At 57.2% G+C, this 111,945-nt stretch overlaps 6 protein-coding genes across 8 annotated transcripts; 4 read left to right on the plus strand and 2 right to left on the minus strand.

Annotated features, from left to right (window-relative positions):
* The first annotated feature begins 16,718 nt into the window (after positions 1-16,718).
* Positions 16,719-19,391, plus strand: SPDEF (SAM pointed domain containing ETS transcription factor). Its single transcript, XM_075722484.1, has 5 exons — positions 16,719-17,166; positions 18,184-18,381; positions 18,473-18,520; positions 18,982-19,122; positions 19,213-19,391. The coding sequence occupies exons 1-5, from the start codon at positions 16,719-16,721 to the stop codon at positions 19,389-19,391; spliced, it is 1,014 nt and encodes a 337-aa protein (XP_075578599.1).
* Positions 19,392-24,041: 4,650 nt separating this feature from the next.
* Positions 24,042-27,508, minus strand: PACSIN1 (protein kinase C and casein kinase substrate in neurons 1). Its single transcript, XM_075722290.1, has 9 exons — positions 27,446-27,508; positions 26,898-27,054; positions 26,523-26,758; positions 26,199-26,354; positions 25,672-25,847; positions 25,230-25,350; positions 25,022-25,146; positions 24,513-24,706; positions 24,042-24,151 (listed from the first exon to the last, which is right to left on the minus strand). Exons 1-9 carry the CDS (start codon positions 27,506-27,508, stop codon positions 24,042-24,044), a joined length of 1,338 nt encoding a protein of 445 aa, XP_075578405.1.
* A 14,800-nt stretch (positions 27,509-42,308) lies between these two features.
* Positions 42,309-48,906, plus strand: RPS10 (ribosomal protein S10). 3 transcript variants are annotated; one of them, XM_075722330.1, is made up of 6 exons: positions 42,309-42,348; positions 43,361-43,510; positions 43,990-44,161; positions 47,727-47,804; positions 48,194-48,249; positions 48,818-48,906. In XM_075722330.1, the coding sequence occupies exons 2-6, from the start codon at positions 43,361-43,363 to the stop codon at positions 48,857-48,859; spliced, it is 498 nt and encodes a 165-aa protein (XP_075578445.1). In that variant the 5' UTR covers positions 42,309-42,348; the 3' UTR covers positions 48,860-48,906. The 3 variants fall into 3 exon arrangements, with proteins under 3 accessions (XP_075578445.1, XP_075578446.1, XP_075578447.1); XM_075722331.1 differs by lacking the exon at positions 42,309-42,348 and adding an exon at positions 42,396-42,429; XM_075722332.1 differs by lacking the exon at positions 42,309-42,348 and adding an exon at positions 42,857-42,898.
* Positions 48,907-51,806: 2,900 nt separating this feature from the next.
* On the plus strand, positions 51,807-75,770 carry NUDT3 (nudix hydrolase 3). Its single transcript, XM_075722329.1, has 5 exons — positions 51,807-51,917; positions 64,219-64,329; positions 72,380-72,424; positions 73,214-73,298; positions 74,254-75,770. Exons 1-5 carry the CDS (start codon positions 51,819-51,821, stop codon positions 74,421-74,423), a joined length of 510 nt encoding a protein of 169 aa, XP_075578444.1. The 5' UTR covers positions 51,807-51,818; the 3' UTR covers positions 74,424-75,770.
* A 12,750-nt stretch (positions 75,771-88,520) lies between these two features.
* On the plus strand, positions 88,521-89,985 carry SMIM29 (small integral membrane protein 29). The gene is made up of 4 exons (XM_075722528.1): positions 88,521-88,631; positions 88,717-88,742; positions 88,818-88,923; positions 89,923-89,985. The coding sequence occupies exons 1-4, from the start codon at positions 88,521-88,523 to the stop codon at positions 89,983-89,985; spliced, it is 306 nt and encodes a 101-aa protein (XP_075578643.1).
* Positions 89,986-91,835: 1,850 nt separating this feature from the next.
* Positions 91,836-94,741, minus strand: HMGA1 (high mobility group AT-hook 1). The gene is made up of 4 exons (XM_075722505.1): positions 94,640-94,741; positions 93,698-93,778; positions 93,208-93,258; positions 91,836-91,889 (listed from the first exon to the last, which is right to left on the minus strand). Exons 1-4 carry the CDS (start codon positions 94,739-94,741, stop codon positions 91,836-91,838), a joined length of 288 nt encoding a protein of 95 aa, XP_075578620.1.
* Between the last annotated feature and the right edge of the window lie 17,204 nt (positions 94,742-111,945).

The raw sequence follows: 111,945 nt of genomic DNA on the forward strand, positions 1-111,945 counted from the left end.
CCTCATCTCTAAGACAGGAATAAATACCCTGAGCAGGCTGGACGGATGGGCTGTGTGTCCTTCTGCTTAACAGGCTGCTCGGGCTTGGTGGCAGCGCGTGGCAGGACCTGGGGCTCCCCAGCTTTGGGCTGGGCGGGTGGCACCGTGTCCTGCAGGAAGGAGCTTGGAGATGGTATTTGGAACCAGGGTTTGCCGAGGAAGGGCCTGGCCTGAAGCAGGTGCCAGCAGAGGGAGCTGAGGTTGTTCCTCATCTGCAAAGCCCTCCAGAGCTGCTGGACCTGGCTTTTCCAGGCTTTGGGACCTGCTGGTGACAGTGGCTGGCCAGGCGTGAGCCATGTCCCCACGCACCTCCGGAGCGGCTGCCATCCTGCACCCAGCGCGGTGCCGGGCTGGGTGTGCATTTCTGGGTGCGTGGGGTGTGTGGTCCACGCTGGTCCCGCTGGGCAGGGGGGTGGCCCTGTGTCACCTGGCCTGTCACCCCACTGCGGGGCTGGGGTGACGCTGCCGAGCCAGGCAGGAGCGCGTGCTGGGCAGGGACAGCGCAGGGCTGAGGTGCCCTGACGGCGGCGATGTCCCGTCAGCGGGGATGAGGAAGGTGTCTGAACGCCAGCGGGTCCGTGTTGTGTCCCAGTTTGGAGGGTGACGTGCTGCCGGGGAGCCAAGGGGGTCCGGGTAACACAGCCAAACGTTGCTCTGATGGGCAGGCTCGGCTGCGGCCAGCTGGGAAGGGATGAGTTTCCCCTTTGTTGGGACCCTGTGCAGCGGGGACAGTAATTCCGCTGGCCAGGACCCTGCCAGGACAAAGCAGCAGGTCCTGCCCCCCCGTGTCCCCCCACAGCGGTCACTCCCACCTCCCCCTGCGTCTCCTCTGGCAGTGACGGGGAGCACGGGGCCGTGCTCTGCTCTCGCTGCCTGCCCCAGGGCCATGCATGGCTGGGAGGGAGGGAGGGGACACCCAAACCTTGGCTCTGGGCTAAGTCAGACCCTCTTTTACGAAAGCCATCCCGCAGACGGGGGATTTCAGCCTCTGCTGGAGCTGAGCACCCTGCACTGCTGGCGAGGAGCAGCCCAGGCTTGGCAGGGTCTGTGCCCGAGCCAGCAGGCAAGGCTTGCCATCCAGGGGGAAAATTCAGCAAGAACCTCACATTCCTTGTTATCTAATCTGCCCCGTTTTCCCTCCTTGGTGTTTACCATGGCTGGGTTTCCTCAATTAATTCTGACAGCTGCAGGCTGGGCTGTGACGTCAACCTGCGGTAGCAAAGCTCAAAACCCCAGGGTGGTGCTGGGCGGGACCCCGGGGCCGAGCCCCTCGCACCCCAGCCGAGCCCCTCGCACCCCAGCCGAGCCCGGCGGGACCTTGAAGCTCTCCAGGAGGTGATGGCGAGAGACGCCCGTGGACCGACACTCCCGAGCTCGACAGCAGAGCAGGTCTCTGTCCCCCGCGAGACTGCAGGGGTGTCCCCTGTCCATGCTCATGGGACACTTGGACCTGTCCTGCCTTCACCCCCGGCAGTGCTGGGTGCTGCTCTAATTGGTGCTGTTGATGGCCAAGAGAGGTGCTTGGCTGGAATTTGCATGGAGCAGTGTTGGGCAATCATGGCCAGCTGCTGCCGCTGCCTTTCCAGCAACCTGGGTGAGCACCCATCCCTTCACCCGCCCCCGGGCACCGCAGGCAGCAAACGGTGGAGCGGAGGGGGGCGGCTGGGTTGGCACCGGGCTCATCCTCACTCCCTCTGCTCGCTGGCAAAGGCGTCGTGCGGCAGCTCTGAGACCTCTCCGTGGTGGGCAGTGAATGTGTAACGTCGTCTCCTTTCCTGACCCCCTCGCTGGCATCCCCCCCTGCTCCCCACACCCCCCAAGCTTGGCAGGACTCAGCTGCGGCCCCAAAGCGTCCGTGTCTGCTGCCACGGTCCGTGGTGGGACGGGGAGAGGAGGACGAGCTCCCCAAACCACGGCTTTGGAGCATCCCGGTTTGTCCATCTTGGAAAGGAGGGGGTAAGCGCGGGCTCGACGCTCCGCACGTACCTCCCCAAGCAGGGGACCCTCCCGGGACCAGCCGCGCCGCGGCCCTGCAGCCTGGCTGCTGTGCCTTGCCCACGGGGAGCGGGGTGGGAGGAAGCAGGTGACGGTGCCTGAGAAGCAGGTTTGTCAGAATTTTAAAGGGATCTAAATAAATAGCGATAAGGAAACAATTATTTAAAGAGCAAACAAATGGAAACTGCTAAATGTACTTTCTTTTTTTTTTTTTTTGCTGGTGAAGGGCGCAGGGCTGATGCCGTCAAGTGCTGGGAATGGTCCCTGCAGGGGCTGGATCTTGTGGCCAGTGCTGGCCAGGGTCAGTGGCCAGGCCGGGCTGGAGGAGCAGCCCTGGGGTGGGCAGCAAGGGGAAGCGCTGCTTGCTCAGCCCGCAGCCCCAGCCAAGCTGGAACCCAGCCTCACCGTGACAAAGTTTCATTTTGTCCCACCAGGAAAAAGGTTTCATGGGTGTTCTGAAAATGCAAATCCTCGGGTGAGCCCGTTCGTGACGGGCTCACGGTGCCGCAGCCGAGTGCCGGCTCGGCGGGGCCATGGGATGGGGATGCCCCAGGCTGTGCAGAGGGCAGGTTTGCCGCACGGATGCCGCGGTGCGTCGTCTACGCTCGCTGGCTTTGGTTTGCTTAGAGGGAGAGAGAAAGTCTTGACTTGCTGCTGACGCCAGGCAATCGCTTTTGGAGCAAGGATGTGTTTCTTGCACCTCCTACACAGCGCTTGGGGCCCTGCCCGGGTTCGAGGAGGTGCATTGATTTGTGGCTGGGCTGGAGCTGGAGAGCCGGTCCCCTTCCCAGCCCCACTGCAGGGTACTGGGGCGGCAGGGTGCCCGCAGGGACCGGGGTGCCGGTGGGGGGAACCCATTCCCCTCGTCTCCTCAGCTGCACCAGCGATGCCGTCCCCCTCTTTGGGGCTGCGGCCGTCACCGTCAGGGCTTTGTTTCAAAGGGCAGCTTATTCCTATCCTTCCCCCCAATGGCTTTTTTCATCAGCTTTTGGTTGGGGATTAGGCACATGTTGACAGAACAAACATTTTGCTGCCTTCAGAATCCACCACTGATTCTGAATCCACACTGAGAAGCAACGTCCTTGCTCTGCCGGTGCCCCGAGCCGGTGCCGGGATGGGGAGAGACGGGCTTGGGGCCGGGGCAGCCCCTCAAGGGGAAAGCGGAGCCATTTCGGGTCGCATCTCATGCCGGGGCTGGAGCCTGGCTCTGGATCTCTGCTCCCCTGTAGGGCATTAATCGCTGTCTGCTTTAACATGCTGCCCTGTGAAACCAGGGATGCCACTGAGGAATGCTGCCCATCTCCAATGCGGCTTTGGCTGTGCCGGCGGCCCAGCTCTGCCGAGAGCTCTGCGTCTCCCTGCCCGTCTCCCGGCATCCGTCGTCGTTTCGTTCTCCCTAGGCCAGGCTCCGGGAACTGAGGCTCCTCGCGGTGTTGGGGAGGCTGATGAGGCCGAGGATGCCCGTGAACTGCCCCCAGGAGCTCGTGTTTGCTGGGGAAGAGCAAATTCCTCCAAGCTTGAAGGCCAGCCCAGCGCCTGGGGAGGGGGCTGAAGGCAAGCCACGCTGCTGCGACTCCCTGTCCCCAAGCGCAGGACATCATTTGGGGTCCTGCACCCCTTTTTGCCTACCCGAGCCCCCAGGTCCTGGCTCCTTGCTGAGCCCCCGGGACAAGGGTGCCTGACCTGGGCGATGCTCACCGGGAACGCCACGTTTCCTTCGGAGCCGGGTGACTCACTGCTGAGTCAGGGCTCGCTCTGCCGCAGCTCTGCGTGGTCTTTGTCCCCAGCCTTCCTCCAGCCCCGCAGGTTCCTCCCCGTCCCTGCCGAGGGACCGGGAGCCCAGCGCCTTCGCCCCAGACCCACGGCTGCACGCGATGCTGCGGGACGTGGAGCGGCCTTGTCCCTCGTGGGGTCCCTGCCCTCTGCGTGTGGGGGGCACGGGTATCCTCCCCGCTCTGCTCCCCTGGGAGCTGCAAACCCGGCTCAGCGAGGTTGGGGCTTCCCAAGAGTGGCGGGAGGGGGGTGGCTCTGGTCCCCGTTGCCCCCCTGCCTCTCCATCTAGCCCCGCCAGCTCTTACTTGGAGCTGAGACAGGGCTGAGTGTGGGGTTTAGGGTTATTTTTAGGGATTTTCCCCCCCGGGGCAAAACCTGCAGGCTCTCCTGGGATGGATAGCACAGGACCGAAGAGGAAATGGCAGCCAAGAGCCTCTCCTGCTCTCCGGGGCATTGCGTGCTGCCCTGGCCCTCTTGGCTTTGGGGCCACTGGAGCTGCTCCTGCCGCCTGCTCCCACCCCAGAGGTGTTTCCCTGCCCCAGCGGCTCCCACGCTCTCCGGGGCTGCCGCTCCGTGGGGCCGTTATGCCCGAGGATCGTTTTGCATGTGGGGAGAAACAGCAGAAGAAGAATGAATTTGCATTTCTTAATGGCAACCAGTGTGGGAAACAAAGCCTTGAGGGTTTCGCTGCCACTCGGCCCCGCACCGGTGCTGTGTGAAAAGACAACATCCCGTCTGCTGGCACGGGGCCCTGCCCGTCTCACCTGGCTGCCTGTGTGTGCCTGGGAACCGCTGCCACCAAACGTCCCCGAGCCCGCGGCACAGGGAGGGGGTGCTGGCCCTGACGCCCCATCACCTGGCCGCACTGCTGGGGTGAACGGGCGATGGTGAGGAAACGGGGGTACGGTGCTTGTGTGGGTTGGTTTGGGGGGTTTCTCTCGCCCTGGGTGGGATTTGGGGTTTGCATGCCCATGCAGCAGCCGTGGGGCCCGTGCATGGAGAGCCCAGACCAGGAGCCATCCCCGCATGTGGGTTCCCCCTCTCTGCACCCTAAATCACTGGTGAGGGCGCGTGGGGGGCCGTGACCTTTCCTCACCCTCCCTCTGCCAGGGTTCACCCTGCCGCGGAGCTGGGCACACCCGCACCACCCTAAGCCCTCTCTTCCTGGCACCTCCAGGCGACCCGCAGCCATTTCCAGGCTTTTAATCCCAAAAGACAAAAGCGGGAGCTTAAAGCAACCGGAGGAAGCCAAGAGCAGGACTTTGAGCGGGGAACAGCAAACACACTGGTGGATCCCACTGCTCCCAGCCCGGCTGGGCGCCCCGCGAGCTCCCCGCCTGCGTCGCCCGGGGTTTGTGCTGGCAGCGCTCAGCCTGGCATGGGAGAACCGGCCCCAGGGGGAGCGGGGAGCCCGTGGTGTGGGTGGTGGGAAGGGTGCTGGGAGCAGGCGGCGGAGGCAGGACGGTATGTTTGGGTGGGGAACTGGTGGCCCAGGGGCTGGGCTCAGGGTGGGAGGCCAGGGTCGTGCTGGCATCGCCCTGGTGTCTTCATCCCCACCATCTCCCACCATCTCGTCCTTCCCCGGCCGCCCTCCCAGGCATGGCCGGGCTGAAGAAGTGGGGCTGTGGCACCCCGGAGCCAAACCTTGGCACCTCCCGCTGCCGCAGGGTGCGAAGGAGCCTTCGCACGGGGCCAGGCGAGCACCGACGCCTCTGTGCTCAGCCCAGGGATGGCTCTGGGACCTCCCGTGCCACCACTGCAGAGCAGATGCCCACCCCTGCACCCCTGCTTGGAGCGGGCCTCTCCAACACCCCCATTTGTGCCCTCAAGGGCTGAAATGCAGGTTGCACCATTTGGGGCGTGGTGCCATTAACTTTTTTGTTAATTTTTTTTTTTTTTTTTTTTTTTTTTTGCTCAGGTCTCCCTGCCGCAGCACAAGAATGCCCGGAGCTGCCTCATGCAGCAGGGACCAAGCACTGGAGCAGCGGCCGAGAGCCCCGGCTCTTTTATCAGGGTGGGCCCCGCAGGCGGGTGCCAGCAGCAATAACTGTGGCTGTTTACCTCGAGCATACGCACGTCCCCCGTAAATAGGGTTTATGGCAGCATCTGGGAGATGGGGAAGGCCAGCAAAGGAGGCCCGAGGAAGTAATAAAGAGGAGCGGCCCTGCTCGAGAAATGGGTATATTTGACAGGGGTGAGGAGGAATTTAAGGGGATTCAGTTGGTCTCCACTCTGGAGCGATCTTAGTGGTTCAAGAGCTCTGAAGATGCTCCCTGGGAGATCCGCACGGGGTCATTGCACAAATAAAAAGCATGCCGGCTTCTCCGTGCACGCCTGCGAGTTATTTCTCTTGTGCTCCCTGGCCCTTTGGTTAACTTTGGGGTTGCAGCTCCGCTGGAAAGCCCTTTCCCCCCAGGTGCCCTCCAAGAGTAGCGGAAACCTTGGCCGGTCCCCAGCTCGGGAGGGCGCGCTCAGCCCCGCTTCGCAGCAGGGCACCGGGAGCACCCAGTCCCGGTGGGTGCCTGAGCCGGCACTGCGCTCCCTTTCCCGGTGGTGGGGGCTGTTCATACCCCTTGCAGGGAGGTCTTGGGGGATCCCAGGGGAGCGGGAGCAGCAGCTCAGCTGGATGCTAATGCTGTGCTTCCTGCTGTTTGCTCCGCTTTGGTGGCACGGGGACACTGCGCAGATGCGCCGGCTGTGGGAACCGTGACCTGAGGATGCTGCTCTGCACCGGCACCTCTCGCCAGAGCATCTCCAGAGCTCATCTGCAAAAACCAGCCTGCCTGGAGCATCTTCCCGCAGAGCAGGACACGCAGTTTGACCGGTGAGCTGTGCAAAAGCAGGGGCACCTCTCCGAGGGTGGGCACTGAGTCAGGATTGTAAAGCAGATGGAAGCTGGGTTGGAAAACGCGGACTGTATTCCCACCTTCTGCCAAGCCCGCTGCCCTTTTTGGGGAAAGAGAAGCTTGCAGGCAGCGGGCAAGACGTGTCTGAGGCCCGCTGGCTCCCAGACCTCTGCCTGCTCCTCCCTGCTCCGCTCCTGCCATCGAGACTCTTTCTAGGATCACAGGGAGCACTCCAGGCTCTGACCTCCCATACACGCGTTAGCTTGGCATAACACATGAGTGAGGGCGATAAACCTTCTCGGTGCAGGCTGGGAGGAAACCAGTTGCTGTTAGCAAACAGCCAGTGAAGAGCAATTAAGATTACGGACAGCAGGAGGGGAGTGAGCAGCCGCTGCTTCCCGCTGGGACCTTCCTCCTGCACGGTGGCTTCAGCCCCGGGATCCCGGGCTGTCCCTCGCCCTCAGCAGGGATTCCCCACATCCCGGTGCTTTCCCGATGGTTACTGGTTAATTTGGAGGCTGGTTTCTGCCTTGGTCTCAGCCCAGCACTAGGAGCATCCCCCTGCGCCCGGAGCCCCTGCGGGTACCAGGGCGGGGGCGATGGCGGGAGGTGGAAGCCCGAAGGATGCTCGGTTCGGTGGCAGCCTGGGAGCATCCCTCCTCGTCATGCTGCCAGCCTGCAGCCGTGCTGCGCGTCTCGGGACGCAAATACCCGCCAGATCCGGGGCTGGCGCGGGCTGAGGGGCTGAGTGCTGCAGACGTGGCTCCCGTGGGTTTGCACCTGCGGAGCAGGACTGAGCTGGGGGGTGCCCTAAAGGCGCTTCAACCATTTCGACCGTTTCCAGTCTCCTTGGGTTGCGGAAAAGCCTGAGAGAGCCCACCCCACAACCTGGGAGCAGGGATTCATCTCTGCCCTGAGCATCGCCTTTGTACAGCCCAGAGGCAGGGGTGCAGGATGAGGCCTCTCGGGGGGACCCAGGCTTGGGGGTTTGCTTGGCACGGGGACCACGGCGGTCTCCAGACACTGTGCAGGAGCTGAAGCAGAGGAAATCCCGCTGCTGCGGGAGACCAGGAAACACCGCTCAGCTCAGGGACAAATCAGGCTCGATGGCTTCTGTGGTTTTTGCAGTGACATCAAGTGCCTTCAATAGTTTTATTATATATTACATGGCTGCTTATCTATTATTCTTGTGATGGAGCCAGAGATTAGCTGCAGGCAGGTGGGCAGAGAGATTCTTCCAGGCTGATTCATGCGTCGTTTCTCCATCCCTCCCCTCCGGCCACGTTCCCAAGCGTTGAAGTTTCAGCTGTGGCAAAAGGCACTGGAATCGGAGCCGATGGGTTGACAGGGAGGACAAGGAAAAAGCATCAAAAACTGCGCACATGGGGCAGAAAAGCCAGACTTTATTTCTCCTCTTTTGTTCTTCCTCAGATGTTGCAATCTCTTCTTTTCCTGGTTTGCATATGCAAGCAGAGCTGTGCCGAGCCGCCGATTGCGAAAGGCGGTGGCGAGAGCACGGCATGGCCAGCGAGGCCAGGCGGCTGCAGCCACCAAACCTGCTTTGGGAGGAGAGCGGAGATCGGGGCCTTGCGCCTGGTTTTGCAGCTCCACGTCGCGCTGCCCAGCTGGCCAGCTCTCCCTGAGCACAGCAAAGCAAATGTTTTTCCCTTTAATCTCTTTTACTTATCAAAATCTCTGGTGCTACTGATAAAAGGAGCAGGGAAAGCTTTTTCAGACCCAGATGCGAGTCAGGCGACAGGTTCCCAGACAGACTGGGATAACCCGGGTCCGGGATGCTCCGGAGCGGGGAGCCGGCACCGGGCACTGCCAGCACATCCCCTCTGCCTGGTGCCATCCTGCTCTCGCCCCGTGTCCCCGACTGCTCTCCTCCGCTTTGCTCCTGGCTCCTTCAGGTGCACTGTTTTGATGTTTGCTCTGGTAACAAGTAGTAATTAAACCTAATAAACGAGGAAGATCTGCGAGTGATGTCAGAGCGAGGAGGTGCAAATCCAGCTCGCACAACCTGTCCAAACCGTAACCTGCTCGGCAAACTTTCCCCGAGCCGGCAGCCCAGCCGCAGGGCAGCAGCGCAGAGCTGCCGCAGGAAGGTGTGGGATGGCCGCTGCGATTCCCAGCACGGCTCACGCGTGCATGGGTGTAGAGTTTATATGTGTTTTTACTCTGTATCTTAAGTTTCCACAGTCCAGACACCTGCGTTTCCATGCTATGATAAGATACCCATGCGTGGAGGGTTACAGCCTCGGCTCCGGGGCTGTGCTGGGATGCTCCTGCGCCGGTTCCCTTGTGAGGATGCTGGAGTGGGACACGGGAGCAGGTTTGGGTGCTGCACACCCGCCCCTGAGCCGGGCAGAGCCCTGCTGCGGTGCCTGCTGCTCCTGGCTTCCCGCGGCGGCTCTGGCCGGGACCCGGCGTTGTGGGTCAAAACCAGGCAAGGGCAAGCCCGGGGGGGAGCCGAACCCTGGCAGCCCGGCTCGCTGCAGCTGCCTGGAGCTTTGCACGGGCTTCGAGGGATGCAGGATCAGGCCTGCTGCCCCGGGGCAGCAGCGCTGCGTTGTGCACGTGGTGCCTTGCCCGAAGCGAAGAGGGATGCTCCGAGCAGCATGGGGGGCTGTGCCATGGCTGCCGTGAACGGGCAGCACTGGGGAGGGCACTGGGTGGCCGAGACCCCGCTCCTGGCCGTGCCACATCCTTATCCTCTGCACCTGCCCCATGGCAAAGCCCGGCTGGGGGCTTCCCCACCGCAGCCGCTCGCCCCTCGTGTCCTCCCCAGCCCACGTCTCCCCCCACCCGCCACCACGTCTTACCGACCTGGCCGTGTTTACCAAAACAGGGGAGAAAAGCTCCCCTCAGACGGCAGGAGCCCTAATCTGGGGGGAACATTTTCCCCACTGATAAGATAACATTGAGGCATTTCAAAAGGGAGGCAGAAACTCCTGGTGCTGGTGATAGCGTGGCGAAGCCTTTTGCCAACGCGCCGGGCGGGCCGGGGAAGCCGTAACGCAGGGGTTGCCTTCCTATGGGGTTGTTTTATTTTCCTCTCGGCAAACAGCTCCGATGGACGGCTTATCGGCTGTGCTGCGCCGCCACCGCGCACCGGCCCCGGGGTCAGGGCGGCCGAGGGATGCTGGCTCCGCCACGGCACTTTCCATGGGCTGGGGGTGCGAAGCCCGTGTGTGACGGCCGCTCGGCTGCCAGGACGCGGTGACGTGGGTCTGACCTGGGTTGCACCGCGGGTGCTTGCGGCTGGGGGTTTTGTCTGACGTGGGTTTTTTAGGGCATGGGGGAGTTTGGTTTCGGCAGCGCTACGTGCGCGGGAAAGCTGCCTGAACTGCCCTGCGTTCTTCGCATGTTAAAAAAAGACAATAAATACCAACTCTGTCTGTCTCGCTCAAAACAGCTTTTTCCTGCTTATGCCGGTGGGGACAACCTGGGCCTGGAGCGCTGCACGTTCCGGCTGTGCCCCGGCATCCCGTCCTGCCCGCAAGCAACAGCAGTGCGGACCCTGGGGAGGAGACGGTGCCGTATCCCTGGTACGAGGGACAGTTTGGTTGGTGTGAGGGGCTCCTTTTGTCCCCGAGGGGCTCTGAGCATCCTTGCTCGCCGTCTCCCTCGCAGCCTCCATCGCAAGCGCCACGCTTGCGTTTGCGTAGGCGATGCTCCTGGGGTATCGCTCGGGGATGCTCCTGGCCCCAAAACGGCCCAGCCTGCGCTGGGGGAGCGATGTCGTGCTGCAGGGTCCAGCCGGGGACTCTCACGTAACCAAGAGGTCCCTGTGCCGCAGAGCCCAGGAGGAGCCTTTGGTCTCGCCCCTGCGACGTCCCCATCTCTCGGGTGGGTGTCGCACGTGAGCGTGGGAAGGGGTTAGCGGTGCTTGGATTCACCCCACGCCCCTCCCGGGGCCCTTGCGGGTCTGAGCCCGGTGCCTCGATGCACCCCTCAAGGGTTAACCCCGGCTTGGGCTATTCAAACACCTCCAGCTGAGGTAAGCACCCAGCTTGTTTGTTCAGGTAAATAAGGAAGGAATTAGATATAATGGGCAAAGGAGGCATTCACTGAGCACCTTGCACTGGGCTGCTGGCTTCCCCCTCGCATACCTCGCACGGCCACTGCCTGGCTTCGTCCCCCCGCCGCCCCCGGCGCCGCTCGGGGTGCCCCGTCCCTGTCCCTGTCCCCATCCCGCTGGTGCCTGCTGCGAGCCGATGCGGCTCAGCCCGGCCGCCCTGCCGCCGCGAGGCCGGCGCTGAGCCGGGCAGGGTGCTGCTGCCCACCCTCCCTGCCTGTGCCGGGGCACCCCGCTTCAGGCCATGCCCGCCCCGGCCGCCGTGCCGAGCACCGCAGGGACGGTTCTGCCCACCCTACACTGGGATCCATGCGGTTTCTGAGCCGCCCACGCATCCGCGAGGTAAGCCCCACGCTGCTGCCGTGACCCTCCCCGGCTGCCCAGTGCTCCACCAGCACCCATCTTCCCCCCTGGGGCTCCTACAGTCGTTTTGGCACCGATTTGGGGCAGAGACGGTGCCGTCCCGTGTGAGCATCCCATCCCACGGCTCCTTGCACTTTCAGGTGCCGTTAAGGCTAAACAGGGACAGGTTGTCCCCCGGCGCGAGGTTCCTGGCACTTCTCGGGATGGCGTCGCCCAAAATAAAATGGGATTTGCCAACTTTGTGTCTTCGCAACCCCCTCCTGCTCGGGTGAGGAGGGTGGGACGGGAGCCAGGGCTCCTGGGGCCGGCTCCTCCCGAGCCCACCCGGTACTGGCAGGGACACTGAGGGTCCCGCGAGCCCCTGTGCCCGGCGGGAGGCAGGGACGGTGTGCTTTGGGGTGACCGATAAACAGCCGGGGCCCTTTTGAGCACCCCAGGTCCCGGGAGGCCGTTGAGGAGCTGCCAGCTCAGGGGTGTCTCTACACAGCGCTTTGAACCCCTTTACCCGACCTGCACCGTCTCAGCGCTGCTCTGCTTTTCTGCTGGGTGGTTTGGTTTCTTTTGTTTTTTTTTTTTTTTTTTTTGTCAGCGCTAAAGGCACATTGGCTCTAGGTTTGATTTTTATGGTTCTGCTCGGTTAGTGAAACACAAACGCCGCTCGGCTGCCAAATCCCCCACAATACGGGCTTTCTCATGGGCAGGGAGCGCGCGGGGGAGGAAGGTGCTGCTATAAATAGGGGCTCCCTGGCCCTGCATGGGGAACACCAAGCTCTGCTGCTCACCTGGGGGACAGCGAGCACCGGGGCTTTGCTCCGGCCACCGGCGGGTTGTGCCCGTCCCCCCCGCCCCGCTGCTGTTTGCCTCCCCGCACCGATGGAGCGGGCAGCCTGACCCGGGGCGTGGGGACCCGTGGGGACACCCGGTCCCCGCACCAGCACCCATGCAGGTAATGGCAGGAGGAGCGGGGGGGCCTTGGGGGTGTTGGAGAAGGCTGGAGAGGAGCTGGGGGTCCAGGACCCCCAGGATGGGCTCCATCCCTCCTGTGTGTGCATCCAACACGAGCCCTGGGCTGGCCCTGGCCCCCACCCCGTCACTAAGCAGGGCACCAGAGCGAGACCCCCGGGCTGTCACATCCCCAGCCCCCCGAGCGCTGTCCCAAGCCCCTGCCCTGGCTGTGGGGTGATTTTGGCCGGTCCCTCCTCCCTCCACCCAGAGATAAAAGGGGTGTGTGGCACAGGCGGGCAGGGTTTGGCAGCCGGGAGGGACGTGGCACAGCCTGCGTGGCGAGGCTGGCAGGGCGGGTGGGACGCGCTGGCAGGACCCCAAATTGTCAGCAGCCTCTGAGCCACTCGCATGTGGTGTCTGCTGCAGCGCCGGCTCGTGCGGGGACCCCGGGTCCCTTCACCTGCTTAATCTGGGCCCCATAAAACGGCTCGTGTCTCCTCCTGGCCGGCAGCCATCTGGCAGAGCCGAGAGGCTCCGTCGCCTCTCCGTGCCCCGGCGCGGTTATCCTCCGGGTGTGCATCGCGGCGCGGGCTGGCCCCTCTTGGGGACCGAGGCAGAGCCCAGGGAGGTGGCTGGGGCAAGAGGTGCTGAGTCAGACCAGAAAACAGGGAAAAAACCACCCAAATCGCAGCGCCAGGTGGGCTGTTGGGCAAAGAGAGGATTGTTGGGTCCATGGGGTGCCCGTCCTCTCCCATCCCCGGGGTCCCGGCTTGCTGCGCTGAGGCACGCGGGGCAGGCGAAGCCGAAGGGATCAGTTCAAGACAAATCCCACTGCCCGGGGGCTGTTCTGGGCAGCCTGGGCCGGCTCTGGGTCCCGCATGTCTCGGGTTCCTTCCCTAGATGGCACAGCACATCCCCGTCCCCATCCCCGTCCCGCTGCCCAGGGGCTGGAGGTGGCCCTGGAGCCTGGCCCACCGCCCTGGCCGCTCGGGAAGGGCTTTCGGAAGTGCCTAGGGATTTGGGAGACAGCCTGGGTGCCACGGGCAGCACCTCCTCCCGCAGCGGGCCAACCTCCGCCGGTCCCACGGGCCTTCCTGAGCCGTTCTCCAGCACAACCTGTTTAACCGCAGATTTAATTTTAATTAACGGACCTATTGTTTGAGGGTGGTGGTTGGGTGGATTTCTTATTTATTTATTTTTTTTCTCACTCCCAAGGGCTGATCCCAGCTCTCCCCTGTCACCGGTGCCGGTGCTGCTAACCTGAGCGATGGTGGGTTGCATTTGCCGGGACGGCTCGGGGTGACGCAGGAGGTCCTTGTCCCCATCCTCATCCCCCTCGGCTGCGGCATTCGCTGCTTCCCTGGGCTCCGGATGGGGCTGAGTCCCTGCGACCCCGTGGAGCTGAGCCGTGACCCAGCACCACCCAAAACCCCGGGCTTGCTGCTGGCCCTGCTGCCCCGGGCTTCCTGCTCGAAGGGAACGTCTGGCTTCGTTTTCTCAGCTGCTGTTGGAGCCGGGGCCGGGGCCGTCACGGTGCCCTTCGGCGGCAGCCGCTGCCTTTTCCTCCTCGCCCTGCTCCATGCTGCCGTGGGGAATGAGACCCCGCACCGGCGGCTCAGCCCTTTGCCGCGGCATCCCCGCGGGGCACAGGGGCACCTCGCACCCCGAGCAGCTGGGACGGGGCATCCTCTCCATATCCGTGGGTAGCACCGGGGAGCGATGCAGGGTCACCCATCATTTCAGGGCTTGGGGCTGGCAGGTACCTCCCGGCTGTGCCCCTGTGCTGGAGCTTTGTTGTGGGCACAGAGAAACGCTCGGGGGACTCGATGGCTCCATCCCAGTTTGGGGTCTGCTCCGCCGCGGCTCTGCACCAGAGCCTTGCCTGCCCGTGCCGGGGTTGCAGGCAGCACCGGTGCATGGGGAGGGCTGGGCGAGGGGGCTGGGGCAGGGGCGGGTGTTCTGCAGGCAGCACCCCGCTCTGCCTGGCACCCCAGGGACGGCACCGCTCTCGCTCGGAGCCTCCCCACGGGCTGCTGAGCCCCCGGCACCGCATCTCGGCCCCTGTGTGCCCACAGAAGCAAAAACTCGGGGGCTTGGTGAGCTTTTCTGTCTCAGTGGCTGCTGTTTAAAGCGCTGTAAGAGCCAATTCCCTGATCACTTGCCGTCTCGCCTGGAGCGCAGGGATGAGCACGACGCTGCGTTGGTGTGGCTTTGCCGCAGGCAAACTCCGGTGCGAAGCCCGTGGGACCGGGGCCGTGCCCACCGCCGGCAGCTTGCACAAGCCAGGGAGGGTTTGCCAGGGCTGATGCAATTACCAGCGCGGCCCTGTTTAGCTTGGGCGAGGGAACGTGAAGGTTTTTTTGGTGCCACGCAGGTCAGCGTTCTCCGTGAGCATCTCGGGGTGGCTCCTCCAGCTGTTCTTTTCCAGGGAAAAGCAAAAAAGGGAGAGGAGAGGGAAACGGCCACCTAAAGCAGCTTCTTAGAGCAAACAGGTCCCCACCCAGCCAGGCTGCCTGCGTGCCAAAGCGGAGGAAAGTCAAACAAAGGCCCCCGCCCTGAGAGTACAGCACCGTTTGGCAGGTGATTGCTCAGGTTTTTGGGGCCATTTGCCCAAGGGATCGGGTCCTTCTGGTCCCAGCTGGGAGGAGGGGGACAGGATGGGGACAGGGATGGGGCCGTCCATCCCGCCACATGCCCAGGGCCGGCTCCGCAGCCCTGCTCCTCCGTGTGTCTGGCTGGTGGAGAGAAGCCGGGATGGGTGGAGGATGCACCACGACCCCAGAGCATCCCAGAGGCCTTGGGGACGAGGCCCCCGTCCGCTCCCCAGAAAGCCCCTGCAGCCGGTGCTGTGTAGCAGCTGGAGCCGTGCAAGCTGTTACCTCTTCCCTTTTGTGCCGGGAGCAGCGTGAGGCTGGATTTAAGGCTGATCTGCTAAAGCTCTTCTTTTAATCCAGAGCAAATCAAGGAGAGGTTTGGAAGCTGGCGCCATCTCTCAGGGAAACTGTTTGGGCGGTGGGGACAGCTCGGTGGCACGGGTGCCCCTTCTCCTTCCTCCTCCAAACTGCGGTGCTACCGAAACCCCTTGGGGACATGGGCTCCAGCAGCTGAACCCCCTCCCCGGGTCCCCGGGGGGTCAGGCTGGCACGGGTGCTCTTTGGGTGGCCACGGTTCCTCCATGCGTTTTTCCAAGTTTTTTTGGGCTTTGCCAAGGGTGAAATGATGGGCAGAGCTTCCTCGCGGTGCAGGTGCCGCAGAGCCTCAAACCCCATACTTCTGGGGGCATTAAAATCCCCAGCGAGTACGTTAAACTCATCCCCGCCAGTACCGCTGCGGTGAACGGGGCTGCGGCGCCTGGCGATTAATGATGTTTAACGAACGCCTCGGGAGCAGAGCCGGGCCCAGCAGCGTGGAGCCGAGCAGCGTTTGGCACGGCGGAGCCGCAGGGACGGGAACGTGCCGTCCCGGGCGCTCGCTCGCCAGCGTCCCTCCTACACCAAGCAGCCCGCTCTCGAGGGACGCGCTCTGCCCGGAGGAACCCGAGGGTGTTTTCTCCTTTAGCCTTTTAAACCTTCCCCCCGCAGCTGGGATTTAGAGCAAGCAGGGACCCCTTTTCCCTGAGCACTGTCTCCCATTCCCCTTTGGGGGCTGCCTTGTTTCTTTTGGGGGGCTTTGGGGTTGGTTCAGGCTTCACACCCCCCTTTTTTTATTGCAGGCTCCATTGCAAAAGCTGCTAGTTTTCCTGCTTTCAAATAACCTGTTTGGGGTGGGGTTATTTTTCTTCTTGTAAAAAGCAATGCCAGAGGCAGGCAAGGAGCTCAGCAGTGCCCTGACCGTGCCTGTCACCAGCCTCTGCCCTGGCAAGGGCTTTCTCTTCCCAAAGCCTCAGGATGGCTCTTGGGCAGGTTTCTCCGCGGATGGAGCCGTTCCCTGGTGTTGCCATGGAAATTCGGCAGGCTCATCCTCTTCTCGGTGGCCTCCAGGACTCCCCGCGTACTGGAGACAGATGGAGACAGGCTGATTTTGGGTAGTTTTTTCTTGCAAGAGAGTAAAAGGAAAGCTCTTGTCCGCAGGTTGGTAGCAGTGGCCGAGAGCCGGGTGCTGGGGTGCTGGGCTCAGTCCCTGGCCCAGGAGAGGCGGGTTTGGGTGCCGTCGCTGCTGGGGCACCCTCAGGTGAAAGCAGTAGGTGCTGTTTTCCATGCACAGAAACGTGCCTGTGTGGTTTAGGCATTCCACAGCCCTCGATGCCCACAGGCCGCCCTGCATAGGCGCCTTGGAGCCCCTCCCGCATGCCCCGCTGCCTCCTGCAAGGGTGTTCAGCCCCAGCGGGGGCTGAGCTGCTGCCAACCCGCTGTGCAATTCGGGGGAAGACCCTAAAAGCCCACGGTGCCCAGGACCCGCTCGCCCCCGGGATCCTTCTCCCTGCTGGCTGCTGCGGCTGGGCCTCCCAAAATCAGGACAGCCCCCTCCCAGCCCCGTGGCTGACCCCGAGCCTGCGTTCATCCAGGGGCTTGCAGGACGCCGTGGGTCTCTTTGGAGGTTTTTTCCCCCTCTAACAGGCTTAGTTCCTCCTTTTGTGCCTGGCCGCTGGGCGGGAAGGCAGGACTCGGTGTCCGGGTGAGCCTCTCCTCTCCTCTCCTCCTCTCCCGGCAGGTTTGGAGCCGGCGCTGAGCAGAGGGATGGGCAGCACCAGCCCCGGGCTGACCACTTTGCCCCCCAGCCGCCTCGCCCGGCCGGACACTTCCCTGCTGCCCCCTCCGCGGGACCCCGACACCCGGAGCTGGGGCTGCCCCGATAGCCCCAGCCCCCCCGCCACCCCCGAGCAGCCCCTGCCTGCGTTCTGCCTGCACTACTTCGACATGCTCTACTCGGAGGACATCGCCTGGACCACCAAGGGCATGGGGGAACCTTCCCAAAGCGGCGCCCAGGGTGGGCGAGGGGAAGCGCAGAAGGAGCCGGAGCAATGTCCCATCATCGATAGCCAGGGCTTGGGGCTGGGGGCTGAGGGGGACCTGCAGGCCAGCCTGCACCTGGAGGAGCACTCGCTGGAGCAGGTGCAGAGCATGGTGCTGGGCGAAGTGCTGAAGGACATCGAGACGGCCTGCAAGCTCCTCAACATCACCGCCGGTGGGTACCCCCGCAGCCCTCCTGGGGGGCTGCGGGCAGGGTCGGCCCCGCCGCGAGGTGCAGCAAGGGAGGGATGTGCCGGTGCAGGAACTAAAGCCATGCTGCAGCTCGGGGGTTCGCAACCGGGTGCTGGGGTTGGGGGGAGCACGGCTGCTGCCCGGGCATTGCTCCAGGGCAGGGCTGTTTGCGAACGCCCAGGGATGCCAGCAAAACACCCCTCCGGCCTCGCTGGCTTGGAGTTAAGCTGAGGCAGGGGTTGCAGAGCTTTGCGCAGAGCCCCGTGCTGGGTGTGGGTGCCAGTGTGACCCAGCCGGTGCTGCGGAGCCAGGGGGGTGCAGGGACACAGCGACCGATGCTGTGCCCATCCTCTCCCCTGAGCTGGGGGTCCCTTCCCCTCCCAGGGCATCATTATCCAGGTGCCTTTCAGCCTTGCACGCATCTTGGGGAGGGTGTGCGGTGGCAAGGAGCAAACAGCACGACTTTTCTTATCCTTTTCTCTATCCCATTTTCCCTGGGACGTTAGGAACAGGCGGATGAGCGTGTGGGGTTGGGCACAGCCTGGAGCCAACTGATGGTACCCGAGCCGGGCATGAAGCTGGGTGCAAGGGGAGCAGGACAGCCCAGGACTGAGTTCCCCGGGGTGTTGCTGCCACGGGACATCGCTGGGCTGTTCTCCTCGGGGCATCGCTGCCGTGACACGAGCAGTCTCCGGATGTGCTGAGCTTTATGCAGGCTCTGCCACCCACTCCCTTGAAGCATTTGGTGTCACCCAGGATGGTGCGGGGAGTAAGTGGGGCTCCAAAAGGCTGGATGAGGCTTCCCAAAGCCAAGGAGGTGGCAAGGGGACAGCCTTGTCCCTGGGGACCAGGGCAGGCTGGGAGCAGGGTGCTCCCACCCTGGTGGGTGATGCTGCAGCAGGGCAGGAGGGGCCGGGTTCCCGGGGCTGCTGTGGGGTGAGCTGAGTTTCCCCAGGCTTTGCCCGGGCTGTCGCCGGCCACGCTCACCCTCTGCCTCCAGACCCCGCGGACTGGAGCCCTGGCAACGTGCAGAAGTGGATCCTGTGGACGGAACACCAGTACCGGCTGCCGCAGATTGGGAAGTCTTTCCAGGAGCTGTCGGGAAAGGACCTGTGCGCCATGTCCGAGGAGCAGTTCTGCCAGCGCTCGCCCACCTGCGGCGACATCCTGCACGCCCACCTCGACATCTGGAAGTCTGGTAGGTGCCAGGGACCGGGAGAGAGCTGAGGAGGGTGGGCAATGCCGTGCAGCGCGAGATGCCCCTCTGACCACCCTCTCCTCCCTTCCAGCCGCCTGGATGAAGGAAAAAGCCACCCCAGGAGATGTGAGATACTGTGGTGAGTTCTGCACGGGCTCAGCTCCACTGGCCTCGCTTCTGCCTCAGGCCCGGGGTATCTGAGAGGTTGCTCCCTGCTCAGTTGCAATTATCTGGTGTGCTGGAGCTGCTGCTGTAGCAGCATCCGTGTGGTTGCACTCCCTCTGCCCCGGAGCAGCCCCTGGGCTGTCTGCAAGGTGCAGCGAAGGGGAAATGGCTGCAAGACCCCCGCCGGCCCAGTCCTGCACTCCGCGCGTCCCTGCGGGGCTGCACAAGGGCAGGACTGAGCTGTTTTCCCTGCCCCAAGATGGGCAGGAGAAAGCGGTGCTGCCAGACCCAGTGCCTGGACTGAGCCCCCAGAGTCCCACAGGCATCGAGCCAGGATTTTCCGGACGAGGACTTGCGTGGGTTCCCGGGGTGGTGCAAAGCATAAAGGTCTCTCCCCACCCGCCTCTCACCCATCCTCATCCCTTCCCGCGGCAGGAGGTGATGCCAGCTGGGCGGACAGCGAGGTGGACTCATCCTGCGCCGGCCAACCCATCCACCTCTGGCAGTTCCTCAAAGAGCTGCTGCTGAAGCCCCACAACTACGGCCGCTTCATCCGCTGGCTCAACAAGGAGAAAGGTGGGTGGGTGGGTGCTCTGGCGGCCCCGGGGCGGGTGCTGGGCGGCAGACGAGACTGTAACCCCCCCCCGTGCCACGCTCCCCTCCCAGGCATCTTCAAGATCGAGGACTCGGCACAAGTGGCCCGTCTGTGGGGCATCCGGAAGAACCGCCCAGCCATGAACTACGACAAGCTGAGCCGCTCCATCCGGCAGTATTACAAGAAAGGCATCATCCGGAAACCCGACATCTCCCAGCGCCTCGTCTACCAGTTTGTCCACCCGGTCTGAGCGGCGGCGGCGGGACAGGCTGAGCCCTGGGACGGACAAGGGGACCTTCGCCGCCTCCCTCTGCCTCCCAGTCACAGAGAGCATCTTCCAGCGCTAAGGACCATGGCTGGGGTGTCAAGAGGCTCAACCCCCCCCAGGCCACCGGCAATGGACAGTGGGACCCCTCTGGCCCCCCAGCCTCGGGGGGGGGATGAGCCCCCAGCTAAGGGACCACCACCAGCGTGCCCAGGTGCAGGGCAAGGACCGTGCAGAGCCCTCGTCTCCCGCAAGCGCTCCCAGGGGATGGTGGGCACCAAATTTGGGGCCGGCAGGGGAAACGTGGGGTTGATCGGGGTGAGATAGAGGCATGAATCCATGGCTGTCGCAGGGCTCCCCACAACCTTGGTGCCTGTGGCAGGGATTGAAGGAGGGAAAGCGGCTGGGGTCGCCCAGGGGAGGAGCGGGGGGACGCAGGAGCCCTGCCCCTGGGTCTCTTGCCCGCTGGCATGTTGTCCTCTCGCCCCGCACCCCCGGGGCATCATCAGGACACAGGACCAAGGGCACGTCCCAGCAGGAGACCTCAACATCCCCGTGGCATCATGGCCCAAGGCTGCTTTGGGGGGGACACGACACCATCGGGGCCACCCTCCCCTCCAGCCAGACCCTGTCCCCGTGCCACCACCAGCCCGGCTGTGGGACCGGCTGCCCTCGGTGCCCGTCAGAGTGACCCTGTGCGCTGCAGCGGGGCTGCTCTGGGCTTACCCCCACGAGCAGCTCCTGGCCCCCAGCCCTGTTCAGGGTGGGGGGCTCTGCCCTTTCCTGCACCTCAGCCCTCAGCTGCAAAGAAAGGGGCTGCCTGAATTTTGGGGGGGATGGCGGCGAGGCTCGCCCCTCCCTCCTCCCCTCCCTCCCGGGTGCCGGCTGCGGGTGGCTTCGTCCCGGCCATTGTTTGGGGAGGACAAAGCCCAGGCATGAGCCGGGACAATGGCACCCATGGGGACAATGGCACCCACAGCTGTCCTTGGCTGGGCCCGCGCTGACCCGACCCGCGCGGGAGCAGCCTGGCACCGGCAGCACCCAGAGATCCTGCCTGCCGTGGGAGCTGGGTGCGGGGTAACCGTGTCCTGGGGATCACAGGCATCCCCTCGGGACAGGCGCATCCCTCCTCCGCTTCCCGCTCCGGGACACGCTCCGCTTCTCCCCTCCGCAGGGATTTGGGGATGAAGATGGGTGTTTTGCAAAGGGAGCAGCTGTAAAACACGGGTGCGGGGCCGTGCACGCCGGGGCATCCCTGCAGGCACGAGGGGTCCCCCGAGCTGGGTCCCCCATCCTTGGGTGCAGGGACACCCAGAGCCCCCGAAGCCCCCAGGTCCTTGGCCCTGGCCCCAGGCTCTTCCCTTGATTTGGATTTTATTTGGACTGCCTGATTCCTGAGTTTTGGAAAAGGGAGATGGCAGCTTTGCCGTTTCCCTCTGGACAGTAAAGCTGACACGCAACCTGCTGAGCCTGGACTGGGACAGAAAACCGGGGATTGTTTAAACTGCACATTTCCCAAGAGTCTAAGTTACCTGGCAATGTTGATCTTTTATATTATAATTTTTTTATTTGTTTATTTGCTTTTTGGTTTTGGCAGCAAGTTGTGGTTTAGGTTCAAATGACGAGGGTAGACGGGCAGGTCGGGTACCCATGAGATGCTTTGTGGGAGGAAAGGAAAAAAAACACCGGGTTGTTGGTCTTCCGTTTTTAACTTAAAATAGCTGCCTGTAACAGCTCCTGCCTTTTTCTTTTTGTTCTTCCCGTTTCGTACTGTTTACACGGCAGAGGAGCGGACGCGCTTGCGCCAGCCTTGCAAGCATCCTGGCTGGAGGCAGGAGAGGAGCAGGGGAAGGAGGAAAACTGCCTTGGCCTCTGGAAAAGGGGGGAAAAAAAAAAAGAAACGGGGGAAAAGAAAGCAAAACATGTCTTGTGATTTTCTGTGTGCGACCGATGCTCTCGCATCTGGCGTGGGGAGCACCGGGAGGACGGGCTGGGGGGTGCCGGTGTCCCAAATCCCGTGTCCCTCTCGCAGGTCCTTTGGCAGGGTGGGCGAAGGTGCAGGGGGGTTGCACGTCCCTGCGGGGAAGGTGGGACAGAACGGGGTTAAATGGCGAGGAAAATGCTGCCAGCTGGGGAGGGGGCCCCCGGGGACACGGTGTCCCCAGGGACGCAGGGACCTGACCCAGCAGATGCCCGCTGCAGCGGGATGGGCGGGCCAGTGCCGCAGGGCTGGCAGCTGGGGTTCCCCCCAAACTCCTTGCAGCTCCAGCCCTTAAATAAGGGAAAATAAATCTCTTTTCTCTGCCCTCTCCCCTTCAGGAGCCCAGGGGGTGCCCCCGACACCCCGGCAGGTCCTGTTCCCTCCACCCTGTCCCCCTCGGCCGCTACCTTGTCCTGGGGCTGCCCTGGCTCTCCGGGGAGGGCAGAGGGGTGGGTGACCTGCAAATCATTTTTCCCAAGGTTTCAAGGCTCGCAGGGAGTGTGGGAGGCTCCGTCCACTCCGCCAGCTTCACCTCCCTGCGCCAGGGCTTTCCCCTCTCCCCCTGCCCAGGGTAGGGGGGAGCGTTGGGCCGGGGGCTACTGCTTTTGCGGGTGCTGGGAATGGCCCCAAAAACTGCTTTACCTTCAATCCCCCTGGGGGGGGGGGGGGGCTTTGCTGGCAGGTTGGCATGGGGGTCCCCAAAGGCAGTGGCTGCTCCCCAACTCCTGCGGCCCCTTGTCCCCCGGGACCCCAGCAATGCATCCGAGCCCCCCATCCTGCTGCACCCCAAAGCCTCAGGGCTGGGGTGTCCCTACCTGGGGGTGCAGCGGCTGTGGCTCCCTGGGGCACGGGGAGCTCCAGCGCCCATCCCAGGTGGGGGTCTGCGACCCCAACAGCCGCCTCCACGGGGGGTGAGACCGGCGCATGGAGGCAAACGAGGACCCAGACCCAGAGGACGCTTACAGAGCTCGGTTATTTTCGCTTGCTGCTTTTTGTTGTTGTATCCACGGTAATACAATCACGATATATATATATATATTATATATATACTTCTTAAATTACACAATCAATGTACAAAAAACCGGGGTGCATTGCTGAGACAGGTGGTTGGTTGGGTTTTTTCTGACTTTTTTTTGTGGTTTTTTTTTTCCCGTTTGCATACCTGGCAGGGGACGCGGGGCCGGGCGGCTCTCGCCCACTGTGCCCAGCACCCGGTGCATCTCCTGCCTCCGTGAGAACACTTGATCCCTGGGGCCAAAAAATTCATGAACCAACAGAAGGGGCGGGAGACGAGCTGGAGGAGCAGGCGAGGAGATGATGGCATCGATGCTGCTGAGCGCGATGCTATGGAGAAAAATGAGAGATGATCTGCAGGGAAGAGCTTGGGATGGCAAATGCACCCGGGGCAGAGGAGTTGGGGTGACCATGCTGGGTGGCAGCGCCCGTGGGTGCTGAGGGGGTCCCGTCCACGCCGCGGCCGGTTGCTGAGCCCGAGTGCAGAAGGGGTAGAGCCCCGTGGAGAAAAGCAAAGGGCAAAGCCTGTGGCCGTTCTCCTGCTTTGGCGTGTCTTGTTTTCGGCCATCTTCACCAGGCAGCTGCTTCGCTGCCCGGGCTGGGGTCTGCTGCCTTCACCCAGCCCTCCTCATCCTCCGGCTGACTGCAGCTCCTGCCGGCACTCTGCAAGGCTGGACGTTGCTTATCCCCCATCCCTGGTCTGCTCCTGCCTCTCTTCAGGAAGGGGGAGGATGGGGACTGTCCCCAGCGCAATCCAAGCCGCTCCCCGCTATCCCAGGCTGGGCATGAAGGTGCTTCCAGCAGCATGGGGCTGCGGCGGGTCCTTCTGCGAACAGCAGTGGATTTTAGGGCCCTCTCCCCCTGGATCTGGTGTGTGCCAGATGACTGTCCTCGCAAAGGGCGATGCTGCTCCCTGCAGCGCACGCGGAGCATCGGCTCGGGAGCCTCCACCCACCCCAAACACGTTGGCAGCCCAGCCGCGAGGAGGAGGAAGCTGAGGAGATGCCACCAAGCTCCATGGCAGGGCTGGTCCCACCTCACCTGGGCATCTCAATCTGCCGCCAGCCTTGCCCGTGAGCAGGGACGTGCCCCGGATGGGGCCGGGCGGCTGCGGGGCAGGAGGGGACGTTGTCCCCTTCCTTTGGGGAGGGAGGATGAACCGGGGAGAACATGGAAACACCAAAAAAATGGAGTCAGACTGCGATCCCTCCAGGTTTTTTGGGGTGAATTTGATTGGTCCCAGGAGCTTCAGTGCTGTGCTTTTCAGAACAGTTCCAGCCAATCAGAAGGCGGCTCATGATTTCAGTATCTTTAAAAACCAACCAATCAGGAGCTCTCACTGGTTGGGCTTTAAGATCTTGAGGTATCGGCTTTTCGCTCGGAAAAAAATCAACTAACGTAGACGAACGGACAACGTCATCTTTTGCTTCACGTTATCTTAGAAGAAGAAAGCGACTATGCAAAATACTCTTCGGAGACAACTCTTAAAAAAATAAAAGCTTGGTCGGAAAATATGTCTGAATCTCTAACTGTGAGGAGTGAAGGACCAGACGGCAAAATGGCTGGTTGGCTGGTGGAGAGATGGAGACAACGGAGGGTGGATTTATCTGCTGACGGTGATGAGGAGCACACCACAAGACTTAGATTGCCTCCACGTAGTTGGCGGGGTAGAGACCTAGCTGCCCGTTGTCCAAGCGCCCCTTGCACCATCCTTGCTCGTCTTCTTCACCGAGTTTGGTTAGTTCGTCACCTGGAGAGGAAGGTGGGAAGGGGAGAGCTCGTTGCAGGTGTTGGAGCCTCTTCTGTCCCCTCATTTCTCCCCTGGATGGAGCTGCTGGGGGTTTCTAGGACTGATCCTGAGCACGCAGGTTTGTAGGGTAGAGGCAAAGGGTGACCCATGAGACCTCACGTGCCCCATCCCACCATCTCTCTGGGCCCACCCGGGTTTGGGCTCAGCTTGTGCCTTCCCCTTTCTGCCAGTTCAACATTTTGAAGGGCTGGGATAACCCAGAAATTATTTGAGGGATGTTACACCAAAAAGCAGCGCAGTGTGGGACCCGCAACTCCAGCAGACGAGCCCCGGCTGACCCAGCAGCGGTGATGGACCGTACCTGCTTTGAAGCTGAGCTCATCCTGCTCCTGCCCGTCGTAGTCGTACAGAGCCCGCACCCGCACCCCCTTCCCCGCCGACTCCTCGTCGAAGGGGTTGGTGCCGCCGTTGGCCTCGCTGGTGTTGAAGGAGTTGCTGCCTTCGTCGTCAGACCACTCGGCACTGTAGGTCTGCCCGCGGTCATGGCTGCTCACGCTGGGGTGGGAGGGAAGGAGGGAGAGGGGCCGTCAGAGCAGGTGGGGGGACGGTGGGGTGGGCAGGCACCATGTGCCACGGACATCTGGGATGATGCTGCGGCTTTCCCGAGGTTACAGAGGAGCAGGGGCCGCAGTGAGCAGGACCCCCCACTAATGACATGTCCAGCAAGACTCGGACGGAGGACAGAGAAGAGTGGTGGCTGTCTCCGAGGACATCCCGCACCCCCTTGGGTGTACCCACAGCACTGGGAATGTTTGCACGGTCAAATGCTGTGCCTTGCCCATGGCATCTCCCCTCCCCACTGGTCCTCACCTCCCACGCTCGCCTGCCGGCACCCCCGTCTCGCCTATGCTGCTGGCATTGGTCAGGGTCACCCCCTCGCCCTTCTTCTGCTTCTCCTTCCGTGTTATCGTGTGCGTCAGGTCTGGGTTCCACTCCTGCAAGCACAGAGCAACCGGCCCCTGAGTGCCCGGCTGCCCTGTGGGACTGCCAGCACCCCAGCTGGGGTGCCCAGCCTCACCTCAAACTGGGGCCAGTTCATGGGCATCCCGGGGCCACTGGTGCTGCGGAACCACCGGAGATCCTCCTGCGCGTCCGAGAGGCGGATGGCCTGCTCCAGCTCCCGGTAGACATTGGCGTAGCTGCGAGGAGAGACGTGGGTCGGGGGCTGTGGGTGGGGGTGGACCCCGGTGGGGTGCCCTGGGGCTGGGGTGGGATGGGGACATGGGGACATGCCCAGGTTGTGTCACCTCCTGTGAGGCACCAGGCTCCCGCACACCTCTCCTGCCGCCTGGGTACCTCTTGGTGACCATCATGTTGGCCAGAAACCCCTCTCCCTTGTATTGCAGGGCATGGGTTGTCCTGGAAGCACTCGGTCCCTCCAGGGCTTGGTTTGCTTTCCAGGCAGCATGAGGAGACCTTGCGTGGGCACTTTCTGCCCAGCCAGTGCAGGAGGCACCTACCTGCTGCTCTCGGCCAGGTTCAGGTGCCTCTTGATGTCCAGCAGCACCTCCTTGAGGAAGTTGAGCCTCTTCTCCTCAAACTGCTGGCACTGCTCAAAGACCTGCTCCATGCTCTCGATGTACTGCGGGGTGCACTTGTTCAGCTCGTCCAGCACCTTCTCATACTTCTCCTGAGTCTGCAAAGGTGCAGGAGGGTGCCTTCGTTATACCTCGAGCACCTCAGAGGCCCTTTCTGGGTGCTGAGAGGGTCTGGTTTGTGGGCCACCACGCTGGGGAGCCCAGATTGAGCCAAGAGCCTCTGTGGGTGAAATCAGTCTCGCTGCCGGAGAGATTTTGCCCCAGTAAGAGGGGTAAATCTCTGCCCTGCTCCCAGTCCCCTGAGCACTGCCTGCAAGTCCTCACGCTTCTACAGGAGCACAGGGATGGGAAAATGGGAATGAACGGGGGGAAAAGGGGTGTGGTGACCATTTCCACTGGTTTTCCCTGCCCGATGCCTCGTGAGCCCGGAGCAGGGCAGCAGCTCACACCTTTTGGACATCTTGCTTGCACTTTTCCACTTTGTCCTGGAGCTTCTTCTGCTGCTCGGGGGTGTTGGACTGCTCCGCCTTGCTGTTGGCTTCCCGGGTCATCGCCAGCTTCTCCTCCTTGCATGCCAGGTGGTAGGCTTTCTTGGCTGTCTCCAGCTGTGGAGAGCAGAGAGAAGGGACGTCAGAGTAGCGCCCACAGCCCGCTGCCCACCCCTCTGCCTGCAGGGAGGTGCCACCCGGCTCTCCCAGCCTGGACCGGCCACCCAGAGCTGGGGCTGGGAGATGGCTTGGGTACCCCAGCACACGCTGCACTTGTCCTCTCACCTCCTTGAGCTTCTTGGCCCAGGGCTTCTGGGCTTTCCGGAAGCCGTCCTCAGCCTCCTTGGCCTCCTTGAAGCCTCCCATGATCTGCTTGTGGTAGGCGTCTTTCTGCCAGTTCTTGACCTTCTCGAAGTCGTCATTCAGCAGGCTGTTCTTCACCTCCTGGTGCAGCTCGCTCACCTTGTCCGCCTCCGTCATGATGGCACCCCATGCCTTCTCCAGGCTGCCATACTGGGGACCTGGGGGGCGGAGGGGACAGCCGAGTGTCACTCTACAGCCCTCACCCCTCCACCGCTACCAGGTGAAGTTGTGATGGTGCACGGGGACCCATGGGCCCCAGGTCCTGGGGGGAGCCTCCCCCCGGGGAAGTCACGGTACCTTTCTCGATGAGCTGCCTCCACCGCTTGGACCAGTCGGTGAGCTGCTGGGCGTAGGACTTCTCGATCTTGGCCCGCTCGTGCATGCAGTTCATGAGGTCATTGCAGAGCCGGTGCCCGTCGTCGATCCGCTTCACCGTGCGCTTGTAGTTGCCCACCTGGGAGGGGGACGGGGATGAGGACGGGGACGAGGACGGGGACAGGCAGGCGTGGGAGCCGTGGCTGGGCTGCCTGGCTCAGCCCCAGCTGGTGGGGACGGGGGGAGCACCGGGCACTTTGGGGGTGCAGGGATGGAGCTTTTGCTTTGGGGCTGCTCAAACCCAGCTCCTTTCGGTCCCCTCCATCACCCTGTGCCCCTTGGGGACAGCTGAGGTCTAGACCTCCAGCAGAGCTGGCTTGGGACACCCAAGCCACCGCGGCAGGGATGTCCACAGGCAGGGCTTGCCGTGGGAGGGGAGGGCAGCGCCGTCCCCCCCAGCCCGGGGAACACCCTGGAATGCAGTGATGGCAGCGGGGGCCCTGCAGGAGGAGAGAGCGGCCAGGACTCACCTCCCAGAAGCTGTCAGTTGTTTCCTCTGCGGCCGCCGCCGACTCGTCGTAGGAACCCGACATGGCTCCCGGCGCTGCCTCAGGCGTCGGTGCGGGCGCTGGGTGGCTCCTGGGCAAGCACCAGCCTCATGCACTGAGGGGAGAAGACAGGGGAGTCATGGCGGGAGGCGAGCACGGGACCCCCATCCCTCCTGCCCACAGCACCGCGGGACAAGCATGCAGCTGCAGGGGATGGGGATGGGGACGGTGCCTGTTCCAGCTCCGGACCCACAGACCCCTCCAGTGCCCCCCACGCACCACCCCAAGGTGCCATCCAACCCCCCCAAAGCCAGCTGAGCTGGGAGGGAGAACTGTGGCAAGCAGCACAGCAGGCAGCTCACCGGCCGGGGGCCTGGCTCGGCACCGCGTGTCCCTGGGGAGCCGCGGCGTGGGGCGAGAGGCCGTGGCAGGGCCGGGGATGCGCCACCCGAAGAAATTCTCGTCCTGATATTCCACCCTAATCCGTCCTGCTCTTCAGAAAAACGGCATCCCCGGAGCATCACGTGGCCCCGCTGCACGGCTTAACCCTTTGCCGCTTTGCTGAGCGCAGCTGCTGGGGCTGGGGGCTGCTGGGTGGCATCACATGGGGACGGAGAGGGGACCAAGGTGGCCGTGAGCATCCTCGTCGTCCCTGTCCTGCCCCAGGTCCGGTCACTGCTCCCGCGGGGAAGGGCTGGGCCTGTCCCGCATGGCATCTGCCACCGGCATGGGGACAAAGTGGCTGTGAACTGCCCCAGTTTCCTCCTGCCCCGTCCCCAAAAGGGCTGCGGGAGCGGGATGTGGCCGTGATCCCCCTGCACCACCACTTCTCCCGGGGAGGTGGAGCAGGCAACGGGAGACCCGGCTGCCTGCATCCCACCCTGCACCTGGGAGAGGGCGATGGGGTGGGAGGGCAGCGCTGGGGGGCACGGGGTCCTGGTGCCCCGATGCCCACCCATGGGGAACAGCTGATGGGTGCACGCGTGCTCCAGCTGTGCGCACAGCTGGCCCCGAGGAGCCTGTGAGCTGGGGCAGGGAGGCAGCAGGGCACGGCCCCGGGAGGATGGGGGCCCGAAACGGTTACTGGAGCGTGGCGCAGGGCTCGCTGTGCTGGAACTAACAGGGCCTGGCAGGGATTTAGTGATATAATCAGGGAGGCACCAATCCCCACCGCCCTCCCCAGCCGGTTAAAAATAAATGCGTGACTGTCCCTTGCTCAGCCGCCGAGAAGCAGATGGGTGGGGGACCGCGGCGGTGCACAGTGCAGCCAGCACCGTCCCCCCGCAGCCGGCAACACGCGGCGCCCACGCCTGCCTGGCACCCACGGCATGACCACCGCTCTCCCCACCCGTGAAAGCGCCCAACCCGAACGCCCACGGGCTGCTCCTTGTGTACCCGCAGCGGTGGCAGAGCAGCCGGTGGCACAACCCCCGGGCAACCCCGCAGGGTGCCACGCGTGGCCGTCTGTCCTGCAAACCCCGGGGCACGGTGCAGCGCTCAGCGCCAGGGCCGTTGCTTGTGCCTCAGGTCTCTGGCTCTTCGTTTTGTTCCAGAGGCTGCGCCGGCACGGCAAGGGCATCCTTGGGGTGACAGCCCCAGCTCTGCTCAAGGCCAGGGCAGGGAGCCCAGGGAGGGAGCGCACCCGTGGCTGGGGGTACCCTGGGACCCACGGGCACATGAGCCAGCCCCAGCTGCCCCCCCCGAGCCGCCAGCAGCCGAGGCTGTGGGGCACTTGCGGGACATGGCTGCCGCAGCTCCCGCTCCTCGCCGTTACCTGGTCTGAGCCGCAGCCTGGGGGTTATTTTTGGCTCTGCATCACTTCCCAGCTAACGCTGCCGCCTTGTTGCCGCTCTCCTGCCACGCGCCCCCACGCACGACCGTCCTCGCGCGCCCACGCACGCGTCCGTGCCCCCCCGCCGCGCTGGGCCGCCCCGGCTGCTTGCGCAGCACGCGCCAGCCCCTCGCCCGCCGCCCTGACCCCGCCGGCGCAGCCCATCGCTTCGCATCAAGGCGGCTGGCGGTGATGCCCGGCGCCGGCAGTGCCGGCAGCTGAGGCGAGCCGCGGCGTGGCGAGCTGCCAGCCCCAGCCACGCGCTGCTGCTTGGGCACCCTCGGCCGAGGGGGCTCTGCTTCGCCCCCTCATCCCCACATCTCCGTGAAGCTGCCAGAGGGAAGGTGCAGAGCCTTTGGCATCGAGCGATGGTGAAGTTTGTCCCAGCTCCTGCCCCCGCGTGCCCTTGGGTTGCTCCCGCAGCAGCCACCCCCCCGCATCTCTCTCCCCATCAGCCCACTCGGCGCTGAGCACTGCTGCAGCTCATCTCACCCACCGGGCAGCGCCGGCCGCTGCCGGTGTCGCAGGGGGGGTCTCTGCCCTCCGTGGGGGCCAGGGACGCGGCCGCCGACCCTGCGCAAGCAGCAGGCTGCTGCAATGCAGAGGGCTGGTGCTGCCGACGCTGCGGGCACGGGCAGCTGCCTGTACTCGCACAGCCGGCAGCCCTCGCCGGCAGCGCCCTGTCCCCACGCAGGCAGGGACAGCCCGGTTTTGCCGTCCCCTTCCCCTGGCAGAAGAGCCCAGGCGCCTGGGGCACGGAGGGGCTGCAGAGCTTCGGGCCAGCGCTGCTCCAGCATCCGCACTGGCTGCCCGCCTGCCTCCTGCGGCCCCCCAGGGCCCGGGAAGGGCGAGAGGGACCAGGCGGGTCCCTTGGGGGGGCTAGCCGGGCCCCTGACTCCCCTGCTCTCTTGGCTTTTGCCAGAGCTTTGCCTTTGCTCTAACACTGCCATGAAATGTGCAACCCCCGCGCAGCGGCCTTGGGGTGCCCCATCCTGGGCTCTGGGGTCCCCGGTGAGGTGCCAGGCACCGGCCCCCGCCCCAGGGAGGGGCTGCGAATGGGCGGCAGGTTGCTCTGCCTCCAGGTTTTTTGCCTGCCCTGGCCCCAGCACCTCTGCTGCAGCCAAAAAGGAGGTGATGGGGACGTGATACAGGGAACAGGCAGCTGCCTGCCTGTGTCCCCATCCTGCCTGCTTGCACGTCGGCCGAGCCCGGTGGGGACCAAGGGCCAGGAGGGGCTGCAGAGCCCCTGACCATGGGTTCTCCTGCTGCAGAAAGCCCTTTGCCGAGGCAGGATGGTGGCGGATGCGCTGCAAGGAGGGGAGCGGAGCACAGAGCGAGCCTGTGTCCGTGTCCCTGTCCCCATCCTGTCCCGGGGCAGGAGGTTCACACTCGTGGTAAACGTGAGAGGGCCGGGTGGGAGCCCAGCTGCGGGAGTGCGAGCTCTAACGGGGCTGGGAGGGGAGAGTCGGCGACTAATTATTGGTGAAAGCACCCAGGGAAGGGGGAAGCCATGCTGGCAGCTGCGCTCGATCCGCGGGAATCAGAGCAAGCGGGGATCTCCCCGACATCAACCCCGAGCACCAACCGATGCAACGCACGACGTTTCCCTGGTGCAAACCCCTTCTGCAGCCGCAGCATCACGACACGGAGCTGCAGCCCAGCCCGGCCGGTGCTGTAAGAGCCGAGGGCACCGGGGACGCTTGTTTATTGGAGCACGTGAGCTGGGGACACGGTGGTAATTTGCTGCATGCCGGTGCCTTGTAGTTACCCGGGGGCTCCCGGCAGTAAAGCCAGAGCTCAGCAATTGGAAAGGACCCAATGGTCTGAGCCCGTTTTATTGCAATTAAACGCCGGGACTGACTTGGCTTGTCAAATCAAACAGTCCACGGGGCTGCAATGTGAAACACTTGCTACGTTTTGGCTCCTTTTGTAAGCACACGAGGCCGAGGATGAGTGCAGGGGTTTAGGGGGAGGAAGTCAGGCTGGGGTTTAGGTTTTGGCCGTGGGGAAGGTCAGTTGCTCTCCCTTATCTCGGCACGGGGCTGGCCGAGGCTCTGTTGGGGGTGTAGCACCAAACGCCATCATGACGCACCACCACTATCACCACATGAAAACCACTTGCGGCCAAGACAAACGGACTAGAAACGGCCGAGGAAGCCCAGGGCAGCGCCATGAGCTGAGCCCAGCTGCCCACAAACCCTCCGGCAGCCCGGCAGCAGCGTCTCCCACCGTGCCATGCCGGCCGCAAGGCTGCCGTGCTGCTGCATCGGCCGCCGGCAGTACCGGACCTCAGCACCGCATCCAGCGCGGGCACCAATGCCCACGGGCTGCTCCCGCTGTGGCAAAGCGTGGGGGGGTGAGATGCCCGCGGCACGATGGCATGGTCCTCGGGCAAAGCCAGTGAGGCCAGTGAGCTTTGCAAGAGGCTGGTTTGCCGCCTGGTTTGCTGCTCAGCTTTGACCCGACCGGGTGGCTGCAGGTTTCCCACTGGCGCAGGCCTGATCCGTGTGATCCGTGGGGCTGGGGCAGGGAAATGCTCCCGTGGGGCTGGCGAGGGTCGCAGCCCAGGGAGCGAGGCGGGCGCAGAGGGGTTTGGCCGCGGCGTGGCTGAACCGTCCCCCATCTCCGGAGCCAACGTGGACCCTGCGAGGAAACGGTTAAGCGGGCGCTGCTGATTCACGCTGGCAGACGGCTCCGCACCTGGCACTGGGCGAGGGGGCAGGAGCGGAGCTGGGGCTGGGGGCTGAGCAGCCTGGAGGGACGTGAGCAGCCTGAACGCGCATCCTCGCCCCCTCGTTATCAAACCGAGCCCAAGGCCAGGCACGAGGGCAGCCTGGGCCCTTCCCACGCTGCGGGCTCCATGTGAGCAGGCTGCAAAGAGCTCGTGTTCAGGGCCCCATCCTGCATCCCCTGGCAAAACCCCTCCGGCTGCAGCACTGAGCAGAGCTGGAGCCCCGGGGCAAAGAGCCAAACTGTGCCCAGATGGGAGGGGACGGGTGTTCCCTGGACACGGGGTGCTTCTCCATGGGATTGGGGCCAGGGCAGCGCCGTGGGGCTGGCTTGGACCTGGTGCACGTGGTTGCTCAAGCAGTGCGCGAGCTGGCTGCGAGGACAGCAGGTCCCCGGCGGCGGCATGTAGAAAACGGTGGGAAACTTCTTCTGGGAGCCACTTTTCCAATGAATCCTGTGCGGGATGCGCCTGCGGCAGCCACCTTGCTTCAATTAAAGTCGGCTGCATCGACTTGGGGGTGGGTCTGAGGATTTGGGGGGGTTGGCTGCAAGAGGGACTTGCTGGACCCTGCCAGGTCAGGGCTTGGAGGCTCCCCAAAATTGGAGCATTTGCACAGGAGGTTCCATGATCCAGGAACATTACTGGGAGCCACGTGTCCCACGTGCAGACGGGAGGACGCCCACCTTGCTGGCCAGGGTGGGGCCCACACGCCGTAGGTGCTGCCAGGTTGCAGTAGCTGGGGGAGACGCTTTTGCTCCAAGCCCTGGGAGCAAACAGCTTTGCATTTTGTGTGCGCTCTGCAGAAACCTTCACCTTCCTCCTGCGCTCCCCAAAGTTACCCTGCTCAGAGTGCAGGACACCCATCAAAGTCTTCTAGGGATTTCATGAGCCTCGTGCAAATATTTCTGGAAATATGCGTGGCGTTTGCAGATAACGCAAATGTTTCTCTCCAGGGGAGCTTGCAGCCCAGCTCAGGTACAGTGGATGTGCCAGGAATGTGGATAGGCGCCACGGCGGGGTGCAGAAGCAGGATTGTCAACCCCATGCATGTGCTCAGGCCTGGGGAAGGGAGACGGGGCTGAGCCTCAGCTTGTGGGGTTTCGACTCGCCTTCCAGCTCTGCAGCGTTTCTCAGCCTGCCGCCTCAGCTTGCCACTGTAAACAAGGCTGCTCGGACTCTCGAGCAGGGATTTTTGTGGTCCCAGGAACAGGGTTTAGGCAGAAATCCAAATAGGAGGTTTGCAATTAAACGGAGAAGTAGCAGACAACGGTGGTGGAGGATACGGCGGTGCCGGCCCCTCGCTTCCGCATCAGGGAGGGGGAAAACCAGAGCGTCGTGTGCTGGCATGGGGGGTCCCGGCCGCTGTACCTTGGCGGGACGGACCCGGGGCTGGCGGTGACAGGAGGCAAATGGGGCTGCCGGGAGCAGGGCGATGTGGAGGGACAGTGGGATTTTAGCTGTCTGCAGTGGGGGAAGGAGGCTTGGAGCCGGAGGGGGCTCAGAGAGGGGGTAGGAAAGCGGGGGGGTGGGGGGGAGAGCAAGGGGGAAGCTGAGGTGACAACAGCAAAAGGAGGGGCTTCAGTGATGGGGTGAGGCACTCGTTTGGGCAGGGGACCGCGATGACATGGACAGCACAAGTCCCCCCTCATCATTTGCAGCTGGGGAAACTGAGGCACAAACCCAGGAGCGTGGCAGCATGGCAGCGGGGGTGTCCCTCGCCCCCGCGCCCCATCGGAGGCACGAGGGGGGTGAAGGTCACGTCTGCCCCCAGCCCCCCTGGCTTGCAGAAGGGCTCAGGGGACACCGTGTCCTGGCGGGGGGGAGTGCAAACCCACACTGTCCTGCCTGGTCCTCGCACAGCATCCCCCCCACCCTCCCCCCATCCCCGCAAAGCACCCAGGCATCCCACCCGCACCCCCATCCCCACCCGCGCAAACGCCCCACGCGGCTCCATCCCCGCGGGGGAACGCGGGCACCAGCTGCCCCTTCCCAGGCAGCCCCCGGCAAAGCCCCGCAGGGGCTGGCGCTTACCTGGGCCGGGGTGGGGGGCCCGGGGCCCCGGGGGCTCCGCCGGGTGCGGCGGGACGGGCGGGCTGCGCTGCGCTGCGCTGCGCTGCGCTCCGCTCCGCTCCGCACCAGCCGGGCAGCAGCGGCGGCGCGCACGGCCGCGCGCCCTGCCTGCAGCCGCCCGTTGCCATGGCAACCGGGGATGGAGCCGCTGCCTGCAAAGGTTGCAAAAATCATCCGGGGGGGAGGGGGGGGGGTGTCCCCCTTTCCCCCCCACCCCCCATACCTTGCCTTGCTGCCCCCCTGTCTGCACCCACCCCGGGGTGCTGCACCGCTGCCAGCCCCTTCCAGCCCCCCGCCGCCGTCCCCACGCCGAGACCCTCGCCCAGGCCGCGGTCCCCAAGCCCCTGCCCCCCGTGCCAGGCAGGTGCTCAGCACCCACCGGACAGGGCTACCCCACTGCATGGGGTGCTGCGGCCCAGGGCAGGGGGATGACGGAGGCGGTGGGGTGCCAGGAGCCCACGGCCGGGTGTGGGTGGGCGTCCGGCCCCGCCGGCGCTGCCTGTCGCTGCGGGGCTGCGTTAGGGCCACAGATGGGCTCCTTCGCCCTTCGGCTGCGCTGCTGGGAGGCTCTTCGGGGAGGTGAGCGAGGATGCCCCGGGGGTCTCCTCGTCCTGCTGCTCCCTGGGTCCTTGTCCCTCCTGCACAGGGTGGGACAGAGCCACGTGCTCCCTCTCCTTCCCTGGGCGCTCTGCCACCTCCACGGGCCCCGGGAAGGGGCTGCAGGGAGAGTTTTAGGGCTGAGCCATGGCTTTTGCAGCAACAAACACCCCAAAACGCCTTCAGAGAGGCAGCCGGTGCCACCTCCTTGCCAAATGTGCCAGCTGGGAACAGGCTGGCAGGAGAAGCAGAAATGTTCCTTCCCACTTGGCAGGGCCGGGCTGGGGAAAGCGGGGCTGGGGAAGGGGGTGATGGGGGCTGCACCCCCCGAAGGCTTGCTTGAGGCCAAGGAGCAGGGCAGCTCCTTCCCCGCTGCCATCTGCCTCCCCCCGAGCCCTGAGGGCTTGTGCCTGGGGTCACCGGGGCTCATGACAGGGTGCGGGTCCCAGGGGGGAGCAGGAGGCTGGAGCCCTCCCGCCCCACAGCCGGGCTGTCGGAGAGCCAGGAGGATGCGGGTTGAGGTGGCGACAGGCTCTCCCCCTCTCAGCTGCCTGAATGCACCGCGCCTGCAGTTCTCCCAGCTCGCGGGGTAATGTCAGGGAAATTAAAAGCCAGCAGGAGATGAGCGCTTCCAGCGAAGTAACCGAAGCCGCCTGCAGAAGCTGCAGTAATGAGGCTGCCGGGCCACTGCCGCCAGGATCGGGTTGCCCGGAGAATGTGACCCAGTCCCAGGAGGCTCTGCCGGCCTCGGACGTCGGCTCAGCTTTCCCCTAATGAGCACCTTCGACTGCTTAATGAAGCTCGGTGGGGCTCTCCGTCTTGCTCGCCCTCCGGCTCCTTCCAGCATCGTGCCATCCAAGTGTGTCTTCCCACCTCACGGCCGGGCAGAAAGGCCCCCAAAATATTTCATGCCTGGCTGCAGCTGGCAGCAGCGTGCGAGGCCCAAGCAATCTAATGCTCCCCAATCCCAACACAGCACAGGGATGGACTGCGATTCCTGCTTGCCCGCTGGCATTTTGGGGTGAGGAACTGGAGGGTGCTGATTAACTGGGCATCATCCTTGCGCGCAATGAGTTGGCAGTTCTCAGCACAGGGTCACTGCAGGCGCTGCCGGGCTGTCCCAGCTGCCTTCTGCCCTGACCGCATCCGTGCTGCAGAGGAGCAAATAAATGTTCTTGGCGTTAAGTACTGGGTGACAAACACTCTCCAGGAGGGTGACAGGGGGGACCTCAGTGATTTGGGGGAGTTTCCCAGTGCTCACAGCCCATTGCCACCAGCTTTGCGGCAGATGTGGTCCATGCAGGTAGGACTGACCCATGCCTCCTTCCCCGGCAGCTTGGGCTGCTCAGTGCTGGTAGCAGGCAGGAGCCCTGCCTCCACAGCACAAGGCTCCCGCAATGAGTGTCAGCCGGTTCCTTCACCAAAACCTCAGCCATGACAAACTTTTCCCTGGCTCTCGCCATCCCACCGCTTACTATTTCCCACGGTAAGTCATTTCCTCTCCTTTAAAATGAGTTTCCTTGTGGCAAGCAGCAGCCAGTATTGGCAGGAAATAAGCCTTGATTTATTGGGCCACTTGCCGCTCTGAAATTACGGCTCTTCGAGCGCCACGGCGAACTGAGAAGCAGAGCAAATTCACCCACACCGTGCCCTCGCGCTGCCAGCAGCCTGCCTGCGCAGTGAGCCGGTGCGGGCAGGAGAGGAGAGAACTGCCACCAGCTATCAGCCGCTCTGCCCATCACCCGGCCCCGAATGCCAGCCTTTGCACGAATAAGGGGGGGATTTTCAGGCTCCCGTCTGCCTCCCTAGCAAGGAAAGGAAAATGCATTTCCTAAATCACGGCAGAGCCCCCATTTGGGCCAGCTGGCGCTGGGAGCAATGGGAGAGCTCCCAGCCCATGGGAAGGCTGCTTGGGGATGGGTGTAGAGAGGGGTCCCGGCATCCCGCTCATCCCGAGCCCATCCCTGGCCTCCCGCTGCCCCTTCCCACTCGATGCCGAGGGCAGAGAGGAGCGTGAGCTGGGGCTTGCGGGGCAGGATGGGGCCGGTGCCCCATGCCCAGGCTGTGCCCCCGCCGCGGATGTGCTGCCGGTCCCAGGAGCCCTCTCGGGCTTGCTGGGAGAATGCAAGCGCAGGGCTGGTTTGCATCTCTAATTAGCGGCGGAGGATAATTGGCCGCTCTGCAGCAGTTACGCAGAAAGGCAGCCATTGTGGAGGGCCTCGGTGCGGGGCAGGTGCTGCCAGAGACCCAGCTCCCACCAAAACAATCCCCTCCTTGTCTGCTCATAGCTGGCCCTGGGGGCATCCTGCGAGCCCTTCCGGGGAAGGGGCCGGGGATGGGGCATAAAGGCTCCATTTTTCCCGAGAAACTGCATGCAGCTCGGTGCAGGCAGCTGCCTGGGAGGAGCCCGTACATATTGCCCCTGGCCACAGCGACGGCGGTGCTGGGGCCTCGCTGCCTCCTTGCCCCCGTGCTGTGCCATGCCGAGGGCAGCCGGATGCCAGCTCGGCCCCTCTGGGAAGCTGCCGGCTGGATGCAGTCTCTCCTCCTCCAAGACTCATCTGCAGAAGCGCGGCAGGGTCCTGTGTTTGCCTTCAAGGTGTGGCACAAACGCCAGCCGGGCTGACCGCCCTGCGGGGACAAAGTCTGTCCCTGGGCAGAGCTGCTCGCCGAGGGCTCCTCCTCCTGCCGAGCTGTGCCAGAGGAGCCCAGCTCCATCCCAGCTCCATCCCAGCTCCATCCCGGCACCGGCAGCATCGACTCCCAGCACGGCCAGGGAAACCAACAGGCCTGGGGACACAGGATTTCCAGCAAGAGGGATCCCACATAGAGCCAAACGCAGCTTTGGCTCGCCGCAGGATGTGGCCCTGGTGCAGACGCACTTTGCCGGTGCTGGTGTTCCCTTTCCTTTCTCACCCTGCCCCTCTGCACATCACTAATCGGTGCCTGCCAGCCGCCCGGGCTTGCCTTCCTCAATCCTTTTACAGTTAAATCCAGCTCCCGTCCCGCTGCAGCCCCTTTGGCAGCCACGCACCCTGGGGAGAGGTGGGAGAGGAGGGGGCCAGTGCCGGCCGGGGGGGTCATGGATTGGCAGACCCCAGGGCAGGGTCAGCACCATCGGCAGCAGCTGAGCCGGTGGCTGAGGAATTCCCCATTTTTTTCTGGACTCCTGCAAAGGGAACACAAAATCCCAGGAGCTGGGAAGGGCCCTCAGGGCTTCAGTCGGGGTTTTGGGGTCCAGCGTGATGGGAGCTGCAGTTTGGCACCGAGTCCTCGTTTGGAGCTGGCGGTGCAGTCCCCCGGCCGGCCCAGCTGGGCTGCGGCGATGGCCTTGCCCCGAATATTTGGCTTAGGGATGGGGTTTGCCCGGGGAAGGTGGCATGGGGGCCGAGGGAAGCGGGAGCAGCCTGAGAGGCTGCCGGGACAGCTCTAATCCGTTTAGCAAAGCGCTTGCTTTGCCATTTCCAAGGTAGGCGCAAGAGCGGCAAAGAGGAGATGCAGGCAGAGGCAGGCAGCGCGGCAGGACGAGGCAGGCGAGGGCAGCTCTCCTGCTCCACGGGACGAGCCGGGAGATGCATTTCTCCCGGGGGTTGCTGCAATTGTTGCAGCATCCTGGGGGCTGCCCTGCAGGGGGTGGGGTTCCTTCCCCCGGCTCCATCCCTGCTCTCCCACAGAGGAAGAAACAAGGCGCTAAAATGGTAGCAAAGCCCCAGGATGGCACCAGGCAGCTCCAGGCACCTCGGGATGTGCCTCATCCCTCAGCCCTTCCTGCCCTGGGGCTGCACCAGCCTCCAGCTCTGCCCGGGGAACCCCAAATGGGGTGGGTATGAGCCTCCCCAGCCCCGTGCACCCCGCAGGGACCCCGCTGCTGCCTCTGGCTTCCCGGGGCAGGCAGTGGTCCCTCCAACCACCCTGCTCACGCTAGCGCAGCCCCAAAATTGCAGCTCTATTGCCCCATGTGCCTCCAGAGCTCACACCCTGGGGGCAAATGCGGGCTGGGGGTGGGTGAGCATCGGCCCCTGCCTGCAGCTGGGAAGGCAGAGCCCCCCGGCAGCGCCCAGGCTCAGCCTAAGCCGCCTTGCAGAGCCTCAGCTCCCCGGCAGCTGCTCGGGCGTCGCGGTGCCCGGCCGTGCCCCTGCGGCTGATGGGATTAGGGAGCTCCGGGGGGGCTCTGCCACGAGCTCGGTCCCAGAGCACCCAGGAGCTGGGCAGGGGCTGCTGGCACGGGCTGAACCCCTTCGACCACAGGGCTTGGAGCCGGAGCCTGTGTTTCTCACCGGGTAAGATGCCAAATGCATCCCAGGGAGGGGTGGGGGGAAGATGAGCACGGTTGCTGCCAGCCCCCCTGGCTGCAGGCTGTCCTGGCAGGGGTCCCATGCATCCACAGGGGCTGGAGGGACCCTGCGCCCAGAGCTGGGAGCAGCTGATGCACCAGCGGTGCCAGCCCCAGCCTGGCAGGGCCAGCGTGGCCCTGGGGCATCCCTGGCCCTGCTGCCAGTGTGTGGGGCCAGCAGCCCTCTCCCCAAGGCCCCCCGAAGCTCCCCTGGGTGCAGCGGGTACCTGGGTGGGCTATGGCGGCGATGGGCACAGTGCGCAGAGCGGGGCCGTGCGAGGGCTGGCGCGTGCTACATCCCACCAGCCCCATGGTGCTGTGTCTCGTGAGACCCCAAAAGCTCTGCCCCCTGCCAGACCCCTGCCCCTCGCTGCTGCTTCACACCAGACCCCAGCTCCCCCGGGAGGTGCAGGCAGGGACCCGCGGGACCCACACTGCCTTCCCGTCCTGCCAGAGATGCCGCGAGGCCAGGAAAAATGGGTGAACCCGAAATTTGGGGGGGGGCGGAACCCGAGGCAGATGGCAAGCCCTACTCGGCACAATCCGGCAGAAGTTGGAAATTGCTTAAAATGGGTCAGGGAGCTGCTCTGCCGAAGCGGGTTTCATTTCCCAGCAAGCAACCACCGGCACGGGGTGGGGACCCGTTTCAAACCCACTACCAGCCGGGGACGGCTGGAGGGGACTCGGGGTGACAGCGCTGTCACGGCGCACGGAGCCCCGGCATCCCATCCGCCACCCGAGGACACGGCCGCTGTCACCCGCCATATGCCGGCACCCCTCGCGGCAGCAAGCCCTGGCCAACCCACCGACACCAACCTCCCACCTCGCCGGGAGCCGGCTCAGCCCCAGATCTGCCGGGGGGCCGCATGGCGGTACCTTTGGGACGTGGGGACGCTGGCTGCCTCTCGCCGGGGCTGGCTCCGCACATTGGCAGGAAGGTCACGGCAGATGGGGAGGAGGGGGGTAAAGATCAGCACGGAGATTAGGGAAGCATTTTTAGCCAACCAATCGCCTTCCCGGCGTAACGATTCCTTGGCTCTGCACAAGGTGAAAACACGACTGCGGAGACGGATGGGAATAAGCCGGGAGCCCCGCGAGGCCCGGCCGGTGGCGGTGGTGGGGGGTCCCCAGCCTCCCCCTGCTCCTCCGTGGGCTTTCGTCCCCTCCCGCTCTTCCCTTCCCTTCCCCTGCAAGCGTTTGCTCGCAGCCTGCCGTCCCCTCGCCTCGCCGAATCCAGACGGGGATCTGGGGGTGCCCTACGGCAAAGCCCCCCCGCGTGCGGGGTGCTTGCGGGGGGCAGCGGGGGCGTCTCCCGCTCCTGCGGCTCCCGGGGGGTTCAAACCTCCAAAAAGGGCAGGAGCAGCCCTGCTCTGCGCGGGGACATTGCACGGGGTGGCCCTAAGGGGACACGGCTCCGGTCACCCCATTGCGCCCTGCCCAGGGCCACCACGTGTGTCCCCCCCCCGGACCAAGAGCGTGGCTGGGGGTGCTGCAGGTGGCCCCCATCTCCTGGCCGGGCATTTTGGGGCACAAAGGGGACTTTGTGTGCTTCTGGCGAGTCCTGAGCCCTTTGCTCCCGGCGGGGAGCAGCCCGGGGTGGGACCTGCGGCTCCCCTGGGACCCCAGCCAGGGTCCAAAGCCCGGCTCCAAAGAGCACTGCTGGCGGGACGGGCCGCGGCGACGGCTGGCATGCCGCGGCGACGGCCGGGATGCCGCAGCGATGGCCAGGATGCCACGGCAGAGCATGGGCCACCGGTGGCCCTGGGCTCCCTGCCACGTTCCTGTGCTCAAAGCAGGGGAGCGAGACCCGCCCCCCCCCGCCCCGAAATGGCTGCCAGTGCCCAGTGCGGAGCAGCTGCCCCAGGGGGAAGGAAGCCATGCCTGGGGGAGCGGGGGGGGGTCTGTGCCCCGGTGCCCCCCGGGATGAGGTCACAAAATGTCCCACAAAAATCACCTGGGCCGTGTGGGGACGGCACTCGTGGCCCAGCACGGACACAGGCCCGGGCACGCCGCCCGCCCGCAGAGCCGCTTCCCCTCCAAAATGGGGGGGTGATGTCGGGGTCGGCGGTGGCGTTGGTCCCCAGGGCCACGCTGGGTTGGGGATGGGGCTGTGACACGAGTGGGGACATCGAGGGGGGGTGTCCGCGGTGGGGACATGGAGACACTGACATGAGTGGGGTCGTGGAGGGGGTGACATGAGTGGGGTCGTGGAGGGGTATGTCTGCAGTGGGGACGTGGAGGGGGTGACACGAGTGGGGACGTGGAGCAGGTGTCACAAGCGGGGACATGGATAGGATGTCATGAGTGGGGCTATGGAGAGGGTGTCATGAGTGGGGACATGGGCAGGATGTCACGAGTGGGGACGTGGAGGGGGATGGCTGTGGTGGGGACATGGACGGGATGTCACAAGTGGGGACATGGAGGAGGTGTCACAAGCAGGGACATGGATGGGACGTCATGAGTGGGGACGTGGAGGGGGATGGCTGTGGTGGGGACATGGACGGGATGTCACAAGTGGGGGCATGGAGGGGATGTCACGAGTGGGGACGTGGAGGGGATTTCATGAGTGGGGATGTGGAGGGGGTGTCACGAGTGGGGACGTGGGGGGGTGACACGAGTGGGGACATGGAGGAGGTGTCACAAGCAGGGACATGGATGGGACGTCATGAGTGGGGACGTGGAGGGGGATGGCTGTGGTGGGGACATGGACGGGATGTCACAAGTGGGGGCATGGAGGGGATGTCACGAGTGGGGACGTGGAGGGGATTTCATGAGTGGGGATGTGGAGGGGGTGTCACGAGTGGGGACGTGGGGGGGTGACACGAGTGGGGACATGGAGGAGGTGTCACAAGCAGGGACATGGATGGGATGTCATGAGTGGGGACGTGGAGGGGGAAGTCTGTGGTGGGGACACGGAGGAGGTAACGTGAGTGGGGACGTGGAGGGGGTGTCATGAGCGGGGACATGGGCAGGATGTCACGAGTGGGGACGTGGAGGAGGTGACACAAGTGGGGACGTGGGGGGATGTCTGTGGTGGGGACATGGGCAGGATGTCACGAGTGGGGACGTGGAGGGGGTGTCATGAGCGGGGACGTGGAGGGGCGGCAGCGCCCCTCCCGCCGCACAGGGGCTCTCGGGGCCGGGGTCGCTGCTGCCCCCGCGGAGCGGGTTCCCGGGAGAAACCGGCTGCAGCGGTGCCGGTTCCCGTCAGGCAGCGCCGCGGGCACCCCGCGCCCCGGCCGGGGGGGCCTTCGGGAGGCCGGAAGCGGCCGCGCGGCGCAGGCGCACTCCTTTCCGGTCTCGGGCCCGCCGCCGCAGCCACGGTGAGGCCGCGCTCCGGGCCCGTATCGGCCTCGCATCGGCGCCATCCCGGGCCGGCGGCGTGGGGCCGCTGTTTGGCAGCGGTGGGGAGCCTCGGCCCGGCCCCCCGCGGCGGGGATTTCCGGGATGGGGGGGATCTGGGCCCGAGTTTACGGGGCGGGGGGCACTAGGCCGCGGGGAGGTCCCGTTACCGGGAGGGGGGACCAGGCTTCGGGCTGGAGGGCTCTGGGCTGGGGTGGCGGCTCCAGGCTCCCCGCAGGGCAGCAGAGACGAAGCGCGGCGGGAGACCCGTTGAGTTCCCCGCGGTGGCACCGGGGCCTTCCCCGCCGAGCGGCTCCCGCGGTGGGGGCCCTGGCCCTGCCGCGGGCTCTGCCCTGCTCGGCGCCGGCACCGGGCTGCGGCTGGCGAGGGGGCCCTGCCGCTCAGCGGCTCCGCGGCCTGAGCCCCGGCAGCTCCGCGGTTCCCCGCTGCTGGGGCCGGAGCGTCCCGGGCCCGGTGTGTCAGGAAGCATCGGCGGCAGTCGGGTGACCCCTCGCCGGGGTGCGGCGGGAGGTGCGCTGCCTGGCTCCGCGGGTGCTGTGCCCCCCAGTTCCGAGCTAAGTGTGAAATAACGGCGGCAGCGCCGGTGTCCTCGGGGCTCCGGCACCGGTGGTAGAGCCAAAACGCACTGTACCCCGAGCTGCCTCTGCCCCACCTGCGCCAGCCCTCACCTCTTGTTCTGACTGACATTAAATAGTTTACGGTCTTTAATACGGGGATGGGATTGAATGTTAAGGATCAAAAGTTTGGACTGCTCAGTTTTCCTTCACAGGAAAACAACGGGAAGGGATGCCCGGCAGCTTGGATGCTGAAAAGTAGTTCAGAAAGTTCTTAGAGGAGGCAGTAATCTGGGGCTGCTATTGAATTGTTAGGCTTTTCATACAAACTAGCACTGTAGTTATTTTATAATTTGCGGTAGGCTCCCGAATGTGTTTATTTTAAATCCGCAGTATTTACTGCTTATCTCTTGTTTAGATGTTGATGCCCAAGAAGAACCGAATTGCCATCTACGAACTCCTTTTTAAGGAGGGAGTGATGGTGGCCAAGAAAGATGTCCACATGCCGAAGCACCCTGAGCTCGTCGACAAGAACGTGCCCAACCTCCACGTCATGAAAGCCATGCAGGTACAGAGGCGAGGGCCGGGCTGCCAGCTGGGATCTGGGCACGTGAGACTGTTGCGTACCTGTGAATAAACACTGTCAGCTATTATCGAATAAACGTTGTCAGACGTTGCCTTGCATTTGCCGTTTCTTTCCTATTATATTTATTTTCCCATTTTCCTGATTTTTGCAATTTCCTCTTTGATTTATTGTTCCTCACAGACCGTAGAAGGTTATTCTTTTGTGGATCCACATCTCTAGCTCCGTTTTTTGAAGCTGTGGTACCTCTGTGCGTGGTAGCCTTTTATGTTCTCACAGAATGGGAATGATGCTGTAATTTTGTCCTGTGCATGTGAACTTCTATCTGTTTCTAAAATTTTAATTCCCCACGTACACCCCCCCCAAGCTCTTGTGTTCATAAAAACATCTGGTGAGGGTATTGATTGGAGGTGCTGAATGATAATAAGGATCATACATGAAGTAACTGAGAATTCTCGCTCTAGTCTCTGAAATCCCGTGGTTATGTGAAAGAGCAGTTTGCGTGGAGGCATTTCTACTGGTATCTGACCAACGAGGGCATCCAGTACCTGCGCGATTACCTTCACCTTCCCCCTGAGATCGTCCCCGCAACCTTGCGCCGGAGCCGCCCAGAGACTGGCAGACCGCGGCCCAAAGGTAAGCGGTGAATGAGAGGCGACTGCTGAGTCAGCAGGAGGAAGCAGGGAATGAGGCGAAGCGTGTTAGCGCAGGTGTGGTGGGTGGGCAGCTGAATGTCAGCTTCCAGAGCAGACGGGTGTGAGCTGCTGTGATTTTTGGATGTAGAAACATGAATAGATCAAGGAGGCATGTATAGGTTTGATTGCTTTTGTATTTGGCGCTAGTCTGATGGCCACTGGCCTACTGAAAAGTTGGAGAGGGCTAAAGAAAGCTGTGAGACTGACTGGGAGAAACGCTTTTGAGTGTGGGACTTGGCCTTCTCTGGTAACACAAGTGACCGGAATTACTGAGAGCGAGCGTGCTGAAGCTGCAGGCTGTGGATTGAGGTACCAGTTGCTGCCCGGACATGGCTGAGGTCTGAGGCAGGGGGTGTCTCTAGCTGCCAGGGCTTCTCAAAAACTGTTTGTGTCTTTTGGGAAGAGCCTGCAGCACTCACCGCCGTTCTCCCTCAGGAAAACGGTGCATGCACTGCCTGTTGCCCAGCAGGTACAGAGAACCTTGTCTCTGGCTGGGTTATCCTTAGAAGAACTACCTGGGAGGCTGTTGTACGTGAGTTGCGTGGCCTTGGCTAGGATTGCCGAGATGGGGGACAAACTTGAAGTCAGGTGTAGCACACGGGCACAGGATTCAAGGACTGAAAGCGAAAGTTAAGCCTGGGTGCTGGGTGTGCTTCGCACGGGGTATCTGCAGTCGTGGTACCTGCAGTCAAGTTCTGGCTTTATCACGTATATTTAATGAGCTGTTAGGCAAGTTGGATTCTTAAAGCTGTCTTCACTTTTTTAAAAGATTTACAACAAATACAGGTGGTATATTGGGCTTGTAGTTCTGATTTTTTTTTTTTCTTGGTGGGGTTTTTCATACCCCAGAGTGAAGGAGATGCTGGTCGCGCAAACAGGTGCGTTGCTGATGCTGACCTCTCAGATTGCCCGCAGCAATCAGACAGGTTTACAGGTGCCTCCATACATGTGTTGTAGACCCACCTGCTGATGGCTGAAATGTATTTCCAGAAGGTGTTCTTCTCCAGTTGCAAATAATAAAGGTTGGGTTGCAGACCTGCCTGTTTAGTCTGCACAAGGTAGAAGATACACTTTTTCCTTGTGGATGCTTGGTATTGGCCTATGAATGGCTTGTAAACCATTTTGGTATAATTTGTTGTGAGCAATGTCGTATAGTAGTGCAGTATAAATAAACTTGAGGTGAATGTGCTGAAGCCACTGTGCCCCTCAGTTCAGTTCTGAAAAGGTTACAGTGTTCCCAGCTAATAATTCAGAATAGGAAGGATGGTTACCTTGCTTGTGTGCCTTTCAAAATGCTCTGCAAAATCCCTTCTGCTTGGTTTTCCTGGTTTCTTGTCCAGCAGCAGAGAGGAAACGCCACAGTGCAGAACATGGATTGTAAAATTGCCCAGAAGATCTTTGGGGAGATAAAAACTTCTGGAAACTTAGAGAAAGGAGAGAGAAAATTACTGCAGCTGTGGCTGGTAGAACAGCATTGCCAGGTCTCTATGGGCAAGAAATGTTTCTTCTCCCTCAAGCTTACAGCATCAGCTGAGATGATCCATTTTTCCCATTATTTAACTTCAGCCCAAGCACAAGCTGGTGCACTTTAGCAGATTTCACCCTTAAAGTGAAGTTTTCCTTATATCACTTTTTTGTTGAGGTTTATATAGACTCAAGGCAGGAGATGGTGGGTCTGTCTGCCTTGTGTGGAGTTGTCTCTTGTGTTTACCAAGAATAATGTTGTAGGATGTCATCCTGCCCTTAAAGAGGGACTTGGGCTCTGAAAGGGGAGTCCTGCATGACAAAGCTCTGTCTGGTAGATGGTAGGAGTCCACTCTTCCCGCTTCCGAGCTACATCGTATCCGTCAGCAAGCACTGGACACTGCGCTGGGGACGGAGGCTGTGGGCATGGGCTGCTGAGGAGTTCACCTCCATCTCCTGCGGCTTGTTTTTTAGCCTAACAAACCTGTAGCATCATCTGCTTCAAAGGAAAGAATTGCATTGAAATTAGGAAGATGATGGTTTCTTTGATCTCTGAGTAGCTTTGGATGTTATCAAATCTATTCTTTAGATGCTGTGTTTATCCGATGAGCTAAAGAAACTGCATTTCTAACGGGAGGGTGGGGCTTACAGTTCCTGGCTAAAACTTGCTCAGGCTTTCTGCGGCGACGAAGCTTCACTTTGAAGCATCACAGCCCTCTTCAGTGCGGTGCCAGTGACCTCATTCCATCCACACCTTGGCAGGGTTAGCTGGTAGGGCTCCGCAAATTGTCTGTTTCTGTGCCGTTTCTCTGTGGGTTACCTGCCTTAGGCTGCAGCAGACTAGGGAGTCTCAGAGGTGGGTGTGGATGGTGGTGCAGGATCCGAGCTTACGGGTCTTGCTTGACCTCTTGGGGTTTTGGGGCCTTTTCTGGTACTTCCATGCAGCGCTACCAACTTTTTCAAGTAAGGCTTGGTACAAAATCTGGAACAGTTAGTGTAACGCAGGTTTTAGACTACTGTGTATTTGTTATTTGCTATTTGTGTCTTTGTTACAGATGTAATTGAACTGTTAGAAATTAAGGATGGACAGATCTGAAGTTTAAAAAAAAATAAAAAATCCATTGGCTAGGGTATGTGCTATAATGGTTTAACCTGACAGAAAGGAAGGACGCAGAAGCACTTGTAGGATAAGTTAATCTGTTTGTGCATCAGTGGGTAGTGTTTCTCTTTGCAATAGAAGCATCTATTATAAGAACTGGGTTTTGTATGGGAAAACTAGCGCCTGTAGTAAAAATCAAGCCTGTAGAAGTGCATGATTCGTGTTTCTTGTGGCACGCTTGAGACTGCTGGTACCCTGTGGTGCGCCAGGCAGGAACTGCCCTTAAATGTGTATTCCTGCCTGAGCGTGAAGACCTTGGCCTGGTGCTGTGGGAGCGTGTTGCGTCTTCCATGCTCAGGGCGAACCCTGTAAGAGTGGTGCAGAGGCTGGCAGTTCCACCACATCTGTTTCTTTCCTGCAAGTGTTCTGTCTGATAGTAATCTGATGTTACATAGATAATCTGCTCTTAGTTTTATTCATCTATTCCATTGTGGAGGATTTGTGATACTGATAGTGTGGCTGTATTTTAGGTTGGGATCAGAATGTCATGCAATTTGAAACTTAGCTGTGAACAAGCTTGTCGGACGTGACAGATTCCCCGTATTTCTGATTTTTTAATTATTATTATTAATTTTTGGCTCTTATTTGAAGGCCAGAAGACTGCTGAGATGATGCTGTAAATCTGTTTTTCCCATTATTTAACTTCAACCCAAGCACAAGCTGGTGCACTTTAGATTTCACCCTTAAAGTGAAGTTTTCCTTACTATATCGCTTTTTTGTTTAGGTTTCCATACACTGAGCTGCCTAAGGTGCAGCTCTGCTGGTAGATCTAATGCTTCACTGGAGGGCTTTTTTTCCACCTTGAGATGCAGGGTCACCCGTGGAATGAGTTGTTTGTCTCCTGGGTAAGCAATGTGTTTCATGTTGCTCTTCTCGCTTTCAGGTCTGGAAGGTGAACGCCCTGCACGTCTTACTCGGGGAGAGGCTGACAGGGATACGTACAGACGCAGTGCCGTTCCACGTGAGTGTCCGTCGTGTTGCTGTATGAATATCAGGCTGATCTTGCTCTTTGTGCAGGTTATCTCTTTGGGAGAATTGTCTTCGGTATTGGCCTCCTTTCAAGAAGAAAAGGGGAAAATGAGACTCTTGGCATAGCTTAGGCATTTACACAACAGAGTTCACCTGTATCTGCTTATGGATAGGATTCTTTTGAATTTTGTCAAGCTGGACTGTGGGATTTTCTCTGGGGTGGGTTCAGTAACTCTAACAGTCTCAATGATCGCTATTTTACTTTGCTGTATTTTGCCTCAGTTTTAGTCATCTTTGATTGCAAACCTTTGATTCCAAGCAGGAGCGCTGTACTTGGGGAGTGTATTCTTTGGTTAGTAACTCATTCGTCTCTCTCTTCAGCTGGCGCTGACAAGAAGGCTGAGGCTGGTGCTGGAGCAGCCACTGAATTCCAGTTTGTGAGTATTTGCATTCAAAATTTGCTTCCTTTATTGAGGCTTTGATTAGGAGAAACTGGATAGGTGATATCTGCGTGCTTTCCTGTGCGGTGCCTCTCAGGTATGCCAGCTGGGGTTAGGTATTTGGCGCTGATAGCGTAAGAGAGGCTGGCGACTGTTACCCTTTATGCCCAGCTCGTTTGCTGCATTCCTGTTGGGGAAGCTACGTGATGGCCTCGCTGCTGTGATGGAAAGCCAGTGACACGTTTGAGAAGCAAGCCAAGCTCTCTGGAGGAAATGCATGGTTTTATATGTCAGAAATGGAAGAGTTTCAGATGGGATCCACGGAGCTGGCTAGGATGGGGTGATTTTGTTCTTAGACTCACTCATCTGGTTAGCCTGTGCCAGGTAGCTAGTCTCAAACAGGTCAGAGTTACGCTGCGCTCGGAGCAGGGGATGCTTATCAAAGTCATGCAGAGTTGAGGAAAGACAGCTAGCGCTCTTACGATGGTGGTTCTTGCTGCTGTGTAACTGCCGCTGTCGCTTGCTTAATACGGTGACTTCTAATGCTCTTCCTTTTCTGTTGCAGAGAGGTGGATTTGGTCGTGGACGTGGTCAGCCTCCTCAGTAGAACTTCCTGCTCATGTTTTGTGTATAATAAAATAGGTGAAAATGCCACCTGGGTTCCATCACTGTGTCTTATTTAAGCACATAAATCTAGAGCTCACGTAGCAGAGAAGTGACTCAAATCTTTGGCACGTGTAACAACAGTAGTGGAATAACTTGTGATTAGAAAGCAGGTTATAGGAAGGAACTTCGTAGGTTTGGTGGTTACTGATGTAGGGTTTTGCTCGTGTGTAGAGGTGATTCTTACGGAGGAATGAGGAGCGTTGGCTCATGGCAACGCAGAAGCGCTGCAGGCAGTTTTTCTGCTCTGCCCAGGAAGACGCTCATTTCTAGTAATTCCCAGTAATGCAGTAAATCTGGGCTGAGAGACAAGTCTCTTCTGCAGACAGAAAATTCAGCAAGTTCAGCTGTCTTGGTCTGATCCTGTGAATCGGACACAACCAGTGCAGACAGGTGAGCATTTCCTTTATCCCAGTTCTGAAATCACTGGGTTAATTAACCGTGGCGTAAGAAGGATGGGGTGGTTGTGACAGCAGCTGGGAGCTGAGCAGAGCTGGGGCGGGGAGCAGCCCAGGGTGCCCTGCAGTGTGCAGCCTACCAGTAGATGTCACCCGCCGACTAATAATGGGATGGTGCTAATTGGAATGGGTTTCTGTAGCCTGGTAAATGGTATCTTGCTCAGGGCAGCCTTAATATCACAGAAGTGCTAGACATTAACTTGGGGAAAGGAGTTCATTCCAGTCCTAGTGTGGGGTGAGGGAAATGGTGGGCATGAGATTACTTCTTTTTTTTAAAAAAAATTATTTTATTTCTGAGGGAGTTGGAACTGTAGGGAGAGACTAGGTGTTTCAAATCTTTGGTTTAACTGATCCATCTGCCTCTGTTTGTAGGTTGTGATGTAGCTAACCCAGACTAACCTGCTGAGTCCCAGGTGACTTGATTTAGCCAAGATGCACTTTACAGCCTTGTTCTTAATGGGAATGTGCATTAAAGCAGCTCTTTTTTTCAACTTTGCTAGTGATATTCTTGAGCTTCTGGGTTGTCTGCATGTACTGGGGCTTTTTGTTCAAGTTTCTGCTTATTTTATCCTACAGTGTAGCAGGAATGTTTACACTTGCCGCTATGCATTTATAGTTGCGATTCTGTTTGGAAAGCAGTGTTGTGTTCAGCAAAATGTTTAGTTTCATGTGAAATAAGCAACTATTTAAAATCACTTGGAGTACTTAAGTGTGTGGGAATTGGTATGAAGAGCTAAATGATTTCTTCTGAAAGAACATTTGAGGGAAGATCCAAATGAGCAAATAAAAATTGCTTGTTTTGGGGTGAAGAACACCAGTCTAAATAGACTCTTCCACCAGGGCAGTGTTACCCCTACATTTTTAATCTCATCCTAGTCTCCTAACGCCCCCGTCCATCCAGCCTGGGACGGGAGCTCTGTGTGGCAGAGAACAGATCCCGTCCGCGTCCTCTCAAAGCTTTCTAGCGTTCGGCCGCCTGAGCTGATGGACGGGGGTCCGAGAGGCACGGCTGCTCTCCGTGTCTCCTTTCTGGATGGTGCCGCTGCTGGGTGCTCTCTAGTGGGACCCACACCCGCCAAAGGAGCCTTTTATTCTGCCGGTGGTCGGAGTCGGAAGATGTTAAAGGCTTTTTGGCTCACCCTCTGGTTTTGACTGTCCTGTTGTGGAGCTGGAGGCTGCTGAAGCCAAACCCATGCTGGGCAGATACCCCTCGGAGAAGCAAGCGCTCCACCTTTTGCTCCTGGGGGAGCGCAGAAATGGGGGGGCCGGTGAGCCTGTGCGGGGCTGTGCCGTGCGGTGGCACCCCTCGATCTGCGGCGGGCGAGCCAGCCCTGGGTGTGGGTGCCTGCAGCGGGGTGATGCTGATGTTAGCCGCTCCTGGGGTGCAATTTTGGGGCTTACAGGCTGCCCGATGAAACCGTGCCCTTAGGCTGAAGCCTAAAAATGCCGGCGAAAGGCCGGTGGGGAGCCAGGAGCGTGTGCCGTAGTGGGGGGGCCCTGCAAGCGCACCCCCCCCCCCATGAGGCGGCTCGGTGCTGCTGCCTCCCGGGCTGAGGCCACCGGGCTTGCAGAGACCTTCCGCGCCCCGGGGTGCAGCCCCCGCGCCCCGTTTCTGCCCCCCCGCTTTGTTCCGCTCCCGCCCGCGGGGTACAATGGGACCCCCGCAACCGCGCTCCGCCACTGGCGTAAGCCGCGCCCCCCCCGCCCCGCCTTGCGCAAGATGGGCGTTCCTCCCTCCCCGGCGTCTGCGCGCTTTGCGTAGAGCCGCTGTCAAAGCGCAGCCATGTGCGCGGCGGGCGCTGGGGCCGGCTCTGACCCGGCGCTTTTTGCGTAACTGCCAGGGCGCCCCAGCACGCAGCCGCCCGGCGGCTTACGAACAGCCGCCCTATTCTCGAAGGCGGCCTGCGCCGCTGGCGCAGAGAGCTCGCGTCGAGGCGGAGGGAGGAGGCGGAGGCGTGGTGGCGCCGTCTGCGCGGGGAGGGGCGGGGGGGAGCGATTCTGGAAGCCGGGCTGCGCCGTCTGCGTGGCGGGCGCGCCGTGAAGCGGCAGGGGGCAGCCGCCGCCTTCCCCGCCCGGCGGCTCTACGCCGTTTGCGTAGCGTGCCCCAAGATGGCGTCGCGGTCGTCGGCGGCGGCGGTGGCCGGAGCGCTGGCAGCGGCGGCGGAGCGGCTGGAAGTGAAGGGAGGGATGAGGCGGGCGAAAGGCGGCAGCGCGTAGCGGGCGGCTCCCGGCCTGCGGGAGACAGAGCGTAGACCGAGAAAGAGACTGTCGCGGGCAGGCGGCCCCCCCCGGCTCCGTCCGTCCCCCCCTCCCCGTCCTTCCCCGCCCGCCCCTCGCGGGAGCCCCGGCGGGTCCTTCCCGGCGCCGCCGCCCCCGCCCTCTAGGCCGCGGGCTTCGCCGTCCTCCGGCCTGCCCCCCGCCCCCGCCGCCCCCTCGGAGCGGAGGATGATGAAGCTCAAGTCCAACCAGACGCGCACCTACGACGGGGACGGCTACAAGAAGCGGGCGGCCTGCCTGTGCTTCCGCAGCGAGAGCGAGGAGGAGGTGAGGGCCGGGGGCCGGGGCCACGGCCCCCCCCGGGGGCAGGGGCGGGGGCGAAGCCGGGCTCCGCCGGGCCCCCCCGGTGCAGCAGCTGCGGCCCCGGAGCCGCCCGGCTGTGACTTGGTTGCAGGGGTGGTTTTTTTCTTTTTTTTTTTTCCCCCCTAGGTGCAATTAAACATTGGTGGGAAAGTTGGTGTTTCTCCCCCCACCCCCATCTTTATTTCTCACCGCTAAACATGAGCAAAAATGCCCAGAATGAAATGCGGATGGGGCGGTGGAACAGTCTGGTAAGGAGCGTGGTGGCACGGGATGGGATTTGGCACTTGAGTGGACCGACCACGCTGGCAGAACTTCAGTCCAGCACATCACATGAGATGGGAGAGGAAACCTGACCTTGGATTTATAAAAAGAAACTGGGATAAAAGGGGACTGATGGAGTGCCAGAAGTTGCTGTCCAGAGAGGCCTGGGAGGAAGTGGGAATTAAAGGTAGATTGGTTAGTTTAAGAACTGCCGTGTTGCTAAGTGGTTGTATTGTCCGTGAAGTTAAAGAGAGAAACTTTACTCAGCTGTGCAATTTTTCGCTATTCTTTTTTAATATCTTCTTGAGGCGGGCTTGTGGTACTCGGGACAAGCTAGGCTGCAGGTCCTTCTTCCCTTCTTCTGGAGTCAGGCATACTTCATTTCATTTCATACTTCATGGTTCCTGAGTGCCTGTGCTAAAGTCTTTGTTCTCCTGATTATCATATTTGTAGCTACAGGAAATCGGAAGGGAATGCAGATAGTTCACTGGAGGAAAGTAAATTAGCATACCGTTCAGTTATTATTTAACGTGGTGAAGGAGGCTTGACAAACCCTTTTGTAGCTCTGCTGTCATGGTGAAGAGTATCAACATTTCGAGCATAAATGGTCTGAAATGGAAACAGAATGTTTTGGTGCAGCGTTCATCGTAGCTGGTCACTCCCACTGACTTTCAGGAAATTTATGATACTTTGAACTAACTATGAAGAAGGACGTAATCGTGTTGTGTAATGATAGTGGGGCTAATCAGCATGGGTGGTTGAAGGCATCCGAGTTTCCTGATGCGATTTTACACAATTTGTGAGGCAAGTGTGGCAATTCTTCTCAAGAGTTAGATGCTTGACCACGTTTGATGACAGCATGGTTGAAGACAGAAATGTAATTTTAACAGCTACCTGACGCAGTCAGCTTTTGACTGGTTGTTAGTCTTTATTTTCCAGCACCTCGATTTGCAGTGTCATACGGGCTCCAGCTTACCCCACGGCAGTGGTCTTATGTCCTCTGGCCAGTGGGAACTGGTGTGCAGAGCTCTTACGGTGCTAGTGACACAAAGGTTCGTTAACACAAGACTGACCCAAGATGGTTGAAGAAGGAAAAGTAAACTCATTCTAGAAGCATGCTAACTTGTGACAAATTTCTTTTGGTGTAGGTTAAGCTGGTTAGGTTTGTTTAAGGTTGAGCTCTAAAGCCATTTTTATGTTAAAATTGTGTCTGTGTTGTGGTTTGCAACAACTTCCAGTGGGTTGAAGATCTCATTTAATTTAAACTGGTACAATTTCAGGCTTCAGTGTCTAGGCAAGACCTAGAGCAGAAAAATCTGTTTCCAGTCTCAGAGGCAGGAGTTGAGGTAGCCGTCTCCCCGTGCTAATTGTGCCTTGTCATTTCCATGGGTCTGTTACGGAGGCTGCAAGTGAAGCTCTGGAAAACTTTTTGTGTATCGGGGAAATAGAGGCTCTCACGAGAGCGTCGTTTTCTCACTTGAGCTTTGGTCACTGTTAGCGTTTGGCCTTGTCTCTGATCTCCCCGGTAAAATCAGGTGGTGTGTTGTACTGTCCTGTGACACGTTAAGGAGCACTAATTGCTTTGTAAATGATGCAGCATGGGATGCAAATGGATTTCCTCAAGTGCGTGCATGTGTCTGCTTTTTTGTAAGTGAGCCACAGAAATAGTGAAGCAATGAATTACAGTTTTGGGTTTGTTTTTTTGGAGCTGGCCTCCTGAGGACATCACACAGCCTTTCAAACACCATATTTATTTATGGTATCTATGTATTTAATGCAGAGCTGAAACTGCATCCTGTGTTCTCATCTCTTGCATACCTACTGCAGTAGCCGGTCACGAAGTGGACTTTTTCAACAAATGCATTTAGGAAAGTTATTATCAAGCCACACCGTGCTGAACACATACACGCCAGACGGACTGCTTTCACAGATACTGCTCTTGATCTTGGTCGAAAGGCCTAGAAGCCATTAAAATTACGCTTCTATCGATTATGGAAATCAGCAAACACGAAACCTAGATTTTTTTTATTAATTTCGCTTTCTAATTATTTCTTAGGTTAATTCTCATTTGTTGGCATTTAAATAAACTTGAATCTGAGAGCAGTCCACTTGTCTAATCTTATTGCTACTTGCACTTTTTTGATAACAAGAAAGGTGTTATCTGTAGACATTTCACTATATAGTTTAACATGTTGTGAAAGATTTCTTGGTTTTGTTTTTCTCTTGGAGAATAATACTTTTTTTTTTTTGGTGCTACTGACATACTATTGATTACTTCTACTTAAATGGAAGTTGAGATCTATTTGAAAGGCCTCTCCAGGGAGGCAGGGGAAATAGAACCAAGGTATGTTAAAGATCTGTTAACAACTTACTGCTTAAAAAGAAAAGGAAAAAAAAAAAAAAGCATGTTTTGATAAATAATTTAAACTTGCCGTATTAAAGTATTATTTTTTTCTAGGACTGGCTCTTTCTGGTTACTGTTTCTTTTAACCGCTTAAGAAATAGTAGATCTTCACTCTCGCATTTCTTCTTCATTTCCTGCTATGAATTTAAAAACCCAAGTTTTCTCCATTTTTGAACCCCTAATTAGTTCCTGAATTAAACAATTTTGTCAATGAACAGGAAGAAATAAGAAAAATTCTGTTTACACTTATGGAGGAGGCTACTTTCTTTCTTTTTAGGTGTCTACCCCCTAACTCTTCAGTTCATTGATTTAATTTTCTTGAAAATCTTAGCAATCAATGGAGATTGCTAAAACAGCATGTCGTTGGTTAGACATTAAATTTGCAAATAAAGAGTCTTGGTGTAATAATACTTACTTCTGTTTCTTTTTTAGTTTTTAAGTGATTGATTTTTTTCCTTATGCTGCTCGAGTTCGCACATTTGCTCTGTATTGTGTTTGGAAGCTGCTACTTTTGGACATGAAAGAAGCTCTGGAACGTTTTTGGAAGACCAAACGTTGGCTGAAAAGATGCCTTTGTTACATATTCCTTTAAAAAGCAGTACAGGGAGAATTCATTTAAACATGAATCTCAAATGGAGCAAAAAATACATTTCTTAATTGGGCTGTGCGGAAAAAATCTCTATCTGCGGTGTTTCATAAACAGTAAGGCACCGCAGAGCGATGCCTCTTTGGGCAGGAGGGAGAACAGGGGAATCAACAGGATTAATTGAAAGAGAGTGTGAACAGACTTCAAAGGACCTTTCGGCAACCGAACGCCAGGACTTTGCTATTTTCATCTTTTCAAATGGAGTAAACTCCCCTGATATTTGCTGCTTCTGAAAAGTGGGGAAGGAGAGTGTGCAGATCAAGAGATCCCAAGTCTTGTGTTATCTCTGAAATCACTCATTTTATTGCTTGTGATGTCAGTGCCTCTCAATATTGCTATTATGGTGTTATTTTTAAATAACACAAGTATTTTTTTTTTGTAGACCAGCTGTTTCAACGAGGAAATGTTCCAGAAAATTTCACTAATGTCTTACTATTACGAAGCAGATGGAGGCCTGCTCGATGGCAGCATCTCTGTGTTATATTTTAACAGAAATGAAAAGGGAACCGTTTGGCTTTAAGTCCCGCACTGGTGTAGCTACAGGTTTAAGCATGCCTGCATTGTATCTGGTGAAAGGACAAGCTGCTCATTAACAACTGGTATTTTTAAAGACTTTTTGGAGGAAATGCTTTGGAAAGAATAGGATCCAGGATTGGTCGTCTTTTCTTAATTGTGAATGAAGTCTAAATTGAGATGAGAAAACAGAACTTTCACACAGCGTCTGGTAAGCGCCCTGGCTCTGCAGCTCGATGAGCGCGCCAAGCCAATACGGTCACCAAAAGCTACGTTTATGTAGCCCCACAACAGCCTCGGTTGGGGAAGGTAATTGGAATGCAAACTAACCTTTTTCTTCTTGCTTCGCCTGGGTCAGTTTTAAACCAAGCTATGATGTAATACAGCAGTTCTCAAATTTTCACTGTAGACTACGTTGACGATCACACAGTGTTCCTGGGCCATCCGTTGTGTGTTTGCTTCAATATAAAAATAATGAAAGCTAAAACCACTTGGAGTACTTCACTGGTGGGACGTAAAGGCAGCCCAGCGTCATATGATCGTCGTACTTTCTGTGGGATATAGCCTCGGAATCTCTGTTCCGAGGGCTTGGCTTGACTCTGTTCCCTTCAGCTGCATAAAAGGATTGTGGTTGAAACCAAATAAAGTTCTCCCTGTCTGTTGCGAACACATTACCACATCTCCAGTAGGATATAGGCCAGTTTAGAAATAGTTCTCTTAGTTGTGCTTCTCCTGTTCCTCTCTGCTGTGCTTGTAGCTAGTTTTGTCCAAAAGCGAGACTATAAACCTCTGCAAAACCTAGCTTTCATCTTGAAAAGTGTTTTCTAGCCTTTTCATAGAGGCAGCTTTCATAAACGATTTTACAAGCAGTTCCATGGTCTATTGTACTTTCCCAAAGTACAAAAGAATGAAAATTGTTAAATTTTCACTTAATTTACTGGAAGCTCTGTAAGCTGTTGTGAAACTGAAGAATTGAGTCGGTTTTGTTCTGCTGCAACTCAGGGAAAGGGATGAATGTGGAAAGAGTGAGCTCCAGCCCTAGGTTTGTTGAGAAGGACCCAACAGCGGTGGCCGCCGTCTCTTCTCCTCTGCCTAACGCGTCTCTGAAATCCCTTTCGTCTCAGGTTTAGTTATTGCCTGACCAGCGGCTGTAGCTGTTTTTCCTGTCTTTCTCTTTTCACTCGTGGGTTGCGTCCCGTCTCCCCCACACCTCTTTTTTTTTTTTTTTTTTTTTTTTTTTTTTTTAAACCTCATGATCAGTTCCCCAACTTGATAACTTGATTCATCTCAGCACCCTTCAGACAAGCTACCAAAGTGGGGAGGCAGGCACAAACAGTGGGGGGGTGTACCCAGCTGGGACTGCTGCCAAAGGACCTAACCTTTCCGTGGATGGTCTCTAAGGTCTGCAAAAACAACCCTTTCCCTTCTCAGTCAAAGGAAAATGATCATGTGCTTGGATTTTTAAAGTGTTTTTCTTTTTTTTTTTCTTTAAATAAGGAAAATTATTGTGGTTTGCATACGTCTGTGATGGGTTCACCCAGAAAAATTGGATAGAACAAAATTAAGAAACTCTCAATTCTACTTTATGAGTAGTAAACATCAGTGTTTGGATGCTGTATATAATATCCAGCAACTGGGAAGCAGGTGCTCTGTTTCTTTAAACGGTGGATTTTTTTCAGTCTGACTGGGAGGCTGACTGCACGGACTAGTCAAGGATCTTTCAAATTTTGTTCGTATTTATATCAGAATTTGTCTTTCTGTAGCTGTCTTTGTTGTGCAGTGGATAATGCACAGTAACTCTTTGTTCTCAGAAATTTCACATTAACATGTCAAATTCAGAGAGATACAATTACCTACTGGGTAGATTCTTTTTTTTAAGATGCTTCAGATGGTTTGAATGTTATTTTCATTCGTATTGACTTGGGCGGTTACTTTTTCTTGTGTAAATAACACATATTGATGTTACGCGCAGAATTAACTGCTTATATTTGAAAAGCTTCTCAAGAGTTTTCATGGCTGTAGGGTTTTTGCATGCTTTATTTTATGAATAGGACTTGTTAATCAAAGCAGTAAGTGTATACATAAGCAACTGCTGACATCCAGAGTCATTTGCTCTGTGTAAAAAGACCAAAATACTCCCTTCATTTCTTGGGTTTTTTTTGGTTTTTTTTTTTTTTTTCCCCTTAGAAAAAAAAGGGTGGTTTAAAAGCTAGCATTCCTTCTGGAAAAAGTCTGCCTGGATGAGTTGTGTAAATACTGAGTGGTCAAGAAACAGGTTTTGACAGGCAGAAATAGGTTATCGGTTTTGGGGTCTTTCACAGGGAGTGCCTCCTTATCAGCCCTTTGCTTCTGAAACAAGCGGCTCCTGGTTCAGGCATTTTGGCTGTTTTCTCTGTCCTGTCCCTGCTGTCAAAGGCATGTTGCAGATAATTTTTGTCGTTATCTAAAACGTAATTGTGATGGAGGGAGAGGTCGCCGGATTGTGCTCTTTGGTAAGAGTAAGCAGTCGCCCTAAAGTCACAAGAAAACTCTAGTAACAGTAATGTGACCCTTGGTGTTTTGAAGCCAGAGTGGCAGTGCAGCACAATAAATAATGATTTATTATTGTTATTTTAAGAAGTAGCTTAAAAAACAACAGGATTTTCTTTATTTTTTCCTCTATGGTTATAGGACCATAGGTACGATCCAAATGCTTGAAGTGGCTTGAACTTCTTCCAGTTCACCTCTTACTCCTCTTTCAAGACTGGTGCTTTACTTTGTCAAGTTGTGTAGCACGAATAATTTCCCCTTCTAGCTCTCTGGCATTAATTTCCTGCTTCCAGTTTCTAGGTACCGCTTTGCAGGTAAAATTGCATTACGCCATGGAGCGAGGTGCGGGCGTGTGTGCGAAAATGACACTTGTCTAAGGAGATGTATACCGTTGAGGAACACCAAGGACATACTGTTGTGGTCAGGAGAGGGTTTTTCTGTGGCTTGCCGTTGAGGTTGTGTGTATTCTTGTCTTAGCTAAAGACATTGTCATGTCTAAAGCCGGCTGTAGCCTTGCTGACCACAGGCTGTAGCTGGTACTACTATGTGCTAACTCCATAACGTGCCCTGAATAGCAAGGGGGTGGGAGAAGCCCTCCTGTCAGCCTTGGCATGCGTGTTCAGACCATCCCGTGTTAGTAGTTTGGCAAAATACATGTTTTGTTGTAGTGTACTCGAGGCCATGTTTCTGCCGGTTAAATTAGATTAATTTTTGCATGGCTTTGCTAACTGCAGTGCCTTTTTTTCCTCTCCTGCTCCTCTTGAACTCCGTTTGTCGGTGTATGCTGTTCTTAGTGTTTAAAGGTGGTTTGATGTGGTCGAATGGAGATCCCAGTTTTGCCAGATATAAAAACATTGGGTACAGTAACAATAATATATTGGGATTGTGAGAACATTTGTTAACTTTGGGTAAAGCATAAAAGGTCTTTATTATGCTGCACACACAACTGCACCAGCTACAATATCCTGCCTGGTCGTAGGGCAGATCGGAGAGTCGCTAGCACACCTAAGCTCCAAACTCCAGAATACAGAGATTCTTACTAAATTGAAACTTTCAAACAAAGACAGATTGTACAGGCGAAAATCATTGAAGTCGGCCATCTTCTCCACCAGTCTCACTACAGTGTGCTATGAGATGTGGTATTTTCTTGCAGTCTGTGTTCTGATAAATAACTCTAAAGTGTGAAATGAGTTTAAATGTCGGGAGGTTTGTGCTTTAGTCGCTGTGCAAAATACGTGACTTTGTGGCTTAATATTGATAGAATGCAGGAAAGAAAGTGCAGCGGCTGTTTCAGTAGCCAGCAGCTATAGATTGGCTTCTGGCAGCAGAATGCCGGCTGGACCAAAAAACACGTATTTAACATCTTGTCTGCTGTTTCTTATTAAGTCTGCCAGCTTGACTGTCCTTTGGCTGGCGCGTGTGGGTAGGACTGTCTTTTCCTGGCAGGTTCACAGCTCATTTTCTAATAACGTTGTAGCCTAGCTTCTAATAATGCTGTAGCCCTTTTCATCTTTGCTGTGATGCTTCTGTGGAGACTCTTTCTAGGAATCGTGTTCCTTACAGTGTAGCTACTCTTGTTTTATTTATGGGTGGTGGTGGTCGTTTAAATCCACCATAGCATGAAAGAACCTGGGAATCCCTCAATCTCTGTTTTGTTAGCTGAGAGTTAATTCTCTGCCTTATTTTGGTTGCCCAGTTTTTGCTTTGCAGAGCACCATTATTTCTGGGGGCGAAAAAAAAAAAAGAAAAAAAACCCCTGATGTGAATACAACAGATTTGTGTGTAATTAGGTTGTTTTAAGGTCAGCATTGTGTATCAGGGACTCCCAGATTTATCCTGGTGACAAACTCTTTTCCCCTTTTCCCATGGAGCTCCCAGCTCCGCGTGTGGCGGTCCAGGGAGCCTTAGATGTCTCGGCATGCTTCCTGTCTCCTCCGGGCGAAAGTTGGTAGGCTGCTCTAAATTTGTTTGGGGTTTTTTTTTTTGTTTGTTTGATTGCATGATGCTTTGAAGGTCGCTTACCATGAGGGCTACAATCTAGCACTGTTTAGGAGCCCCTGCTGTAGACTTCAAACTTTGCTTATTTTTCTAACTTTTCTCTTATTTCATTGATTGTGTGTGAGAGCTACTTCAGGGCTGCCTTGTGCATTGCCAAAGAGGCTTGTGTTGCTCATTTCCCTGCTTTGAAATGACATAATCGTCTTTCAAATCCTGGAAAACAGAACTTGGCCATGTGACGTGATACCTGCAAATGCTTTTCCAAAAAGACTGCAAGACTTGGCTCCAAAATCTGCCCCCAAAATCCCTAGTAGGCCAAGAGTCTCAGTAGCCATCTTAAACACAGTTGCCTGGCAATAAATGGAAATAAAATGGAAATGTCAACCTTCCTTTGTGTTTTGGCCTGATTTAAAAAAATAAAATAGAGAAGTCATTTTTGGTATATTTTTTATGACTGTTTTGATTAAAATCTCTTCTTTAGTATATATTCAAATGAATGTTTTTATGTAATAAAGATGTTAGTTAACAAAAATTTAGGTGTCGAGGACACAGGAGCTACCAAGTGGTCCTTTAAAAAAAGCAACCTATACTCTTTATTTTATAGAATTCAGTTGTATTGGAAAATGTTCGGTCTAATTGAGCAATTGAATAACATTTTTTGTCATGTTATGTTGTAAAATGAAGGTATAGTTGCCTTCCCCTGTCTTGGCTTTTTGGTGTAAGTTAGCCTTATGCTGTATCACGTGTTTGTTCTGAAACTTAAAAAATAATTCTGACCTCAATATGGCAGAAATACAAACTGTTACATCCCTCTTCTGCAACCTGCTCAGCTGGGATCTTCACTTCCCTGGGTATTTTATGTGCACCCATCCAGCTATCGGGGGGGAACAAGGTTTGCGCTGGGGAATGTGTTTCTTATCTTGGAAACAGCATTTGGGCTGTTCTGCCTGAGTATTAATGGTTTTCAGAGAGAGGTTGCTTTTCGGCAGATCTCATTTTACTGGCTTTGGGGCAGTTTGTAACATTTGAGTGATGTTGCCTTGTGAAAATATGGATTTGGGTTATAATGACCTTTTTGCTTGCTCCCTTTGAATGGGTTGCATGTATTGGGACACAGGACTTTTTTAGATGTGCGGTTTTTTAAAACAACAGCGTCTCGCCCGCATTTTGAACTAGGCCCCTTTGTCTTGGGAGAGCTCATTGGTAGCAATATCCTGTTTAAAGTTGTTTTAAAAGAATGACCTTGTAGGGCATGTTTCCTGCTCTCTCTTGATGGGATTTCCTTTTTATTAAACAGGAAATAGTCTGATTACATAAAAGTGTGAGAATGACAGGTTTTTCCTTCCCAGCGAGGGTTGTTCATGTTAATTCTATTCAGAAAACTCTCAACTGCCAGAGCAGCTGAAGTTAATTTACTTTGCCTAAAACTGTTGTTTACACCTAAAAGTTCCTACTAGTGTCTTGCTAAAGCATTGTCTTTGAGCAGTCCAGCAGGCTTTCCTGTAGAAGTCTTTGTACAGGGATTTGCTTAGCAGATAATTTTTCTCACAAGTGGAAGGTGGCAGGAGTTCAATGGCATGAAGTGTGCTGTGCTGCGTTGCAAAGATCTGTTTCTGCAGCTTTTTTAAATTTTTTTTCTTCTTCTTCTTTGAGCTGGGACTCTGAATTGAAATCAGAAACGACAAAGATGATGCTTCCTTACCTGGCAAGAAAACGTATACTTGAAATGTCCGTTTCTTTTAACTTTGTCTAGAATCACCTGCTGACCTCAGGTTAGGAATTTCAGTCCAAGCTCTTCCATGTACAGTACTGGTAACGAGTCAGGGCGAAGTAAAAGTTCCGTAATGTAATGGGAAAAGGTACCGGGATAAGAGGCACGGGTGTTTTACATGGATTGGATGTTTGGGGGAAAGGAATTCTGTCTTCCTCCTGAAGAAGGCCAAACACCATGGGATGTTACTAAAATGTAAATGCTGTTCAACTGCAACCTAAGCCAGAAGACAGCTAAGGCAGTAAGCATCTCCATTAGGAAACTGCAGAATTAAGGTACCGCCTGTTCAGCTTAATTCTTCTCTAGTATGCATTGTCATCGCCTTAATTCAGGAGACAGACTGGGGAGTGCTCAGGGATTTCAGTGGGGTTGTTTGACAAACGATGTTGCTTCATGCATTGCAGGATTGAGACGTGGCTTCTGACTGAAGCAGGAAGAGGAGGCTTTGAGCCACTAGTATTGGTGGGATCCACGGAAAATTGCTGATTAGAGGAGTGCTGACACTTGAGAACACCGCATTTAGTTCCAGACTTAGGAAAGGTTAGGCCAGCAGCTGCCAAAACGGTTGTTGTGACCCCTCTTCAGTTTCTGCCTGGAGCTTTGGTACTCCTGGTTTGAGAGCTGTTGTTTGGACCCCCACATCTGATCCTCGTCTCCTCACCTGGCGTGTTCTAGTCTGTCGGCCTCCCTCTTTTCCCTGCACTGAGCCGGCGTGGACAGCGTGGCCCTGGAAAACGAAAAATTGCTTTGCAGGGTGGTCAGTTGGCAGATGAGAATTTTCAAAAGATAAAAGAACTGGGAAACCCGGGATCCTACACTTGTTTTTGTTTCAGAAGTTTAATTTTGAATTCTGTAGGTAGGTTTCCCCTTGATAACTAGTGCAAATCTTTTCATATCCTACTGGTAAATCAACATTTACACAGTAAAGCCTGGGATTTCAGTGTCTCACGCAGTTTAACTTTGAAATGTCTGATTGAAACTGTTACAGCTGGCCTGTAACCTAATTGGACTGGCATGTTGGAAAGTTTCTGGAGCAAGTCGCTTTGGCTCTAAGCTCTGTGCCAGTGAAATGATGAAGTATAGCATGATGATTCTAATGAACAAGCTTTGTTTAGAGAGCTGAAAAACAGTATTAGTTTTGTTTTTAGCTTCCATCTCTGCTCAGGGATGTATTGCAAGTAGATTTAATAAGCACAGCGTCTCGGTTTTCTTTGGGAAAATTTTTAGCCAGTTGAGATTGTTAGTTAGCTCTTTGTTTCCAGAAGATGACAAAACAAAAACTGAACTTGTACAGACCAGAATTACACTGGAATAAAATGTGTTTCAAGAAAAACTGCCACAAAGCATACTTATGAAAAATTACTCCTGTGAAAATGGATGAACGTGGTTGAACCATTTTCCTCATTCAGAAAAGTCTGTCCTTCTATGCAGCCTTTTCCTAGGGTTTTTAAGTGGTTTAATATAGGCTTATATTTTGCTTATATCTCATTGAACAACTTCATCTAAACCAAAAGTAACCAAGTGCTGGCTCCAGAGCTGAACTCTTTGGTGCCTGCTGCATAAGAAGAGACAGACAGGGAAGTTGAAATTAAAACAATTGCATGTAAATATTTTAGTGGGCAGTTACCCGTTAGTGTAACTGCAGAGGCAGACAGGGCCAAAGGTACCAGTAAAGTTAAATCAAGCTACTTCTGCAAAGGGTGAAGGTGCTGCGCAGCTTCTGTGCCGTATTATGTTGTTGTATGACATATATCCCGAGCTGTCAAGACCACATAGTGACTTTGAGTACAGCAGTGAACTCTTACAGTGCAAGTATTGTGATGCTGTATCAAATAGCAAATTGTTGGTTTGGTATGTAGGGGCATAATTTATTCTGCGACACGTCGGAGCAGTGAGAAGGTAATGGCTGAAATAATTTGGAGTGTTGGAGTGCCTTGGTGTCACTGATAATGTAGTTTGCACAGCTGTCTGAAAGGAGCTGAGGAAATTGTTTTGGAAAAAGTGGAGTATTTTCAAGGACTTGGATTGGATTGGTCGTGTTTGGAGGTGTGAGAGATGCAAAGACAACTTCTCCTCCTCAGCTGGGCTCTGAAAAGGAGCGTTGCCTTGAGTTTACACATGGGCTGTGCTCTACTCTCCGCAGGTGCTGCTGGTTAGCAGTAGTCGTCATCCTGACCGATGGATTGTCCCTGGGGGTGGCATGGAGCCCGAGGAGGAGCCCAACGTGGCCGCTGTGCGGGAGGTCTGTGAAGAGGTGAGTGTTTGACAAGAACGGGAGCTCCGGGAGCTTCGCTGCCGATTCTTAGCCAAGGCTCTGGGAATTTGTTTTTATCACTCTTGCTTGTTTTCCTTAAGGTGAAGAGGAATATAGGGTCACTGATGATATCCACATCATACGTGGGAGGGAAACCAGAGTCCTAAATAAAGATAGCATAGGAATGTAATTAAAGCTCTCAGTCGGAATGAACTTTTCCTCGCCTGATACCTTTAACTGAAAATAGATAAAACTAAACTATAGTAATTTCAATACATACGATGGTATTCACAGTTTTGTTTTCTCTGTATGAAGAACAGTTTCTTAAGAGAACTTCAAAAAACAGCTGTGCTTTTGTGGAGCTAATACTTAGGTAGAAAGTAGAGATAAGACCTTATGAGCTGCTAAAGATGCTCCAAATATAGGGGCCTCAATATGTTTTGGTCTAATACAGATTTTGAGTTTTATGTGAATAAGAGAAACTGATCGTAGGAGTTACAAGTGACAATTCCTAATGTGTTAATGTTTTTTTTTTTTTAACTTGAAGGCATTTCAGAAAGGAGCTCAAACAGCAGGTCAAACACAGATTGATGATCTGCATGGAGTAGGCATATTTTTGTCTTAAAGCTGGAAGAACAATTTTATTCTTCGTAAGGAATTTAAAGACAGCAAATGGCAGTTGACTACATTGTGTGTAAAACATGTCTTTAGAATTTGCTTCTGAATATTATCCAGTTGGAGAGATGGTTGGATTCAGAAACAATTAAATGATTATAGATGGATGACCAAGCAGGTTCACAGTTACATAAGGCAGGATTAAAAATGCTTTCAGGAGGGTTATAAATCTTTGTGCTGCAGAACAGAAATCAGGAGCTAATTGATGGGGCTTGGGAGGAAGACTTTCCAGTAGTCGCTTTATTTAATTGTCTGGTATATGAAGATCTCTGAAGTATTTGGAAGTACCTGCCGCGCTCTAACAAAATGGTGAATATTTGGGCCTCTGGACTAATCTAATGTGGCAGTTCTCGAGTTGTGTGTTTCTCTTTGGATGTTTTTATAATCTAGCAGTTTATCAGAAAGATGTGAAAGATTATACAGTCAAAGTTTATTTTTTTTTTTAAATGCCTTTGGGTCCCTCTAGTACTGGGGATTGCTGCTTGCAAATTTTGTTTCCAGCTTGTAATACAGCTCCTGCTTTTTTAGTAACTCGGCAATCTTTCAAACACATTACAAGTCAAAGTGAGTTTAACCAGAACAATAGAAATATTTTTAGCTGCAGCCTTCTGCTTTACAACCCAATCGTTATTAATAATTATTTGATACAGAAGTCAAGGGTTCATTCAGGAGATATATGGCTTCGCCTTTCAAATCCTTAAAATAAATCTGTATCGACCCTCCCTTCCTGGGGCAGCGCAGCGCCTTGGAAGAGTCGCTCTCTTTCCATGACAGCTCGGTGGCTGAAAGGAAGCCTTGGCATGGGCTCAGTCTGCAGTGAAGAAACTGGTTTGGGCTGGCTGAGATAATCCCCTCTCGCTCAGCTGGTGTTCCCTCGCTCACGTGGACCGGTGCCGAATGAGAATGTAATTCAAACTGTGGCAGCCTGGCAGGGTTGAGTCATTCCCAGCGAAGCACCTATCTGCTTGAATGCCGCTCGACAAACAGTAAACATCAAGAGCTCCAAAAGCGGCAGGATTACCCCAGCGGCTAACCTCCACGACACCTAGTAGCGTGTGATGTGAATGCAGGGTGGGAATCTGAAATGGAGCTATCAGATGCTGTTACGGTAAAGGCTTTCCTGAGAGCCGTCTGCAGAAGAGCAGCCTGTCGTGTGTATAAAATTACTTGAGCTCTTCTGCAGCTAATGATGAGGCTAGCTGACATGGGTGGAAGGCGCAGGCAAGCTTTTAGGTGTGCAAGGGCTTCCTCAAATAGGTTTGCGTTCCAGTACGCTGCTTACGATCCGCACACAAAATTATAATGTACGTCAGACTGTCTTAAGCTCAGCGAGCTGTTTGCTGTAAAGTGGTGCTGGGGAATGTGTGTGCCGCAGGGGAATGTTTGTTATATTACAGCTGTAACCCTGTAAAGGACTTGTGCACCCCGTTTCCCAGCTTGCGCTATTGATTTGGCAGAGGAGGTGCTGGGCAACTGGTGTGCATGCTAGCTGGTAATCCTTGTTCATCCTTTCACGGGAATCTAGGCTTTTTCAGGTAGGTTGTAGCAGAGGCTGATTTCTGAGTAGGTTTGATGTCTTTGCTCCTCTCCTGGGACAGGCATGTCTGTCACTCGCAGGGAGACAAGAGGTTAGCTGAGCAGGCAGAGTCTGCTGCTTGTGTTGGGAAAGGGAAAATCAGTTTTCCTCCATGTTGATGAACACAAAGTAATTTTTATCCTAAGAGAAGGTGGCTTGTGTGCTGGTCAAAGTTATGGAAGAAATTTGTGGACTTTCTTTCACTGACTTTGGTGTGCCTTTTCCCTTTTAATAAGAGACAGTTGGAAGAGCTGAAAGGACTCATTACCCTTCCAGTTGCTTGTGGTCTTTGAAGATGACAATAGGCTGTTTTTTCTCAATTCATTCCTTTTTGTGTGCTGTGCATTTTCTTTTTAAAACATGCTTCCCTAAACTAAGATTTTTAACTTCTGCATTCACTGTTTTAACTTTACCACTTATGTGTTTGAGCTTATCCATGTTACTGCTGGAATAATTGTCACATAAAGAAATCTGACTTCTCTCCCTTTCTGATTTTCAAAATTTTAGAAGGCTGTTCTGAAAATGAAATGATGATTCTGAGTGAAATCTGTGATCCCTCTGTGCCAGGTTGAGTTAGAAGTCCTTGTCCTAGTTTGAGGTAGTCCTTATCTATATTAATCTGTACCAGCAGAAGTATTGAAGTAGACAGGTACCAACACTTGTCATGCTTGCTGTTGTCTGCATAAAATTTGGAGTGACTTGAGTTCTTAGGCAAAGTGGCAGTAGACAAGCATGGTAGCTGTGAATGAGAACAGCCTTTTCAGAATGAAACCGCTTATTTCTGACAGATTGTTGAAAAATGATGTAGTCAGTCTTGCACAGCTGTAAACTCCAGGTACGTTCTAAGGTTCACCTTCTAGAAAAATGATGTGCCCTTTTAAAAGTCATTAGCGCCAATGTAGTATACGTTTTGCTTCTTCATTCTTGGATTTTTTTTTGCCATTGCATTCTCTCCCCAAAATAAATTTCATGTTAGGAATAAGGGTTTTTTATGGGTGTGAGCAACTGGTGAAGAACATGTTTTAGAAATAGATGCCTTAAATTAAACTTATTACAGAGTGACTTTGAAAAAAGCCTCCACACTCATCTGTTAAACCTAAAGGCATTTCATTTTGTACTTAGAACGTCTTTCACATCCTGACCTTTTAAATACTTAGTAAATGTCAAGTTCTATAAAATCACGGGAGTGTTAGTTGTGCTTTCTTCATGGGAATCAAAAGCCAGGTAAGTTGTGCTTGATCTGTGATCAAACAGGCAATTGATGCCAATATCAAAAATAGTCCATTGTGGTAGTACTTTGATCTGGTTGCTAGACCTCTTTTTTTTTTTTTTTTTTCTTTTTCTTTCTTTTCCCCTCTTAAACATGCTTTATAAATAATCCTTTCTGTTTCATGTATTTTGTTAGTGATTTTGAATATGAATATTGATATCTTTCAGTGCTAAAATAGGAAGACTTTGTTTTTAACTATTGCAAGGACCATGGATGAATGACTGCGATGATAGCATTGAACTCTGCCTAGATTTAGTAATATTCAGTGCAAATAGTGGACCGAGTTCACTACTGTCTGTTACCCTGTGTCCTCAAACCTCATAAAAATGAGTGCAACGTCTTAAAGTTCTTCGCTCTGTCATGGTATTTCATTTCTGTTTCACAAATGTAAAAGCATATATTGGTTGTAATGTGGTAAAGAATTAGATGAATAAGTATAACCCTCTCTGAGACACAGTAGAGACAGCAAGAAAATTTGCCTAGCAGGTCTGTAATTGGTGTCTTTAGAACTTGTCTAAGCTAGCAGTCTTTATGGGTGTGATTTACTACCTCCAGTACTGCAAGTATTAGAGCAAAGATTTGGGTGTTTTACCACAGTCCTCTTGCCCAGCAGTAATCTGTAGTAGATGCAGGCTTTGAGCCTAATAGAGCAAAGTAAAATAGCTGAAATTCCAACCCACATTTTCCTTAGCTCAGATGGAAGGAAATAAAAGCTGTCCCTAGGAACAGATGGCGTTGCTGCAGGCTGCTTTTTGCATCTGACCCGAACTTATTTTCAGCTTTGAAACCTGAACCTGCTGCTCTTGGATGTCTTCAGTGATTTTTCTTTATTAAAACAAGTTGTTCCATGAGCAGCAGAACTAGTAAAGCTTCATTTCCTCCAGATTTTTGTTCCTTGTCCTGAACGCCCAGCCCACCCCTCTGGGCGCGCGGTGGTGGTTTGAAGTCCTGTGCTGTTTTGGGGCAGCTGGCTGTTGCTGTGACATGGATGCACTCTTGCCAGATCTATCTTTTCCTCCGGTGAGGACTACCTTGGACATTGGAAACTGATTGGATCTGCGGAGCAGTGAAAAAGCAGCTCATTCCACAAACTCTGTCTGGCCTCTTTTATAGCTGAGTGCCTCTTCCTGGGGAATACTGTCTTTCGATTGATTTGCTTTATTTTCACACCTCCAGATGGAAGAGTTGCTGCTGGTGCTCTCCTACCCCTTGTTGATAGGCTTAATAGCGTCCTCCTAGGACGTGTGTGTATTTTGAGAATTGCAGCACGGGCTCTGTGTGAAGCACTTCTAATGTTTGGTGGGGGAGCACCTGCCCAAAGAAATTGTGCTGTCTCTGCCAAACGCTTACTGTTGTGGCCCGTGAGGGTGGAGGATTCTCAATCCATTTACTACCGAGGAGAAAATTCCCGAGTCATCTGGTGCAAATTAAGATTTAGATCCAACTTCAATCCTGGATGAGCCTGTGACTGTGCTTTTAACTTTCCAAGAAAATGCTCGTTGTCCTGCAGTGAAGATGAGTTGGGAAGGTGCTGAGGGGTTGGCCCGTAGGAAAGCAAGAGGTATGGAGCTTGCCCAGAGAGGAGCCTGGCAGTTTTGTTGCTTGTTATCTAGCTTGCTTTGTTAGTGATAACAGCTATAACATATTTTCGCAGATGTGTTGGGCAGCTTTCATGTTAGAAACTTGTGTGAGGCTATGAATTCCGCTTCCACGTTTGTTCCATTAAACGAAGCACGTGATTGTACAGAGATGATGACTTTCCTATTTGTGTGTGAATTAAGTGCTTTATCAAAAATAGGTGTATAACAATCCAGTCGGTCTGTGCTAGATGTCCTGTATGTTGTCTGTAAAATCCACTGTACCAGTAAAATAGGATGAGAGTGCTATTGGCCTCCAGGATGTAATGGTTGATGTGCTTTGCAGTCTTTGGTAAGGACTCTCTGTATAAAGTCAGCCCAATAGTTGTTTGAATCAAACCATTAATTTATGTCACCGTTTACTGCTACATGTGGTAAATTCATATGTGAAGAAAGACTTAGCGCTTTTTTGAGTTGTCTAACGATAATTCAACATGATTTTCCTACAGCGTGTTTGTCTCGGCATCACTTTTTGTGCCTCTTGGGTTGAATAAGACTAGGCAGAATGGAGAAGGATGATCTTAGTTTGCAGGCAGAACGTTATTTCCGTTGCCTCTCTGTTTAAGCGGAACAGAAGGAAGGGCTGCTCACCTGCCGGCATTACTTCAAGCACAGTTTTAGGGCTGGGGATAAACTGCTTGGGAAGCTGGTTGTGCAGTATTCATGTTGCCTGGAGATAAATTTGTTCTAGTCAGGCTTGAGAGTTCGCTAAACCATCACAACATCATCGCTGGCTTTTGATTCAGTGCCTCTGCAGATAAGTAAGGAGAGCAGAAATTCAATAGCCTTCTCCAGGAACAAGTGAAGAAAATTGGCTTAAGCCAGTTACTTACCTGAAACATTTGATGACACTTCACCTTTTAATATATTTATGTATGTATCTTGTGAAGGTGGAAGCCTTCTGTTCCTCTCTGTGTTATTGCTGGCTGATTGATATGGTTGCTTATCTTAAAAAAAAAAAAAACACAAAAAACAAACAAACAAACAAAAAAACCAAAAAACACCATTCGAGGTTGCTGAAGGAGTTCTTTGAATGAAATTCATTTAAGTATTTGCTTTCCAGGTCACTTCTGAGAGACATTAGTCCAGGTTAGGAGCAACAGTTTTGCAGATGAGGTAAAATCACTCATCTGCAAAGGTCAAAACCAGTTATCTGCCCTAGCCACGCTGGTGTGCGCATACACGCATACATTGACCTTCATGGAATTGCTATTTGACTCCAAAAATAGCCTTGTGGTTAATAGTCAGTGGTCCACCTATGGGCTGAGCAGAATGTCAGAAATACTGATGAGATAATAAGTTTTGCATCCAAAACCAACATAAAAGATTCAGTTGAAAAGCTCCTTCCTAGAAGTAGAGGTCAGGGAGCATGTTACAGAAAGAGTTATAGATTTCTGTGAATGCTTGTAGTAGGGGGAGCTACAAATCCTTTTCTTGTGGGGCAGCTCTACCATCAGCTGCTGTTAGAAGCAGTAGTGAGGTGTGCTCTGGCTGTATTGTTTGGAATCTGTGTGTCTTCGTTTAGTAGGCTGGGAACTTAACCAGTAAAATCTTTTAATTACAATACAGCTGCTGTTAGAAGCACTAGTAAGCAGCTATTACGAATAGCTGGCTGTATTGTTTGGTGCTTCCTTTTTAAAAGTATATGATTGTACAGCAACTGGTTAGTAGCTGAACAAGCAGGAAACGGTGTATCTCAGCTGCTCAGGACAGAGAATTTGTCTTGCCATTAAGTATTTAAGTTGCCCTCACCCAAACATCTTTTTGGGTTTTTTGTTGTTGTTGTTGTTTTTTTTTTTTTAAAAAAAAAAAAAGCCTGACATAATCAGATCTGCCTATCTTGTCTGCAGGAGCAGAGGCACTATTTTCCTGAACTGTTTAGGATGTGTTCCAGCTGCCAGAGACGGCAGCCGAATTTACCTTCCAAACGTAGCTGGGTTGTATGCCAGATTGTTGATTCCAACCAGTTAAGTCATGGAGCAAAATCTCATCTTGTCTGTAGGACTTGGGTTCCAAGCATTTACAGTCGTAAAAACAAGGGAATGTAAATTACTGGAAAAAAAGGGGGGGGGTCTGGGGGCAGGAGAGTGGGATGGCATTTGGCATTCATGCGTGATGCAAGCCCCAGAGAGCAGAGGCGAGAAACAGCAGTTCGAGACAGGGCCTGAGCCACAGCGGTGAGCGGATGTATAAAGTGACAGCAGGTGAGATAAAGTGGGTAGGTCCTCAGTAGTATTCAAACAGAAGACAAGAATGTTGCTTAGATCTCTTGATTTGTGTCTGTGCCTGATTCAAAAGTTGTCTTTAAGCGCATCTGCGTTTTGTGTTATATTGAAAATAGTCTTGTTTCTGTTGCGGAGGCCACATTAAAACATTGAAAGTATTTTATGTTTATATTAGCTTGCTTCAAATGCATGCAGGACATCCCTGAAATATCTGGTAGCTGTACTGTTGCTTTGATGGTGTAAGTGGACGTCTTGTACGTACTTTCAAGTTATTTTCTTAAACTATAATTTTAAAGAGGTAAAACTGCTAAACCCCAAAGCAAATTTTATCCATGCTTAGACTATAATAACCTTTAGAGGAGATTCTGGTCGTTCAGGGTATATTGGTATGCAATTAGTAACTCATCAAATAATTTTTTTTCCCCTTCCAGATTGAATGCAAAATCTTTGAATATAGAAAAAGAAGAAAAAATTCCTGGGAATGCATGCGTGGTTAGAGCTCATGATACATTTGTGTCATTTTTCTGGTGACCATATTGGTTTTGGATTAACAGAATTTTACAGCATTTGCTTCCTGTTATAAAGGAACTGCTCCTGCACAACAAATAAGGAAATATGTACTGGCCTGTTGTTAAAGCGTATTTTTTTCTCTTTGAACTTTTCGTAGGCTGGAGTGAAAGGGACGTTAGGAAGATTAGTGGGAATTTTTGAGGTAAGTTTCAGACACCGAGGCTGTGACATTTTGCTGCAAAAATTTGTCTTGGAGTAAAAATTGCTTCCTAGTTTATTGTGAAGTAACTAGATAACTTGTTCGAAGGAAAACTTAGAACTCCCCATTTAAATAAAAACGCATGCTGATCCTTGCAGTCATATTGATCATCTGCAACTTCCACTTCAGTTGCAATTGCGAGAGATAAGCCAGTGTAACAGGGAATATTCTCCGTGCTTTCATACCTTTCTTGCTGCCAAAAAATGCCACCCACCAGCTGGGGAGCAGTGGCTCTCCTTTGTTCTTTCACACCTGCCATCACCCCTTGCCAAACCGGCCTCTGCAACGCGGTGGAGCGTGTACGCGCCTGTGAGGAGTGGGGTAACACCTGATGAGTACCGGTGAGATGCATAGTCAACAGGTACCAGGCACAGCTCTTTCTAGAGTTGTTTTTTCACTGTTTCAGAGTTGTGTGAAACATAAAAATCTCTCCTGTGTGGGTTGTTTGGGTTTTTTCCCCCCAGCAGAGGAACTGATTTACAAGTATATCCATCACTGCCTTACAGGTTAGGAACTAGACTTTTTAGCTGCACTCCCTGTTAATGCTTTCAGACGTTTCATTTAAAACACAACAATTTTTAATAGCTAAGAATGAGCTAAAATGTGAGGGAAATGGCTCATAAGGTACCGCAGCATCTTAGTGAGGCAGCATGCAACTTGTAGCTGCCATGTGCCCACCTGCCTTTTCTCCTTCGGTAGCTTTGTCCTTACTCGGTTCCTTTTGCCTTCTAGAATCGGGACAGGAAACACAGGACATATGTTTACGTACTTATAGTCACAGAAGTGTTGGAAGACTGGGAGGACTCTGTCAATATTGGTAAGCTCTTTGCGCTTGCTAGCATGAACTGGTTTGATGCAGACAAAGCACGTCGGCTTAGCATCCATCTGGGAGCTGGAATCCTGAGAGTGGTTGAGAAAAGTTGCAATTTTGTGTCCTTTGGTTGCTTGGGAAAAAAAAAAATTGTGGTCAAATTGATGCTTTTGTAACCTCTGTGGCCCAAGAGAAGGTAATTCAGCTGTACAGCCACCTTGCTGTACTCCTTGCACAATTCTTGCACTTCAAGATACTATGCAAAGAGCATGAAGATCTGTCCTTTCTAAAACAAGAGAAAAATATATGTGGGCAGTGTGGATTAATCATTGAAATCTTTGTGTTTAAATGGGATTCCCAAATAAAAATGAACCTGTTGTTCTGCACGAGGTTTGTCAATAGCACTGTAGCACCTGTAACTTATAGAATCATTTAGGTTGAAAAAGACCTTTAAGATCATCGAGTCCAACTATAAACTTGACTTTCCTCAGGCTGTGTATGGAAGAGGTTGTATGGAAAGACTAAGAAATTAGTGCTGTCCACTAAAACTGGGGTTCACTTCCAAACGGATGGAAATTGGGTGGTGATTGGTGTGCGTCTTTGTGGACTGTCTTGAGTATCTGACTTGAATAGAAATAGCAAAATAAATGTGGGGTTTTTTTACATTGGGAAATGCAAGACTGGTTTGATTGGTTAGTGGATGTACTGCCCTAAACAGATGCTTGTCATGGGGATAGAGGAGCCTTCGACGTGGTGTTTGGAGTAGGTGGCCCTCGAGATGAGAGAATACTGAGAGAAAAATTCCCACTGTCTTTTGAACTGCTGCTTTGCTACACAGTGAAATTATCCTTGCAGCATTAGTGCATGTGATAATGATTGAAATCTAATCAACAGCAAAGTTTAAGCGTGGTAAGGATAACACCATTTTGTTGCATCTACTCATTTTTCTTTCTGCCCACAGGAAGGAAAAGGGAATGGTTTAAGATAGAAGATGCCATAAAAGTTCTGCAGTATCATAAACCAGTGCAGGCCTCATATTTTGAAACCTTGAGGCAAGGTTGTTTGGCAAACAACGGCACTCCTGTCATGACCACGACGTACTCTGAGAGCTCCATGTCTGACATCAGATGACTGAAGACGTCCCTATGAGAGAAATTTTGAAAAATAGACTGAAACATGGATTTCCCTCCCCCATCCCCTTTTTCACATGCCTCTATCAAACAAGGCATGGGCAGCAGCCTGTGGCAGAGCAAGTGTTAAGAGTGCTGCAATATAGTGCAAGGTGGAATTTTTTTTTTGTTGGCTTTTTTTGCTTTTTTTTGGATATGTATTTTGTAAAATACATTTTGTGCATGAAGTGCCCCTTTCCCGTTACACCGCTTCCATGGCCTGGCAAGCGAGGCTGCCAGTTTCGCCTCTGCCTTGTGTTCTGAAGTGTCCCGTTTGTGTCATCCCAGCCATAGCCACTTTTTTTTTTTTTTTTTTTTTTAATTAAAAGACTTCAAATGTGAGATCAGCTCTTTAAGTCTTAGTCTGTACTGTAAGGTGCTGTTCAGACCTGTGTGGTGGTCACTTTCAGCGCGTATGTATAAACTTTTTTTAGATGGAGAATCTAACATTTTAATTTTGCGGGAATTTTTTTAATCCTGGTCTGCTTCTGAAAAGAAGGGTTCATAATTAATCTGTTTGCCTTTTGCTCTGTTTTTTAAAAAAATGCACATTCTGTGACAGTGCTAGTGGCTGGGCCAGTTTACTCCTCATTCAGTATCTCCCGATTTAGTGCAGTGACACTGAAGTTGAGGGCAGAGTTTTGATCACCTGCAGACATCCCTGCTGCTCCGTTGCTTCTCCTCCAGCTTCCGCCAATGTTTCTGCATTTACATCAAAATGAAACAAAAAGGAGTCGGTCTTTTAACACTTGGCCAAAAATAAATAGCCTCAGAAACCCTACGATAGAAACTGAATTTCGTTGTCTGTGGTAGGAATCAGGGATTCAAAGTGGGGTCAAAGTCTGACAAACTGGAGCGTCAATCACCAATGCTGTTCTGCTGATCCTGCTGCGTTCTGCTGATGTCTCTTCTTGTCCACATGCCTTATACCGTGCTGAACTGGATACTTGTAATTTGTGCTAAAGCGTTGGATTGTACTTACTGAGTGTTACTGCACGAACCCTCGGTTGGATAACCATGTGTGTCCCCGAAAAGAAGTCCTGGGGGAAAAATTCAGGTGTTCAGTCTGTTGTCCTGTGGTTCTGCAGCACTTGCAATTGCACCATGGAGCATGCTCAAAATGTTTAAACTCTCCCTCCGTGAAAGGTACAGCTGACTCCCAAGCAGAATTGCTAGTTGGAGAAGTACACCGTTTAATAGGATAGTCCCCCTGCTGCATTGGCACACTTCACATGATTTTTTTTGTTGTTTTTATTGATGTAAGTTTCATGCTGTCTTGATTTGCCAACAGTGTTGTCTAGTTGGGAAATAAAATGGGAAGGGTTGGGGCTGGGGGGTGGGTTGGGACAGGTACACGTTTTGGGAGGGGCATTAATTAATCCCTGGCTTGGGACAAGAAGTAGTTGCTGAGTTCAGTAACTTCTCCTTTGTCAGAGCATAGCCGAGATGTGAAATTAAATCTGCAGTACTCTTTTTTTTTTTTCTTTTTTTTTTTTCTCTTTTTCTCCTCTTTATTTAACAAAAAATATTCTAATAAATACTCACTGTTGCAGAGTTTTCTCTCTTCCCGAGAAGCGCTTACAATATGAAAATCTGATAGAAATATCCATGGAGCCTGGGACAAGGGGGAATGGTATCCTTGCTGGTTTGGCAAGAAGCTGTTCATTTTAAGATCCGACTCTGTTCCTTTACTTGTTCTCCTTGCTTTCATCAGTGTGGAGTAGCAAGGCCAAAAGCAGTGCCAGTGATTGCTAACATGAAAAACCACGCATAAGAAAAAGCTGAGAGGCATTATTCAAGAAGTAGCTTGAAACCGAGCATCTGGAATTGAGCCTAAATTACACCAGTTCAGTTCACTTCAACTTAGAGACGAATGTACAATACTTTCTTACTCTGTGCTGTTCGGCCTGAACCAAACTCTCAAAAGGGCTTGAATATTGTATCTGGAAGCGTACAAGAAATTCAGACAGTCCGCTGTTACCGAGCCGTGAGTGGCACCTAACGCAGCCATCTACTGCCTTCAATTGAGTTTTTGTCTTTACTGTACAGATTAGTATGTTGAAAATGCTTTGCGACAAAACAGCTGGTACTCCTGAAAGAGTAACTGCAGTTTTAATATCAACAGCATGCACACTTTTGTTTTTAAACTAAAAATGTTTTTACAGGGCTGTTAAACTGACAATTTAGGGTAGAATATTGTTAATGACTTGCTAATGGCTTATTTGTTTGGGTCAGAAAAATAAATTGTGCCAAGAAAGTGGTTTAATGTGGCATGAATTGATGCTGTTAACATCAGCCACTGGATGTTACTGTGTTATGCCTTCTTAACTGGAAATAGCTCCTGGAGTAGAAATAGCCTTTATTCAATAGACGCGGATTTCAAAACAGGCTTTAGCCCTGTGCTACCTGAACCTCCCCCTGCACCACACGAATTCCCGTCTTCCTCAGCATCTGAGGTTCTTCTTTAGTAACTGGTATAGCCGAGTGCCCTAGCAGTTTAAGCGATTTTATCCAAAATGATGGTAAATTGGTTTGGGACCGACAATCAAACTGCCTTTATTAGTGACAAAAGAGCTGTTCTAAGGCCGGCGCGCGCTCTGGGTTTCACAGTACAGACTAGTGCCTGCTTGGTGAAACTGCTTAGGGCTGCCCTCATGACCAACCGCTAAAAATCCCCGTAGGATTAGACTCAGACTTCCAGAGTTGCTAAAACTGGTGCTATATTGAGCTAGTGTTGGAGATAGTGGGATTCTTACCTCAAATGATGTAGTGTCTAGCCTGACCCCTTAAAGCGAGCATTGCAATGTGTCTCAGCTTCCCGTTGCAGAATAATGTTCGTAGTTTGGCTTTCAACATAGCTTTGATCTTACTCAGCACTGGCGTATTCGTAGGTAAAACAGAGGAATACCCATGCTTCATTTAGACGTCCTGCGAGTTTGCAGTAAATCTGTCCAGTCACCCTCAAGTTGCACGTTTGAGCTGCTTGTCTTGGTTCTCTGAAGGCCGGTTTGGGATAAACGCCGGGCACGTTGGTGATGCACAGCCTCCGACTCGGAGGGGCTACTGTTAATTACCTTTGGGCACACCTCTGAACCCTGGGCTCTCATGAAAAACTTCCAGTGTCTTCTGCATCTTCTTAGGAGTAGAGTAATTTCGCTAACAAGGTTACTTTTTCCCTTGCTGCTTTTCATACGTATATTCACGGTATATACAAGGACACCTCGCTCTTGATACATCAAGAAGCAGGTCTGCCTGCAGCGAGGAAGAGGGGGAAAATTATTGGCCCTTGAAACACTCGAGTACTGGATTTCTCTGTGTGCCTCAGGGTTGCAAGAGGAGTGAGGAAGTAAGAGGGAGACCCGCTGCTGAGCGCAGGGAGGTTCTCTGAGCAGTTCCCACTCTTCGGCATTGATTCACTTCCTCTGGGATTGTCAAAATTAGAAACCCTCGTATAGTGAAGTTGCATCCTGCCATCTGGATTCTTAAAGGTATTTGAGACCTTAATGGGAGAAGGGAAGTGCATTCAGCACTTAGACACCGCTGCTTAGCGTGATTATCTTTTAAACCTCAAAATACTTAGAAAAATCTGGGTCTCTGTCACTGGAAGCTTTTGACAGACCAGCTTGGATTACCGCTGTGGCAGGAAATGTTAGTTGGTGGTTTAAGCCGATGCAGGGTAGTGAGTATACTGGCGTTTGTTGACTCTAGCATGGGAGCAGGAGGACAAGGAAGACACCCCCTGGGTACCAGTGTCTCCAGCGGCTGCTGCTTGGTTCTTCCAGCAGGATTTGTCAGATCCCGTACTTTTCCGATGATCTTAACTGATGCGTAAAATTCAAGAGACAGGTGGACATCCCCCTGCAGAAGAGTGCCAAGTGTCATTAAACTTAGCGGAGCTGAAATCGTAGGTATTGACCTCTAGGAAGGCCCTCTCAGATAAGGTGGTGCTGTGGGGGAACAGGGATTTCGCTGCATTGGTTCACGTCAGCTTAGAAATCGCGTGCGGTAGAAAACGTGCAGCACCTTTGTCTTGAAGTGGTTACTGCAGGATGGTTTTTGGGTTTCAAATTTGACTTTGCTCATGCTGAGGCTTTTCAAAGGCATATCTCAAAAGGAAGAACTTTTTTTTTTTTTTTTCCTGTTAAAAGTAGCACGTATCATTTTCTCTTTGGTGAAGCTTTCCCCCAGTATTTAATAGGTGTGCCACACGCTCTGCATGCTGGTGCCTGGCTATGAGAGGCTGTGATGTGACACTGCCGGGCCCGGGAGGTGACACCTTTTCCTGGGAGATGCCTGGAGAGGAGTGAAAGAAGGGGTTTTTCTTTTTTCCCCCCCCTTCTCCCTGAAATCTGGCATTCAGTGCTGTTGAAGTACTTTCGGTCGCTTCACAAAGATGTCTTTTGGTTTCTTCACAACGATGGATTGTTTCATTCTAGACAATAGTTTATTGGCGATAGAGAAACTCGGTATTGTTGCAAAGCCCGGGGAGGCTTGTACCTCCTTTATCTTTGCACAGCGTTTCTGCTTCTTACCAGCACTGGCTGCGTTCTGTGCTTGCTTACGGTCAGCCAGAGCTGCTCTGGCAGAGCTCGGCAAACCCTTGCTCAGAACTGCGGTGACTTCTTCGAAGTACGAGCGTTCGGCATTTGCCTCTCTAGGTTTATCATTTGGCAAAACATCCCTTTGAGTTAATGGCTGCTTTGCAAACTAAAGACGAGATACTTTTTCAAATTGAAAACGCATTAGACTTCGAACTGTAAAAACTCTTCAGGACTGAGGCGGTGACAGCTGGGAGAGTGCGGGACGCGATGGCAGCCCGTCTCACCAGCTGCTCTGCCATGAGCTCATGATTTTGAACTCTCAGAACAAGGCATGTGTCCTCTGAGTTGTTTTACAGCTGAAATATCTTGAGATGAATCTATCAAAGAGAGGGTGTCGGAATTAAGCTGTGCAGTAAGCGTGGGGCAGTTGCATCACCTGAAAAAGATAGTTCAGAAGTTGCCGATGGTCGGCTCGCTTGTTTGCGTTTAATGCTGTTAAACAGAGCTGCAGTCGTAGGCTGGTATTACTGATAAACTCCGTTAGCCAGTAACTGTAATTAAAACCGAATAAAAGGGGGTAAAAATACGGGCTTTATCAGAGGGACACTTCATAATGAGTTTTTTTAAGCTGCTGCCTGGATCAGATGGGGAAGAGTATATCTGGTATGTTAAAGTCTTGCTATTTCTTCCCCCCATCCCTTGCTCGTGTTCATTAGGGTAAGATGCCGGAAATACTCGGGAGTGGCCATTGGTTCTTGGTAGTAAACCTGCCGTGATTTAACTGAGTTTTTCTGTGTACGTTACGCTGTGAGAAATGACCAGATTTACAGGTGAAGGGAGCCCGGCCAGGGCTCTCCTCGGCTAACTTCTCTTGCCTTGCTTTGCCGCAGGAAGGTGGCACGGACAGGTGAATGCACGTGCTGCCTCTCTGCATCTTTTTAAAACACATCCTGTGGGATTTGTTTCCTTTTTCTTCCATTCTGGGGACACGGTTCCTTCTTAAGTTGATTTGGTTCCAGCTTAGCAAGGCAGGTACGTTCTCTAACAGCTGTGCTGCGAAATAAAAACGCTGCGTGGTGCTGGCGGGGAAGGAGCAGAGCCTTACCCGGGGGTCGGAGTTCAGAGCTCCTCCGCCCGCGGGGGGCTGCGCCCACCCAACCTGCTGCAGCTCTGACCATGGCCTTGGGTCTCGCTGCTGCGGAGGAAGGTAAGGGCTCTGGTTTGGGGGCTGGAGAGCAGCTGCAATTTAGGCATTCGCGTTCAGCTTTTTTACTCGGCAGGTGGACGCAGCGTGCGCTTCCCAGATTTCTGTTGGGTGGGAAGGCAGTTTAATTTGGCATGATCTTGATGTGCCTTAAAGCAAACTCTATAGACTGAAAAATGAAAAGGGATCGGAATCTGCTAGTGTTGCTTTTTCCCTTGTGCAGACACAAAGTATTCAGTGGCTAAAAATGTGGGTAGGGAATGTCAGGAATCCTCTGTTCCCTTCCCAGATCTAGCCTGGACTTCGGGCTTCTCCCTCAGCTTTTCCATGCAGAAAATGTCTTCACCATTTTGCAACATGCTGGTTGCTCCAGAAAAGCAAAATACTTGAAGCTGCACAGATCGAATGTTTGCCTCTCCCAGTTACAACAACTTCAGATTTTCTTGCTCGTTCTTGGAAACGCTGTTTTATCCCAAATGGATGTGTTTGTCCTTTTCAGACAGCCGGCGCAATGTTTGTACCTGTGCAAAGCATCCAGTGAAAGGAAACGTGGGTGATCTGGGAGTTTTGTGAAAGATAGGTTTGAATATTTAACTTTTCCGGAGTGGAAGCTATGGCTGGTGCCGATTCTTGGGAGAGGATCAAAATCTGTCGGTCTCTTTAGCCAGACTTGCACCAAGAAATGAAGTTGTTGCAGACACTTGTTGGCATGAAGAGCTCTTCTCTTAGATACTCGACGATGTTGCGTAATTCTCCGACTGCTCTGGTCCTGCTCTGAAATGGCTCGGGGTTTTCCCTCCTGGCTCTGTTCTTCCTCCTTAATAAGAGAGCATCAGGTAGCGGCCACGTCACAGCCTGGGGACGCAGGCGACATCGCTTCTGGTGGGCCCGCGCATCGCGGCTCAGCGTTAGAGACTGTAACATCCGTACGTATAGACGTGTTCCTCGCTTTTCTCAGTGTTGGAACGAATTCAGTACGGTTAGAGAGGACTCTCGGCTTCAGAGGTGGCAGGCGGTGTGTAGATACGTGTAGTGTTCTACTGCGTGTAGTGTCATGAGGTCTGTACGTAATGGAGAGAGAGGTGTAGATGGGTGAAAAAGAACACTTGACTGAAGATGTGTTTAGGAGATTTATAAAATCTCTTTTTGGTGCTAGTTGACAGGGTTTTTTTTTCTTTTTCTTTTTTTTTTTTTTTTTTGGTGGGAAAGTGAGAATTTTGAACTTATACTTGAGAAATTGGCTCTAGAATCACCTCAAGTTAATCTTGGGAGGTCCAAGAGTGTTTGCTGAACTTCCTGTATGTCCTATTTCCTATTTATTAAATCAGAAGACCTGGAACGATCACTTTGCATTTTCTGCTCAGTCTTTTCGTGAACTCTCTGTACCTGAGGCTCCCTGGCAGCACCCCCGAGCTGGGAGAGCAGGATCCCAGACCCCGTCAGAACGCGCCCGGCAGCGGGGTAAGCACCCAGGGGATGTCGCCCTGCCGGCAGCGCGAGCTGGAGCTCGGGGGGGTCGAGCATATCTGCCCTTAGACTTCTCCATTCCTCATCAAACCGAGATACCTCCGAGGTCAAAGCTGCGGGGCTTTGACCATCTCTTCTGTCCGTGTCTGAGCTGGGACGATCAAACTCGCCTTCGCGACCAAGGGTAAGACTTCGATGCCGATCCAGGTACCAACCCATGCCGACCTCTCCTGCTTGGCAGCACCAGTGTGAGCAGTCCCTGTGGGAAATGGGGGTTAATATTTTTTTTTTTTTTAATACTTTTCTGAGTCACTTTTTCGAGTGTCCAGGCCTGGGGGTGGACGGGGGACACGATGGCAGCAGCAGAGCGCGGTGAGTGATCTCCCGGGGTTTCCTGCTCGCGTGTGAGGTGGTGGCATCGGTTGGGATGTCTCGGCGGAGGCTCTTGTGCTGCCGCTCCCCGCGTTCACGTGGAAATGTCGGTGAGTTTGGAGGAGGAAAAACTGGTGTAGAGAACAAACTTGCTAATTTATTAGAATTAAAAGCAGCCTGAGATTTTCAGTGATTTTCAATGAATCCTAAGTTACGTACTGAAGTCTGTCAATTCTAGATGGTTTTGGACTTGTAATTCCCATAATCTGTTTTCCTTTATTTTTCTGCCTGCAGACTTAGGTTCCTCACTCCAGTGCTTTGTGTTTCTAATCTTCTGATGAAGTTAACATGGGGTTTTTTATGATATATTAAGTTGAAATGGTTTGCAAAACCACTTTACAACTGCAAGGGCACTTTGGAAATCTAGCACTTCAGCTGATGCCGTTTCTTACTGACTTGGACTTGTTCTTACTTAACGACACACTTGTTCAAAGTCAAATGCATTCAGTAGAAGACACGTTTTGTTTTCTTTGAGGCTCAGATCTTAGTTGGAGCTCATGAATAATGTGGGTGCTCCTTGCTCCTGCTTAGTCGTGGCTGGCAGGCGTAGCGTATACCTACGTCATTTTGGTCTTTTCAGCCGTAGTGTTCCCAGAAGGACCGGAGGGCTCGCTGTCTTCTACTCCACGCTCAGCTCTGGTATCGTTACAAACCCCGTCCCTCCTCTGCAGCGAGTCTGGGTGCGTTTTGAGCCAGACGTCGAGGCGGTGTGAAGCTGTGCTGACGTACGGCAGCTGGCACTCCGGTTCCTTTCTCGAGGTGTTTCCTCTGTTCGAGTTGTGGGCGAGGGGGAAGGTCATCACTGTCTTTTAGAAGATGAAAAAAAATTTTAAAAAAGACGAAAAATTTGTGGATGCAAGTTTGACGAGAGTGTAGGCTGTAATCTAGTGCCAACCAATAAACACGCCAGTATTTCACACACGGCTCTGCTTGCTGCGTGGTCTCTCTTCTTCCCAGCGCTGTTACTCACGTACGTGAACTTGGGGAGCGGGCAATAATGTGTCGATGGAGGAGAAAGCCCTCCCTGGAGCGGCTTGGTACATTCACAGTCTGGGAAAGAAAATTCGGAGGGATGTCACCAACAGCCTGACGTTGAGGCAGGCTCACCTGAGCGGGGAGGGCACCCTGCAATAAAACCAGGGTGAATTTTAAGGCCCGGCGTAGTCTCATTCAGATGTTTTTGGTCCCGACCAAGAGCCTCGTGGAGCAGAAGCGATCCTGACTCCAAAGCTGCTCACACCTACTTGACACTGTCCTCACCGAGAGCCCTTCACGTGGAAATAGCCCCTTGCTGTGGGGAGGCTGGGTGCCGCCTGCACCGCGAGCACCGGTGCCCGCCGTGAGCTGGCGGTGACGGCCCTGGGCAGAGCGCGCTGGGATCGCCGGTGCTGCCCCAGCGAGGGGAGCAGCGAGGGCTGGAGACGGCAAGGAACGTGTTCTGAGGTGCCGGCGTAGGTCAAGGAAGAATAACGCGAGCTGCTTCGGACCCCGTTCTTACAAATACTTGCTGTGTCTGTGCTCCACGCGTGTGTGTGCGTGCACAAATGATCTGCCGAAGTCTGGCTGCTTTCCCAAAACCTGTGGTCAGGCTCAGGGTATCCAAAACCCTTTGGAGGTTTGATGCCTTCCCTGCCTGCCTGGGAAAGGTGAGCAGCGGGAGATGCTCAGAGGCCATGGGAAGGGGCTCAGGATCAGCACCAGGGCACGCGCAGGGAGCGGACGGGGCTCTTCGCGCCATGGCAGGCTGCCTTCGGTGGGTCCCGCTGTCCTCGCCGCTGGTGGGACGGGACCACTCGGCACCTTCCTCATCCTCTGCCCGCTCCAGCGAGAGCTGCTGCATCCCTCTGCCCCGCGCTGTGCCCGGCTGCGGGGGGAGCCCGGGGCAGCTCCCATCGCCACGGCTGCGCGACGCGGCCCCTTGGAGCCGGCCCTTACCCTAAACGTCCCCGTTCCCCCCAGCTTGGGGGCCGGGCTCTGCTGATGCCACAGATCTGCCTTGGGGCTGGGGAAGGGGGAACCCGCTTCGCCCAGCTTTTTCCCAGGGCTCTGGTCTGGCCCTCGCTCAGCTGGGATGGGGTTTCCTCCTCCTTTTGGGATGTGAAGCAAAATACCGGGCAGGTATTTTTGTGTGCAGCCCGATGACAGCAGCGAGGCTGTAAATGCAGCCACGGGAGCTCTCGTGTTTATCTGCAAAGCAAATATGTCCTGGCTTGGAGTTCCATCCCTTACCTCACCCTTCGCAAATTCCCTTTGGGATCTGAATGCAACTGGACAACTTCTGCGCCGTGTTATTGCAACGAGGGAAAACACACCGGCTCGTGCACAGCACCCTCACGTTTGCAATGTGGAGCTGAGGGCAAAATTAATCCCTGCTGATGGCGGAGTTAACGCCGGAGCGGGCTGTGCTCCCGTGGGGTGGGTGGCAGCGCTTACCCCCGACCCCGGTGTTTCTGGCCGGGCGAGCAGCCGGAGGGATGCGCTGGCTGGAAATCCAGCCACTCGCGCTTAGCTGCTTAAAGGGGAGCTTAGCGGCTCAGCAAAGCTGTCCCCAATTATCTGCTGGGGGCCGGGCAGCGCAGAGGAGGGGGCTGATGGCTCTCACAGCCCGTTTTGGAGCAGAAATACCCCGTGCCACTATTCTAGCTCGCGTTGGCTGCCAAAAATTTGACCCCCTGGCTGACCCCCCTCCCACCCTGGTCATAAAGGTCCCTGGGACTGGTGGCGATGCTGCCCTCAGCCCCCCAGCATCCTTCCCCCCCCTGGGGATGAGCAGCCCCCGCGCTGCCCCAGCCTCGACTCCCCTTTTTCCCCATCCACATGCTCTGGGCAGTGGTGGATGGGGAACAAATATTCACCTGGGATTTGGGGACACTGCGAGCGTGCAGGGTTGGCCGTGGCCATGCAGGGGGGCTCGGTGACCCCCCTGCTCCGCTTCCCGGGCTCGCTGCTTCCCCCAGGACCCTGCACGCTCCTGCAGCCGGGCTGGGCTGCCCGCGCGCTCGCGCTCTCCAAGGAACTTTCCTAGAAATTGCTGGATTTATTTTTAGCCGCGGCACGGCAGCACCAGGCGGGGAGGGGATGGGCAGCAGCGGATGGTTGGTGGAGCGGGAAGCCCACACGGTCTTGACGCGCTCCAGCCGCCTCGACCGCTCCTGCCCCGGCAGCGAGGGGCTGGGGGGGCTGGGGGGTCCGGCCCCTCTGTGTGTTTCCCCCATGGCAGCGGTGCTGGCCCGATCCCGGCCGCTTTGTGCACGAAGGAGGGGATGAGGATGGGCTGCGAGGAGAGCTGCTGCTGCTCACACAGGGGCAATGCCCCGCTCGGGGGGCGAGGCTCCCCCAGCCCCCTCTCGCCGGCGCTGACCCCCAGGATCTGCCTCCCACGGTGCTCCCAAAGCCCCGGCTCCCACGGCGAGATGGGTGCTGGGATGGAGGCGATGCTCCTCCGGCTCTGTGCGAGGATGGGTTTGGGGAACGTGGGGGGCTGGGGGGGCTGAGTGTGGGAAGGCTGTGTGGGGCAGGGAGGGTCAACACGGACCATGGGACCAGTGGGGACAGTGGGGTCAGCGAAGGTGCTGTGGACAGCAGGGCCAGCGGGACCACTGGGGACAACGGGAACAGTGGGGCCAGGTGCTCTCAGGACAGCCGGTGCCCTTTTCTGGGCTGGGGCATTCCCCCAGCGTGGGGACGAACCACCCCGACCCCTTCCCGCCCTCTGCGAGGGGCTCCGGCACCCCCATGCCTGGCCGAGGGCATCGCCGCTCCTGCGTCCCCAGAGTCCCCTGTGGCCATGGTGCATCAGCACGGTCCCCGAGCCCTGTCCCTGCGCTGGTGCAGGGACCGGGAGGCGAAAATAACCCAGCGTGGGCTGGGCAGGGGGTGAGGGCAGGCGGCGCAGGAGGACCCGGGCTGCGCGGCCGGTTGGCCTCTCGCTGGGCAGGTTCATCCCAGGGGCTGCGGAGCAGGAGCTGCTTTTCCCTAACGCCGCCATCCCGCCGGCGCAGGATGCTCTCGGTGGCACCGAGCCCCGTCCTGCCAGCAGCCCGGGCACCGGGGGCCGTGTCCCCCCAGCACCGCCATCTCCAGGCTCCTCTCTTCCATCTCATTTCACTCAGTTATTTTTTTTTTTTCAGTATTGGGAGGCAAAATGGGGCTCCTTGCTCCCCGGTGTGCCCCGCTCCCGCCTGACCCACTTAGCGGGGCCATCTGGTCCCCGCACGGGCAAAGCGGATTAGGGCCAGGGATCAGGGCTGGGACGCTGCCACCGCCCGGGGCTCTGCCGTGGGTGGCACTGCCGGCGCCATGACAGCCCCTGCCCCGGCTCCGGGGGTCCCTGCGGGCCCGGCCCGGAGGGATCAGCCCCAGCGTGAGCCCCGCAGGGTGGGCACCCACGGCGGCCCCTGCCACGGGTGACGCTGCCTGGCCAGGCTGCGTGCCTGCTCCTGCCGGGACTCCCCGTGGGTCTGTTGTCTCAGCCTGTGCCTCCATCCATCCATCCATCCGTCCATCTGTCCGTCCATCCATCCATCCATCCATCCAGCCAGCCAGCCAGCCAGCCAACTAATGGTGCAGGGATGTACCTGTCCATCCTGGCGTGCACCCGTGCATCTGCCTGTCCACCTGTCTGTCCATCCATCCATTCATCCACCTGTCCGTGCATCCATCTGTCCATCCATCCATCCGTCCGTCCGTCCATCCAGCCAACTAATGGTGCAGGGATGTACCTGTCCATCCTGGCGTGCACCCGTGCATCTGCCTGTCCATCTGTCTGTCCATCCATCCATTCATCCACCTGTCCACCTGTCTGTCCATCCATCCATCCATCTTTCCATCCATCCACCTGTCCATCCATCCATCCGTCCGTCCATCCACCCCCCCATCCCTCCGTCTGTCTGTCTTCCCACCCACGCCCCCAGCTGTGCACCCACCCGGCCGGGTGTGGCCCCCTCCGCCCCGCCCCCCCCCGTCCTTCTGTCTGTCCGGCCGCCCAGCTGCTCGCCCCTCCCCCCTCCCCGTGCCCCCCGTGTCCCTTCCCTCCTTTTTCTCTTTGTCCCCATTTTTTCCCCTTCTCCCCTCCCCGTTTTTCATTTTTCCGTGTTTCCTGGGTTTTTTTGCCCTTTTCTTTCCCCTTTTTTCTCCCCCCCTTTTCCCCTTCACCCCCCCCCCCGCCCGGTCTCTGCTGCCCCCTGCCGGCCCCGCGCCGCCACCGCCCCTTGCCCCGCCTCTTGCCCCGCCCCTTGCCCCGCCCCCGGCCCCGCCCCTCCATCACGCGCCGCGCGGGTTCCGGGTGCGGGCGGTGCGCGGCGCGCGCAGGTGGGGCGGGGCGGGGCCGGGCCGCGCGCGGGGATGCGCGGGGGGCAACGGGGGGGGGGAGGGGGCGGTGCGCGGCCGGAATTGGGGGGGGGCGGGGGGGGCAGAGCCCGGGGCGCGGGTACCGGTGCCGCTTCCCGCGGGTCCGGCTCCGCGGGGGGGATGTGCGGGGCGACCCCCCCGCGCCGGCCGCCCCCGCCCCCCAGCGGGGCTCCCCGGGCGCTGGGCACCCCCTGCCCCCTCCGGGGGGCTGCCCCGGGCCGCCGTGCGTGCAGGGGCCCCGCCGCTCCTGCCCCGGGCCGGTACCGGGCCGGGGCTTGCGGTACCGGGGCGGGGGTATTGGTACTGGGGAGGGGGTTATTGGTACCGGGGCGGGGGTTGCGGTGCCGGGGCGGGGGTTGCGGTGCTGGGGCGGGGGGTATTGGTAGCGGTACCGGGGCGGGGGTTATTGGTACCGGGGAGGGGGTTGAGGTACCGGGGAGGGGGTTATTGGTACCGGGGCGGGGGTTATTGGTACCGGGGAGGGGGTTGAGGTACCGGGGCGGGGGTTATTGGTACCGGGGAGGGGGTTATTGGTACCGGGGAGGGGGTTATTGGTACCGGGGAGGGGGTTGAGGTACCGGGGCGGGGGTTATTGGTACCGGGGAGGGGGTTATTGGTACCGGGGCGGGGGTTGAGGTACCGGGGAGGGGGTTATTGGTACCGGGGAGGGGGTTATTGGTACCGGGGCGGGGGTTGAGGTACCGGGGAGGGGGTTGTGGGTACCGGGGAGGGGGTTATTGGTACCGGGGTGGTGGGTTGCTGGTACCGGGGCAGTGGGTTATTTACCGGGGCGGGGGGTTGCGGGTACCGGGGCGGGGGTTGCAGGTACTGGGGCGGTGGTTGCCGGTACCGGGGCGGTGGTTTATTGGTACCAGGGCAGCGGGTTGCCAGTACTGGGGCGGGGGTTTATTGGTACCAGGGCGGTGGTTTATTGGTACCGGGGTGGGGGGTTGCCGGTACCGGGGTGGGGGGTTGCCGGTACCGGGCTGGTCGTGTCTTCGCAGACGTCCCATCCGGCGGGGCCGGCCGCCCGCGTCCCCATGCAGAGAGGAGCTGGCGCTGCGCCATGAGCAACGCCACGGCCCCCACGGCGCCAGGCGCGGTGGGCGACTCGCTGGTGGGCTACATCCTGGGACCCTTCCTCCTCGTCACCCTCCTCGGCGCCGTCCTGGCCGCGGTGAGTTGGCGGGGAGGGCCGGGGGGGCCCGAAAGGCTGCCCCGAGCCCTGCGCCCGCTCACGCCTCGCCCCGCTCTCCTTGCAGGCGATGTACGTCCAGAAGAAGCGGAGGTGAGCGTGGGGACGCGGGGCTGGGCTCGCTGCGGGCGTGCGGGTCCGGTCACCGCCCAGCCGCTGTCCCCCCAGGTTTGACCGCCTGCGTCACCGGCTGCTGCCCATGTACAGCTACGACCCGGCCGAGGAGCTGCAGGAGTCCGAGCAGGAGCTGCTGGTGGAGGCGGAGGACGCCCGGGTGGGTGAGCCGCTGCCTCTGGGCGACGCGAGTTCGGGTTCGGGGACGGGTACGGGACGGGTGGCTGCGTGGGTCGCTCACCGGCCGCGCGCGCTGCTGCTGCCGGGAATTGCTATTTATCTGGTTTTTGCATGAAAAGTTAGCGTTGAGCGACACCGAATTAGGGAGCCCACGGTGGGGTGCTGAGCCTGGGTGGGAGCCCACGGTGCCAGCCTGTCCCGAGGGAGCCGGGCGAGGGTTTGGGTGTAACCCAGAGGTTTTGGGAGCCAGACGTTGGTTTGGGTATAACCTAAAGGTTTTTGGGAGCCAGGCAAGGGCTTGGGTACAACCTAAAGGTTTTGGGGAGCTGGGTGAGGGTTTGGGTATAACCTAAAGGCTTTTGGGAGCCAGACGAGGGTTTGGGTGTAACCCAGAGGTTTTTGGGAGCCGGGCAAGGGTTTGGGTACAACCTAAAGGTTTTTGAGAGCCGGACAAGGGTTTGGGTATAACCCAGAGGTTTTTGGGAGCCGGACAAGGGTTTTGGTGTAACCTAAAGGTTTTTGGGAGCCGAACGAGGGTTTGGGTGTAACCTAAAGGTTTTTGGGAGCCGGGCGAGGGTTTGGGTTATAACCCAGAGGTTTTTGGGAGCCGGGCGAGGGTTTGGGTGTAACCCAGAGGTTTTCGGGGAGCCAGACGAGGGTTTGGGTATAACCTAAAGGTTTTTGGGAGCCGGGCGAGGGTTTGGGTATAACCTAAAGGTTTTTGGGAGCTGAACGAGGGTTTGGGTACAACCTAAAGGTTTTTGGGAGCCAGGCAAGGGCTTGGGTACAACCTAAAGGTTTTCGGGAGCCGGGCGAGGGTTTGGGTATAACCCAGAGGTTTTTGGGAGGGTTGCAGCCGGCGCCTGCAAGCCCAAGTCTTCTCCACCCACCTTAGTGCCGTTTGGGGGTTGCTTTGCCCCCCGCCTTGGCCCGGAGGGTCTGGGCTGGGGCCGCGCTGAGGGCACGCTCTCTGTTGCAGGTGGTGCCTGGCTGGGGGGGGCCCTCACCCCATCGGGCCCCGCGCAGGGACTGGAAGGCCTGATGCTGCCCGGAGAGCTGGGACCGAATCCTGCCCGCAGGAGGCAAGGGGGGACGGTGTCAGCACCGGCGCTGCTGCCTTCGCCGTCCGCCGGGAAGGGCAGGATGCGCCCGCCGTAGCGTGGCGATGCCGGCGGCCGCTGCCGGGGAAGGATCCCACCCCGTGAGCACTGACGATAACGGGTTATCTCCTGCCTCGGCGCCTATTTTTGCTGTATTTTTGCTTGAACCACCCCGCCAGCCCCTTAAAATGCACCGAGCAGGATGGCCGGGGCTGGCGCCCTGGCAGGGGAGCAGCCGGGCTCCGAGGCTTTGCCGGGCGCGGAGGGCAGGACGCAGAGGAGCGGCGCAACGCGTGCGAGAGCAAATAAACATGTTTCTCTGCATTCGGCCCGGAGCCTCCCGCGTCGGGCAGGGAGGGTTTCCAGCAGCACAAGCGCTGCCGGACCGTGGGCCAGCCCAACGTCGGGGCGGGGGGGGTCAACATCACGCGTCCCGGCCTTGGCAGCATCATGACTGCGTTTGGCAACAAAAAGGCGCCAAGGATGGGAGTTTGGTGGCGTGGTGGCGGGGGGGGGAACAGGGTTTTGCCTGTTTCTGTTTCCATCGGCAGCTCCTGTCCGTCCCCGCCGGAGGATGGCTGGCACCCATCACGGATGTCCCTGCGGAGAAGGTACTGCGTGGAGGGGCCGCTCCGTGCCGGCTGGTTCTCCCTCCATGGAGAAAACCAGCTCCCACCCCGCTCCCGGGGGCTGGACCCCAGCCAGAGTCCAGGGCAGAGGCGTCAAACATCCATAAAACGTTTTATTCAAGTAACTGTAAATAGGAAACCCAAAGGTCGTTAACAGTGGACCAAAAAAAAAAAAAAAACTAAACAAACCCAACCAAACCCCAATTTTCTCCCGCTGGGGCTGCCCGGCACCGACCTCCGGTCCCACTGCAGCCGTCGTGCAGGAGGCAGCGTGGTGGGGGGAGCATCCCACGGTCCCCCCACCCCACCGCCCTGCCAGCCTCTATCCCTTGGAACAGCAGAGCAACCTAGGCCTTAAAATAACAATTAAAAAAAAAAAAAAAAAGCCCAAAAAAAGGGGAGGGAAAAAAAATACCCCACGGCCCCCAGCGACACCCCGAAAAAGGAAACACCGAGCCAATGATGCCCGGGCAGCTGGCACAGCAGCAGCACGTCTGTGAGTTCAGTGGAACTTAAATATCCAGAGGTAGTTGTGAATGAAAGGAAAAAAAAAAAAAAAGTACTAAAAAAAAGAAAAATATATATCTCAGAACCTATGAGGAAAGGGCTGCCCCAAGCCGGCCCCCCTCGGGTTCCCCGGCATGGCGGCGGGAGCTGCTCACCCACGCACGGTGCAGGCGCCTGGGATGGGGAGGGGGATGCAAGGGGGGGGGTTGCCAGGGGTAGCAGCAGGCCAGAGCAAAGGTCTAATGCATTTGGGGTGGGGGTCTCACCTTTGCTGCCCCCCTGTCTCTTCCCTGCAGAGGCCCTGGGGTGAAGCCCGGTGCTGGGAGGGGGGCAGCCAGCACCCGCTTTGGATGGGCGAGATCACGGCATCGGGGGAGCAGCAAAGGCGGGGGGGTCCCAGCCCCGGCTCTCTGCCAGGCACCCCCTTTGCCAGCGCTGGGGGGAGGGGGGGAGCCGGGGCGGGGGGGGCTGCGGGGACCACCCGGGTTGGGCCATTTTCCAGTGCTGCCGTTGTCTTGAGGGTGAGGAAGGAGCGGAGGAGGGAGGAGGAAAAAGCCAGGGCAGCGCAGTGGGTTTCTCCCCGTCCCTCTCCCCCCTCCCCGGCTGCCGAGGACGCGGGGCCGTCGGGCGATGAGGTAGCGCCGGTTCGGGAGGTTTCACTGCTCCTCCTCGGATGACTCCTGGGAAATGTTCACCTCCTCCTCGTCCTGCTGCTGCGAGGCAAGGGAGTGTGGTCGGGGGGTGCCAGGGGGCTGCAGACCCCCGGTGAAGGGCTGACCGGGCACATCACGCCCCTCGTGCAAAGAGGGAAACTGAGGCACCAGCCCCCTCCTGGCTTTGGGGATGGCCCCCACTCCAGGTTTAACCATTATGGGTTAAATCGCAGGTAAGAAACCCCCCGGGTGGGCTCGCTGCGAGGAGGCGGGGGGGGGGAGCCGTGCACCCTTGGGTGCACGCACACCCTGCAAGCGTGAGCCCGCGGTGCCACTGCCCTGTCACCACCAGAGGGGTGGCCGGTGGCGGCAGGGCCGGGTGGCCACGAGCGTCGTGGCCCACACGCGGCGGTGAGTCAGGGCTGAGTGTGAGCCTGAGTCAGCGCCGGCCCCCGCTTCCTCCCGCTTCATTCATAAAAAAGCCACGGCGGCCGGCGGCTGCCAAAGCGGGACATGGTGTCCCCGGCGTGGCCCTGTCGGCATGTGACGGGCTCGGTCCCACCCCGCCGAACCGGCTCCCCGCCCTGGGGGTCCCCGAAACAGCCCCCGGTGCTGACACCGGTGCAGGAGACCGCAGGATGCGACCCCCCGTTTTGCAGCCCCGGCTGGTCTCAGCCCCTCATGCTCCGCAAGGAATTTGAAGTGGGAAAAGGGGCAAAACCCCACAGAGCAGCTGCACCCCGAGATGCTCGTGGGTGGCTCTTGTGTCCCAGTGCCCGGGGGCAGCTCGTGGGTGCGGGGACGTGGACGGGGGACGGTGGGATGTGCACGCCAGCAAGGGAGATGGAACTTGCTCCCAACTGGGCGATGCTCGTGGGTGCCCGGCGGCCGCCTGAGCTCCCGCGGGGCTGCAAACCGAGGTGGGAAAAGGGGAGAGGGGGGAAGAAATGAAATGGCGGAAGGAAAATGCAAAATAAGAGGGTGGCCACGGTGCACGGAAGCAGAGGAGGGGTTGCTGCGCACGCAGGCTGCAGGAATGGCACGCCGGTGACGCAGCGAGCGCCTGGGCAGGCGTGTGCGAGCGTGCCAGCGAGGCAGGAGCAGCGTGCCGCTCCCGTGTGCCGTTCCCGAGGCCGTGGGGAGATGGGGGAGCCGGGACGGCTCAGCTCCCCCAGCGCCGGCACCGGGGCACGGCATGGCCAGGTTCGGAGCCTGTCCGGTGCCATGCCGTGTCCCCTTTTCGTTCACTGCTCTGCTCTCCTCCAGCCCGGCGGCATCTCCCCCACGGTTGTGGGGACAGCCGGGGGGCTGCCATGCCCCCAAAGTGCCCAGCACGCTGCCAGGATGGAGGAGGAAGGGAAAAAAGCCCACTCACCGATTTTTTGGGTCGGCCTCGAGGTTTTCTCCCTGGCGCGACTGCAGCTTTCTGAGCAAAAACAAAAACCAAGACATTTTGGTCAGGCCAGGGTCATCCCCTCATCCCTGGGACGCTGCCGGGGGGCGGGCGGTGTTCCCCTTCCTCCCAGCCACGGCTGCCAAATTCATCACCCCAGTGGCATCTCCCCGGCCCCCTCGCCGCCAGCTTCCAGCGCCGTGGGACAGCCCCGGCCCCGTGACTCACGAGGCGGGTGCAGGATGTGAGTCGCGTGTTTTGCAAACAGGTTTATCGCGCGTGTCCACACGCTGACACATGCGGTCCCCGGCTCCCCCCCACCTTCCGTGGGGGCCAGCACTGAGCGCCCCCCCCCCCCCCCCGCCCCCAGGGGTAGATCTGCCCTGAATTGTCTATAATTGAGCTCAAAACGGACTGGTTGTCCCAGCGCACGGCTGCTCGGCCGGAGCAGCCCCGGTCCCCAGCCACCTACCCTGCCTTTTGGGGTGGCCTTGTTTTTACTGCCCTTCGGCCGTCCGCGGGGTCTCTTGGGGGTCGGGGCCTCGCTGGGCTCCTGCTGGAGGGAAAGCAGAGGGGGGGTCGCTGTGGATGGGGGTCCCCGGGGAGGGATGCCTGCCCAGAGCGGCTCCCGGTGCAGCGGTGCGCCCCGGGATGCTCCGGGCTGGGAGTCCCATTCTCCCCAGCAGAACCTGCCGGGGCAGAGATGCTTTTGCACGTGGTACTGGGAGGACTGGTTGCACTGGGATCGGCAGTCAGGCGCCAGGCAGAGGCTCCTGCGTGTCCTTCAGCCGGGTGCGTACGTGACCTGTCCCACCCCAGCATTAATCGCTCGGCTTAGCCGGACGGACCCGCTGGTTTCTCAGCCCCGGACCCCGGCTCGCTGGCGGTGCCGCTGCCTGGCAAAGCGTCGGGGAATCAGCAAATCTCCTTTTCTGGGGGAAAATGATGTGCATGAACCCTACCTGCCCCGGGAGGGGGCTTGGGGGAGGAGGGTTTGGCACCGCAAAGGCTCTGTCAGGGCATTTTATCCCTCTGAGCAGCTTTTGCTAATGGGGCTTTAATTAGCCTGGCTGCAAAGGCAGGTTCAGCTGCAGCCTGGGGAGGAGCAAGGGGAGGCCCCGAGCCCTTCCCTGGGCGAGGAGGAGCTCTGGGGTGTTGCAGGGCTTGAGGGGGGGCTGTGAAGACCCCCCAGGAGGGATTTGCTGCCGGTGAGCACCCAGGAGGTGCTGCCCAAAGAGAGGTAACGGGGGCTGCACTGTGGACATCCCCATCCCCTGTCTGGGGGACACTGCTGGGGTGCGAGAGGGGGGGGTTCTCGCTGCCCAGTAGCCTTGGGGTGCCCACCCCTGAGGGCATCGCTGCGGGCAGAGCGGGGTGCCCCCCACACCCCTTCCTCCTGGGGGACCCCACGTACCTGCGGCTTCTTCCTGGGCCGCCCCCGGCCCCTCTTCTCCGACACGTCCTTCTCTCCCTTGGAGGCTAGGGGCTGGCTGGATTTGGCGCCGGATTCACTCATTGTCCTTCCAGCGGCGATGAGGAGGAGCGGGAGGGAGAGGAAGGTGGGTCAGCGACGGCTCGCCACGCCGGCCGGCACCGCTCCCCGCAGCCCTCGCCCCGGCCGCTGCTGCTCCCTCCAGCCCTCGCCCCGGCAGCAGGCGGGCACTGGGGGCCGCGGAAGTGACTCACGGGGCTGCGAGGGATGAGCGGAGCTGCCGGAGCCTCCCGCGGGGTCAGCCCGGCCGTGGCCCTGCCGCCCAGGAAGGATGCTTGGTCCCCGCAGCCGCTGCCTGGCCCCTCGGCGGGGATGGGGGCGAGCGGTTGGGGTATCAGCAAGGATAGGAGTTGACGAGGACCAGGGTCCCCGCTCTAAGAATGCCTCTTAGAACTAAAATTCAGCCGAAATGAGCAGCTTCTGCCCTGCTCCAGCCCTTCCCAGAGGCTCGCCCACATCCCACTCCTCTCCCGGCGTGCAGCGGGGACCAGCCTGCACCCAAGGCGCTGCCAGGGCTGGCAGGGTCTGCAGCGGGGAAACCAAAAGCATCGCTAAGAGCTGTGCCTAGCAGAGACCACCGCTTCCATTTTTTTTCAACGCCCCAACCCCATTTGGCAGCACCACGCCGCGGGGCGCAGGGATTTTCTGCCCTAGAAACACGGAGCACCTCGGGCAGGCGTGACCCTTCCTCCCACTGCTGCAAAGCCGGTATCTGCAAAACTGCCCCTGCTGCACCCGTGTCCCTTCTGCAAACAGACCTTTGGCCCGTGCCGGTCCCCACCACACGTCCCCTTGCACAGCCGCTCCCCACCGGTGCCCCGCAGCGATGCCCCGGTGCAACGAGCCCGGGCCAGCGCAAACGCACAGGGATGGAGCGACGTGGCTGAGGCTGCAGGGCCGGACTCTGGCAACGGGACCCCAGTGCCGCTCCCCACTCTCGTGGCCCTAATTTATGACCTCGTGGCCCTAATAGTGACCAGCCCCACGTGGCAGCTGCTCCTCTCGCACCGGCTGGGTGAGGCTCTGGGTGCCTCCCTGACCCACCCATCCCTGCTCCCTGCCTTCCCCAAGGGTGGGTTTGCAGCTGCATCCCCCCCCGGGGATGCAACCTGCATCCTCCCCTCACCGGCTGGTGAGCAAAACGAACCGGCCTCCGGGCAGGATCCTGCCCAAGCCCAGAGCATGGACACCACGCCGAATGAGCCAGTGCCCCGGTGCTAAGGCAGCTCCCAGGGACCCCAGCAGGCATTTGGGGAGCAGCAGCTTGGCCAGCCCTTCCCGCAGAGCCCGTCCCCTTTCCGCAAAAGGAGGAGAGCGGCTCCAGATTTAATCTGGAGTCCTTGAAATCCCAGACACGCTGCCGGCACCGGCAAGTTGGAACAGGACAAGCGGTGGCACGGCACAGGGGGCCTCCGGGCATCCCCGCGGGGGTCCCAGGGCCCTGGAAGGGTGGTGCAGGCCCCCTACCCCGCCTCAACACCCGGCACTGCTGCACCCAGGGCAGGATGCTGCACCTCTGACTCTGCTCCTGCCACCCTGGCTGGGTTTAGGGGCAGGAATTGGGACATGGGACAGGACAAGGACTGGCACTTGTCCCAGGGATGCAGCATTGTCCCCTCCCCTGCGCACGTCCCAAAGGGCTGGATGGCTTTCCTTGCTCATGGGCAAATCCCACAGAGGAAAAGGCTCCATCTTTCCCTCTCCACCTCCATGCTTCCCCAGGGGCGTAGGGAAAACCTGCTTTTCCAGAGCTGTGGGGCTGGTTCCACACCCAGCTCCCAGGCCAGAAGCCAGGAGGATGGGCTCGGGGCTGGAAGGGACCAGGATGGCTACCACAGCCCCGGCGCTCACCGGTGACTCCGAGCGCAGGGCGCTGCTCTGCTCCTCGCTCGGGCGACCATGGCCACGCAGAGCAGGGGCACGGCTCAGCGTTTCCCAGCAGAAATAGGGCCGCGAGAGCAGCGTCCCGGTCTCGCTGCCTGTAAGCGCAGGGCTCCCAGGAGAGAGAGCCTGGGAGACCTGGCTAGAAAATCCCAGCGTTGCTTTGGGCTGGGTGCTGCAACCCCACCGGGCCACCTCTGCCTTGGGGGACGGTCCCCTGCACCCCTGCCCTGGGTCTGCCCCACCTGGAGCGCAGCAGCCCCCCGGCATGGCTTCTCCTGCAGGCACAAAGTTGCGTGCCTGGTCTGTGTCCAGAGACGGAGGCACCCTCCCTACCTCTGCCTACAGGGTTAATACCTCTTAGTTTTGAGCAACTGCTTTCAATCTGGATGGTGTTACAGCAGCCCGGACGGTGCTACTGGGGAGAGCAGGGGGCAGCTGGGGTGCTGAGCCCCTCTGGGGACGCTGAGCCTCATCGGGGCGGCGGGAGCAGGCACGGGCGAGACGCGCGGTGCGAAGAGCCACGCTCAGACCTTCGAGGCTTTTTAAAAAACACGCGTCAGCTCCCGCTCCCCTCTGGAAGTGACTCACGAGTGCAAAACAACAACAACAAAACCCACCCTCAGAGTCTTTTTTTCTTTTTTGGGAGACAGAAACCATGCTGTCATGTAAACACCCCGAAAATATTACTCACAGCATCCCAGAGCCCTTCAAGGAGTCTCTTAGGAAAAAAAAAAGTACGGTTTAGATTTAGGAAAGAAAAACGCCGGCCGGCTGACCAGGGCCTGGGATGGGTTTGTCTCTTTTTTAAGCCACTGTCAGAGGAAACGCAGCCTCCGAGCCGTGCCATACCCTCTCCCGTAGCTGGAACCAGATGGCCCCAGCAAGGCCCCCACCCTGCCGCGCTCTCCTGCACCCCGCCGGGGACGGGCACGGGCCAGGTATGCTGAGGGGACCCTCCCCGCTGTGGGGATGCCACCGGCTACGGCCCCCCGAGCCAGAGCCAGCCGCCGCAAAGTTGTTGGTGCTGGGTAACGCACGTGCACATCCCACCCGTCCCTCCGCCGCCTCCGAGCTCTCCCTGGGGGCTCCAGAGCTGAAACCATCCCTGGGGACCGAGGGCTCCGTGCCCTGCTCCGGCAGACGGGGATGAGGAGGAGGATGCCTGGGTGGGAGACGGGAGATGCTCCGCTCTCCCACCCCAGCACCTTCCCAGCCAACACCCCTCTTCCCGAGAGCGGCCCCGGCTGGGTGCGATGCTCCCTGGCACCTGCCCAGCCCCAGGAGCACCCCGAGCCCCCGGGAAGGTGCCGAGCACGCTGCGGGAAGCAGCTCCGGCCCCGCTCGCGTGCATCACAGCCATATAGGAGGGAGGGAGCAGCTGTGTTGCCATGGAGGAAAGGAAGCAGCTGAGAGAGAAACCTTTCCATGCAGGGAGGAATCAGTCAGAGGAGGGCAGGGGACTGCCGGGCTCCCCGAGGCAGGGAGGGATAAATCTCTGCAAGGTTTGGAGGTGGAGGGGCTATGTCTGCCTCACGATCGATGGAGTTGGGGGGATGAAGAACTCCCGCCCTCTCCATCCCGGGGCCTGGGGAGCCACCAAACTCTCCTCCCCCAGCCCCATCGGCTCCCTCTGCTCCACGACATGAGCTGGGCTGTCCTCAGCAGCCACCTCTTGCACAAGCCATGGTTGGGTTGCCAAAGAGGCAACCTGGGCCCTCGGAGCGATGCTCTCGCTACCCCGGGGCCTGCTCCTGCCTCCACCCGTGTGGGCTTATACCGCTCCGTGCAAATAACCCCATAAATCCCCCACTCCTGCCACCTACTCTTAGATTAACCAAACCAGCCCAGGAGAAGCAGGGAGACAGGCGGTGGCTTAGATCTTAAAAAAAAAAAAGAAATCTCTTCACGCCCAGGAAATCTAGCCTGATTGCAGCTGGAGAAGGATCCCGGCCGCACCTCCTGGCAGAGGGAGGACGGGAGAGGGAGGAGGGGAAGAAATAGTGGAGCAGAAGTTGAAGAGCCTGTTCGGCAGGGGTGCGAGGGCTGGGAAGGGATGTGTGCGGCTCCTCATTAGGACGAGCCCTCCACGGGGCTGCTTTGAAGCCCCCCCCAGGCCTGCTATTAAGGAAAGTCCACCCCCCCTTCCTTCCTGGGCATGCATAATAAAAGGAAGTGATAAAAGAAAGGAAGGAGGGAGGTGGGGGAGAAAGAAAAGAGGCAGGAAGGGCACCATCACACGCTTTGTGAAGCCCCTGTCCTGCGGGGTATAATAAAACCCCGGGTGGAGCCAGCCCTGTGTGGCATCGCCCCCCCCGCCGGGAAGGGCTGGGTGCGGGGCCCCACGGTCTCGCAGAGGGGAGCAGCGTGGGCACTGTCCCGGGGGGGGGGGGAGGGGGGCTGAGCCCCAGCATTGCAACTTTGCACCGACCTGTGCGTGTGTGCCCCCCCCCCACCCGTGAGCCGGCTCGGCCTGGCCCCTTGCACCGGCCCCACGCACCTTGCACGGCCCAGCCCCACGCACGGTCCCGACCCCACGCACCTGCACCGGCCCCACGCACCTTGCACGGCCCAGCCCCACGCACGGTCCCGACCCCACGCACCTGCACCGGCCCCACGCACCTTGCACGGCCCAGCCCCACGCACGGTCCCGACCCCACGCACCTGCACCGGCCCCACGCACCTTGCACGGTCCAGCCCCACGCACGGTCCTGGCCCCACGTCCATGCACCGACCCCACGCACCTTGCACGGTCCCGGCCCCACGCACGGTCCTGGCCCCACGTCCATGCACCGGCCCCACGCACCTTGCACGGCCCAGCCCCACGCACGGTCCCGACTCCACGCACCTTGCACGGTGCCACGCACCTTGCACGGTCCCGACCCCACGTCCATGCACCGACCCCACGCACCTTGCACGGTCCCAGCCCCACGCACGATCCCGACCCCACGCCCCACCCCCCCGCACCGGCCCCCACGCCCCCTGCGAGCCCGGGTACGGGGGGTGCCCGGTGCCGAGGGCTGCACCCCGGGGCCGTGCGGGCCCCCCCGGAGCGGTGCGGGGCGTTTGCATCCCCCGAAACCGAGGAAGTGGAGGGAAAAGTCCCGCCACGCCGCGAGCGACCGGCACCGGGCGACCACCGCCCCCCCCCTTCCCCACGGCCCGCGCAGCCCCGCCAGGTGCATCCCCCTATTAATAATAATAATAATTAATACGAAAAATAATAAAGAGAGGCATTGCAGAGCCGGCCCGCCGCACGCACACGCGCGTCCTTGCAAATACAGAGCGACCCGGGGGCGATCGTGCCCAGCATGCGGGGAGGGGGGAGCAGAGCCCCGGCCCCCCCCCCAGCACCCTCCGCACCCCCCCCCGCACCCCCCGCAGCAGAAAGGAAAGAGGAAGGCCGGCACTCACAGTCAGCTTGATCTCGGAGCTGGGTGCTTGGGGTGGGTTTTTTTTTTTTTTTTTGGAGTGGTGTTGGTATTTTTTTGGTTGTTTTTTTTTTTTTTTTTTGGCTGGGTCTTTTTTTTTTCTTTCTTTTTTTTTTTTTCCTCTCCTCTCCTGGCGTGGCTGTGTTGGGAAGCGAATTAAACCCCCCCCGCTCCCGGCGGCTGCTGCTGCTCGCAAATGCGGATCTGAAAGGAGAAGGCAGAGAGAGGCTGCGACTCGCACACGCATCCACGGCCCAGCCAGGCCCCCCTCTTATTTATATAAATAATAAAGGGGGGGGGGGGGGGAAATCGCTCCAGGAGGAAGGAAGCTGGGTCAAAATCATTTGCAGGGAGCGAGGGGGAAAAAAAAAAAAATAAAAAAGGAAAGTGGGGGGGGGAGAAAGGGGAGGGGGGGGGAAGGAGCGAGCTCCCAGCCTTACTGGAGGGGATCCAGCTGCTAAAAATAGCAAAATCACACTCGAAATTAAATAAGGACAAACAGGCTAAGGGGAGCTTCCAGCCCTTGCGGAGCGGGAGGGGCGGAGCCGGGCGGCATCACGGCCGGCGGGGGCGGGCGGCGGCGGGGCCGGGAGCGATAGGCCCGTTCAAAGGGCTGGGGCGGGCGGCCCCGGCCCCCCCCCGGGCCTCGGAGCTGCCGGAGGGTCCCCCCGGGGCGGGTGGGGGCAGCGCCGGGGGAGGATGAACCGCCCCCCGGCCCCGGGATGATGCTCCCGGTACCCGGCCATGCCCCCGGCCGGGGCTCGCTGCTGGGTAACCCCCCCAGCTGCCCTCCCACACCCACCCACCCGAGTGGGCAGCGGGGTTTTGGGCTGGCCTGGAGCGGTTTGGCATCGCCGTGGGGGCAAGCACCGGCCGGGGCTGTGCCATGCGCTGCGGCCGGCACCCAGGGGCAAAGCACGATGCTCTTGCCTTTTGCTGCCTCCCTGCCACGTTACCCCCTCCAAAAAACCCCCTCTGGTCCCCATCTGGGTGCACCAGCAGCGGGTGCTCCGTCCCCAGAGCCTCCCAGGACCGGTTGGGTTTTGTCGTGACATTTATTTTATTTTTCATTGCAGCTCCGCTGCAGAACTGGGAGCGTGGGAGCGAGCCCTGCATGCCTCGGTGCAGGGTTTTGGGAGCAGGTGAGTGGCCCTGAAGCTCTCCCCGGATTTCAGCGGCCGGTGGGCTCAGTCTGCAAGAGAAGAGCTTTGTTCTGAATTCCCGCAATCTGTTTTGGCAATGGTTTAGGTCAGTCTGGAATAGGAGCCGAGATCAGCTCTCCAGGTAGGTACCCCAAAAACCTGAGCCCTGTTGTGTTGGGGGCAATGTTTTCCGAGGCATGTCAGGCATTTGGGATCTCATGGTGCGTTTTATGATGGGATACAGGGAAATCCAGAGCCCAGCATCCTCTCAGTGATGGGACTGTGCCAAATTCCCCCAAACTCCTGCAGAAACTCCAATCACAAATTTAATGGGAACTCTGATTTAGGTGCTTTCGACCATTTGACAGCCAGTGTCGAAATCTGGAGTTAGGAGCCAAACTTTGGAGTGGGCGATGCTGGATTTGTTTCAGGTAAGTTTTTGTTAAAATAAAGCACCTTTGAAAAAGTGAAACTTGGAAGTATCAATATCTACATGTGCAAAACTTCTTCAGCAGGGAAGATTTACGATGTAAAAAGAAACAAACTGAGCAAAGCCTGTGGCACTTTTTTTTTTCTTTTTTTTTGCTAATTGTTATTTGGATTTTTAAAATCCCCTGCAAATTCCTCTGACCAAAACACAATCAAAGCAGTGTCCCTTTCTGACGATTAAAAAATGAAAGCAAAGAAGGGGGGAAAAACCACCCTGTAAGAGGCTGGCCTGTTTTCAAAAGTCTGCAAAAAGAGCTGGCATCGCCCCGCTGTGCCCCCTGTGCTGGTGGTGGGTCTCCTCCATCTGAGGGCCTTGCATCCAGGCAAGGTGCTGCTTGCAGACCCCGAGCATATATATATATATTTTTTTTTTAAATTTTTTTTGCCTAAAATCCATGTCCCCCCAGCTGCACGCCTGGGTTCGGAGGTGCTGGGGTGCCTTCTGCCTGCAGCAGCCCCAGCCCTGCCCACGGCCGTGCCTGGGCTTCCCCCCTTTGCCATGAGCCTGGCGAGGAATTTGGGTTCTGTCCCTGGCAGAGGCTCGTTGTTATTAATATCCCTCGTTATTTATTCTGCGGTGGCAGTGAATGGCTGTAACCGGAGAGCTGTGAACAACAAGGGCCACTCTTTCTTGCTTTGATCCCTGAAACTTTCGGCAATTCCGCACTCGCTGAGCCCATGCCGGAGCCTCCCCAAGCTGGGTTCACCCATGGGGTGACCACAAATAGTGCTGCGGTGGTCCCCAAAAACTACAGAGTGGCGGTGAGATGCTGCCAGCAGCCGGGAGCAACGCCCTGATGGGAAACCGGCACATGACTGTGTGCAATGGGGGGAAAAAAATTGGGATCTGGGGCAATGGGATTTGTTTGGTGCTCCGAGTGTGTTTGCCAGGATGGGAGGACGCGGGGGATTTCAGAACCAGCCTGGCAATGCGCAGCAGCGGGACCGGCACACGGGGAGGGGGCCGTGGGGCAGAGCCCCTGCTTTAACTAGAAAGAAATCCGTGCGGCTGCGATGCCCGTGCAGCGAGGTGAGCTGCAGAGCGGTGCGAGGCTGCTTGGATTCGAGCAGAGCCTGGTGCTGGGCCCAGAATTTCAGTCCGGGAAAATCATTTCCACTTTTGTTTTTGCAGTTTTTCCGAGTTAAAGCCTGCGGCCGGTGCAGATTTGGGAGCAGGAGCGGTGAGGTTCACCCAACCTGCGGTTCAGTTCTGCAGTGAAACCAGAAAGCGAAAATGGCTGGAAACAAGGAAACAAAAAGTGATTTATTTTACCCCCCGCATCGCGGCTGAGCCCAATGCGGGGCGCGGAGGAGCAGCCTGTGCCGTGCCGGGCTCGGCGTCGCACCGAGCGGTGCTGCCCCGCGTTATCCCAGCGAGCCAAACAAGCTGGGAAGCCCACTGGGATGCGGGCAGGGGATGTCCCTGGTCCGGGTGTTTGCGGGGCCGGCCATGGCAGGAGGGGACGGGGCCGGGGCCTTTGTTTCCACTCCCGGCTTTGTTTCCCGACCGCCCCATTGAGGAAGGCCCATGTGGCCAAACAGCCCCGGACCCACCCCGAACCCGTCCTTGTGATTTGATTAAACAACTCCTTCCTTCTCACCCACCGAGGCAGGGTGGATTTAACGCTCACCACTGCAGTATTTTCCTGTAGCCCTATTGCGGGGACAAATTCCTAAATCACCTGATAAATTATAGGCTTAATGCTGCCGCTTTTGAGCGCGCTGAGTTTGCAGGACACAGCGATGCCGGCACTGTGGGATGCATGCACTGCAGCTGTGGGGTGCACATATGAATTATTGAGTATCCCTATTTTTTTTTTTTTTTTTAGCCAATATTTCAGGTCTGGGAGGAGACCTGATGGGGAAGTGGGTGCCCAGCGCTTGGGAAAAGCTGTGCCTCCGCAAGGTCCCCTGAAAAGAAGGTGCTTGAAATAATTTCCTGCTTTTTCAGCTCAGCGGGGCTCTGCAAAACTGCAGACGCTGATCCTCTGCCCCTGAAATGCAGCCGCCTCCGGGGGGGACGTGGGGGACCGGAGGGTGGCCCCGCGGGGGAGGACATCTCGTCTCATTCCGCCCTGCGTCCTGGCGACTGCCACTGAGCCCCGCAAAGCTGCGTTCGGGATTTGGGTGCCTAATTCCTGCTAATTTCCCTGGGAAAGGGGAAACCGGATCTTCTAAGGCAGCTCTGGAAAAAAATCTCAGCCCAGGTTGTTGGGTAATTGGAAGGGCTCCCCAACTAATTAAGAGCGTGGCGTGTTTGTCACCTCCAAAGCCCTTTTGAACAACAGTTAATTAATCCGCGTGGTTCTGGGCCTTGCAGAGACAGGTGTCATTACCCTGATTTCGCAGATGGGGAAACGTGCGGATCAGAGGTGGTGAGACTTGTTCGAGGCCAGGTGAAGAGCGCGTTTCACCCATGTTAGTGTCGGGTCCGGTGCTCAGGGTGCACCGTGTCCCTCTCAGATGCCTTTACCCAGCATCGCTGGTTGTTGGGATTTTTGTTTCGTGCTGTGCCCGGAGCGTCCCCCTGCACCCTGGCTGCATCGTGGGCAGCGTTTGCTGAGGATCCTCCTCCTGCGCAAATGGTTTTGCAAAATGCGAAGCCACAGGCAGGACCCGGCCTGCTCTGAAGCCGGGTATTCTCATTTCCAGCATCCTTGGGTTGATGGAGGCAGGGGAGCACATATTTGGTCCTCTCTACGGAGGAGCCCCTCTCCCCACAGCCTCTCGGATGCTCCCTGTGTCTCCGGGGAGGGGACAAGTCTCAGCTGGCAAAACACAGCTCAGGCACAGGAGGTGCCCCAGGCTGGGCAGGGGGATGGCGGCGTGGTCTGACCCAGGTCTGGGCTTGCTGCTTTGGTTGTGTCCATCCGTTTCCACCCATTTCTGTCCAAAGCTGCTCTTTCTCTGCAAGATAAGTGATGGCAGCACGAGCAAGAAAGGTCTGCGGACTGGTCCAAGATGATTAACCACCTTTGTTAATTCCTGCCCAGCGTGATACAGTGAGCATCGCACTTCCCCTACTCCGTGCTTCTGACTTTCTCAAGGCACCGCAGGGCTGAGCTCCTGGCTGCAGCTCCCATCCCAGGAGGACAACTCCAGCGTGGAGCATCCTGAGAGCACAGCCCTTGGGAAGGGCTTTCCTGAGATTCACCATACCCTGAAGAGTTTCCAGCAGAGAAGAAATACTTCTGCTTCTTCAAAGAAGCAGAAGGACTTGCCCAGGTCCATGTGGGTGAGGCGGTAGTAGCGCAGGGCACATGAGACCCTGTTCTTCCTCCCGTTGCCGTTACCTCGGAGCTTGCGTGCAAATCCCTGCTGAAATATTTATTACTGGCTGCAATCAATAATTAGCCACCAGGAAAAGACAGTTCTAGCAGCCGGCTCCTCCGCTTGCTTTCGGAGGGTGGTACCAGGGCCAAGGCGTGCAAGTCGCTGAGTGCCTGCCCCCAATCTGTGCTTGGGGGGGAAATGGGGGGGCTGCGCGCCGGGGAGAGGGGCTGCTGTGGGTGTGCGTGGGTCTCCGTGGAGCCTGTCTTGGGGCAAAGTTGGAGGGGGAGGAAGGGAACATTATGCCTTACGCCTGTCCCAATCTTCCAGCGTCGTGGGGCCCAAGCTGCCAAAGAGCGTGTGTGCCCTTTGTGCCAGGAAAGAAGTGGGCAAATCTGCCCGGACCAAGCCAAGCATGTCGGGTACTGTCTTGTTTTGAAGGCTCTGCCGGGAAGTCCCCCCTGGGATGGTTTGGCCGCCTGGGCAGAGAGTCACGAGGCTGCTCCCGGCGCTGCCGGGCGCTTGCCGGGCGTTCCCCCCGCGGGCCCGTCCAGCTGCGCTGCCGTACGTGGCGTTTTGTGTTTGCAGCTGGGAGGTGATGTGGGCCAGATCCCCTGGCTCCAGGAGCTGGCGATTTAGAGGAGACCTTGTCTGCTTGGCCGCAGAGCGAGGCAGCTCCAGCTGTGCCAGGGGAAGCAGCGGTGAAGCCACCCCCAACCCCATGGCACAACGTCCCTCATGGGGGGACGGAGGCTGAGGGCAAGCGTGGCCCCCCCCCGATGCCCCAATCAGCCAGAGCAACCACCGACCTGTCCCTGTCCCACGCACGCTGTGTCTCACCCTTCCTCTTGTCCACACTCCCTAAAAATCCTGGCTTCGGGAGTGCTGAGCCGCTGCTTTCCACGCTGCAGGGCTTGGGCTTCATCGCCCTCGATCCCAGAAGCCAGGTTTAATTCCCGCCCCCCCCCTCCTTCTTTAAACGGAAATTGGAATTTGCTTTTAATCCTCTGGCAGCAGGAGCTGGGCATGGAGGGGCTCGCTGCCCTGGGCTCGGGGCTGCCTGGGTCTCTAATATATATAACCTCATATATGTAAATATATACATAAACCCTCTAATACGCAGGGGCAGCGCTGCCGGCAGGCAGGGGCAGTGCCTGGGGCAGGCAGGAGCAGGCAGCCCCCCCGAGCGCTGGCTGAGCCGTGGCAGCCCACTTGGCACAGGGCGAGCTGGATGCGCCGGTGGGGCTGGAAAGCGGCTCTGCCTCCGGCGGGGACGCTCCTGCCGTGCCCGGGCAGCCACCCCCTCCCTGCATGCCCCGACCTGCCAGCACCCACGGGGACGTTTGCCTGCCTGTCACCCCTGCTCTGCTGCAGCAAGATCCAATTTACCTGCTTGAGGCCAGCGCGCGCCTCTCCCGTCCCTTGGGACGGCGAGGATGCGTTCTGGGTGCTGCTGTCAGCGGGATGGGGAAGGGGGTGTGCGGAAGGGCCACTTAGGCTCGGGCACCCCAAGGTGGAGCATCCCATTAGTTTTGGGGAGCTGCTCGGTGTCCCGCAGGCGGGTGCCCCGTGCTCCTCAGCCACCGGCCGTGCCACCTCCCGGGGCCTGGGGTGGGCTGTGCAGCTCTGGCCCTTGCAGGGGAGCTGGGATGCTCCAGCGCTGCAGCCATCCCTGCCGCGCACAATGGCCTTTTGTCCGCGGGGCTGCCCCGGGAACATCCCGCCATCCCAGTTTCCCAGTAACATGAAGCCTCCTCAGGGCTGCCTGCCCGCACGCATTGCCTGGGGCTGCTGGGGGGAGGCAGCTCCAGCCCCGCTCCCTGCTCCAGCCCCGCTCCCCCCAAACCCTTCGTGCTTCAGCACGTGTGCACTGAGCGTGTTGGGGCTCAGGTGGGCGGCTGCCAGCAGAGCCAGGGTCCTGTGTTGCCTGGCTCCTGCTAGAAAGGGGGTGGCATAAATCAGGGGACCACCAGGAACGGAGCCGTGTGCCATCCCCATGCCCACCCGAGCCTCCGAGCAAGGATGCGGCCAACTCTTGGTGGGGGGTCCAGCACCTTCCTCAGCCCGGGGCTCCTCATCCTCAGCAGACCAAGAGTTCCCCACCATTGCTCCCCAATCCTCCCCAGGGGCACCCAGGGGGGTGAGAAAATGCCTGCGGGCCCTCCCCGGAGCCCATTTTCCCTCTGCAGCCCCAGCCCAGCCTGCCCCATGGCTGGGGGCTAACAAAGGGGGGCAACAAGGCCGGGGAGAACCCGCTGTAAATCATTAACGGGGGATGCGGCAGAGGAGAATGCGAAGGGTCGTTAATTGAAGACTTGCTGTCTGGCTCACAAAGGAGTTTTTTTAATCAAGGTATTTTATTGCAAGTGGCACATCAAAACTGAACAGGGCAGCAAAGGAGCTGGCGATGGCCAGCAGCGTCCTGGCAGGGGGACAGGGACAACGTGGGAGGGAGGTGCTGTGAGGGGCAGGGGGACATGCTGCAAGGGGTGGGGGGACATGCTGCAAGGGGTGGGGACATGCTGCAAGGCGTGGGGACATGCTGCAAGGGACGGGGACATGCTGTGAGGGACAGGGGGACATGCTGCAAGGGGTGGGGGGACATGCTGGAAGGGACAGGGACATGCTGCAAGGGACAGGGGGACATGCTGCAAGGGACAGGGGGACATGCTGCAAGGGGTGGGGGGACATGCTGCAAGGGACGGGGACGTGCTGCAAGGGACAGGGGGACATGCTGCAAGGGGTGGGAGGACATGCTGCAAGGGGTGGGGGGACATGCTGCAAGGGACAGGGACATGCTGCAAGGGGTGGGGGGACATGCTGCAAGGGACAGGGGGACATGCTGCAAGGGGTGGGGGGACATGCTGCAAGGGACAGGGACATGCTGCAAGGGACAGGGGGACATGCTGCAAGGGGTGGGGGGACATGCTGCAAGGGACAGGGACATGCTGCAAGGGGTGGGGGGACATGCTGCAAGGGACAGGGACATGCTGCAAGGGGTGGGGGGACATGCTGCAAGGGACGGGGACATGCTGCAAGGGACAGGGACATGCTGCAAGGGGCTTGCAGGGGGCTGGAGGATGCGCAGTGCAAGGAGATGGGGGTCACAGTGCAAGGGACAGGAGGGGACATGTTTTTCCTGCCCTTCCCAGTTGAAGGGCCGGCTCCTCTGTCCCCTGGAGTCTCCGCAGGCCCTGTGCGAAGGGGAAGGAGCCCATCCTGCTCCCTGGCCAGCGGGCAGCTCCGGTGCCCCATGTGCAAAGGCCACCCTGAGCTGTCCCCGCTGGGCACCCAATTTTGTGCGGGGGCATGTCCCGAGCTCATCCTCCCACCTGGGCCAGCACCCCAGGGGACACCCATCAGCCGCACTCCCAGTCCCTCTGGGACAGGAGACCCAGCCCAGGCTGTGTCCAGATCCGCTGACGCTCGCTGTTGCTTCCACATTTCTCCCCCGGAGCGGTGTTCCCGGCACGTGCGGGTGTGCGGACACAGGCACTGTGTACCTGTCTGCCCGGGGTTGCGCTTGCTGCCGGTGGCCCCGAGTTCACTGTGGCAAAGGGGACGTGCCGGAGAAGCTGCTCCTTGTTGGGGCTCCAAGAAAACACTTTTCCCAGCCAAATTCCTTGACACTTTTCCTTTTACTCAGCTCCAGTTGGAAACGCATTGGGGACCGAGGGACTTCCCTCTGTGCCGGTGACTCAGGTGGTGGTCACGCGTGACTCAGCTGCTGGCAGCGTCCCCTGCTCCGGGGGCCCGGGGGGGTCCGGGGTGACCGCAGAGGCAGGGAACCGGGAGGGGAAGGCGATGCTGGAGGTGACGGGGCGGGGGACGGCTCCAAGCTGGCTGCTGGTGTGAAGCAGGGAGCCGGGAGCTGGAGCAGCCCCGGTCTCTGCTGCGGATGCTGGGACTCGTGTCCCCCTCGGTGGGCTGCGGTGTTTCGTTAAAGGGCTCTGAGGGCGATGGGTGACAGTGGGCAGCGGGTGCAGCACCTCATGGGTCGATAAATGACCCGAGAGGCAGCAGGGCTGGGTGGGATGGGGTGTCCTGAGACAGGAAAATCGGCAGGTTTTCCTGGGGGGAAAACTCCCCCACCTTGCCAGAGCGGGTCTTTTGGGGCAAAAACGGGCTGCAAAACTGTTTTCTGGCAGAAGGAAAACCTGTGTGCCCACCGAGCTGGTGGCCCCGGCGGCAGCGGGTGGGATGCAACCGGGACCCCCGGGGCAGAGCTCTGCGGGGTCCAGATCCCCCAGGGCAGAGCTCTGAGGGGCCAGGACCCCCGGGGCAGAGGGCTGTGGGGTTCAGGACCACCGGGGCAGAGCTCTGCGGGGTCCGGATCCCCCAGGGCAGAGCTCTGCGGGGTCTGAGACCCCCGGGGCAGAGCTCTGCGGGGTCCGGATCCCCCAGGGCAGAGCTCTGCGGGGTCCGGATCCCCCGGGGCAGAGCTCTGAGGGGCCGGGACCACCGGGGCAGAGCTCTGCGGGGTCCAGATCCCCCAGGGCAGAGCTCTGAGGGGCCGGGACCCCCGGGGCAGAGGGCTGCGGGGTTCAGGACCACCGGGGCAGAGCTCTGCGGGGTCCGGATCCCCCAGGGCAGAGCTCTGCGGGGTCCGGGACCCCCGGGGCAGAGCTCTGTGGGGTCAGGACCCCCGGGGCAGAGGGCTGCGGGGTCTGGATCCCCCGGGGCAGAGCTCTGAGGGGCCGGGACCCCTAGGGCAGAGCTCTGCAGGGTCTGAGACCCCCGGGGCAGAGCTCTGTGGGGTCCAGATCCCCCGGGGCAGAGCTCTGCGGGGCCGGGACCCCCGGGGGAGAGCTCTGCGGGGTCCGGATCCCCCAGGGCAGAGCTCTGCGGGGCCCGGGACCCCCGGGGCAGAGGGCTGTGGGGGCCGGACCCAGTGTCCCCTGGGGTCCCCCCGGCACCCCGGGGCCAGCCCGGCGGTGTCACCGCGGTTCCCTGCTGCCACCTAACGGGGACAGCCCCCCCGGCAGCGGGGCGGGCCGGCGGGGGGGGTGCCCCTTCCCCGCGGCCCTCCTTCCCCGCGGGGGGAGCACACGCTGCCGTGGGGTGCGGGTCACCCGAGGGCTGCATCACTCCCCGCAGCCGGTGGGGCTGCAAAGGGAGCATCGCCTTGGAGCTGTGGGGTGGGGGGGACCCGTCCTTCTGCCGTGAGGGGAAACTGAGGCTGGAAAAGGGACCTGGGTGTCCTGCTGCTCAACCCAGCCCACGCGTGGGTGCTGTTGGGCACCCTCCAGCCAGGCTGGCTGCACCCAGCTTGGGGCGGGGGCTGCGGGAGCTACGGATTGAGCTCAGCTGGGAGCCCACGGAGGTGTGAACGGGGGCTGCGCCCGCAGCTGGCCCCTGCCCCTCAACAGCAGGGTGGGCAGGAGCCAGCCCTGGCTAGTCCTTGCCCTGCACCCTGCCCTGCAGGGCTCTGCACCCTTCCCCTGCCCGCAGGCAGGATCTGCCTCTCCCCATGGTGAGTCTTGGCATCCCTCACTGGGGAGCGGGCTGGGGCTGGGCTTGGGGCAAAGTCGGGCAGGGCTGAAATATATCCCTGCCCCCCGCAGCAGACAGCCTGCCCGTGGCAGCCCCCACGGGGGCTTTGCTTGGTCCCCACAGGCGGGGACAGGCAGGGCGATGCTGGTGACGCCGGCTGCAGGGGGCCAAGCCCTCCACAGGCCGCTCGCTTCATCTCGCAGGGGCAGCATGTTTGTCCCTAGCAGGGGACACCCAGCTACGTGGCGTGGCCCTGACCCTGCGATGCGCCCTGCCCATCCCTGGGGGGGACGTGACATCCAGCGCGGCCAAAGGATTAGGGCTGGCTATAACGGGCTGGGTGGTCACTGGTCGTTCCCGGCTCTGGTTACCGGGCGCCTGGCCCCAGCGCTGCTAGGGGGTCATCTTTCAAATGGCACAGACATGCTGGCACGGGAGCTGGGGGTCACGAAGGGAAGGGGTGAAGTGCTGAGGGGAGACCTTATCGCTCTCTACAACTACCTGACAGGAGGGTGTAGTGAGGGGGGTGTTGGTCTCTTCTCCCAAGTAACAAGCGATAGGACGAGAGGAAATGGGCTCAAGCTGCACCAGGGAAGGTTTAGGTTGGAAATTAGGAAAAATTTCTTCACGGAAAGGGTAGTCAAGCATTGGAACAGGCTGCCCAGAGAGGTGATGGGGGCACCATCCCTGGAAGTGTTCAAAAAATGGGCAGACGTGGCGCTTTGGGACATGGTTTAGTCTAGCCTACCCTTAATTGGTTTACTGTGGAATTGGTAATGTTAGGTTAATGGTTGGACTGGATGATCTTAAAGGTCTTTTCCAATCTAAACGATTCTATGATTCTATAAGTGCTGGGGGTGGTCCCACAATGCTGGAAGCCACCATGGGGCTGAGCATCCCACCCCTCCATGCCCCCAAACCCGCGGCGGGGCACAGCGAGCTGTGGTGACCCCCCAAGGCCCCTGCCCGCCAAGGGGGTCCCACACGGCACCCGTCGCCTTCGTGGCTTTGTTGGAGCGAGCAGGAGGCTTCTCGTGCGCTTCGGTCCCCCTCCATCCATCATGAGAGCAGCTCGGTGGGAGTTTGCGAGGCTGTCACCCACCTTCCCAGCCGGCTCCGGCTTAGCAACTGCTCGCTTAGCAACTGCTGATCTGTATGTAGGTGCTGCAGCCCGAAGAGGAGCACGCGTGTCCCCCCTCGGAGGGGAGCATCACGACTGCGCGGGCTGGGGGATGGCTCAGCATGACTCGGAGCCGGGGGAGGACGGCAGCGTTCCCGTTCCCGATGAGAGGTCCCAGGGGAGGGAGAACACCCCTGAACCAGCCCACCCTCAGCCAGCACCCATGCATCGCCCTTAGATAGAAGGGCGCATTAACGGTTGCCCGGAGGGTCCCGGCTCCACGGCATCCTTGGGGAGAGCGCTTGGGGTGCCTCGGCTGGCAGGGGGGATTTTTTCCTTGAAGATTTAGGGAAGGCTCCTTGGGGGGGGTTGTTGAGGATGTGACTTGCATGTGGCCGGGTG

This window comes from Pelecanus crispus, chromosome 17 (assembly GCF_030463565.1).
Source record: "Pelecanus crispus isolate bPelCri1 chromosome 17, bPelCri1.pri, whole genome shotgun sequence".
In the NCBI taxonomy this organism is placed as follows: domain Eukaryota; kingdom Metazoa; phylum Chordata; class Aves; order Pelecaniformes; family Pelecanidae; genus Pelecanus; species Pelecanus crispus.

Excerpts from the sequence above, each read along its gene's own strand:
- RPS10 (XM_075722330.1), top strand. The coding sequence starts at position 43,361 with ATGTTGATGCCCAAGAAGAACCGAATTGCCATCTACGAACTCCTTTTT. Across the intron at positions 43,511-43,989 it reads ACGTCATGAAAGCCATGCAG|TCTCTGAAATCCCGTGGTTA; the intron begins GTACAGAGGCGA and ends TTCTCGCTCTAG. Across the intron at positions 48,250-48,817 it reads CAGCCACTGAATTCCAGTTT|AGAGGTGGATTTGGTCGTGG; the intron begins GTGAGTATTTGC and ends TTTCTGTTGCAG.
- SPDEF (XM_075722484.1), top strand. The coding sequence starts at position 16,719 with ATGGGCAGCACCAGCCCCGGGCTGACCACTTTGCCCCCCAGCCGCCTC. Across the intron at positions 17,167-18,183 it reads GCTCCTCAACATCACCGCCG|ACCCCGCGGACTGGAGCCCT; the intron begins GTGGGTACCCCC and ends CTCTGCCTCCAG. Across the intron at positions 19,123-19,212 it reads CTGGCTCAACAAGGAGAAAG|GCATCTTCAAGATCGAGGAC; the intron begins GTGGGTGGGTGG and ends CTCCCCTCCCAG.
- PACSIN1 (XM_075722290.1), bottom strand. The coding sequence starts at position 27,508 with ATGTCGGGTTCCTACGACGAGTCGGCGGCGGCCGCAGAGGAAACAACT. Across the intron at positions 25,848-26,198 it reads GCAAGCAAGATGTCCAAAAG|ACTCAGGAGAAGTATGAGAA; the intron begins GTGTGAGCTGCT and ends GCACCTTTGCAG. Across the intron at positions 24,707-25,021 it reads CCGGCAGGCGAGCGTGGGAG|CGTGAGCAGCCATGACCGCG; the intron begins GTGAGGACCAGT and ends CTCCCACCCCAG.
- SMIM29 (XM_075722528.1), top strand. The coding sequence starts at position 88,521 with ATGAGCAACGCCACGGCCCCCACGGCGCCAGGCGCGGTGGGCGACTCG. Across the intron at positions 88,632-88,716 it reads TCGGCGCCGTCCTGGCCGCG|GCGATGTACGTCCAGAAGAA; the intron begins GTGAGTTGGCGG and ends CTCTCCTTGCAG. Across the intron at positions 88,924-89,922 it reads TGGAGGCGGAGGACGCCCGG|GTGGTGCCTGGCTGGGGGGG; the intron begins GTGGGTGAGCCG and ends TCTCTGTTGCAG.
- HMGA1 (XM_075722505.1), bottom strand. The coding sequence starts at position 94,741 with ATGAGTGAATCCGGCGCCAAATCCAGCCAGCCCCTAGCCTCCAAGGGA. Across the intron at positions 93,779-94,639 it reads GGCCCAGGAAGAAGCCGCAG|GAGCCCAGCGAGGCCCCGAC; the intron begins GTACGTGGGGTC and ends TCCCTCCAGCAG. Across the intron at positions 91,890-93,207 it reads GAGGCCGACCCAAAAAATCG|CAGGACGAGGAGGAGGTGAA; the intron begins GTGAGTGGGCTT and ends GCCTCGCAGCAG.
- NUDT3 (XM_075722329.1), top strand. The coding sequence starts at position 51,819 with ATGATGAAGCTCAAGTCCAACCAGACGCGCACCTACGACGGGGACGGC. Across the intron at positions 51,918-64,218 it reads GCAGCGAGAGCGAGGAGGAG|GTGCTGCTGGTTAGCAGTAG; the intron begins GTGAGGGCCGGG and ends TACTCTCCGCAG. Across the intron at positions 72,425-73,213 it reads GATTAGTGGGAATTTTTGAG|AATCGGGACAGGAAACACAG; the intron begins GTAAGTTTCAGA and ends TTTGCCTTCTAG.